At 37.3% G+C, this 144179-nt stretch overlaps 3 protein-coding genes and 1 long non-coding RNA gene across 4 annotated transcripts; 1 reads left to right on the top strand and 3 right to left on the bottom strand.

Moving 5' to 3' along the window:
- Positions 1–15045: 15045 nt before the first annotated feature.
- On the top strand, positions 15046–16750 carry LOC140172159 (uncharacterized). The gene is made up of 2 exons (XR_011861682.1): positions 15046–15094; positions 16180–16750. It is a non-coding gene; the product is annotated as an uncharacterized lncRNA (long non-coding RNA).
- A 16526-nt stretch (positions 16751–33276) lies between these two features.
- Positions 33277–95692, bottom strand: LOC140170788 (uncharacterized). The gene is given in 42 exon segments (XM_072194011.1): positions 33277–39142; positions 40183–40431; positions 41520–41684; positions 42619–42832; positions 43418–43639; positions 44819–45251; positions 45830–45902; positions 46044–46294; positions 47119–47312; positions 47756–47951; positions 48847–49089; positions 50532–50701; positions 51885–52045; positions 58755–58887; positions 58889–58969; positions 59686–59876; positions 60170–60394; positions 61217–61447; positions 62187–62343; positions 62832–62944; positions 68217–68358; positions 68847–68966; positions 70040–70175; positions 71108–71282; positions 72038–72433; positions 73125–73316; positions 74286–74550; positions 75144–75359; positions 75798–75899; positions 76422–76765; positions 77531–77706; positions 80759–80937; positions 81430–81530; positions 82732–82855; positions 84352–84530; positions 85315–85478; positions 85971–86127; positions 87091–87259; positions 87814–88176; positions 91513–91728; positions 91731–92823; positions 95610–95692. Coding segments are annotated over 42 exon segments (9693 nt in total). The 3' UTR covers positions 33277–38243.
- A 25996-nt stretch (positions 95693–121688) lies between these two features.
- On the bottom strand, positions 121689–122375 carry LOC140170787 (BTB/POZ domain-containing protein KCTD6-like). Its single transcript, XM_072194010.1, has one exon. The coding sequence runs from the start codon at positions 122373–122375 to the stop codon at positions 121689–121691; it is 687 nt and encodes a 228-aa protein (XP_072050111.1).
- An 11994-nt stretch (positions 122376–134369) lies between these two features.
- Positions 134370–134999, bottom strand: LOC140170786 (BTB/POZ domain-containing protein KCTD21-like). The gene has a single exon (XM_072194009.1). The coding sequence runs from the start codon at positions 134997–134999 to the stop codon at positions 134370–134372; it is 630 nt and encodes a 209-aa protein (XP_072050110.1).
- Between the last annotated feature and the right edge of the window lie 9180 nt (positions 135000–144179).

Raw genomic sequence — 144179 nt, 5'->3', positions numbered from 1 at the left:
TCATCCCTATATCTTCGTGTTAAAAATTGCCGTGGTAGTACGATAAATCCTCACGTTTTTCAACAACTACGCATGGTGATTTTGTTCGAGATAGGCCGTGCGACTCAGGCTATGCATACAATTTGAGATTTTGAGAGCCGGCCACACTGTTTCTATTCTATGTTTTACGATTTTCGCATGATCAGTATATGGCTGGCCGTAACCGCCACAACGTGGAGCTGCTACGCGTAGCTTACTTTTCGCTTCGCGGAGCTAAATTGACCAATCATGTTAGATCTTTTCATTACGCGGAGCCAGTTGATGCATCATCGTTCCAGAGAGAAAACTCTTGCCAAAATTAATGTTTACTATGTGGATTTTAAATGAATCGAATGTAAATAAACCACCAACAGTTGTACAGGATCAATACCATTGTTTGATTAGTGTATAGTCAATGTTACCTTGCATGCATGTGCCATGTGTGTGGCGTGTTTGTTTGTTTGTCTACTGTGTCAGGCCAGGATCACTGACACCCACGGTACTGATACTGTCATACTATCACGGTGATCATATTGTTGAATGTTGTTGACTTTAAAATAATCATGATGCAGTCATGTCTACAGTAGAATTCACCACGACCTTTGAAGGACTTAAACCCCATTAAAAGCTATTAAACCAAGATAACACTCAATGAAAACAGCTCAACTATGTTACATCAGATCTTCTCTGGTTAAATACACACTGCACTTGTGTCTGTTTTACCTGTGCAATGAACAATGAGCTGGTATTATAGTTTCAGTTGGGTGAATGATTATAAAGCGAACGCAAGGTAACAATACTGTCTGGGCTTTTGTTTACGAAATGAGACAATAGTCTGCTTATTGTTAACCAGCGTTCTTGAAAATGAGAAGCATAATGGTTTGCAGACTTAACACGGTTTAGAAATAATTTGTTCATATTTTTTGGTGTTATCTGTCGTTTACATATCCTTCCTAGTACCAATATTTCCAAACACCTAAATTAGCTAAAAATTTAGGAAATGTTACAAAACTATATTTTCTAGAATTTCAGAGAATACTTTAAATATTGACTGGTTATTTTTTACACAGTGACGTCATATAGGCAATGGCATAATACTTCTAACATACACTAGGTCACGCGTCAATGGTGAGCGCACTGAGTATTGTGTATATAGGAAAACGGGCAGTACCGTAACTACAGTATGTATGGCCTACTACTAGTATATAAAGTAAATCCGAACTGGTTTGCTGAAGGTCGAATTCCGCAGGCCACGCCGCGCAAGATGTACAAATCAGCTCCCGGCGATACACTGCAGATCGCAGAATTGTGTGCATGGTTTACCACCACTCTGCCTAGCTATATAGTTGTGTACAATACTGTATGAGTTTCTTGTGAGTGCATGTCCATCTTAATAATAAGTCGGTTCGTACTTTTCATAAATTACTTTTTGAATCATAACTATCGTGACCGAGGATATCTTGCAACTACGTGAAGCTCGTCTGGCAAATTCTTAATGACTAAATTCGCTTCACGTAATGAGTAAGTCGTACTTGATTGGTCAGTTTTACCTCCGAGTAATGAAAAACTCTAACATGATTGGTCAATTTGGCTCCACGGAACATAAAGTCAGCTACGCGTAGCAGCTCCACGTTGTGGCGGTTGCGGCCTACTATATCAGTATCCCATATGATATTTCTATTGTAAGAAAATTTTATTTGTTGTCACGTAAATCACAGGTTTCGTTTAAATGTACTAACTGGAAATTAAATGTACTAATTAGTGAGGACCGGTATTTTGCTGTGGATATGTTTAACTGCAATTTTGATGTAAAACATTTGAAATCCTGAGTAAAATTTTGATAATATTTAACTCTTTGAGAAAATTATTTTATAAAGGAATGCTGGTAAAACCAGGTGCAATACAATGTACATTATTGACACACTATCACGCTCTTTATCTTCGTCAATAATAGAATAATCGATTTCAATCGAATTGAATGCATGAGTTTGTAGTTGACTACTGAGCGACCTAAGCGATCGATTGCTAGCCAATCAGATAGAACTCCTTTTCTTGCGTTCAGTGAAATACCACTCGCCTGTCGCTCACTACCACTCGCCCGTCGCTCACCAACGGAGTATTAAATTTATATTTATCGTATAGGACGTCGACGGTGTGCATCATGGACTTCAACCATTTACGTTGACAGTAGCCCAGACAGGGTCTAATTCTGCATAAAACCGGGCAACGTTATTTCTATAGATCTGCTGCGCATTCAAATTGCATTGTATTGCATCGTAATTTCATTTGTGTCTATGCTAATTATGTTTACACAACATGAACTCACGTGTTTTCAAGCAAATTCGCCGATAATAGGTGATCAAAAGCGATCGGAATGTTACAAAAGTACAGATCGCATTCAGCTTACTTCATATGAGATGATCTTTGGAAAAATACGGCATAATTTGTCTTGGTGTTTGCGGAATGCCATGCAATAAAATATTAATACGTTGCGTCAATTCATGATTGACAACTAACAATCGGCGTGTCCTTCGTATCCTCCACTGTCAATTTCTTATCCACTCAGTAATCCTCACAAAAGCTTTGTGTTGATTACGTAATGTGTGGAGGCAAATTGCAATAAGTACAATGAAATAATGAGTAGGGCGGGCTCCGAGGCGGGTTTCTTCTTCATCTTACGTAACAGTATTGTTCTCCAAAAACCCGGAAGCTTGTCGTTTGGAGCTCTAGCTGAAATACAGCAAGATAATGTAAGATAGTAAATGTAAACCTGTATTTTAGCTAGAGTATCTCGAGCTACAGTAGCCCTAGAACTCTGGCCATAGTATCCGTTTTTACTTCTACTAGGGCCAGAGGCACTAACATTCCCTCATTTCAAATATATAGTTTTGGTTTCTCTTTTGTTCAGAAACCAAAAATCAAGGGATTAAAAAGTAGAGCTGATCTGATCTGCAATCATAACACTATTATGCTGGGAGGACACAGTATAGGATATAACCAGAAGTATACAATAGCCTAACATAATTATTATCATGATTGATATCGGAAATCTATCCCGCGGACGACAGTTGATGCTCTCTGTCGAAGGTAGGTGGCATATTACACTCACGAGTTCTAGGCCTAGAAATCATATACATGCGAGTATACTGAAGGATGGGGTGGGGTGGGGGAATTTGTTTGTTTGTATGAAACATAAACGATGCATGGAGATGATTTGATTATGAATTAGTTTATTATCCCCTGGAAGCACAACCCATACCTCTTTCCTAAATTACCCTTTTCCCCTCCTCCTCCCCTACATTCGATATCTTCATCTCGAGCTCTCCTCCCCTTCTCTTTCACTTCCAATGCTCTCTCTCATATGTTTCTCTCTCTCCCGGCCCATATCCCCTTTGCCCTCCAACCCCCCCCCACACACACCCCCACCCACACACACACACACACCCCAATCTCTTCTCCCCTCTATCTTCTACTTTTTGCAGTAAAAATTGCTTCAGTAAAAGTCATTAGGTTATTAGAGGTCATATAATGGCCTTCCATCGATTCTGGTACATGGGATTAAGGACATGAATCGATTTTGTTTATAGCACCTATACAATTACAGTAGTGGACCCTTTTGTAATGTCGAATGCAAATATTTCGATGGTCTATATATTTTCACAGTGAAATCAGCGTAGGCTATTTCGTAGTCTCAAGCCAATGCTTTCAAACTAAATCAATGCTTTCAAATGTAGACTGTTTTGTTCGACTTCTCTGCTCGTGAATATTGCACTGCGAAATTTAAACATTTCTTTTGTATACTTAGATCAGGTACCTCGCACACCGACACCGCCTGGCTAATAATTATTTGGTGCAGAAGGGACACTAAAATGAATACACGGGATCGATACACGTGAATTGCTATGCACGATTTTGATATCAGACGAAAATCTTCTGATACCGGTGTCGTGTGCCAGACCCCTCTCATGATGAAATCGTAGTAGTATATATGAATATTAATGAACTCTACGTCATCCGCGTCATACATTTTTTTAATAATCGACTCGTACAGATCGTGAATGATGTTATTAATAGATCCAGCTCGTCACCACAGTGAAATTAATTAACACACACACGGCGGTTGAATTTTAAACCACAGTATTATAGAAAAGTGTACTTTTGTTCCAGTTTCTAACCAGTAATTTCGAATTCAAGCATTTTAAACAACAGTAAGTGTACAGTTCGTCCAGTTTCTTACCAGTTGCAATGAATTATGGTAGTGTAAGCTTACCAATATTAATACCAAAAGCTGTGATAGTTTCTGCACTGTACATACTGTACAACTCTGTACAGTGTGAGTATGTACGCGAGTATAACAACTTGAGCAAGTCACAATATTTTCTCAAGTTGATTTATCCTTTCTATAAATAGCGACGTAAAAAAAAAAAATATACACAACCACGTTCTCCGAGTACTGTACATACTACATAGTATAATTTAAAACTCTAGTCCGGGACTCTAGCGGGGTACACCCATCGTATGTGTACATGGACCTAATCCATGGGTTCCTACAAGGCCGATGACTGGACCGATGACACACATTCGATAGGTGTATCGTATAATATGTGTGAGTTACGGCTTTTGACAATTGGCTCCCTAGTCCTAGCCCGAGGTACTCACACGTCCGTCACTACGATTTCCACAGGGGTAGCGGGGGGGAATGACACCCTAAATTTAAAAAATATAAATTTTTCACCCTCTATTGGGAATATGTGCAAGCTCGGGGGTGAAAACTGACCCTCTAGCTACTTTTGGACCGTACTCCTACCCCTGACTACACTGCAAAATATTTTTCACCCCCAAGATTTAATTTTCACCCCATGTATTTGGATTTTCTGCAAGCTCTGGAGTGAAAAACACAGGAAAACAACCCCAGACTTTTGGGCCTTAATGCTGTAGGCCTACCCCTGATTTCCACTGTCCTTCTCCGTCACGAAGGTCTGAGACTCCTGAGCATATCTGGTCCAGGGTACACATAAAATACCACGTTTTCTCATAAATACCACTTCCTACCATTCCTCACGTGAAGATGAGACTTAAACAAAACATATTTGGTGCATGTTCAGTAAATTTTGAGCACATTTGAGGATGGAAAATGTTTTGAATTCTTTCTATAAATAGATGCCGTCAGTGTGACGTCATCACCGCATGACGTGAGTTCACGGTGCCCGTTTTTTACGACGTAGGGCATTCATGGCCCTAGTGAGGAAGGAACAGGGCCATGATGTTTCGGGCTACCCTAGTCCATACATTCGACATATAGCGGGGACTCTAGTCGTCTCTACAAATATGTCAATGACAGCAAGAACATGATGAAGTCTAACTTGGAATTTGCACATCATCTTGATCTTGATACTGCCCAACAGTCCTAGAGGAGTAAAACGGTTAGGTTGATATGCGCATGCATGCAAATTTTAGTCTATAGATTTCTTGTAGATGTTGGGTTATGTTGGTTTTAAATTGTGTGGGATCTATTATGTTTAAGGGTACTACACCCCTAGCCAATTTTTTTTTTTTTGCTTATTTTTGTGTTTTTCTCAAAAATCATAGTGCATTGGTGACAAGTAAGATATAGGGCCTAGATATGTATATTATAGAGACAAGGACTATAACTACTGCACTGAAAATTCAGCAACTCAAGGCAAGTAGTTATTGATTTATTGATCAAATATTGGTTTTCCCTAATTTTTGACTGTAACTCCACAACTGCTGTCTGTGCTGAAATAAAATTTCCAGTGTAGCAGTTGTAGTCCTTGCCCCTATAATATACATATCTTACTTGTCACCAATGCTCTATAATTTTTGAGAAAAATGTAAAAATAGGCACAAAATTGGGCAGGGTGTAGTACCCGTTATCCAAATGATTTGATCGAGTAATTTATCAACTACCATGTATCCATGACAACACAATACTATAGGGACTGTGCAATAATTATGTCTACACCCAGGGTGATGTCTACACCCTGGGCCCTTAATTACTTAGTAACTCGGGGTCTGAAACAGTAACTTGGACCCCGAGATAGTAACTCGACTTTAAGTAACTCGGCCCGACTTAGTAACTCTGGGTCTGAGATAGTAACTTGGGGCCTCGACTTAGTAACTCGGGGTCCGAGATAGTAACTCGGGGCCTCGTCTTATTAACTCGGGGTCCAAGATTGTAACTCGGGCCTCGACTTAGTAACTCGGGTCTGAGATAGTAACACGGACCTCGACTTAGTAACTCGGGTCTGAGATAGTAACTTGGGGCCTCAACTTAGTAACTTGGTATCTGAAATAGTAACACGGTCCCCAAGATAGTAACTCGGGTCCGAGATAGTAATCCAGGCCCCCGACTTTATAACTCGGGGTCCGGGATAGTAACTCAGGGTCCGAGATAGTAAGTCGGGGCCCGACTTAGTAACTTCGAGTCCGAGATAGTATCGGGGCCCCGAGATACTACTTTGGGATCGAGATAGTAGCTCAAGGTCCCGAGATACTAATTCAGGGTCTGATATAGTAACTCGGGCCCCGACTTAATAACACGGGCCCTTAGATAGTAACTCAGGTTCCGACTTAATATCTTGGGGTCAGAGATATAATAACTCGGGGTCCGAGATAGTAACTCGGGGCCTCAACTTAGTAACTCGGGGTCTGAGATAGTAACACGGACAACGAGATAGTAACTCGGGGTCCGAGATAGTAACTCGGGGGCCCAACTTAGTAACTTGGGGCCCCAACTTAGTAACTCGGTACCGAGATAGTAACTCGGGCTTCAACTTAGTAACTCGGGGTCTGAGATAGTAACACGGACAACGAGATAGTAACTCGGGTCTGAGTTACTAACTTGGGGGCCCCAACTTAGTAACTTAGGGCCCCAACTTAGTAACTCGGGGTCCGAAATAGTAACTCTGGCCCCGACTTAGTAACTCGGGTCTGAGATAGTAAACCGGGCCTCGACTTAGTAACTCGGGGTCGAGATAGTAACTCGGGCCTCGACTTATTAACTCGGGTCTGAGATAGTAACACGCGCCCCGAGATTGTAACTAGGGGTCCGAGATAGTAACTCGGGGCCCCGACTTAGTAATTGGGGGTTAGAGATAGTAACTCGGGGCCTCAACTTAGTAACAGGGTCTGAGATAGTAACACGGACCCCGAGATAGTAACCCGGGTCCGAGATAGTAACTCGAGGCGTCGACTTAAGTAACTTCGGGTCTGAGATAATAACACGGACCCGGAGATTGTAACTCGGGGTCCAAGATGGTAACTCGGGGCCCCGACGTAGTAACTGGCGGTCAGAGATAGTAACTCGGGGCCTCGACTTAGTAACTCGGGGTCCGAGATAGTAACTTGGGGCTTCGACTTAGTAACTCGGGTCTGAGATAGTAACACTGACCCCGAGATAGTAACTCGGGGGGTAACCGGGCCCTGACTTATTAACTCGGGTCCGAGATAGTAACTCGGGCCCGACTTATTAACTCGGGGTCGAGATAGTAACTCGGGCCTCGTCTTATTAACTCGGGGTCCAAGATTGTAACTCGGGCCTCGACTTAGTAACTTTCGGGTCTGAGATAGTAACACGGACCTCGACTTAGTAACTCGGGTCTGAGATAGTAACTTGGGGCCTCAACTTAGTAACTTGGTATCTGAAATAGTAACACGGACCCCAAGATAGTAACTCGGGGTCCGAGATAGTAATCCAGGCCCCGACTTTATAACTCGGGGTCCGGGATAGTAACTCAGGGTCCGAGATAGTAAGTCGGGGGGCCCGACTTATTAACTCGGGTCTGAGATAGTAACACGCACCCGAGATAGTAACCGGGTCCGAGATAGTAACTTCGGGCGTCGACTTAGTAACTCGGGTCTGAGATAATAACACGGACCCGGAGATTGTAACTTCGGGGTCCAAGATAGTAACTCAGGGCCCCGGCGTAGTAACTGGCGGTCAGAGATAGTAACTCAGGGCCTCGACTTAGTAACTCGGGGTCCGAGATAGTAACATGGGGCCTCAACTTAGTAACTTGGGTCTGAGATAGTAACACTGATCCCGAGATAGTAACTCGGGGTCTGAGATAGTAACTTCGGGCCCTGACTTAACTTCGGGGTCGAGATAGTAACTTCGGGCCCGACTTATTAACTTTCGGGGTCGAGATAGTAACTTGGGGCCTCGACTTAATAACTCGGGGTCTGAAACAGTAACACAGCCCCGAGATAGTAACTCGGGGTCTGAGATAGTAATTCAGGACCCCCAATTAGTATCTCGGGCCCCAAGCCCCAAGTTACTATCTCGGACCCCGAGTTCCTATCTTGGGTCTGTGTTACTATCTCAGATACCAAGTTACTAAGTTGAGGCCCCAAGTTACTATCTTGGACCCCGAGGTACTAAGTCGAGGCCCGAAGTTACTATCTCTGACCCCAGTTACTACGTCGGGCCCCGAGTTACTATCTTGGACCCCAAGTTACAATATCAGGGTCCGTGTTATTATTTCAGACCCGAGTTACTAAGTCGAGGCCTGAGTTACTATCTCGGACCCCGGGTTACTATCTTGGGGTCTGTGTTACTATCTCAGACCCCAAGTTACTAAGTTGAGGCCCCGAGTTACTATCTCTAACCCCTAATTACTAAGTCGGGGCCCCGAGTTACTATCTCAGACCCCGAGTTACAATCTCTGGGTGCGTGTTACTATCTCAGACCCGAGTTACTAAGTCGAGGCCCCGAGTTACTATCACGGACCCGAAGTTACTAAGTCGAGGCCCCGAAGTTACTATCTCAGACCCGAAGTTACTAAGTCGGGTCGAGTTACTATCTCAGACCCCAAGTTACTAAGTCGAGGCCCCGAATTACTATCTCGGACCCGAAGTTACTACCTCGCACCCGAGTTACTAAGTCGGGCCCTGAATTACTATCTCAGACCCCGAGTTACTAGCGCGGGGGCCGGGTTACTGTTTCAGACCCCGAGTTATTAAGTCGAGGCCCCAAGTTACTATCTCGGACCCCGAGTTACTATCTCGGGTCAGTGTTACTATCTCAGACCCCAAGTTACTAAGTCGAGGCCCCGACTTACTATCTCTGACCCCGAGTTACTATCCCGGACCCTGAGTTATAAAGTCCGGGGCCCGAATTACTATCTCGGACCCCGAGTTACTATATAGGGTCCGTGTTACTATCTCGGATACCAAGTTACTAAGTTGAGGCCCCAAGTTACTATCTCGGACCCCGAGTTACTAAGTCAAGGCCCCAATTACTATCTCGGACCCGAAGTTACTAGGTCGGGCCCTGAATTACTATCTCAGACCCGAGTTACTATCTCGCGGTCCGTGTTACTGTTTCAGACCCCAAGTTATTAAGTCGAGGCCCCAAGTTACTATCTCTGACCCCGAGTTAATAAGTCGGGGCCCCGAAGTTACTATCTCGGGCCCCGAGTTACTAAGTCGAGGCACCGAGTTACTAAGTCGAGGCACCGAGTTACTAAGTCGAGGCCCCGAAGTTACTGTCTTAGACCCTGAGTTACTAAGTCGAGGCCCCAAGTTACTATCTCGGACCCAGAGTACTATCTTGGACCCAGAGTTACTAAGTCTGAGATACTATCTCGGGCCTATCTTGGACCCAAGATACTAAATCCGGGCCCGAAGTTACTAACTCAGATATCGAGTTACTAAGTCGGGGCCCGAAGTTACTATCTTGGACCCTGAGTTACTATCTCGGGTCCCGAGTTGAGGCCCCGGGTTACTAAGTCGGGCCCTGAGTTACTATCTCGGCCCCGAGTTACTAAGTCGGGCCCGAGTTACAGTCGGTCCCTGAGTTACTATCTCGGACACACAAGTTTTAAGGTGTATTTTGGACGAAAAGAATTCCCGCTTCATCTCTACATAATCAAATGACCTATTTTTTCGCGATTGCACGAACAAGTATACGTAATTCGTGGCAACACTGATTAGTGTATATTTCTATGCTGGGCTTTTTTCATGAGCCACTCCCGCCTAGGCGGAAGTACCTATACACCCTACGCAAGTCAAGTGAAGCCGCACAATTTATCGCTAATTTACGACCATAAAATTTAGACACTTCTCTTGTCTGTATTAGCATCAACTCTCTCATGTCACGTTTTCATGTCAGAAATTAACATAACTCCCGAAACAGAAAACAGAAATTATCTTCGTTCAACTTTTCAGTAGGCAACAAAAGACTAGAATAAACACTCTAGTGTATGCCACAACTTTATCATGCTCACAAGTGAAACAGGACATTGAAGTTCATGATTCCCATTGTGCTACATGTGTATACCACACTCTCATGTGTACAACAATATTATCACTATAGATGATTTCCATTGTGCTATACAACATTCCCATGTATACTACAACTTTTATCACAGGTGGAACAGAGTACTATACATGTAGATGATTTCCATTGTGCAATACAACACTCCCATGTATACTACAACTTTATCACAGGTGGAACAGAGCACTATAGATGATTTCCATTGTGCTATACAACACTCCCATGTATACTACAACTTTGTCACAGGTGGAACGGAGCATTATAGATGATTTCCATTGATATACAACACTCCCATGTATACTACAACTTTATCACCGGTGGAATTGAACACTATAGATGATTTCCATTGTGTTAGACAACACTCCCATGTATACTACAACTTTATTACAGGTGGAACAGAGTACTATTGATGATTTCCACTGTGCTATACAACATTCCCATGTATACTAGGCTGCAACTTTATCACAGGTGGAACAGAGCACAAAGATGATTTCCATTGAGCTATACAACACTCCCATGTATACTACAACTTTATCATGGGTGGAACAGAGCACAAAGATGATTTCCATTGAGCTATACAACACTCCCATGTATACTACAACTTTATCATGGGTGGAACAGTGTACTATAGATGATTTCCATTCAGCTATACAACACTCCCATGTATACTACAACTTTATCATGGATGGAACAGAGCACAAAGATGATTTCCATTGAGCTATACAACACTCCCATGTATACTACAACTTTATCATACAACCCTCCCATGTATACTACAACTTTATCATACAACCCTCCCATGTATACTACAACTTTATCATGGGTGGAACAGAGCACAAATATGATTTCCATTGAGCTATACAACACTCCCATGTATACTACAACTTTATCATGGGTGGAACAGAGTACTGTAGATGATTTCCATTGAGCTATACAACACTCCCATGTATACTACAACTTTATCATGGGTGGAACAGAGCACAAAGATGATTTCCATTGAGCTATACAACACTCCCATGTATACTACAACTTTATCATGGGTGGAACAGAGTACAAAGATGATTTCCATTGAGCTATACAACACTCCCATGTATACTACAACTTTATCATGGGTGGAACAGAGTACTATAGATGATTTCCATTGAGCTATACAACACTCCCATGTATAATACAACTTTATCATGGGTGGAACAGAGCACAAAGATGATTTCCATTGAGCTATACAACACTCCCATGTATACTACAACTTTATCATGGGTGGAACAGAGTACAAAGATGATTTCCATTGAGCTATACAACACTCCCATGTATACTACAACTTTATCATGGGTGGAACAGAGCACAAAGATGATTTCCATTGAGCTATACAACACTCCCATGTATACTACAACTTTATCATGGGTGGAACAGAGCACAAAGATGATTTCCATTGAGCTATTCAACACTCCCATGTATACTACAACTTTATCATGGGTGGAACAGAGTACAAAGATGATTTCCATTGAGCTATACAACACTCCCATGTATACTACAACTTTATCATGGGTGGAACAGAGTACAAAGATGATTTCCATTGAGCTATACAACACTCCCATGTATACTACAACTTTATCATGGGTGGAACAGAGCACAAAGATGATTTCCATTGAGCTATACAACACTCCCATGTATACTACAACTTTATCATGGGTGGAACAGAGTACAAAGATGATTTCCATTGAGCTATACAACACCCCCATGTATACTACAACTTTATCATGGGTGGAACAGAGTACTATAGATGATTTCCATTGAGCTATACAACACTCCCATGTATACTACAACTTTATCATGGGTGGAACAGAGCACAAAGATGATTTCCATTGAGCTATTCAACACTCCCATGTATACTACAACTTTATCATGGGTGGAACAGAGTACAAAGATGATTTCCATTGAGCTATACAACACTCCCATGTATACTACAACTGTATCATGGGTGGAACAGAGTACAAAGATGATTTCCATTGAGCTATACAACACTCCCATGTATACTACAACTTTATCATGGGTGGAACAGAGCACAAAGATGATTTCCATTGAGCTATACAACACTCCCATGTATACTACAACTTTATCATGGGTGGAACAGAGTACAAAGATGATTTCCATTGAGCTATACAACACTCCCATGTATACTACAACTTTATCATGGGTGGAACAGAGTACAAAGATGATTTCCATTGAGCTATACAACACTCCCATGTATACTACAACTTTATCATGGGTGGAACAGAGCACAAAGATGATTTCCATTGAGCTATACAACACTCCCATGTATACTACAACTTTATCATGGGTGGAACAGAGTACAAAGATGATTTCCATTGAGCTATACAACACTCCCATGTATACTACAACTTTATCATGGGTGGAACAGAGTACTATAGATGATTTCCATTGAGCTATACAACACTCCCATGTATACTACAACTTTATCATGGGTGGAACAGAGCACAAAGATGATTTCCATTGAGCTATTCAACACTCCCATGTATACTACAACTTTATCATGGGTGGAACAGAGTACAAAGATGATTTCCATTGAGCTATACAACACTCCCATGTATACTACAACTGTATCATGGGTGGAACAGAGTACAAAGATGATTTCCATTGAGCTATACAACACTCCCATGTATACTACAACTTTATCATGGGTGGAACAGAGCACAAAGATGATTTCCATTGAGCTATACAACACTCCCATGTATACTACAACTTTATCATGGGTGGAACAGAGTACAAAGATGATTTCCATTGAGCTATACAACACTCCCATGTATACTACAACTTTATCATGGGTGGAACAGAGTACTGTAGATGATTTCCATTGAGCTATACAACACTCCCATGTATACTACAACTTTATCATGGGTGGAACAGAGCACAAAGATGATTTCCATTGAGCTATACAACACTCCCATGTATACTACAACTTTATCATGGGTGGAACAGAGTACAAAGATGATTTCCATTGAGCTATACAACACTCCCATGTATACTACAACTTTATCATGGGTGGAACAGAGTACTATAGATGATTTCCATTGAGCTATACAACACTCCCATGTATACTACAACTTTATCATGGGTGGAACAGAGTACTGTAGATGATTTCCATTGAGCTATACAACACTCCCATGTATACTACAACTTTATCATGGGTGGAACAGAGTACTGTAGATGATTTCCATTGAGCTATACAACACTCCCATGTATACTACAACTTTATCATGGGTGGAACAGAGTACTATAGATGATTTCCATTGAGCTATACAACACTCCCATGTATACTACAACTTTATCATGGGTGGAACAGAGCACAAAGATGATTTCCATTGAGCTATTCAACACTCCCATGTATACTACAACTTTATCATGGGTGGAACAGAGTACAAAGATGATTTCCATTGAGCTATACAACACTCCCATGTATACTACAACTTTATCATGGGTGGAACAGAGTACTGTAGATGATTTCCATTGAGCTATACAACACTCCCATGTATACTACAACTTTATCATGGGTGGAACAGAGCACAAAGATGATTTCCATTGAGCTATACAACACTCCCATGTATACTACAACTTTATCATGGGTGGAACAGAGTACAAAGATGATTTCCATTGAGCTATACAACACTCCCATGTATACTACAACTTTATCATGGGTGGAACAGAGTACTGTAGATGATTTCCATTGAGCTATACAACACTCCCATGTATACTACAACTTTATCATGGGTGGAACAGAGTACTGTAGATGATTTCCATTGAGCTATACAACACTCCCATGTATACTACAACTTTATCATGGGTGGAACAGAGCACAAAGATGATTTCCATTGAGCTATTCAACACTCCCATGTATACTACAACTTTATCATGGGTGGAACAGAGTACTATAGATGATTTCCATTGAGCTATACAACACTCCCATGTATACTACAACTTTATCATGGGTGGAACAGAGTACTGTAGATGATTTCCATTGAGCTATACAACACTCCCATGTATACTACAACTTTATCATGGGTGGAACAGAGTACTATTGATGATTTCCATTGAGCTATACAACACTCCCATGTATACTACAACTTTATCATGGGTGGAACAGAGTACTATAGATGATTTCCATTGAGCTATACAACACTCCCATGTATACTACAACTTTATCATGGGTGGAACAGAGTACTGTAGATGATTTCCATTGAGCTATACAACACACCCATGTATACTACAACTTTATCATGGGTGGAACAGAGTACTATAGATGATTTCCATTGAGCTATACAACACTCCCATGTATACTACAACTTTATCATGGGTGGAACAGGACACTATCTATTGTGCTATAATGTAAATTATTTCTAGTGTCCTGTCCCTCCTGTGACAAAGTTGTGGTATACAAGGAATGTTGTATAGCACAATTAAAATTATGATTTAGGTGTCCCTTCCCACCCGTGACAAAGTTGTGGTATACAAGGGAATGTTGTATTGTTTAAATCAAATCATCTTTACTATCCTATCCCACCTGTGACAAAGTTGCGGTGTTCATGGGTATCTTGTAAAGCACAATTTTAATCTTCTATATTTTACCCACATGTAACATTTATGTTTTTTGTGTTTTATATTTTAAAGAATGGTGCAAACTTCATGAAGTAAATGAACATGTGAAGCCATTGGCTGAGTTCGGGTGTCAGGGCATCTGATGTTTTGCAATTGATCTTCCTAGAGGTGAGTTAAGGTTTACACTATATGTTTTGGGCAGAATTTTCGCCGAATGTTAAATAAGTTTAGCTTAGATTTGCAAGTTTCATAAATGAAAATTTGCAATTATTTCTTGATATTTCTTGATTTATTTTTAATATATCTAAGCAATAGTTTTGCCATTTTAACCCTCCCAAAAAACATCATGCAAATGGGGTGGAAATGACACTACTTATATCAATCATTGGGATTTCCTTAATAAAACCAATACCATTCCTCATGTGTGTCAGCTTTACTTGTCTCAATATTCGAATGCAAATGCTGCTAGTTCATGCTACCATCTAACTCGCCTTATGAAAGACGTACATAGAACATATTGACCATTTTAGGTGGCATTTTGTCTATATGTATTTTCAGATAGCTAACTCAAATACTACACCTTACAGATACAATAGCTAGCTATGTCAAATCCATTATGTTCATTTAACTTAAATCAGCAAAGAAAAGTGTTTAAATGGGATTTTGTGAATTTGCATAAGTCAAGAAGCTGTTTTGAAAAATCACATCCTGTACGATAATTTTAAAGCAATTCTGTGCACAACACCATAGTTAAGTTTGCCACCTTAAATATCTACCGTATATAATTTTTAAAAATTCTGTGACTTATTTATAATCCTATTACTCTTACGACCCATTATTCAAAATCGCGCACTGTGATTTGTTAAAACACGTCACATGAGAGCCCATTATTCTGCAATAATGGGTCAAGCGCCGTAACACACGCTACGCCCAGCATTACGCTGTGCAATATTTCCGCGATACACGCTCCACCTTGAAGTAAACAACTGAAAATATTTGTGCAAAAAATGATATTTTCTTTAAATCGCACTATTTTCTGGTAATAGAATAGAAATAAAGGGTGCAGCATTATCCTTTACACGCAAATAATGTGTCCTTGGCAGTAAAAACGTCTAAATAATGGGTGAGGACACATTATTTGGGTGTAAAGGATAATGCATTACCCTTTATTTCTTAAATAAAAGGAAGGTCTGAAAATGTTGTGTTAATTATTATTAATATTCATGTTATTCTCATTAATAACTTTTCTGCAGGCACTAGCACTGTCTAAGGAGTAAGGATTCCTTCAATAGTTTGCAGATTGAAGCAGCCTTTTAACAGGCAACAACACAAAGAACAAGAGAGTATAGAGAATCAAGAATGCAGCAAATAAGAACTGCCCTGAAGTCTTTGGATGTCATTATTGGAACTTAATAACAATCCATTGCCATAGTCCATTTGGGACAAGATCAAGGCACAAACCACCAGATAGTAGATGCCATGGTCCTTGAAACCAATTGATATTTTATGTAGTTGCTAATTTATAATAGATTACAGGGATACAATGTATATGATATGTGCAGCCACTGTCATCTGTGTATCAAATATAACACAGAGGTTGCATACTGGATTGCAGAGCTGGATTGATGGAATCATCGCCAACTGTTAGCATAGCAGGAGATAAGCTATCTGTATGATAATTTGATGCGCCAATAGAAAACTCTATCTCCTCATCATTTAGCTTCCAGAGATTTTATGGTCATCCAGTGTTTTATTCAGTGATGCTAGATGAGGCTGTTTTCATGGAGTTTGGATAAGATACATTAAAATATCTGTATAACTGAATGTCATCACCGTAACATATAGAGAGGTTTCTTGATTGACAAGTGTATAATATTATGGTGAATGACATACATGTAACAGGGCCAATCATGGATCCTTGTGACAGGCTTTGTCGTCTAGATTTTAAAGGGGAGTGGTTACTCACTCTCTAGTATGATGCTAGGCGAGTGATCAAATCATTCTCCAGCATGATTGCTAGGAGAGCTGTTAACATTGTATTTGAACACAGATATTGGAACATCTGTGATTTGAAGTGATGATTTTTATGTGAGCTGGCTATCTGGTGAATATAACTGGTATTACCATATAGTCACATAACAGTAAAAAAAATAATTCTTAAGGTTGGTCTTAACCCTCGGGAATTATGGGCCTCATAACTGCTAAATTTTTGGTCTTTTAAAATGACAAAGACTTGATGAATTCATATGCGAGGTCAAATTTGGGCAAAAATGCTCAGTTATGGAGAAAATTAAAAACAATTTTACCCAAATTTTCATGTGCATTGTACCAAATAAATTCTTTACAAAATTAATTTTAAAACCTATTTTTTATTCATTTTTTAAATTTTGACCAACTTTGAGAAATTTTTACCAAAACTGGTTGAAAAATGCTCAATTTTTTTGCGAAAAAAAAAAACATGAAAAAAAGCCTGATTTTTTTTTCTTTTTTCATTTTTTTTTGGTGAAGTTGATCAAAATTTTAAAAAGTAAATGGTCCTAGATATCTATACGCTGGCGGTTACGTAATAATCGGATTAACTACCATAGCAATAGGTACAAACAATTTTTGATTATATCGCGCTGCACTACTACGTTCATGCGGTACCTCTGCATTGAACCATAGATGTCAAAGAAATGCTAATCACTTGCACCTGTAAGATTAGTCTCTTTGAAAAGAGCGGTATTGTATTCAATCTACTATATGATTGACGACAGGTGATGAGTGCAACCTGCTTGTAGTGCAGCGGTATATTCAAAATTGTTTGCACCTATTGCTATGGTAGTTAATCCGATTAATTACGTAATTTCGCCAGCGTATATCTAGTTTTTTTAAAATAAATTTTTACTGAAGAATGTTTTTGTTGTTGCCAAAAATAATTTGGGTAAAAAAATTGGTTTGAATGTAAAGGTTTCTTGATCAATTTTCATTAACACAGCAATGAAATTCAGACATGGAACTTTCATAACTTTCAGCTAACTCCAATTAGGCTGGAATTAGCAAAGTCAAACACTGAAAGGGATGCAAATTATTATAATTATATTCTCACAGTACAGGGTGTCCCAGAAAACATCTCCAGAAATAGACAATATCATCAAAATATTTTAAAAGCAGTGGGTAGCTCATTGTGCACATTATACACAAATTTTATTTTAATGCGGTTGGCTGGATGCAAAGAAATGAGTGATTGATCACACAATGCACACATCAACAACTCATTCCAAGTTTGATTAACAGGCACTTTTGTCACACTTGCTCACCCCTTCGTAAAGTTTGTGTATCTCATTCAATTCAGTCCTCTGATCTATTTTATACGATGGTATTATGTTACTCATGCTTGCACTGAAGGTGAAAACGTGAGTGAATATAACATTTGATCTGCCTTTACTTTGATACACAGTGCCTGAATTGTAAGAAACTTAACATGGATTGCAGAAATTGGATAGCTATACAATTAACAGATTTAATTCTTTATAATATGTTAAACTTTCAAAACCCAAGAAATACATGATTAAGCTTAGAGCTTCTAATTTTATACTGTGCTATATTATGTTTAATGTTTTAATTTTTTAAGTTAAAACTTTGCATTCATGGCAATATTTGAAGCAACATTTTGTGCAAGAAAACTTTGATTTTTGTAAGCTTTCCAGCTTTAATTCTTTGTGTTGTGCAATATGTTATATTGCAACTTTCCAAAGAACATGTGAGCCAAGAATGACAATGATCAAGTGCTTGTACATCTTTACGTGTAATTTTGATACCATGCAACATTATGTTCAAATTTTAAAAGATTTACATTTTACATAGCCATTTCTTGGAAAATTCCAAAACATTAATTATTGTGTGAGAAAACTTTTTTGTCAGCTGGAATTCTTTATACAATAATTCTTTATGCAATAATTATATTAATATTAACGAAAAAATATATTTACTAGTACCAAGCACCATTTTAGATTCAAGCTTTAATATCACATAGTATTTTCACATTTTAACAAAAGTTTATTACATGTTTAGCAAAACACAGATTGTGTAAGAAGAATAAAAGAATTTCACCAAACAAAACACAAAGTCAATTGATAAGCATTAGTGTGCATTGTGTTGAATGATCTTTCTTTCAAACTTAATGAAATGAATTGAGATGTATGTTATGTAATCGCTCATATCTTTGCAATCAGTCAACCGATTCAAGTGTGTAAGATGCAGAATAAGAGGGGCTACATGCTGTTTTTTATGTTTTGGATTTGGATGCTTATTTGTCAGCTTATGTCAAAATTCATTCACCTTGTAATCTTTTTCTGGAACACCCTGTATATTAATTTAATTTGCTAGGTAACAGTAAGGAACTTCTTTAAAAGTTTTGCAAATTTCAATCTGCATAATTAATTAGAGCTAATTTTGACTTGTCCAAAAAATTAGTCATAATTGAAAATTATGCAGATTGAAATTAGCAAAAGTTAAATGTAATGTGTTTCTAGATAGCCCTTACAGCTACCCACATTGCAACATTATAACATTTCCATTAGAGATAGAATTTAACTTCTTTTCCACAAAATGTTAGTTTTCACTGTCAGATATGTCCTCTTTTAAATTTGGCCTGAGCAAATGATGCAATAAAAAGAAAATCACTGTATAATACCAGCACATAAGCCGCCAATGTGAGCCACTCCTTCAAATGTGACTGGTGTCGGTCCCATGACGCTTTGTATGGAGAGTATTGTGAACATTGTGTGTTAAGTTTTGAAAAACATGAGGTTGTTCTCCTCAGCAAATGTTACAATATGACCTGATTTTAAAAAATTGTCAAATCAGCAGTTTTAGGTAAAAAAATCCCTTAAGATGGGTAGGGGTTTCAGATTGCCATCAGCACACCCCTGTTAAAATTTAATTTGAGCCCCCTCCCCAACATTTTTTGTTTCAAATGAATGAGCATCAAGTCAGAGTGAGAATCTTGGATAAATCTGCCATATATGATTAAAAGTAAGTTTTATTCAAAGTGTCATATTAAGGGACTGTGTATTCTCAGAAATGCATTAATTAAAAGTGCTGTAACTTTAAATTAAACAAAATTTAATGCAAGTATATATTTTTGTTATGCAAAAAGTATTTTTTTGAAGAAACTTCAAAAAGCACATTGTTTTGCCTTAAATTATTTGGAACACACTGTACCCAAATTTGGATTTCATGGGTGTTTTTTGTAATTAGACACTCCATTCATGGAACGGTTTTCATGATTTGGATATTAGTCTTATTTTTGAATTTTCGTCTTATTTGGTCAATAATTCAAAATAAGGCCTAAGCGCGAGTCTAGGTTACAAAAAAAACACAAAATCCAAATTTTGGATTTTTCCTTCCTATAGTGTGTTCCAAACAATTTTAGGCAAAATCATGAGGTTTTTTCTTATTTTCTTCAAAATTGTTCTTTTCACCCCAAATTTGTATTTATATTTAGATAATTTCCTTTCCAAAAATGTATACTTTTATCTTGGATTAGTAACTTTTGGGCCATTCCATTTAAAATCCACACCATCCCTGTGGAAGATTTAGCTAAAGTCTTTCAAAGAGGGAGTATGAGTTTTGAATAGAATAAACCATTGGGTAACTTCATTTGAAATACTCACTCCAGCTGTGGAAGATATAGGTAAAGCCATAATACAGAGGGGAGTATGGGTTTCAAAATGATAAACCCTGACCAGTTAGGCAGTTACATTTGAAAAATATACTCCCCTGTGGATTTCAACTGAATACTAGCCCATTATGCATATCTGAGAATGCACAGTCCCTTTAAGGGGTACTACACCCCTAGCCAATTTTTTTTGCCTATTTTTGTGTTTTTCTCGAAAATTATAGCGCATTGGTGACAAGTAAGATATGTATATTATAGGGGCAAGGACTACAACTACTGCACTGAAAATTCAGCAACTCAAGGCAAGTAGTTATTGATTTATTGATAAAATATTGGATTTCCCTCATTTGTGACTGTAACTCCACAACTGTTGTCTGTGCTGAAATAAAATTTCCAGTGTAGCAGTTGTAGTCCTTGCCCTATAATATACATATCTTACTTGTCACCAATGCTCTATAATTTTTGAGAAAAATGCAAAAATAGGCAAAAAATTGGGCAGGGGTGTAGTACCCCCTTAAATATAATAAATTAAATGAAAATATAAATCATAGTCAATTGAAAACATACCAGTTACATTAAATATCATTTATAGAAAAATAAAGTTATCTATTACTTGACTGAGTTTGTGTACCAAACCAAATTTGTTTGATGGGAACAAAGAAAAATATTGTTAGTAAATTGCATGTGTATGTATATTGTGACATGCATAAAAACAGATGGTTGAGTGGTTCTAATAATTGCACAAGTACATGATTGCTATTATTGTATGTAAACGAGAAATTATGTAACTTTTAGTATTTCAATTTTAAGTGTTCTATTATGATGCTATAATAATAAACAGTTCAAGAGAGAAATTAAACATTAGCCAGTGTAATTATTGCATGTTTTACTGTCTCTTACCAGGTATCATGACTATCATCAGGGTTATAAATATATTCACCAGTGTTGCAATATGTCGGCAAAATTCATGACATATTTTTTTTTTGAAAAAGGCACAAAAATCATGGAAAAGTTCAGGAGGAGACTGGATGTGATATGTCTATTTTTGACATCACTATTGGGTCACTATCATGAAATCTTCACAAATAATTAATTCTAAATCATAAAATGTGTTATGTGTTTGCTAAATCAAAAATAATTATGTTATTCCAAAACCACTTTCAGCATTGTAGTTTCGTAAGGCTTGTGCTTTCATAATGCGTGTCCTGTACTGCCTTGAAAAGTCATGAATTTTGGTTTAAATTACAAACATTTCATAAATAAATGTGGAATGTATTGTTAATTGAAATTCAAAGAGAAAGTGACCATCCAAACTTGTTAAAGACAGGCATTCAAGAAGGAAGCAATATATCAGATCAATAATGGGTGTTTGGAGGCCAATGGAAGTACTATGACTACCACAAACAAAATTGATGGATACAAATGAAAACCCAGCCCATCCCCAACATGCCATTAAACCTAGAATCCGTACCCTAAAAACCCAACCTGAATTACCTTAAACCCCAAACAGTACCCTTAAACCCAACAAACACGTACCCTTAAAGCCTAACTACTTGTACCCTTAAACCCTAACACGTACCCTTAACCTCCAAAACACAGGACTAACCTTAAACCCCAACACTTACCCTTAAACCCAAACATGTACCTTTAAAATTCCCAACAAGTTAGCCCTAACCTTTAAACCCAAACCCAACCTACCTGTACCCTTCCTTAACCCCCAACATGTAGGCCCTGGTCCCCAAACTATATGTACCTATATGTCCAACAAGTCAGACCTACCCTTTAAACCCAAACCCAACCTGTAGGCCTACCCTTAAACCCCAACACGTAGGTACCATTATTCCCCAAACTGCACCTTTAAACCCCAACACGTAGGCCAAGGCCTATCCTTAAACCCAACCTGAACTGCCTTGAACCCCAACCAGTCCCTGAAACCCAACATACAAACATGTACCCTTAAAGCCCAACTGCATGTACCCTTAAACCCTGACACGTACCCTTAACCCCCAAACGTAGGCATACCCTTAGAGCCCAACATTTACCCTTAAACCCCAACATGTACGTGTACCTTAAAAACTCCCACAAGTCAGACCTGCCCTTTAAACCCAAACCCAACCTGTAGGCCTGCCCTTCCCTAAACCCCAACATGTAGGCCCTTGTCCCCAAACTGTAGACCTATACGTAGGCCTAACCCCAACATATGTACCTTTAAAACTCTAACCTAAAGTCAGGCTTGCCTTTAAAACCCAAACCCAACCTGTAGGCCTACCCTTAAACCCCAATATGAAGGCCCTGCCCTAAATCCCCAACCTGTACCTGTAGCTGTAAACCACAACACATGCCCTTAAACCCCATGACATCTACGAAACTCCAACATGTACCCTTTAAACTCCAAACCAACCCCCTGAAACCCATGTAGGGCCGCGTACCTTTAAAATGCCCCCATCCATTACCTGACACACAATGACAGGCCAGATCATTTTGGAATTTGGAAACCGCATAGGCTTAATTCTGTGGCATAGTTTAAAAAACACAGAAATATTGTCTAAAACGTGACAACAGCGAGCAGGAAATTGTGCATACTATTTGCCACCGTTTTCCTATTATTTTTCTGTGCCTTTTATGAAGTATAATATTGCAAGATGCCCAAAACACACGTGCCTCCTATTTTTCTGTAGGCCAATGCTCTTTAGCCTGGCTTCCAACATTTTGTTTGAGCTTGGTCATATCAAGACCCAAGCGTGTCTCGCACGGAACGACCATTTAAACAAACAAACGAAAGTAGGCCTAAATATTATACCACCTATGGTTAGAATTTTCTTTGGATGTGGGGATCCAAATTTACAAAAAGTGAGCGTCAATGAAATTGCGACCCCCCCTCACCGATACACCTACTTACCCCTACGCTAAAATTTTATTGAAATCAGTCTTTTGAATAAATTAAACACACTATCTGTGGTCATTTGTGACTCTCTATATTTTGGTCATCAATTTGTTTTTCTTTAAAACCTCCCCCCCCCCCTCCGTATAATTGGGACCCACCCCTTTCCGAAGAAAATGAGAGCCCCTAAGCCCTAAACACAGATCCCATGCAAGTATCAATCCGGAGCAGACGCCAGTACCAATCTGTTAAATACAGCCTTGGATACCTTCATCAAATGAACGGGTTATTTTCTCCTAACATTATGCAAATACGAAAATACCAACATGCAAATTAACCTCAATGCACACCGAGTGTATATAAGTACTATCACCATGATATCATAGTATACTACGACTCTGTCACGGTCAAAACGTGATGAACCACTGGTTTTTCATGGCAACGGGATCATCGCGCAGCACCGGGTTAGAAAATGATGAATATCTCCCGTCATGATTTTTTTCTCAAGAAACCAGATTTGGTCTCATAAACTTGGAAATACGTGTTGAACAGATATGATAGTCGCTAGAATGCGCTTTGAAAATTGGCCGTGCGCTTTGAACTCAAAATTTGACCATTTTATATTGCGTTGGTCCTGTTATGGACTACAGCGTGCAGCGTGTAGTACAGCTGCACTCACTGTAGGCAGTATAAAGTCGATGACCATTGACCTCAATGGGGTATACAAGCTTAATCACGCACAACCAAGATCGATTACCCGGCTATTGTGAGTAGCCTTAGTTATGTCCCTCGACTAATTATTAGTTTAAAAGAGCTTTAAAGGTTTGAACCAAATGGCTAATCGTGGCTGTGGATTTAACCTACCATGGCGATTCCTGCCATGAAGATATAGGGTCGAAGACACTGTGCCTCGACAATCCTGTAATTTTATTCGTCACACCACTTATAAGAAACTGAAACCAAAACCAAAACTACCTGTCACAAATGTTTAGTTTTAAACAAAAGGTAGAAACAAAGAGTTCGATATCTTGTGATTCAAGTGGTTAGGCAGGACAATAGGAAACCACGTGACCAAAACCAAAACCAAAACTAAAACTATATATTTGAAATGAGGCAGTAACTGTATTTAGAAATTTGTGAAAGTTACTTGTCAAATTTTGACCAGCTCATTAGCGCGGTTCATCAAGCATTGGGACATTCTTTACCGTGGGATTACTGCCCTCTGTTGATGACACACACCGACATCGCCTGGTTAATAATTACATTGTACAGCAGAGACACTAACATGAATACACGGGATCGATACACGCGAATGTGCTATGCACGATTTGCTATTCAGACGATAAATCTTTGGATACCGGGGTAGAAAATTATGAATATCTCCCGTAATTTTTTTATTCTAAAGCTTTGCTCAATTCATAGCGAGCGTGTAGAAGAACTCAAATATGACAGATATACTTTTGTAGGTCCTGTGGTTCTTGAGTTATGTTGTAAAGAGGGCTGAAACAACAACACTTTTGTAAAATGTACATAACTCATTAACAACAATAAATTAAGCAAGTTTTCAAAGTATATGATTTGTAGAATGAACTTTTGCAAAACACCAAAGTGTTATTTTTCAATAATATATTGATTCAGATAATGAAAACAATTTTTTGGCTGCTTCGACCAATAATACCGCGTATACCCTTAATACTATTTGGTGGTGTGAAATCTGAAGGGATGACCTGGAGTGATGACAAGAACTTGTCCGATTGGACACATTGGAGCACTGACGACAATGGAGCACTGATGACAATGGAGCGCTGAGTACCACTTGTTATGTGCTCAAAAAGTCCACTTGCATTAGTCTACTGTAGTAGACCATTTTAATTTATCATCCCTCTAATCCTCTTACCATCAGTGGCGTACCGTGGCCGCTCCTAACCTGGGGGGCTGACGAAAATTCAATTTTGCCGCCCCTTTCTCAACCGCGCGGCCCGAAAAGGTTGACCCAATTTTTTTGAAAAAGTGAAGAGCAAAAAAAAAAAAAAAAAAAAAAAGGGATTTTAGGCGCTAGCGCCGTAAAAGCAACACATTTTGATGTATAGTACCATTTTTTCACAAATTTTTATACCTTTTCAAATTTGTTGCCCTTTCTTCTTCCGCCGCCCGTACTTCCGGCCGCCCTTCTTCTGCCGCTGCCCTTCGTTTCGGCCGCCCCTGCTTTAACCCCTGGGGCTGGTGCCACCAAAGCCCCCAAAAAAAAAAATATGCGCATAACCATGATGGAAAATCCACCAATCCTGCTCTGATCCAACAGCTAGCTATCCATGAAAAATGCCTTTTTTCTCTGGGCAGGGCAGTCACTGTGGATATGTTGTGTTTTATGCATGGAATGGTATGTATTGCTTATCAAAAAAGCAATACAAAGCAGTCTAACTTGAGGGCAACACAACAATATTTTGTTTGGCCTAATACAAATTATAAGAATTATATAGAAGTGACATATGATACTTATAAAAGCTGTATCTTGAAAAGGAGATTTACTCTGATGCTAGAATATGGGCATGGAAACTCATGTGAAATGAAGAAAAATATTTCCGATTGATTTTGTGTGCCTTTTGAGCGTTAAATGTTTCAAAACGTCAAAATGAACACAACTCGATAACTATGATGTCATCAACATGACATTAATATTCACAGCCTGCGGCGAGTGGCATGATAGAGCTGGCAACTTGTGAAACCACCCGGCCGTATGAAATTTTACATACAGGGCCTACTCGGTTAGTTTTGTGGGGTTCATTATCGAACCCCGACGGTTTTAGCTTGTATTTATATTATTTATTAACATAGGCCTATTTGTTTGTGATATTTCAAGCGTTTTAAAATTTCAAAATAATACCATTGAATTACACGGTTGACGATGGAAATTTACTGAATTTAGAGAATGCACGGCGCATACCACCTGAATATTCATGAGGAATAATTATTGCTCCCACAAAAAAGAAATGATTAACAAATGGTTAGATTTCATCGTATGACCTTCAAGTAACTGTATTTCCCGGTACCCCAGGTCAACATAAAAAGTGGTAACCATGTGTGTTCTTCCTTTTTTCAAACCCCCCCTTTTCACTGATTTTTCATTGATTTTACCCCCCTTTTTTTGCCAAATCACTGACAAAATCAGGGTAAAAATACCCCTTTTCAAGGTTTTCAATGAGAAGATTTCCAGACACCCCTTTTCAATGACTCCAAATATTTTAATATATTAAGTACAAAATGTGCAAGTATGAACATTACTTTGTGTCTGTTGTACTCCCAGATGATCCTGTGTTATTAACTGGGGTAATTACAATGCCTGTATACTGATTTTAATTGAAAATGAACCAAAGAGGAACAATCCCTCGAAGTTTTGTGTACAGAGGTTCCTTTAAAGTATTACATACGTGCAACACCCACTAGACAACTATATCGGGAAACCGCCGTGCCACTGATAGTAAAAAAGCTGCCTTCTGACGCTCTCGCTGTGACGATTGAGGGCGGAATCAAGGAAATGCCAGAGGATGGAGGCTGAAGACTCGGGCTGAAGACATCGATCGAACGAACCTGTGAAATACCCCTTTTTTTTTAAATTTCGCGGAGACAATGCTCAGAATACCCCCTTTTTTCGCGATTTCGCGGTCCGCGATTTCAGTCAACAAAATACCCTTTTTCCGCGAAATTTAGAACACACATGGTTACTACTTTTTATGTTGACCTGGGGTACCGGGCTGTATTTAGAAATTTGTGAAAGTTAAGGCTGGTTCAAAGTGTATATTCGAAGGCGAATATTCGGCTTCGAATACAATTTGGTCGTCAAAATATATGCGGCTTCGAATATAAAACTATGAACCGGAGAAGATATATACTACAATTCACAGCGTTGCCCGACTGTTAACAAGTATTGCCCGTTGACCTAGGTAAGCAAAAATTAGAGAATTTCTATAACGTAGTCAATAAAATAATAGGTAAACTCAATATTGAACTACTGTCATGATTTAATGTCTGAAAATAAAATGAATAAATAAATTAATAAGTTAATAAAGAAATAAATAAGTCAATAAATAAGTCAATAAGTGACCATGCGTTTTAAGTGGAGATGTAACATTTTGGGGTTCATAATATAGGCCTATCCCGGGGAGGCCTATAGCCTATGTAGTTAAATTTGGTGTCAAACTAAAGCTTGTGATGAGACCAATACAGTAAGCATAATAAATATTGTAAACATTATTAACATTTGCATAATTTGCGGGGTGGAGGATGATCAGGAGGAGCAAATTGAATATAAGTGACCCCCAGTGGTCATATAATGCAAGAGGGCCATTTCTTTTTTCACATTTTGTTTACAATTCACTTTAAACTGCATACTTTAACACCCTACAATCATATTCCAGGTAATTTAATTTGCTTTGAGAAGCAATTTTACATATTTAATTTTCTGTAATTATCAAACACATGGCTAATTGTTATCTAATCAAGTATAACATTATAATTATAATCATAGGCCTAGATAGTAATGCGTTGAGTTTTTAAAAAGTAATATCCGCCTTTTTTTTTTTTTTTTTGAAATGACATACTCGTTACAAAAACAAATCAGCATGGAAAACATTTTTTTCGTCAGAGGCAGATATTTGGTCTATTCAGTGTCATAAAGCTACAAATAGACGATCTTTTAAATTCATTTTTAAATGGCTTTTTCTTTTTCAACCTTATTGTTTGTATTTGTAATGTTCACACAATCTGACAATGTCCCAACTTATACCTAATGTGAATCGAGCCATTTAACATGTGCTTGTAGGACAACGATTTTGAATGAAACTTATTAATTGTGATATTTTAATTCCCCTAGAACACCAGAGTTAAGCGTCAAGTCCAAAATTGTAAGTGGGTTTTCTTTTATTTTACCTCATTATTTCGTTAAAATTACTCGAAAACTCTCCTAAGAGTTGTTACTGATATACATTTCATGATTTTCGGCAAAGAATAGCCAAATAGTTGACCGAAATCGTATATTTGCACCAATATTTGACTGAAATCGTATATTAGCATTACCGCCCCTTCGTGACTTTATTGCTGCTAAATGTGAAACGAGATTACTTGAAATATATATTTCAAGAGTTGAACAAGTTTCAACTCTACGAATATATTTCTGAAATATGTCTATCTGATTGGTTGATGGTCAAGAGGATTACGGCATCCTCAAAGTCTCTTGCTGTAATTCTCTAATCGATATCTATTATAGGACCGATCTTTTGAAATCCATATACAACCGTGTCAAATGAAATAGTCTCGGATCATAATTTGTGCACGATACAACGTTGATACTTCAGATTTCGGAATTTTATTTAAAATAGGCATAAATCACCTTGAACAGGTTGAATGCTGGCAAAAGTAGATAAAATAACTATGGGTCGAATTTACATTAATCAGTGTCCTGGGCCAGGATAACATGTAGGACTCCTTCGCACTCTAAAACAATACTTCACCAAATGTCCTTGCTTTCATTTTCTCATTTAATTTATTTTTATTTTATTAATTTCTTTATTCACTGCCTATGTGGTCAATCCGGTATTGCCAAACATTTCTCGTCCATTACCCGTGTTAATCTATTTATTTATTAAAATGCACCATCTATTAAATTCCTGTAAGACAATGTATAGTTCTAGTGTATTTTGATAACAAAGTTGTTTTTATTTTTGATTGGAATTTGGGGTTCCATAGATTTACAAGGGGTCAGTTTTTACACGATTTCATATATAAAATATGTTTGGGCATGGCGGAATTAATATATGATTAAAAATAGACATACTCTAAGGCTGCGTTCACATAGAAGTATACTATTCGGGTATACGGTGCACGTTTTGCAGGTTCACGCGTATAGCTTAAATCGAGCAAGGCAATTTCATAGTACCGGGTCACATAAGGCTACGATCGCATAGAAGTATACTATTCGGGTATACGATGCACGTTTTGCAGGTGGACGCGTATAGCTTAAATCGAGCAAGGTAATTTCATAGTACCGGGTCACATAAGAGCTATTCGAAAAGGCCGTATACCTGCGTTTAGTATAGTATAGTGGGAATCGCGCGTGTTCGATTTTAGTGCAGCGTATACCGTCCAAATTTTAAAAACCTAAACCATATGTGGGTAAATTAATTTTTTTATTAGATGCACTATCTAATTCTGCACATTATGACACCTCATTGAATGCAATGTGACCTCAAGAAGTAAAGTTACAAGCATTTGATAAGACGAAGAAAATGGGTAAACTGACATACTCGCTGTTCGCTATACAAATACGCTCATTCGAACAGGCTGAGTTCAGATAGTATACTCCTTTATGAACTCAGCCTGATCGAATGAGCGTATTTCGTATAGCGAATACCGTATACCGTATACTTCTATGTGAACTCAGCCTTAGGCCCCCTTTTTTTAATGTACAAAATGCAAACGAATGTATATATTTGACTGTTTTGTAAACATTAATTTTGATGTTTACTCATAATTATGTCTGGAAAGTCAGGGAAAAAAGGAGTATCGATATTTCCTGGGAAAGTGGATCAGATGAGCAGTGAGTAAAAACATTCGCTCTAAATGTTTATTTGATTTTTATTTTTTTTATGAATTTATTAGTAGGGATGCCCACTCTCAATACAGTTTCCACTAGAACGATTTTTCATTTACTGTGTGCGTGCACTCACACACGTATTGTCTATGGAGAAACTGATCGATACAAGAAATTCCAGGCATGTTAAATGGCGTACATACTTGTTTTGATCCAAATGTAGGCCTATATCAGGGTGTTTCAAGAAATTCCTGATTCCACCAGAAAACATTCACCAAACTTTTTCCTGTTTGGTCAGTAAATAGAGAGGATCTTCCTGCATGAAGAGATCAACTTTTTTTAATGAAAAATTTAATGAGATGAGAACTACAACAGGTTAAAGTGACACCATTCCGTGCATCAGGTGTTCAAACGCAATTATCTCCGAATTTGGAGTGAATCAGACAAGCAAACTTACATACTCATAAAATTTAACTATTTATGAAGACAAAATGTGTAGGATGTTAAGAAATTTAAGAATGTTTAAGCCTACCGCGGCCCATCTCAAATCATGCACTTCCCCGTGCACTTCTCACTACCATGTCCATTTCATAGGGAGTATAAAAACCGGGGACCATCATGGCTTCCATGCACACAGTGTATTGCTCAATGTAGTAAAGATAACCTTTGAGTTGGAACACATTTCTCAAAATTGGTAGTGATTAATGTTACCAAACTTATGCCATGATGAAATATAATAATTTTTGAAGATAAAATGTGCTGACCTTAAAAGATTGAACAATGTTTAAGACTACCGCTTTTCATTTGAAATAATGCACTTATTGTTCATCTCCTCTATGGAGATATTTTCCATGGCGGCCATCTATGATCATGCTTGAGGTTTCAACAAACAAACCATGGGTTTTGAGGTCTTATAGTTTTTGTTGTATGTCAACAAAATCGATTACATTTTCAGGATGATCTTATTTTCATGTTGTTATAAGCAAATATAATGTTCCAGATAAGATAGTTAATAAATACATTAAGAAAAAGTACCTTAAAGTTGCACTTTCTGTTAGTATTCCTTTTTGGACTTTAACTTTTAACATGTTCTAGCAGCCCTATATAAAACCGTGACACTCGAAAGGCCATATCTCTGGAATGAAACGTCCGATTAAGATTATTTAAACGCCAAAATGTTTCTTTCATCAATTCCCATCCAATAAGTTAGGTCTGAATCAATTTAAAAGTACTTCAATTTTTAGTGGACATGCCTATTATTAGGCCTACTGGTAAAGTGAAGAAAAAAACTTCAAACGCACTCTAGGATTTTTCATCAGCAACAGTAGAAATTTCTCTTGCATAGATTTTCGGGTGATCTCGCTTGGATTTAGCAAACAATGAACCGTTCACTTGTAGGTTATGTTTGTAAGCCTAAATATCATATTATTAGCATAAAACATAACTTACCATCACTACAGCATTGGAATGCTATTGCCTGCCAGGCATTTTCCTTTTTCTGGACGTCTTTATATAGTCCCTTACTTTTATGTCATATAAAATGGATACGCTTGTACCGCACTAATAACGTTTTCTTTCAGTTCGTTATCAGCCATTTTGGAACTATCCAGACGTATTTTGCACAACTGTGCAGGTTAATTTTCATTGGGGATTTTTGAAATCATCGTTCCTCGAACGATATTCAGGTGACCTCGAGCCTTTCATATAAATCAATAGTATCTCGCTATCAGTTGCGCGATATTTAATCCGACTCAACTCGGCGTGTCATCATATTTTATTCGTTGCCGTATATATTTTGACGTCACAAAAAGTATTCGACAACGAATATTCGCCTTCGAATATTCACTATGAACCGACCCTTACTTGTCAAATTTTGACCAGCTCATTAGCGCGGTTCATCAAGCATTGGGACATTCTTTACCGTGGGATTACTGCCCTCTGTTGATGACACACACCGACATCGCCTGGTTAATAATTACATTGTACAGCAGAGACACTAACATGAATACACGGGATCGATACACGCGAATGTGCTATGCACGATTTGATATTCAGACGATAAATCTTTGGATACCGGGGTAGAAAATTATGAATATCTCCCGTAATTTTTTTATTCTAAAGCTTTGCTCAATTCATAGCGAGCGTGTAGAAGAACTCAAATATGACAGATATACTTTTTGTAGGTCCTGTGGTTCTTGAGTTATGTTGTAAAGAGGGCTGAAACAACAACACTTTTGTAAAATGTACATAACTCATTAACAACAATAAATTAAGCAAGTTTTCAAAGTATATGATTTGTAGAATGAACTTTTGCAAAACACCAAAGTGTTATTTTTCAATAATATATTGATTCAGATAATGAAAACAATTTTTTGGCTGCTTCGACCAATAATACCGCGTATACCCTTAATACTATTTGGTGGTGTGAAATCTGAAGGGATGACCTGGAGTGATGACAAGAACTTGTCCGATTGGACACATTGGAGCACTGACGACAATGGAGCACTGATGACAATGGAGCGCTGAGTACCACTTGTTATGTGCTCAAAAAAGTCCACTTGCATTAGTCTACTGTAGTAGACCATTTTAATTTATCATCCCTCTAATCCCTCTGACCATCAGTAGCGTACCGTGGCCGCTCCTAACCTGGGGGGCTGACGAAAATTCAATTTTGCCGCCCTTTCTCAACATGCATGACCCGAAAAGGTTGACCCAATTTTTTTGAAAAAGTGAAGAGCAAAAAAAAAAAAAAAAAAAAAAGGATTTTAGGCGCTAGCGCCGTAAAAGCAACACATTTTGATGTATAGTACCATTTTTTCACAAATTTTTATACCTTTTCAAATTTGTTGCCCTTTCTTCTTCCGCCGCCCGTTCTTCCGGCCGCCCCTTCTTCTGCCGCTGCCCCTTCGTTTCGGCCGCCCCCCTGCTTTAACCCCGGGGGGCTGGTGCCACCAAAGCCCCCCCCAAAATATGCGCATGAACCATGATGGAAAATCCACCAATCCTGCTCTGATCCAACAGCTAGCTATCCATGAAAAATGCCTTTTTTCTCTGGGCAGGGCAGTCACTGTGGATATGTTGTGTTTTATGCATGGAATGGTATGTATTGCTTATCAAAAAAGGAATACAAAGCAGTCTAACCTTGTATTTGACGAGTTAAAATTTGTCTTGACCTTTTCTCTCTAAAGGGACAAAAATAACACATAAATGCTTTCAAATTAACTTCCTTTGTTTATTCAGTACTTTGACTTTTCTGATCAGAGTTTTTGAAACTATTTCTGTAACATAAACAAAGAGTACAAAATGTTTCACATACAAAAACAAACACTCGCTTGTCTCAATTCTTCTGTAGTGCATAACAATAGATCCTATCGAATACTACTACGTCACTCATCCTCATTTAAATCAAATTATGTCCACCATAAGGTACCACGGGCCAATTCTCATGATTATAAAATAAAACAGGTGATAGGTATGAATGGTCGTCGAATCGAACTAGAGACCTGTCCCTCTGTCACTTCGAACCAACATGTCTGCCATTTCAATTGTTATACTGTTCCGGTTGAGTTTATTCGATAGGGTCTAGCTTTCTGAGATATTTTATTACTTCTTATTTAATATGAAGTATCAAACATGATTGGCAGGTCTTCTTGTTGAGACTGCTGTTGATTGAAAGCTGTAATTGGTCAGTCAGTAGACTTACCAAACATTTCAACCATGCAATAATCTGGATTTTGTCCTAATCCCCTATCTTTCTGATCATGTGACTAAATGCAGAATAAATCTCAGGAATAAATTTAGGAAAAGATCCATGTTATTGCTATACCAGTCGCTCAGAGCAACATCATTTAATGGGTCATTTAAATTTTTTTGCATAACATTACAATACTTTCTGTTTCTTATTGTAAGTATTTCCCATTGATTAGTCTATGAACCCCGTGTGGAACCCTCATTTGATACTCAGAAAGAATTTTTACGACATCCATTCTCAATTCAAACAGAGATAGCACACAAAACAATTATCATTTCTGTATCAAAAATGTTTCTGTGTATTACTTGTTTTCATTAATTATAACGCATACATACAATCAGACAATATGCTGTCATTATAATATGATAATTGCAAAACTAATTTTTCAGCCGAAGTTGAATTTTTGGCGCTGAATTCCACAAATGCCAAGTTAATCAACTTAATCGTCTAATCAACTTTCATGATCAGTTATCAATTTATATCCATGGGAATAAACGTGCATCTGACAAATGTTTTGATCATGTTTTTATGTTCTATAGTATTCGACAAGGTCCTTCAGCGGTCTGCCAATTTGGGGCTGTTTGCAGCATAAACACAAATGTGGGTTTTGATTGGCTAATTGAATCACATCAATAGATCAGCTCCTCATTGGCCGAACAAGCTGCATAGCATCGCGAGACCCAGGCATGATCTTGTTCTGTTTGTAAACGTGATCATCAGGAAGAGTGGCATGGCAGCACTGAAAGACCTTTTGAATACTATAACAGCATAATTATAAAGGCACAGATCACATGATAACACAAAAAGTAGATTATTTTATACAAAACCAAATATCATGTATTGTGATAAAGTTACACAAAAACTTGTTTTTACACAAAATATTATGCATAGTAAGATATCAGACAAATGCTTAATAAATAACATTATTATGTTTTGATGAGTCCAAGTGTGTGAAAATATTGCATCCAAAACATAATAATGATATAATTGGATGCTTTACACCCAATATTTATTGGTCTTGCTATGAGTTTTAAATATTGGACGAGACATATGGGCTCAATCGATCCAATTTTATATCAATATTGAGCAAAACTGGGGACATTTGATGCAAGGACTACAACTACTGCACTGAAAATTTAGCAACTCAAGGCAAGTAGTTATTGATTTATTGATCAAATATTGGTTTTCCCTCATTTTTGACTGTAACTCAACTGTTGTCTGTGTTGAAATAAAATTTCCAGTGCAGCAGTTGTAGTCCTTGCCCCTATAATATAAATATCTTACTTGTCACCAATGCGCTGTAATTTTTAAGAAAATGCAAAAATAGGCACAAAATTGGCCAATGGTGTAGTACCCCCTTAAGTCTTTTACTCATTAAAATAAGTATTCATTCTGTATTTCAATTATCTTAAAATTGTAACAAATTAATATGAATTTGCATTTCATAAACCTTTCACTATACAATACATGTTTTTATTAATTGCAAAATGTTGATAATATCAAATAACTTCAAATTGATTTGTACAAATATGTTTCTGCACCCATACCTACCAACGCAAAGATGACTGTGTCTGTTTGCAACTATTTCCTACTTTCCTATCTTCCATTTTTATTTCTTTTACAAGAGTATTTCTCCTAATATTGCCATGCTTCTGAATATTTACGATACTTGTGGCAAGAATTGGCTTCACAAGGGAATAACTGTCCACTCATAAAACACTATACCAACCTATAGATTCAGAGGAATAATTCTGGTATACCCTGCCCACAAGTATAACCCTAACCCAACGCTAACCCTAAAACACAGGGTGAACCAGAATTGTATTTAAAACAAAGGGTGTGCAAGGTAAACCAGAATTGTATAGATTCGGGACCTTTATGTATATACAGCATACAAAAAGTATCTTTAAACTTAAAAGGGTATTTCGTGATCCATAGCATCATCCCCCCACTTTTCTCAAAAAAAGGTGAGATTTTTATACCAATGGAAACCTCTGGCTACATAATGTTTATGTACAAAAAATTTCTTGCAGATTAATTTGTTTAGCAAAAACATCGTGAAAATTGAATTACGTTCTGGTATACCAGAACGAAATTACAACACATTGTCTATGGAGCAGTGTAATGGTAATACACATAATCATGCATAACTCGCAAAAGCAAAATCAGAATCAACTGAAATTGTGAGAATAAGCTTTTTTCGTGGATAGTTAGTGATAAATGTCAAACATGATATTTTATATACCTGGATAACTGAAAATAATACACAAATATATTTTCAATATTACAGATTTTTTACTCTATTCTGCATGGTTATGCTTTTTCAGTATTCAATCTATCCATATAAGGCAATGTTTCTCATATTATTTTGTGTCAAATCTCTCAGAGCCCCTTTAAGTCATAGCATGTCATTATGTTCATCATATATGATGCGATCAAGCAAAATCAGTCGGAACTCGGAAATATTAAATTTTCAGTTTTTTATAAGGATAGTAAAAAGCATTTACAAATCTGGATTTTGCAAAAAACACCATTGAAATTGAAGAACCAGTTCCAAAGATATGAGCAATTATAGAGTTTCCTAAACAGCAGGAAACAAAAGGAAATCTTTCCTTTGGCTATATCTCAAAATCAATATTTCCAAGGTCCGACTGATTTTGCTTGATCGCATCAAATATACTGCCCTGATTTGACCTAAGGTCACCAAAAGGGCAAAAATATCGCATCACAGGACTTCCTCTGATGAAGGTGATGTGTCGCATACATACATGTCTAAAATTCAAGAATATGTGAACTTAAATTTTTTGTGTGCTTTATAAGACCAGCAAAAACTGCATGTTCTGGATATATGTCCAGTATAGAATAAATAATACAATCTTGCTTTAAGTGCCAAGAAACCTTCTTGAATATATTTATTGTTCATTACAAGTTGGAAAAAAGAGAGTAAGCTATCCAAGTTATTTAATAAATAATATTGGAAATCATGATACTGCACATGTTTTAATCTGTGAATACAATTATGATTATTTAGGAAGAACATGATATACTTGGGTGGTGTGACCAATTTAAATATCTTGGCTAAGATTTTCACATATTCTCATAATTGTGATAAAATGCAATAAAAGTGCCTCAAAAACAGATTATAGAGTCAATAATTCTCTCATTCTATTCATTTCACCAGGAGTTTTCCGAGACCGGACTGTTGATCACTTTCTTTGATCATGGCGTATAAACGAGCCAACAGAATAATCTCTCTCCTTGCACACAGCGCATAAATGTACAAGCCCATGGCGACCATGACAGATGCGATAACTACATAAACATGTCAAATGATTGTTCCTCATAAATATGTTTGTAAAGATTGTCATCTAGGCAACAGGTCTTACGTTTTGAGTGAGAAATTTTTGTATTAATCCTGAACGCATCATCAGCCCTACTGATCTTCTGGCGGTAACAGTTCATTGACCTGTGCAGCGGATGTTATTGTATCACAGGTCACCTTTGAGTTCAACCTAAGCAGCATCTTCCTGATTGCTGAACTGTAGGCCCCGGCCAAGTTATGATGAACGTGAAAATATCCCACTCAAAAATGTAAAATAAGTCCAGTTGCCTAGTTTCTAGTTCAAATATTATTATTATTCCTCATAAATTCACCTTTACTGTACACCCAAGGTGTACATGGCAGCCATAGATGTGCAGGAGAGAAAATATTCCCATTTATAAGTTGTGCCCAGGAAGTTTTATGTTATGATATATCTTGGGAACCACATCTCCAATCTAAATGGATTTTACAGCAATGTCAATTGTGAAATGAACAAAAATGTATAATAAAAAAAAATCATTTTTTGTAACAAATTATTCATTTGCAACCTTTTTAGTGGTCAACAATCACAAGAAACCTGAAACAAACAAACAGAAAACAAACAAATAAACATAGATAATTTACCAATAGTTTCTGTTCATTTCAGACTTGTATGGTGGACCATACTTCCATTTCGGTAAAAAAAAAACTATACAAAAATAAAATATCTAGATAAATATCTAATTTTTGTTTTTTTTTGATGAATTCAAAATTCTATTTTCCATCCGAATAGTGTCTTTCATATGTATACATGTTTATATTTCCATGTATGTGTTGGTACAAGGTTTACTTTCATTAATACAAATTCCTGTTTTGTATCTTATTTACCGTAACACCCTGAGCACTACCTGTCAATCTACCATTGCCTCTGATTGGTCAATTACGGGATATCTTTACTTTAATCACCAATCAGAATGGAGCTTTGCAAATAATTCACCCAAATTTTTTTGTGTGGTGAAATTATTCTAACAATGTTGCTAATTGGTCTAATTGAAAATGAAAACTTCTTTTTGGCCAATCGGCAGGTAGTTCTCATGGGGTTAAACAAGTAGACACTTTCTTGAGATGCTTAACCTCTAAATGTACATACAAAGTCTGACTTCTTTCTTCTCCATTTTGAAGGCCAAATTCTGCAGCCTACAAAGTCTAGCATTCTCACTGCTCCCTGCATTGTACACACGATACAAATGAAAGAATTCTTTCTGCTGTTCTGCAAAGGCGACTTCCTTGGACGATATCTCAAACAGTTCTTTCTGGTCAAACTTGGTCGCTTTTACTTCAATGTATGTAGTGGTATCCTCACTTTCTACAACTACATCAAATGGTTGACCAGTTTCTTGCAATTCATTGACCCATGTCACTCTTACATCTCCTCCTTCACTTTCCGCTTGCAGTCGCAGATAATTGTACACAAGCGCCTCCCCCCATCGTCCAGTCTGGAGATTACGTTCCGCTTCATCCCAATCTGTTGATATCTCCAGCACACTCATGTACTGGTTAATCTCAGGCCCCTTGGCTAAATCTTCAAATTCAACTTCTACTGTCGGAAGTACAGACCACATTGGAGCCATTTGACGTAATCGTCTACCCGATCCAGGTGTTCCTGAGTACGGTCCACCAGAGTATGGTCCTGGAGTGTAGCGTACTGCAGGCGGTGTGTGGAAACTCATATTTTCGTCCGACTCCGAGATACTGCTATCCGCTTTTGCTTCTACTTCGATCACATCATCTGCTTCTTCCAAGACCTCAACTACTTCCTCATTGCTTTCTTCCATTTCATCACCATCTTCCACAGTTTCTGAAACCTCTTCGTCCTCATCACGGTTGCCTGTTTGCTTTGTGTCATCATCAGTCTTGACAAAGTCTCCCAGTGTTTGCTGGTGAGCACCAGGAGTCTTCTGGCCTCCTCCATGTCCTGTATGATCACCATCACTTCTTTTATGTCCTGTGGTAGACCCTTCACTTGTAGTTGACACTGTAGGCAGAAATTAAAAATGAATAATTAAGCATTCCTATGCAACAATTTCCTAGAGGGTGTGCAGTACAAATGACCATACAGGGATGTTTCACAAACATGGGGCGCATTTTTGGCCATTTGGTATATCAATGAATCCTTTTTCTAGGCCAATTTTGGTGAATGCCTTGACAAGCAGCCTAACTGTAGTTAAAATTGTCAACATTTGCCAACATTTATTTGGAAAATTTGTAAATACTTTGCCAATTTGCATTAAAATTTGACTAAAAATTTATTTTGACATTTGGTATGGCAATGGGTCTGAAACCAAACTTGATGAGTACCCCCGCTTGGGCAAAGCAGTGAAGTGAGCAATATATCGGCTTGCCGCTAGTCCCCGCTAGCGTTTCTGGTGCGACTGCGCAGTGAAGCAAAATCATTGCCAGAGTGGCAAATAGGCAGGAAAGTATGAAACCAGCTTTACCTACGTGTTACCAGGGTTAAGCACTGTTAGATAGGGACAGTATATCATAATCTGTTATTAGGTGTTAATATGTTACAATCATGATGATATCATCACCAAAAGTCTCTTAAATGAAAAGCAACACGTATGTGACGTGTAATGTCAAAAGGAGACACTTTTGGGCAGGTTATCAATTTTGAGGTTTTAACATATCTTAAATATAGAGATATTTTGCTCCAGAACGCCGTTTTCCCCAATGAAATCAGACATTCCTAAGCGAAGATACTTAGTTCGTAAGTTGTGGTATTAAAAAATTGGAAATTGAGATATCGGCCTTTTAAAAAATATTTTTGACAATGTTGAGAGCAGGAATTACCTTGAAAAATGTCTCAAAAATACAAGATGGCAGTTATATTCCGGTATGAAACTCTCAGACAATATTTTCAACATTAATAACATCACATATTCGCAACAAACCCAAATTGTGAAAAAATCACCCCGGTCAGATTTTTGGCTATTTCGCTATTTACGATCCTGCCCAAAAGTGTCTTTGACATGACACGTCACATATGCACTTTATAGGCAACATCCAGCATACCTTGTCTGTGAAATCCTTTACCATCTGCACCAGATTCCACCGACTCAGACCTATTCACATTACCCTGGCCACCTTCACTTGGTACCGATGATTGTCTTTGCAGGTCCCCATCATTAGTAGTATGTGATGTACCCTCAGGAGCAGGGCTCCCAGGTCGAAGTGGTGCTGGTTGGAGCGGACTGGGCGTTGCAGGTGGAGCCGGTGGAGGCCACCTTTTCAATCCTGCTTCATCCTCTTTGGATTTGGGACCTGTTGAAATGAATGCAACAAAACATCAACCTGTTATTTTACTGAACATATATGGACACTTTAAGAAACCATTTTTCCTGAATCATTTTTTTACTGAACCTTTCATCCAGTATCAAGAAGTTCATGCTGGATACCATAATACTTTGAAGGATACAGCATCCATACTCGATACAAGAGCATAGTCTATTGGCCAGTTGAAATCCATACACCCGTCTGGAAGACATGACCTTAATCATTCACACAGGGAGTGTAAATTTTAAATGGGGTTACCTGAATGGGTGACTACATTAGAAATCTACACCCCCTGTGAGGAAGATTAAGGTCATGTCTTTCATAGGGGGTGTATGGATGTCAACTGGAATAGCCCATTCCCCTGACATCTTCCTCTTACATTCACTGCTCCCTCTGTTTTGCCTATTTCAATGTAGCTAAGATTCAATTGGTATTTCTTAAATTAAAGGTGAGCGACTCAATTGACAGCCTCATCCCTACTCCATCAAAATGCAGATTTTTGTATCAGGTGAAAGCTCATTCTCGTCTCCGAACTCCAGCGAAATTTTAGGCCGGAAATATGTTTTGCTTAGGCAGTATGAACAAAACAGTACTTGTAGTTTAGTGGTTACCACCTGGAAACAGTAATGGTCAAGTGGTTTCCACCTGGACATTGTGTACTGCTAACATGCTAACCATGAGTGATAGCCATGTAGAATGTCTCAAGCGTTTCATCCCACAGAATAAATTTTCAAAGCAGTAGCTTTTATTTGAGACTATATTATAGTACATCCACAACAAAATTATACCATATAAAAGGAAAATTGCTGCACCGTGTGTTACTGTGTACCACAAAGATTCACCTAATAGCGCACTGGGCTCCTTTGCTTTGGGGTAAATTTCATGTGCAAATAGAGAGCTCCCGCCTCTAAAATCCCAATAAAAATTATGGTTCCATGCCCTTATTTCCTGGTGGGAATTTTGCAGGAGGGCACTATTTAATAGGTTGTACCTAAAATTCAACTTTTGTTGTCTAGGGAGCCCATAGCGCCATTAGGCAAACCTTTACGGTGTATCATAAGTTCTAATCACATTACCTTTAGATACCATTGGTCCATAAGCACATGACTTTGGAGGCCAGCTACGTATAAGCCCAGCATCACCTTCAAGCCCAGCTTCACCACCATCTGATGGTTTGTGTCCCTCCGTTGGTCTTTCAACTCTTACTGGTGGTGCTGCTGCTGGTGGTGGTGGTGGTTTTCCTGTGGGAAATACAAACAAATACCTTCGTTAAAATCGGCACTTTTCATCCAGGATGTCAGCACAAAGTAAGTAACACTTTATACTGTATATGAGAGTTTTGATCATGGATCTTTTTATCAAAAGAAGAACCCAGAGAAGATTACATTTCCCATGATGCATTTCTTCCCTGTACTGATTTGCTATTCAGTGCAACATTGATCGATAGTGACAAGAAATACCTCAACTGCAAGATCTGAATGAGCTCTGTATTGAGGATTTTTTTCTCACTATCAACCCATGTTGTACTGAACAGCAAATCAGTACAGATTGAGAAATACATTGAGGGGGAAGTGAAAGATATCTTTTCTAAGAAGAACCCAAGGAGTAAGAAAAAGATATCTGGATATTAACTGCTCAGTGCCAGAAGTGGGTAAGTGCAAAAGCTGCCCTGTGAACATTTGGCAATTTACACACAGTATATTGTACTCATCTAAACATGACAGCTACACATGGCAGATATTGCACTTACCCACTTCTGGCACTGAGCAATCGATATGACGGGATGAGAAATAGCTGGGCAAGAGGTTGTTGATCATGAGAGTTTATAGTATGAGTGAGACAGATTATACTCCAATGTTCTAGCCACAGACTACTACAGACTATTTATCAACAGTCAATGTCCCTGTTCATTGAATTCTCACATATTCATGAGGGCCGATCGTTCGATTATGCCGTGTCTAACAATCACACTAGTGTTGCGTGCCTTCGCATATACACGACAGTGCTTTGTGTCTTTATGTTTACGCAAAGGATCGTAAAAATACGCAGTATGTACATAGCAGTTTCGCCTGTCGTATTTCATGCAACAATTGGCCCTCATTATTGGGTGATGCTGAGACTTTGACTGTTTGGAGTTTGTCTGTTATCTCTTTCATCCATGGTTCTAGTACTTACTTATAATCTCTGGCATAATAGGCTTGGGTATCTGCCATTCTTCTGTTCCTTCTTCAAGTGGTTCAAGTTCAAGTTGAGAACAGAGCTTCTCACTGATACCTTGACCAAGATGTGATGGTTCTATGGAGAGCAGCAGATCACCTAAGAAACTGAAGAGTGCTTTCTGACATGACCTAAATCCTTTAGCAAACATCTTGGAGATTTCACGACGGACCTATATTAGTAAGGCAAAATGTAGTGTTAAAAATTATATTTCAGACAAAGATAACCTGCAAAAAAGGTTTGTCGATCTCTCAAACCTGCAGGCACAAGTTTGTGAAAGCCATCCTAGCACATTGCTCTCTGTGCTGGGACTTTTTTACAGACATTTTATTTCAGTTATTAAAAAAAAAAAGTCGCCACTATAGCTGCAAAAAGGTGGACTAAACACACACACACACAAAACACTGTGTAGCACTTTTTTCTGTAAGAAATAAAGGATAACACCTAGCTTTTTAGCAAAATGTTTGAGAGCCAACCCATTATATATATATATATTTGTTGCCTAAAATGGTGTTGTTTCATCTGTACTTGTTAAAATAGGGAACTCGATCTTATCTTAAAATCTTAATATATTAATTTCCAGCAAAACAGAAAGAAACTTGTTGTGAAGTTGTGAAGCATTGAGGAAAAAGACAATTTCATAAACATCAATTTAATCCCAATGTAGCACTAGCAGACAGTGTATCTGCACAAAAATTTGATTTGTTACTATCAAATTTTTAAAATGTTTATTTATCAGGTCATTGACGGAACCTACCTGTGTGTTTCTATGCAGCTGTGGTACTACCTTCTTGACAACATACAAGGCTGACTTCTCCATACCACACTCTATAGTACTAGTATTCATAATCATGGCATCGTGTTTCATTCTGTGAACCACTTCTAGTCTGTCTACCTCAAAGATTGTCATTGTTTTCAAAGTGGCGCATATATTTTCCTCTTGCAGCTGTTTGTAGAGTGCATCAAAATCATCATTTTTCTGAAAAGTATAAAGAATAAATAAGATTACAATGACGGTAAAACACTTCCTGTACCCAGTATCAAATACACAACACCACTTGCAAAGGAATTGTACTTCATTAAGGCCAAATGTTGAATGTTCCCGATGTATATTAAGAGAATAAAGGTATAAATTTGTGCACCTATCATCTCATATATTATTTTAAGTAGAACAAGGCAAAGCCATGTTTTTTATGCCAAAAATAATGTCGCCCGTGTTATACGAGATGATAGATGCACGACAGCGGCTAAAAACAATAAATTTATTCTCAATCTTAAACACTTCAATTGAAATAAAAATATATTAGTCATTAGGACCAAATTTTAATCAAATTAAATCCTATATTTTACAAGGAATGTCCTAGGGCTTATTAAAATTTATCAGTCCCATTGTTGCTATGTGCATCAGATTGGTACAAATAGCGCACACATGCGTATCGCGTCGATGCGCACACACTGAACCATGTTATATCAGTTCATATAACACGGCTAAGAACCAAGAAGATTGCAGGAACTTTTTCAAGTGTTTAAGAATTAACAATTCATTTTCATTTAGAGAACTTCAGACAATTAATCATAGTTATCTTGGCCCCTTTTTCACAAACAGGTGAACCGCTACCACTTAATATAATATTTTCTCATGTTAATGCTCAATACACATATCAAGATCTAAACAGTGGCGGAAGAAGCATTAAAATTTGGGGGGAACAAGCATATTTTGTACTTGTTGGACTGGGATATTTGCGTGCGCAAAGCATGAAAGCAATTTGCGATTATTTTAGCAAAAAATGAAGTTGAATTTTGATGGCCCAGTGCGCTTCAAAATTTTGCATTTTTACTATTTTGCCCCAAAACATGTTGTTCGGAATGAAAGATACACAGGCAATTATTGCTTTATTTTGACTTCTATCAGACTTTTTAGTGTGGATGTCCCCCATGGAAAATTTAGCAGGGGCCTGTGCCTTTCCCTTCTTGTTGAGTGTTTATTTTGTTAGATAGTACACCTGATTTAGTAAAACAATACTGTTTGAGCCCAGTTTACAACAATGTATTTGCATACACGACTATGAGTACTGATCAGAGGAAGAATCTCATCCCGTTGATTTAGTAATAACAATATTGTTTGTGCCCAGTTAACAACTTAATGCATTTTGCATACCTGACTATGAGTACTAATGTAGAGTTGGATATACGGACATATGGTGTACATGAAGAGCTGTACATTGGGACTAGCTTGCAGCAGGGTTGGAATGAACTCCCTCTCCACACATTCCGTCAAAGTCTGTATCTGACAAGCCTCCAAGAACTGCTTGACATTCTCCTTGCTACCCACACCTCTTCCACGACTGCTGCCCGTTTCCCTGATGGTACGGCCTAGTTTGTCTTTATCCGCCATGTTTAAGAGATGTACCCTGGGATCATCGTTGAAGAGTTTCTCAAATTCTGCTGAATCGTCATCGCAGAGAATGGGTTTGGTTGCCAGGGTAACCCATCTGTTGTTGCGTGTAGGGAAGACGGCTTCTTCTTGGAGTAAGTTACGTAAGAATTGACAAGATTGGGAATTGGAGTCAACACTGGCTGCATCTCCACCCCTATAAAGACACAACATAAATCTCTTTGTTATCTGTAGCAAATTTAAATACTATTCTTTGTTTCACCTAGAGTTAGTGATGGCAGTGCTTTTAATACTCTTTTGCACCAAAAGAGTGCCAAAAAGTTGAAAACCCTCCTTGTATATGTGTATATGTGACATGATCAAGTTGGATGTCGCTAATATTGATTTTGAGATAATGGCAAAAACAGTTTTCAAATTCTTTTGTTTTATATTGTTTTCAGCCATTGATAAATAGCTCATAACTCTCCAATTTTGATGGGATTTGTATCAAAATGTAGCATTCGTAAACTGCCAGAAAATGATGTAAAAACTTCTAACTGAAAATTGCAGACATGTGACTCATTCCCCTTGATCATGTCACATATATTATTATATGCTCTGTGACCACCACATCAACTGATAAATTGTTTAAAACGAAAGCATTACACTGAATCATTCATTGTCCATCAAATGTCATTCTGTTAAACTTGTTAGTGAAAAGTGACACAGCATTCAAAATGCGACAAACATAAGAAAAAACATTATGTGTAACTTTGGTCAAGGAATATGGCATACCTTCTGATGCACCCATGTCTTTGAATAGAGTTGTGACAGGATTTCACAATGTTAAGTGTTTGTTTTAAAATATCTATCAAAATAACATAGGTTAAAAGGTTATAATTTGGACAAATTTTTGCATAATCAACCACAAAATGCACCCATTACTCAGTATTTAAACATTGACCAACTGAGGGTGTCCGTCTAGCATGAACCCCAAAATGACACTAACCTGAAGTCACCCATGTCCCTGCTTCCTTTTGGCTATGCTCAGCACATTTCCTTCCCAGCATTCCATAGATTTTCAGAACATCCTGAAGTTTCTCATTGTCAGGAAGCGTGATTTCAGAAGCCACATCTACCAGCAGTACTACATATTCCTTTAGCGTAGGAGTCTGATCGATGAGTTTTAGAGTCAGGAATATATTTTGCACATCTTGGTAGAATTCGCTCACAGCAAATCTTTGAGGAAGGGGTCTGAACCTGTTGAGGTAAAAATGACAAAGAAAAATTGAAACATGGACTATAATGGATTCATCATCAATTTCAATCTACTGATAAGGACAGGAAGACATATGTCCATAAATTGTGCTCATAAGCTTATTCAGCATATGGTTTATTAGCTCATTGATGTACCTCATTAATAAATGAATCGCAATCATATGCAGTGAAGATTGAAAACAGAAATCTAAAAAAAACCACAGCATAAGGCAACAGTTTCAATTCAAGCACTGAAATGAGAGAGATAAGAATGAGAAAATAGACAGACAAAGAAATACTGAATTTTTTAGAACCACAGAGATGTGACGTGAAGAATAAAAGATAAAGATATACTGAGCTGAGTTGAGAAGCAAGAGAGCCAAAGAATGAGAGAAAGAAAAAGGGCAGTGATTTATAGTGCACTACACACACAGCACAATGCTAAGGTGTTGATCCACAAGCCTCAGCACACATTACAGGTTGTCGCTGACCACCACTACGGACCCATATCATTTCACAACAACTCAGGGACTTTGCAGGTTAGGAACGCACACCCTAGAATTCATCAGCTCACCTAGTTTCGTATGGGTTACAACAAGACTATTAGCAGTAAGTTCCTTGTTCAGGGGAATTTCAAGCTAACTCAATTTTATCCACGAGAGCGTATTAAACCACCGCCAGGGTTCGAACCGGCAACCTCGCGCACCATAGTCGAGCACCTTATAGATTGATCTAACCCGACTGCCTAAGAACAAGAGAGAGGGAGAGATAGACAGATAAAGAGAGAGAAAGAAAAAGAAAAGAGGGAAGTGGAGGGAGAAATGTACAAGAAAATATTCCTCTTACCACTTGCATTGTCTATCTGTTTCTGTAGTAATCCAGTAGGATCTTGCCAATATGTACATTTCTTGTGCACAAATTGGCCTTGTACAGGTATCTCTTGATTGGCCTTCCAGTCTGTGATGGTGGCATCTTGTGGCACAAACACAGCAGGGTATTGATCAAATAATTCCTTCAGATCCTGGTACACATACAAAGAAACAATGAATATACAAATTCATGAATATTCTGACAATATTGAATGTAATTAACTGCGAAATTAAACACTTTGAGTATACTATCCTCTTTTGTGTGATAGAGGATGGGCAGGTCCAAAAATCGGGTGAATTCTGACGATAGAGGATAAAAAAACAACAATTGCTTATTCTCTTGCATTAGATATAGATTTTGAGGGAAATTTAAGTGTACACAAATTTTTAGTCCCACCATTTGATACTAACCCACACCTATCAAACTAATTGGCACATACACAATAACGTAGGGTTGTCTTAGGAAGGAGATTAGGGGCTTATTTTACTTATTGTCATCATATGTCATAATTCAAGAGTTACATCGATAACAATTTAAAAATAATCTAGTGGTGATTTTACTTCAAACAAGGAACATGGATTATTCAGCACCTACCTTTTGTCGACACTCCTGGAAGATGTACTGATACACCCTGATAAGATGACCCAGTTTTGCTTTGAAGGATGACCCATAACCTGTGGTTGTCATGGTGGCGTCTTTCTGGTGCGGGCACCATGTCTTCAGCATGGCTAGTATGAAGTCTGGAGTTAGACAACTATCATTACGGACTCTCAAGAACTGTAGGAAGTGACTGCAATGAAAGACGGAAGATATTTATTGGTATTATTTGCATTGCCAATGTAGTCTTTTTTTTTGTTACAAAAGAAAATTTGTATACTATATTTGTGACCCATGCCCCAAACCAGGAAATGCTCAAATGATTTTGAATAAATATGTTGACATACATCTCATTCTGTAAATAATAGTAAATGTGACCTGCTACCATGAAATGATTGTGAAATCGCAAGTTGGTAGTTTCAAGATGGCTGCTATGTTGGTGTTCTTTGTTTCACACACACCTGTTCAAGTAAATAGTATGTCTGTATGTCCTTTATGAATGGGGGTACAATGGGCCATTCACAAAGGACATATTACTGACTTGTACAGGAAAAGGGCAAACAAAGTACACAAACTCTGCAGTCAGGAGATCTTGAAATCCAACTTTGGACTTTCATTTTGCTGTAGCACAAATAAGCTTTAAAATGACACCATCTATACTATTGAAAAAAAAAGAATACAATTTGCCAAGAATTCTTTGTATGTCAATGTATATTTTGGAAAATGTATACCATTGAAGATATCAAACTTTGCCAAGAGTTCTTTGAATCTTAGTGTAAATATAATTCAGAGGATAAAGCTATTACCGTAGGCCACAAAAATAACGGTTTGTCTCAAAGCTCATGAGTGGTTTGAAAACAAATGCGAAATGCATTTTTTTTTTTTTTATTCCCGACTAAGTTTTTTATGGTATTTTGAGAAAAAACTCTTTGATTTTCACTGAATTTTTCCGTAATTTTTTTTTTTTTTTTAAAATAACAATTCTGCATTTCTTTTTTTTTTTTCAAATCTTGTGATTTTACAAATGCTGGTGCGAGCTTTGAGACTAAATTTTTTTTTTTTTTTTGCCTTACTAATGCAATACATACCTGTTTGGAGGAAGCTCCAGGGTCAGATATGGCACATGAGTTCCCAACAGATTAAACAGTTTCTGTGAATATAAGAATATATCCACAGGGCTCTTGAACTGCAGTGACCCATTAGCAATGGTGGGTAACCATGGTGATGACCTCAGCAGTATGTCAAAACTAGACTCGATTTGTTTGATGACATTGCCTGACTCGCTGTCTAGTAGGTCTGCACTCATGTATTTGATGTAACTGTCTTGCCACCTGAAAGTAAAACATCAATGTCAAGAGGTATCAATAATTATGTAAATGACACAGTGACTTATAGTGCGCTACGCACAGGTACAACGCCTAGACGTTGATCCACAAAACGTTGATCCACAAGCCTCAGCACACTACTACAGTAAATTCTGATGAGTAAATTCTAGAGTTATAGGCCGATTTTCCTACCACCATATCACAATATGAATATGATTTGTTTGATTATAATTTGGTCATCGTTAGAACTTGGGGAGCCATTCTGGGCTGTGATGGTTATTCTAAATGTAGACCGACAAGGGTTCTGCACTTATTTAAAGATGTGTTCCTGAATGATGCTAAATAAGGTATATCATGGGCCACAGCACAGGGATCAGCAAATTCCTGAAAACTGTACTGAAGCTTGTTTTTGTTTTTTAAGCTTGTGGGTTTATCGGTGTGCATATAACACACTATAAATCACTGTGCTTTTTAAAATAAGAAATGCATTGCAGTATTGATTAATGTCAAGCCAAATAATTCATATTACATCATCATACCCATCCTATTGGATAACTTGCATACAAGGCCATAAGACTGGTCAAAATATAGACAGGGGCTAATTGTAATTTGTGCACATCCATATCAAAACGATGCACTTGTCGACTGCTATATGTGTCTCATTTCACGTAATAGCTTGGAATAAATACCAGACTCATCTCAAGTGGAGGTTATTTCCAATCATCCCCAAGTCACATAGTAAAGGAATGTTCTCTGTATTCTTAGACCATGTGACTATTAAAGGATGATTTCAAGTGACCTCCACTTGAGATGAGTCTGGTATTTATTCCAAGCTAATGTGTGAAAAAAGACACATGTTGCAGCCGACAAGTGCATCGTTTTGATATGGATGAACACATTTGGTATCTAGCAGAAACTATTTCAAAGAAAGTGTCTCTTGGTCCTTCGATTTGCTACTGAATCAGGAGAAACTTTTGGACTGAGAGACCAGCTCTCCCAAAAAATCCAAGTTTAGACAAAAAGTCAATTAAGTTACTTTTTTTATGTCAAGCATATCTTAGGCATTAACAGCTGAAATCTAGGAGATAACGCTGACGAAACTTCCGCCAGGCACAAGTGACCTGGTGAATGAAGAAGGTCACCGTGAGATAGCTGGCGGAAATTTTACAGGACAGGCAAGTGTAGCCAACAATCAGGCTTATTACCCTGATCGGAACCGACTGTAACGAGGTCTTTTATCCTGGGTCATTTGCCCCACCTTTACCAGATGAGCCACGAGGAGAACGGATAAGAATTTTTTTAGGGGGGTGGTCCTGCAGGGAAATGAACCCAGAACCTCTCTCACCAAAGGCAAAAATCTTAACCAGTGTGCCACTCTGCTCCCTTAAATAATTGTGACATATATGGAGAATATTGGTAAAATATCAGCTCAGCTGAGTTCTGAATACCTCAGGTGCAGATGATTGATCAGATTATGCCGCTGGATCTTCTGCGTTTCTGGATTGGTAGTGTATGATATCAGCTGATCAAATTCCTTGCATACTTGGTCTTTGATTTTATACACACCGTTAGATGGTTTAGGCCAGAATTTATACAAATCTGCCCACGGGCTAGAGCTCTGTAAAAGATAAAGATCAAGGTTAGCAACTATTTTAAACTGTTGGGATTTGGTAGTTCACAGCATCTTGCGAATGGTCGTGAGCTTTGGCAATAATTGCATTGATCATTTCATAGCAAGTGTGTAGAATTCTAATATCACAGGTGTACTTTTGTAATTCCTGTGGTTCTTGTGTTGTAAACAGGGCTGAAACAACAACACTTTTGAAAAACCTACAAACCCATTAACAGCAATAAATCAAGTAAGTTTTCAAAGTATATGATTTGTAGAATGAACTTTTGCAAAACATCAAAGTGTTATTTTTTTACTGCTTTGACCAACAATACATTGTGTACCCTTAACTACAGTACCTCTTACTTTACCCTGTTCATGCAAATGATGGACAAATATATAAGTTTTTGTCTATATTGCCCTTCTACAACGTAAGCCTTGTAAGGTCACAATTAACTTATTATTTCAAGATAATGGACAGAGAGTATATTAGTTTGACCATTTTTAAATGGATTGATTTTAACATTTGGAGTTTGAAACATGCATTGCAGAATAACATTGTGATCATTTTCTATTCAAAGATCGAGAGGTAATCAGGCAGGGAGCATGACAAATAAAACTGACACACAAGATGAACGATGTGGGAGCTATAAAGGAGATCCCAATGCTTGATATAAGAGGTGTCACTTTTGCACTATGTGCATGATTTTCCCCTAAGGTGGAAAATACCCAAAACTTTCATTTTTATATATATTGGCTGGAACTCAACAACAGCAAGACCTGAAAATATGAATGCAATTAATATGGCTTCCTTGACTCCAAGGATTCCAAAGACAGTCCCTGCAAATATGGCTCTTGCTATATCCCATTTACCATCAACCTATGTATTTTAACCCCTGGACACTACTGGTCATCTAACAGCATTTCTGATTGGTTGATAACTTGAAATGCTCATTTCAATTGCCAATTATGGCTAGGGTTTAAACTATTTATGGTCAAACTTGCATTTGCAGATGACCTTATCAATACCCTCCTTGATTGGTTCAAAATTAGTTCTCATAGGGTTAATATGCTCAATATACTGGAAACCAAATAAACTAAATCAGTAATTTTTAAGAAAACCTCTGACAATTATTATTTAATAAATCAAATAATAATAATAAAAGAACATAATATCAATATCATCCCTTACCATTTCTGATTCTTGTAACGTGACTATTTTGGTCTCGACAGCCAAGTAGCAGAGCACACCTAGCTGGGTGAAAAACTGTTGCCAGCTTACCAAATCCCTCTGTGGTATAGGGGTACCTCTATGGACAAGGTAACAGCTATCTAGAAGAACCCAGTCACAACCTGGAGTATTGGAAACAAATATGTTTGACATCAGTATAGCAAAGCACCCTTAGCTGAGTAAAAAACTGTTGCCATCTTACAAGATCCATATTAATATCACATAGATGGTGCACAAAAAGTCCAGCATCATCTGTTTATGAGGGCCGATTTTTCCATGAAGTGTGAGAAATGAAATGATGAAAACAGTTTGCTTGATTGATGAGGTAATAATTCTGCTGTATTTCCTTGGTCCTGTTTCAGCATTTCTCTAGCAACTAACCATAATGCATGGGGGCTACTGCAAAAGAGTGCTATATCAAACCGAGGTCCGTAAGCACAAGAGAGTTAGACCGGGTCTAAAGTTAGACCTGGTCTAAGTGGAATTTAGTTCCATAAGGAATGGTCCTTTACTATTTTTCCTTCAATATAGTAGCTAGCAAATTCTAAAGAATTTAATGCAAAGTTCAAAAATAATACAAAATCACTTAAGGGATCCAAAATGAGCGTTTATTGCGTTTCGACAGTATTTTTTGTGGGACATGAGAGCACATCAGACCTATCGAATTGCATTCTGAATACTGAAGCATGTCTTTCTGATATCAAATAATTTTCATTTTTTTAAATCACAATATAATACAAATTTTATGACAAATTATAAAAATTGGATATTTTTCAAATTTTTGATATATGTTATGACCAACGTATACACCAACCTTACTGATGGCCTAGGGACAGAATACCCTTTACTACCAGGTTCACACAAAGTAAACACAGTACACTGTAGTTACTATTTCAGAACAATAAAACACTAGTAACATTTATTTTGGGGTTAATTACATCATCAGGTGGGGCTTTAACCATGTTAACCTGCTCCACAAGTTATAATACACATACACAATCATATAATGTATAGCATACTAGCATAGAGTAGGAATATTAATATGTTATCATTGGCAGTGCCATCATTGTGGCATGAGATGATCTAGAGTCATTTGTTATCCATATCATGTCTTGATCTGTAGTTGGGAGTTTCCATGAAGACTAGTCTGTACTCTGTAGCCAGTTAATGCATGCTCGCAGTTCGCGTTTTTGTGTACACTACTCAAAGTCATGTCATGACAGAATCCAATAACACAGCACAGCTAGCTTAAGCTTAACAGTTCCTTCATACCAACGTATAACTTTACCTCCACTAGGTTCTTGAATAACTGCTAAGTCTTTCTGGTGAATCTCGTGCATTTACATTGCAAATGTTAGATATAAAAATCTGCAACTATCTCAGCCCATGTGCTAGCCTGAGTCCCTGGCCTCTCACTCGCAAAATGGCGGACAAACATGGCGGCGGCTCGTTCGAGGCCTGAGAACGATCCGTGCATTTTTCATGGAGGACTTTTTCATGCGCCGACGCGTTTTTTTGACGGCGCTGATAAATATCCATATATGGACTTATATAATCCATATATGGAATACATAGTCCATATATGGACATATATAGTCCATATATGGAGATCAAACAACTTAGCGCCATTTCGTCGGAATTTTGAACAGCGATGTCGAAATTCAATCACGGCGCCGTGTGGAAGACAAATTTTGGACAGGATATACCGATTTGTGGAATAATAAATAAGGTATAATGAACGGGAAGTGTTCAACATTGCTTGGACCAAACTGGAGGTGAAGAAAGAGTCGTACATAATCCGATTTGGAAGAATGTGTGTGGATAGTTACCGGGAGTGTCGCTGTGTGCAGTAAATGTGTACACTATGATTATGCATGTATGGCTATGCATGCTAAATTGCTATACTTTTACATGTCATGATGGTGATGATGTTGTTTTTTTACGTACTGTCTGCATGGTCTGAGCCCATTTGAGTGACGACATATTTAATCAGCTCTATTCTAGTATAAAACAAGTTCATTCTTACGGCAGTGTGCTTTCTTATGGTCTGTCTGCATCTCAAGTTGCCGTGCAAAAATGGACATCTCCAATTCAATGCATCATGCATGCAAACCGTGTGTGAATGTAGCCTGTTACTTCTGACTAGGCCTCAGTGGCATACATCGCATCACATTGATTGTACTTGTAGACAGGCCTAGCATCTGACTTGACAAGAGAATATACTGCTACTTGAAAATATCGTCGCACCAACCGACAGTCACTGCAATCATGCAATGCCAATGATCAAAACCCTGAGACTTCCATGCAAGATTCTCCATCATTTATGCCATGCATGCATGTCAATGACAATGTCATGAATGTTGTACCAACACAACATTTAGCGGATAGCCGTAGCACAGCGAGGCCTTGGCCCGAGGCTAACCCTGGAGAAACCAGTTGATTTCAGCCCGATGTCATGATTTTTGCCCAGGATTATATTGTTGCATGCCTACTTCCAGCTTCCAACATGTCCAAAGTCATGAATTGTACTCATGCATACCATCATGGTACTGGCACTGACTGGAGAGTTTTACGCTGATGTTGACAGTGTTACCATCATTCATGGCCATTCATGTCATCATTATTATTGACTGTGTATTCTGACTGACATGAGTACTATATGCCGAGATCTGACTGAACAAGCACCAATGCCGCCAATGGCATACCACATGAGTATACACTATACAGTGTGTCATCCTGTCAGAAGCTGCAGGCCTGCCTACAAAAGAAAAACGGTAAGCAAAAGCACGTCACCAGTTGTGGCCTAGTTGAACATGATGTCCTCTCCTCTCCCGTATGAGGTCTAGACTAATTAGGCCCTGCCCCACGAAGCCCCTGTTGGCCTTTTAAATTATTAATATACTAGCAAGCAAGTCATGATTGTATTATACTGTAAAAGTCCTAGCATATCCACCCCCACCCCGAGTGTTAGTATGCTAGCATGAGCTAGTACGAGGAACCCATACCGCAGTACTAGTAGCTCTGCACAATTATAACCCCCCTATATTAATTGGTCTAAAATTTGTATATCCCCCATTTATGACCTCCCCTTAGGGGGCTGTCATTTTCTACAGAAGGGGGTGGGTCATGAATATGTCAGTGACCGGAGTAAATTTTTCATGACACCCCTATACCCCTATCATGGTCTAATTTTTTTTTTACAACCCCTCTATCTCAGGTCGAAAATTTTATGCCCCCCCTTCCACCAACACAGACTGACTACAAATTATTTACTGGAACTAAGGTGGCTGTCAATTTCTTCGGAAGGGGGTCATGAATATATTGGGGGGTCATAGAATTTTGAGACAAAAAATAGGGGGGTTATAATTTTTTAACAACCAAAATATAGGGGTTATAAAAGAGCTGGTGACTCAAAATCTTTGTGCACTACGCGCGCATTCTTTAACTTGAAAACAAAAATGTGCGCACAATGCAAGATATTTGCGCGCTCCGCGTGTCTTCTAAGTTACACTTACGATCAAAATTTTTAACACGTTTCTGGCCTAAAATTTTTAACACGTTTCTGGCCTAAAATTTTTAACACGTTTCTGGCCTAAAATTTGGTTGCGCTCTGCGCCTTTCTTCCGGTGATGAATAATTTGTGTTAGGGGGGGTCATAAATATTTTCGACCCGCGATAGGGGGGTCGTAAAAAAATTTAGCCCGCGATAGGTGGGTCGTAAAAAAATTGACTCCTGTCAGGCGGTCACTGACATATTCGCGCACTCCGGCCTAAAATTTGGTTGCGCTCCGCGCCTTTCTTCCGGCGATGAATAATTTGTCTTGGGGGGTCATAAATGTTTTCGACCCGCGATAGGGGGGTCGTAAAAAAATTTAGCCCGCGATAGGGGGGTCGTAAAAAAATTGACTCCGGTCACTGACATATATATTCATGACCCCCCACCTGCCGAATAAAATGACATCCCCTAAGGCACGGCGCAAAAAATCTAAATGTGAAGAAAGTGCTGAGCGCATCAAAATTTTGAATCACAAAACTAAAGTTTGTGCATACATTTTGATCGTAATTAAGATTGCTCGCACAGCGCATGGAAATTTTGGGTCACCAGCCCTTAATAATTCTATAACCCCCTAATTTTGGTGTAAAAATTATAATCACCCCCCTATTTTTTGGTCAAAACATTCTATGACCCCCCCTCAGTATATTCATGACCATGCTGCTTTTTTTGCTTTTTCCATGTGATTTCTTTGTTTTGATAATAAAAATACATGAAGATAAAAAAAAATGACAGTCCCTAAATAACCCGATAAATAAACGATCATGTACAAATGATGTACATGTACCTGTAGCTTTACAAATATTTCTAATTTCTTTTCATTTTAATAAAACCCCGGGATAAAACCAGCTCAAATGATCTTTTTTTTAAATCTGTTGCAACGGTCTGTAACGATATTAAAATCTACTGTTAACGAAGGTTAAGCATTTTTCTTGTTTTGACGTGGTCTTGACAGGTAATCAGGTATACATGAATGAAATATATATCCAATAATCAAGTCGCATTATCATCACGCGACAAAAAATTATGCGACCGGAATTTAAAACATTTCAGTTGACTAACTATTTTACTGTGAGTGGGTGTGCCGCGCCGTAAAACTTGGCTGTACATTCTCTACGGCGTGGACTGTGTTATATGATAAATACTGTTCACTGTAACTGCAAAAATAATAAGAAACAAGCCTACCCTCCATTTTGAAATAATTAAAAAACAACAACAACAACAAAACACTCATTTGGGGCCTTTGGGCGACACACATGCACTTTATTTAGTTTTCATGTTCGGCCAGGTTTGTTTGGGCTGTTTAACGTGAAATTTTTAGACACGATGAACCACAAATAAAAGTATTCGTCTTGCGAAATAATTAAATATGATGATGAACATAAGTTTGAAGAAAGCAAAGTAAAAATATGAAGGACATGACGGCCGAGTGAAGAGTATTAAACACAATCAGAACGGTGAAAGGAAAATATAACAACAAAGCAATAGGCCTTTTTAAAACTAATTATACTGATAGACCAAGGGAATATAAATCGCAGGAAAGAAAGCAATTATCATACGAAAAGATTGAACAAGTTTAAAATTCATTAAAATTCCTTAAAAAACAGTTGTTTTATTCACGGGCGAGTCGGAAGATAATTTACCCGGGAAATTTCCTTAATGGCAATGCGCCATGCGACGCGAAGCGCGCGAAGTCGCACGCGTTTTATTAATGAGCTCAACAGTCCTCCACGCTCAGAACACGCTTGGTGTTCAGTCCTCGTATCCAGCACAGTGTAACGGCCGTGCGATATTCGAGGCTGGAGGATTTAGTCTAGCCCATGTGCCATCCGTGTTGCTGAGGTAGGCAGCCATTTTGATCTCCCTGTATTTTCAGTCTGTAGGCAATTAAGCCTGTCTCCCAATTACTAGTAGCTGGCAGGGGGTGTCTGATGCTGGATGCTCAATGCCTCAATCAATCCTATGATATACCAGTGGACATCACACCTCCCCTTAAAAATCTGCAACTATCTCAGCCCATGTGCCATCCGTGTTGCTCAGGTAGGCAGCCATTTTGATCTCGCTGTATTTTCAGTCTGTAGGCAATTAAGCCTGTCTCCCAATTACTAGTAGCTGGCAGGGGGTGTCTGATGCTGGATGCTCAATGCCTCAATCAATCCTATGATATACCAGTGGACATCACATATATAACAGTCCTCGAAGTAAATTATATAAATCTAATGATATATTTTAAAGTGTATGTAGCAGGGAGGAAAAGCCCGACGATCAATTGAAAATTTTGACCTTTCATATTGAAGATATGGATTTTTTCCCAAAAAGACCTAATTTTTTTGGTGTTTTGGGAAAAAAATCCATATCTTCAATACTGAAAAGGTCAAAATTTTCAATTGGTCGTCGGCTTTTCAGCCCACCTACATACACTTTAAGTATAAATCATCAGATTTATAAAGTTTACTTCAAGTACTGTTAAATATCAAAAATATCAATTTTAATGATTTGCCATAAAATGTGTATTAAATTGCTAATTTCAAAAATCAAAATTATTTGATATCAGAATGACATTCTTCGTATTCAGAATGCAATTCGATATGTCTGATGTGCTCTAATGTCCCAAAATAAATACTGTCCAAACGCTCATACCCCAGCCCTTAAGCAAATGCAAAGGAAAATGCCCTTTCTCCTGAGACTAAATTCCACTTAGACCAAGTCTAACTTTAGACCCGGTCTAAATATTTTGTGCATACGGACCTCAACGCCTCTGCACACTTTGTAGATTGTCACTGATCACTGTGGCCTTAATCATTCCATAAACCATTCAACAACTAATCAAGGACTTGCAGCTAAGAAGTGCACACACTATACCAATTTTTCATCTTGATGTGCCAGGGACGCCAATGCATTGAGACAGCTTTATCGTGCACACATCTATGCGGGCGTCTTTAAGCGTGTGCAAGCCAGTGCTGCGTGCGAACATTAGCAATTTGATGGTGCACCCAACAAAATGCACACTAACGGCATTGCCACATCAGGCTGTAAATTGGTTTAGGCATGCCAGAATAAGCCTTTGTAGCCAGGATCAGCTCCCCAACTAACAACAGGACAAGTAAGCAGTAAGTTCTTTGTCAAGAAATAAAATTTCAAGCTAACTAAACTGAATCAATTTCCAAGAGACCAAGATCTTGTACACTCATGTACCAGAGTGTAGCTCTAGATTGAGGTAGCCTATCTTGGCTGCATTCGGCCATCACTAACTTTGGACCTCGTGTAGTGACACTTACCTGGGAGTTCTTTAGGCAAGTCAATGGCATTCCCATAGATCTTAGGAAAATGTACAGGAGTTGTAGCTGGATTACACGGCCCATGATTGGTGATGACTTGTGCATATGGTCTCAAGTCAGTCTGGATGTTACACAATCGATGGTTGTCTGTCATACTGCTCCTTGATGTACACCAGATAACCGATCAAGATATCATTGTTGACTCGAGTTTTGCTCTATATTGGTTCAAAATATAATGAAACAGAACTTCTTTAGATCTTTTTGGCCTTTCATCAACAGGGATGCAATTTCGGGGAGAATGAGAATTGATTCTCGCATTGGTGCTCCTAAAATTTGTTTACGAGAACCAAAACTGATTTGAGTAAAAATTTTGATAAACAACAACATAGTTAAAAATCACATGAATAACGGTGGTGTTCATGTTATGTTCCTCTACATAAAGTGAGGACGGCTCTATTTACACTTGTTCAAGCCCTATATACTATGCAATCACTTGCTGGAGGTAGGAATGAGTGACCGCTTATAGGTTGAATTTCTAGTCTGCCTAATCATGAAGCTTCTGTGGCCAAGTGGTTACGGTACAGGTCTGCATTTCTATTTTACAATAAAATAAGCTTTACATAATTTGTTGGCTCTTATGCTCTGGGTTGGCTCATATGCACTGGGTTGGCTCTTTTGCTCTGGGTTGTCTCTTATGCACTGGGTTGGCTCTAATGCTCTGGGTTGGCTTGTAAGAGGAAGTTTTAAATAAAGAATTAGAACATTTGACACTACCCGATCCATTCAGACCAAAGTAAGCAGTAATGAAATTGAGATATAAGCAAAGATAAGGAGCAACAAAAGTAAGCAATCTGGCCCAACAGTTGCAACTTTTTAGCCACAAACTTAAATATTTTTCAGATTTACCAAATGAAAACATCGTCAATCCTACCTTCCACTTTTCCTCTGACTTGAGCACAGGCAGTATATGGTGATGAATAACCTCCTGCGGGCTGATGTGTCTTACACCCAATTCCTCTAGCATACGTCTGATCTGTGAGTTGGCAACATCATCCAGACTGTGCAAGAGTCTAACATCAACCATGGCCATATCAGCTTCAACAGCTTTCAATACATGGCTCCCTGTGTATGGAGATATAGTATGAATTCAGCATTTGAAGATATATTGTGATAGGTCTCTCACCGCTAATATAAAACTTGTGGGGGAATATTTTAACCCATTTGCTTCACTCTACTCAGATTAATTGGGGAGCTGTTGCAAGTAGTGACCAAGGGAAAAATGAATTTGAACTGTAAAAAAAAATCACCCAATATAGACATGCAGACATGGACAGTTTAAGCGGTGACCTTAAGTTTTGTAAAAATTTGACAAAGATTAAAAAATAATTCTTTACAGAGATCTCATTAAAACTTACCAGTTTGGAACTGTCTTTGGTCACCTGGTGACACCTTATCATCAGCTGAGATTGGAAAGAATATGGTGTTATCCTTCACCGGCACTCTCTGTCCTGAGGTGAGAGGAATTATGGGAATTGCACGTAATTGTTCCAAGTTGTTCTGTGACACATCATAGTCACGCTCTCGGCAACGGTAGATACAGGCTAACCACTTGGCTACGATCTCAACTGGCAGATGCTCACCTACATAGTGACAAGATTGTTAAAGTAAAATATCATTACATTGCAGGTGCCTTGAATAATATGCAATATTTCACCGCCTTGTTCACCTACATCAATGGTGGGAATCATCTATACTTCGTTCTGCTTATAATTGGCAAAATATTATCAGGTTTTTGTAACTGCACGAGTCAATAAAGTCCCAATTTAGGGTTGTGTTAATTTGCATAAGCTCACACCAGTCACACATGCAACTAGCGTAGGTGCTGCGCCTAACTGTGTGCATGCCATCTATATCAATACACAATGTTATTGTCTCAAATTTTTTCGGCAATTGTAAGTATAGTCAAACAGTACCTGTAGCATAGCCAATAAATGTAGTGAGACTGTGAACTTGCATAAAACCAAATTCCTCCTGGGAAGGTTACAGGTAACTTCCTTCGAGCCTATATGACTGTCTTTACAATAAATAATTAAAGAAAGTAAGCAGCCCATATGCTTCACCCTGGCAGGGCTAAGTGAATGCTAGACACAATAAATATATGTGAAGATTATTGTATATATGTCAGTTTGTCTGAGCTTCACAAAGTCTTTTACATCAGAGAGTAGAACAAACATCAGCACACATATACGCACCCAGCTAACTTATCTGTTAAAAGGTTGGAAAAGTGGGGAATAAAGGAAACTCCATTCGCTGAATTTTGGCATTTGGGGGCAAAAATCGCTTTCGAAAAATAAGGACATACACATCTTTGTGAGATATGCAGCTTATTATCCTGAACAACAATTTTCCAGCCCTTTTATGACATTTTTTATAAAAATTCATAAATCAAGTATTTGACATACCTGTGGTATTTGCCAAGATTGCAATACTCTTCAAAATACCAATAAGATCTGATGTCAGAAGCTTCTTCACACCCAGGTTGCCAAGCAGAGTCATGCTGCATTCCTCCACTACTTTCTGATGTAGATAGTGGCAGTTCAGATGAGTCTTGAGGACGGATGATTGCACTACTTCCCGGATGAGAGGATCTTTGGCCATAACTGTCTCAGACGGTAACTTCCATTCCATTTCTTCTGTAATGCAAGATTTATAAGTACAGTTCATATTATGTTATGGGTGTGGTTCATATCATTAAACAGTGATATCGAATAGAGTTAGTGCAACTTAACATAAATTCAAGGGATTCAGTAAGTACAGCTGGGCAGCACATGTTTGGGCAAAAAAAAGTTGTATTGCCCTTTCAGCTCATAAGTTCGGGTCAGTTGGTCTGTGCGTTTTTTTCCCTGTTTTCAGCTCCTTTCATTATTCTGGGCCAATCATGTATAAAGGAATAAAAAAGGTTTATACTAGCCAATGTACTTGTATAATTGACTACTTGATGTTCACATATGTTACAAAAATGTCTGAAACACTAAAAGCTGACTTTATTCTGTAGAAATCTCAATGAAGAAATATATTTTTTGAACTTTTAAACCAAAATCAGGAATATTGAAAAAAAAAACCATGAGGGCAATACAACTTTTTTTGCCTAGATACAAAATGTGTGTAATAAAACAGAAAGCCTGCCATATTGGATTGTTACCCAAATGACATACCTCTTGTCTTTATAGGCCAAAATTCAACAAATAATTGGAGTCCTGAAAGGGTTATAATCCAAGTTTGCCAGGAACATGGCAAATTAATAGGTACACTATTTTGTTATCCATCTGCTGCACACAAAAATTGATGAGTCCTGACTCTCCAATAGCTCTTTCAAAATATAATCTTTTACAAACAAACAGACATACACATTGCAAACTGTATGTGCCTTACCTCCATCTGATGCTATAGGTAGACATGGGGTAGCCTTGAGTCTTTGATGAATGGACACTGCAACTTTCTTGAAGAATTCTGTGAGAATCTGATCTTCCAGAGGCACAAATTGAAGGAAATTGCACACGGCTTGAATAGCATCTTCTTCATAGTATTCCTGAAATATTGAAATAAAAGAATACGAAACTGTTCACTTGGCATAAACGTAAGATCAACTTTTTACCAGGTACTTGATATAATGCCGAGATGGATTCTGTGGTCGACCCTTCAACTCCCACTACATGTAACCACTGAGCCATTGCAAGGCATTTGGAATCTACAACTGCATGGTGTACAATGAAGCACCAGACATACCTCTCGTACCAGCTACTTCCACAGCCTACGCATGCACAAGGTGGTTTGTTATGCATCTATATGCCACTATGCACAGAATACAATACTTTACAAAAGTGGAGACCGAAAATATATTACCTGTTACTACTGGAAAAAAAAAGATACACAAAAAACCTTAATTCTGATTTGCCTGCTTGGCCAGCACATTTATCTTTTTCTTAACCTTTTAATATAGCTGCATATTTGAAGCAAGTCAGCGCTGTGAGCAAATGTTAGCGATTTGAAATTGCAAAATATCTTTGAGCCATTTACCTTGAATGTATCAAGTGCTTGCACAAACAACGGTGCAATGTTCTGCTGTAGCCACTGATTCCATGCACTGTCAGAATCTACATCTTCACGAGATGAAGGAATGTCAAAATCACCTGCAAATAATGAGACAAACAAAATATTGTGTATATAGTCACTGAAACCAACTATTTTTGGTTTTTTTTTTTTTTAGCTTCCTCGAGACACTAGCGTCTGCATTTTCTACTCTTTCTGTTAAAGTCGGTGTTTCTGTTAGGGTGCAATCACTTCTCACGAGATCGCTCGCTACAGATGCACCGCCTTTGATCGCATGCTACGTACTGTCTCAAGAAAGTCAAATAGACTATTTACATGACAGAACAAGGTTGTAGCACTACAGATTAATTCAATGCTGGAGCCCATGTACTCAAACTCAAAGAACATAATTGTGTACTTTAACAAATTTTTCCTGATGCTTTCCTTTATTGGTGATAAAAGTTGCTAAAATATTAGGTTTCTGTAAATTGTTGCTCGGCACTCACAACTCTGCTACCTACAACCTTGTGCATGAAACATACACCAGCAGACAAAATAATTATATGCTCCCTTACAATAAATCAAGATCAAACAAATTAAGTAATACCATAAAACGGGATGTCTGTGAAGTTAGATGTATTAACTAACTGTCTACCCCTCAGTTTACATGAGTTGGATTTTCATTCACTCACCCTGTATAATGAAATGAAAGCCATAACTTCTGAGTGGCAGGAATGCAAACACACTCTGCTCCCTGTTCTGATTGTTGCTGGATCCATTCTTGATTGGGAAAGCAAGGGCTAGCTTTAATTTACTCACCCTGTATAATGAAATGGAATCCATAACTTCTGAGTGGTAAGAATGCAAACACACTCTGCTCCCTGTTCTGATTATTGCTGGATCCATTCTTGATTGGGAAAGCAAGGGCTAGCTTTAATTTACTCACCCTGTATAATGAAATGGAATCCATAACTTCTGAGTGGTAGGAATGCAAACACACTCTGCTCCCTGTTCTGATTGTTGCTGGATCCATTCTTGATTGGGAAAGCAAGGGCTAGCTTTAATTTACTCACCCTGTATAATGAAATGGAATCCATAACTTCTGAGTGGTAAGAATGCAAACACACTCTGCTCCCTGTTCTGATTATTGCTGGATCCATTCTTGATTGGGAAAGCAAGGGCTAGCTTTAATTTACTCACCCTGTATAATGAAATGGAATCCATAACTTCTGAGTGGCAGGAATGCAAACACACTCTGCTCCCTGTTCTGATTGTTGCTGGATCCATTCTTGATTGGGAAAGCAAGCGCTAGCTTTAATTTACTCACCCTGTATAATGAAATGGAATCCATAACTTCTGAGTGGCAGGAATGCAAACACACTCTGCTCCCTGTTCTGATTGTTGCTGGATCCATTCTTGATTGGGAAAGCAAGGGCTAGCTTTAATTTACTCACCCTGTATAATGAAATGGAATCCATAACTTCTGAGTGGCAGGAATGCAAACACACTCTGCTCCCTGTTCTGATTATTGCTGGATCCATTCTTGATTGGGAAAGCAAGGGCTAGCTTTAATTCACTCACCCTGTATAATGAAATGGAATCCATAACTTCTGAGTGGCAAGAATGCAAACACACTCTGCTCCCTGTTCTGATTATTGCTGGATCCATTCTTGATTGGGAAAGCAAGGGCTAGCTTTAATTTACTCACCCTGTATAATGAAATGGAATCCATAACTTCTGAGTGGTAGGAATGCAAACACACTCTGCTCCCTGTTCTGATTGTCTCGAGACAGCAGGAAAGCACAACAACGCAAAGAATAGACTCCGCATTGCCCCACGATCATGAGGACCATTTAATACACATAAGCTTATTTATAATAATTTCACAATCTCATAGAAATTAAGACTATATTGAGATAATAACAGATTTCATATCAATTAAACAAATTATATACATTGAGATAATTAATTGCAGCAAGCATTTGGAATTATTGATTATCTTCATATAAATCAATAAACACACGATTTATTGGAAAAATGTGTACAAGCCAACCATACAGGCTGGACAAACAAAAGTTGACTTCTGAATCACATTTAACCAATTTCATCTTAAGCAAATCTTAAGCATATCTTAAACAGATACATCTTTGGATCAAACAGAGGATTGGATTGAAAACAGCATTTTTAACCGCAATTAAATAATTAGAAATCTCCAAAAGAATAAACAATGCCAACACTAGCAAACAAACATTTTGTATTCAGCCAGATCTGGCATCCATGCTTAAACCATTTACTGATATATAATATATTAAATCCACGGTTATTTACAACCAAGTAAATAAAGATACTCCAAATAAGCAACCAAGCATTTATAACCCTGGTATAAAAACGCAGTAGAAAGGGAGAAAAGCAAGAAGGCAACCAATAGCCCACTATAAAACGCAGTAGAAAGTGGAGACAATCTACTGACAAGATTCTTCAGGTTTTGAAGAAACTCCACCACCCTCAATAAAAACGCAGTAGAAAGTGGAGACAATCTACTGACGAGATTCTTCAGGTTTTGAAGAAACTCCACCACCCTCTATAAAAACGCAGTAGAAAGTGGAGACAATCTACTTATGAGATTCTTCAGGTTTTGAAGAAACTCCATACAAAGCAATCAATAGCCCAATAAAACCAACAAATACCATAAAACGCAGTAGAAAGTGGAGACAATCTACTGACGAGATTCTTCAGGATTTGAAGAAACTCCATACAAAGCATTCGATTCGATAGCCCAATAAAACCAATCAATACCATAAAACGCAGTAGAAAGTGGAGACAATCTACTGACGAGATTCTTCAGGTTTTGAAGAAACTCCACCACCCTCTATAAAAACGCAGTAGAAAGTGGAGACAATCTACTGACGAGATTCTTCAGGTTTTGAAGAAACTCCATACAAAGCATTCAATAGCCCAATAAAACCAATCAATACCATAAAGCGCAGTAGAAAGTGGAGACAATCTACTGACGAGATTCTTCAGGTTTCAAGAAACTCCCCACCCTCTATAAAAACGCAGTAGAAAGTGGAGACAATCTACTGACGAGATTCTTCAGGTTTTGAAGAAACTCCATACAAAGCATTCATTCCCTCCTATAAAACGCAGTAGAAAGTGGAGACAATCTACTAATGATATTCTTCAAGATTTGAAGAAATTCCATACAAAGCCTCTATTTTTAAGCATAAAGCAGCATAATTGGACATACCATTTTATTGGAGTATCTTAAACCATATTTAGTTAACTGATTCACCCTTCCAGCTTTTGGGAGGGTGGGTGGGATTTTTTGGTCCATCAAGATCGAAGGAACAATTGCAAGTGCATCACTAGGAGAACTATGGACATAACAAAGGAATGAAAAAATAAGACGGAGACCTGAATGGCTGCACACCACTAAAGTGACAGCTGACTGGACAGAAAAACTGAGCTTGTTGCTATAACAACATAACAACAACCCCTAAATTAAAACTGAATTGACCAGGAGACCAAAAAACTTTAAGTGTACTTGAGAATGCTCAAGTGTGATAAGAGGATAAGCCTCTACACCTAGATGCACATGACAGCCTAATGTCCCCTGCTGCTGAGACAATCTAGTTTTTAAAAGATTTGCAACTTTAAAAAACGGAATTATTGCTGGATCCATTCTTGATTGGGAAAGCAAGGGCTAGCTTTAATTTACTCACCCTGTATAATGAAATGGAATCCATAACTTCTGAGTGGCAGGAATGCAAACACACTCTGCTCCCTGTTCTGATTATTGCTGGATCCATTCTTGATTGGGAAAGCAAGGGCTAGCTTTAATTTACTCACCCTGTATAATGAAATGGAATCCATAACTTCTGAGTGGTAGGAATGCAAACACACTCTGCTCTCTGTTCTGATTATTGCTGGATCCATTCTTGATTGGGAAAGCAAGGGCTAGCTTTAATTTACTCACCCTGTATAATGAAATGGAATCCATAACTTCTGAGTGGCAGGAATGCAAACACACTCTGCTCCCTGTTCTGATTGTTGCTGGGTCCATTCTTGATTGGGAAAGCAAGGGCTAGCTTTAATTTACTCACCCTGTATAATGAAATGGACTGCAGAGCGTCTGAGTGGTAGGAATGCAAACACACTCTGCTCTCTGTTCTGATTATTGCTGGATCCATTCTTGATTGGGAAAGCAAGGGCTAGCTTTAATTTACTCACCCTGTATAATGAAATGGAATCCATAACTTCTGAGTGGCAGGAATGCAAACACACTCTGCTCCCTGTTCTGATTGTTGCTGGATCCATTCTTGATTGGGAAAGCAAGGGCTAGCTTTAATTTACTCACCCTGTATAATGAAATGGAATCCATAACTTCTGAGTGGTAGGAATGCAAACACACTCTGCTCCCTGTTCTGATTATTGCTGGATCCATTCTTGATTGGGAAAGCAAGGGCTAGCTTTAATTTACTCACCCTGTATAATGAAATGGAATCCATAACTTCTGAGTGGTAAGAATGCAAACACACTCTGCTCCCTGTTCTGATTGTTGCTGGATCCATTCTTGATTGGGAAAGCAAGGGCTAGCTTTAATTTACTCACCCTGTATAATGAAATGGAATCCATAACTTCTGAGTGGTAAGAATGCAAACACACTCTGCTCCCTGTTCTGATTATTGCTGGATCCATTCTTGATTGGGAAAGCAAGGGCTAGCTTTAATTTACTCACCCTGTATAATGAAATGGAATCCATAACTTCTGAGTGGTAGGAATGCAAACACACTCTGCTCCCTGTTCTGATTGTTGCTGGATCCATTCTTGATTGGGAAAGCAAGGGCTAGCTTTAATTTACTCACCCTGTATAATGAAATGGAATCCATAACTTCTGAGTGGCAGGAATGCAAACACACTCTGCTCCCTGTTCTGATTGTTGCTGGATCCATTCTTGATTGGGAAAGCAAGGGCTAGCTTTAATTTACTCACCCTGTATAATGAAATGGAATCCATAACTTCTGAGTGGTAAGAATGCAAACACACTCTGCTCCCTGTTCTGATTGTTGCTGGATCCATTCTTGATTGGGAAAGCAAGGGCTAGCTTTAATTTACTCACCCTGTATAATGAAATGGAATCCATAACTTCTGAGTGGCAGGAATGCAAACACACTCTGCTCCCTGTTCTGATTGTTGCTGGATCCATTCTTGATTGGGAAAGCAAGGGCTAGCTTTAATTTACTCACCCTGTATAATGAAATGGAATCCATAACTTCTGAGTGGCAGGAATGCAAACACACTCTGCTCCCTGTTCTGATTGTTGCTGGATCCATTCTTGATTGGGAAAGCAAGGGCTAGCTTTAATTTACTCACCCTGTATAATGAAATGGAATCCATAACTTCTGAGTGGCAAGAATGCAAACACACTCTGCTCCCTGTTCTGATTGTTGCTGGATCCATTCTTGATTGGGAAAGCAAGGGCTAGCTCAGTAGACTCAACTCTCTCACGATGCAACTATAATGAGTGAAACAATATCATGATGTGAATCAAACATAAGCTGTACACAAGATTTGTAGAATTCACAAAACTTATGTCTTCCCTGCATGATGGCAAAAGATATCACACTGCTTCCACACAACCTATATTCTTACTAAACTTGTTATCAGAAACTTTGGCACTTATTTACTATTTTAGCATGTACACTGTGAATCATGGGAGTGGAATTCTGATTGACTGATTGATTCATCATCAAGTGAAAATCTTTAGTGGCAACAAGTGTAGTCCAGCTCTCCTAGCAAGCTATTAATGAACCCATGGAATCCAAGCCTTCAGAGTTTAAAATTTGCATTATTTTGGAAAAATAAGAAATAACAAAGCGGGTTTACCACTGAACTTGACCTAAATATGGTGTCCGGACAAATGATATCCAAATTATAAACAGAGTAAGCCCATATTTGTAAAAATAATACAATAAATAACACTAACACAATGATGAGTCTCACCTTGGTAGCATCCAATGTTTGTTTGACAACCAACCAGCTCTCTGTCACTTTGTTGTGTTTAATCTCAACAATGTTATCACCAATGTCTTGTCGTTTCATATGCCTTGTGTTTCCTTCATCCTGGAATTATAAATGCAATTAGAAATATGTTGAATATTGAGAGAAAGATTTTCTCAAAGATTTCGCTTAATTTGTGTCTCCTACCTGCAGATTATTAGAAAGATTAGGCTGTTATGGCTGGATCGTCCTTCCTTTTTATGTTGGGAAATTGTGGGAGCAGCTATTTGGTTCTGGAACTATAGGCGTATTTGTGGCAGCTGCGTTACTTTTTGTGCAGACTTTATTTTATCGTTATGCATGCAATTTACAAAAGTGCAATTTCTACAGTTTTTCTTGGTATTTTAAGTGCTTTGTAATTTAAGATTAAGAAAATTTTATTTTTCAATATTTGTATATTTTCTTTTAACTTTGTATTTTAATATGTAAAGAGGGCCCCAGTGGAAAGCAGTGCTTTGTTCACTGATCTGGGCTATCCTCTATAAAGATGCCGTTAATAATAAAAATAATAATAATAATCTTGTTGTAGGCTACTCAGGATACTGCATTAAAACAGTGCTCTATGGTAATTAGTGGGTTTTCCCGTCGTAAAAGCCTATCCCACAAAGTGCTCTATGATGTTAACTTATTTGGTACTTCATCATTGGCACAATCATAATAGATCGAGTATACTGGTACACAAAGTGCAATTCAATGTCATATCAGTGAAACATCAAGACAAAGATTAATTATGACTTGATATTCAAGCAAATTTCATTTCTCATTCAAAGCACTGCATTTATAGTTGAATGTTGACATGACAGCCTCATCACATGTTTCAAGATAACACAATATTATCCCAATCAGACCGTATACTACTCAAAACAATTTAAAGGATCAGAATCTGACAATCTTGATTTTACCTTCTTTATTTTTTGATCTTATGGTGCTAACTACAGTGTTTTTCAGTGTCACTGGACAGTACTTATTAGTAGTACAGTGCAAGTGTTCTGTTGCCTAAACATTTACTGAATGAAAAAACACTCATCTGATTTACAACTTTTAGATCATCTGATTTACAAGAAAGGTTAAATGCTAATAAGTTTGGTCCTTTCATTTCTTTAAGTAGTGTATCTGTGGGTGTTCATAACACTTACTTTATTGAGTACAACAATAGACCTAAGTCTATGTAGGAAGAGTAGAAGTGAAGGCTGTATATCTTGGAATTTGTTGACTAGACTAGTGGTACGCTGTAGGTCTCCTTTTAGTGGCAGCTTGATTGTGGTTGCCCAACTGTTACAAATCAGCAAAATTAATAATAAAGAATCTTCATATTACTTTATGTATCAGATTGCATTCAACATTTTTCAGTATTTTCCTCTTCACAATATATACCATGGCTAGCAAAATTGACATTATTGACATCCCTGTCTCGAGGAAGCCAAATGGACCATATCCATAGTTGGCAAATAATTTTCTTGGTCAAAAAATGAACTCACAAGTAATCAAGACTTAGCCTCCCCCCCCCCTAAAAACACACCAATAACAACACCACCACCAACCTCTGGAATACTTTTATTGCTTAGGGACGGCTTCAAAACTTGACTGGCAGTTGAACCATGTTCTATTTTTTAATGGAAAGATAAGGAACCAGGCAGTTGAGTTTTGAAGCCATTCCTTACCTGATTTTTTATGAAACTGTTATGATAATTACTTTTATACTGAATAATTATAATTATATTCATAATTGATACTGAATCACTGAGTTCAAGTTAGTTAAATGACTTTGACAAAACCTCTAAACCTATTTTGTCATGCTGATATAACCACAACACAAAAACCCATCCTACACCACAACCTGATTTTGTTATGACAATTTGATTGATAAGGTCATATCGATTGGATCATGCCCTAGCATTCATCAGTAAGCATTGTAACAATCCAAGCATTTTAAATTTACAAATGAATAAACCAGGCAAGCTTGACCATGCTTGACCATAGCAACTTTTGAAAATGCACCAACTTGCATATAATCAATCTTTGTCATTTTAGAGTGTTTGGTATCAAATTTGGTATCAAATTGGAGCTAACATGATTCTGCACATGACAGTATCAATCAAATTGTCATGATCAGGTTTTGGTGTAATGCGGATTACATAAGTGCAGACTTTCTTGTTGTGTTATGTTTATGATATAAAAATTTTGTTGATATACATCCGACTTACTCTGCATTGGTCTGGAAATCAGAAAGTTGGTTCAAATCTTGAGGACCAATCCATGTTGGCAGGATGTAACCCATAAGCTCTTTACCATGCTCAAAGCATATATGATATCCGCTAGAATGGATCTCTGGTGAGTCTGTCACACGGAACACAGACTTGAATCCTATACCTTTGTGACCTAAAGAACAAATACAAATATCTTATATATTACTCATAATCAGACTCGATAAACTACCCCTTATAGCCAAATATTGCTGATTAAAAAAAAATTGAGGATAAACAATGTCTAAGTGATTATTTTACAACCAACAGATCAAAGAATTGTGCAAGAAGGCTCTACCTGCAATAGCTGCCTTAAAGACATTTGACAATTTCTGCATTCTCTAGTATACCCATATAATACCTGGCAGCTATTGCAGATCTTGCATTAAGTTTAAAAAAATCGCAAGTTCTTGATTCTTTACTAATCAATATATTCACTGATTGCTGCTACACTGCAGCTTATAACACCTGTTTCTGACAGGCTTTTTACAAACTTTAAAAAATGACAAAGGCGATTGGAATGTGTGTACAAGGTTTTTGGGCCATTAATATAGCCCAATTACAATCATCCCAATTATAATCACAGGTAGAGGTGGCATGAGCTGCCGACTGACAACCACCAACCTTGTCCTGGCTCACAGCACCTCCCAGTTCCCCTCAACATACCTGCCACGCACACCCCCACACCCTCTATTTTTACCCCTTGTCACACACACAATGCATGCATTGTGACTATCCTCCTCTTCTGCATGCTCAATAACCCTACCAAATACCATAGGCTAAGTGCCTGCGCTTTGACGGGCCGGTTAACAAATACGGCACCTCCAACCAAAACCCCTCGGAGCATAATGTAAAGTTGTTATTCATGTCTACTGAATGATAATACTTTACCTATATAACCGTGCTTGTGTTTCCCTTTGGTACTCTTCCCCACATCACACAATGCCCTAATATCCTGCTCTGAAAATCCCTTCTCGTTATTCATAGCAGTGACGCCCTCGGTGTCCACCACAAACACCAGCGATGGTTCAACACCTACAGCGTATGCGTTATCATCTGCATTCTGCACAAGTTCCAATACAAAATGTGTATCTTTGCTGTAAAGTTCTTCTGACAGTCGCTGCAAACTACGTCCAATACGTTCCTGGTGGCGCTGCATGAGCTGTCTGGTTTGTTCATTTAGTTGCATACCGATACCAAATTCATCATGGCGCACACTGTCGATGACATTCTTGCACGTCCAGACGTGACGCTGAGCTTCTGTCAGTTCTGGTTCAGGTTCTTCCTCTTTTGGCAAAAATAGCAGAGTTATACCAACATTAATTTATGAATATTCAATTACATTTGTCAAAACATTTGCATTATCTTTGAATTTTATAGGTGCATTGGTATGCACTGGTTTCCATATAAACTCTCATGACACATTGCCATACTGTAAAGATTAGCCTATGGGTAAATTTAACGTAGTAGAGGGCTCCCCCTCTTAAAATCCCAACAAGAATTGTGGGTCCATGTCTTTTTCTGCTGGTGGAAAATTATGTACGGTATGGATATTCATGTATTTATAGACAAACTTACCAAATATAATAGTAAGCAAATTGAACAATCAAACCAAATATCATGTTTAAAAGCATTAATACAAGTAACAGTCAAATTCTTGGATATGATATTCCAACTTTGCAAATCACCAATGTCCAAGTACAATGAAACATGGCTGAAACGCTTCCTTCTAAAATCAGAGGTTGATCATTGTTAATCTTACTGAAAGTTATACTAATCAGAAGCCATCATGTACTGCTCTATGGCCCATTGTGATACATATTTGTGCTTCTAATATTGAAACCACTGAAGCACTTTGGCTCAAATTGTTTGGAATAAGAATGCTTGTGTAATGGGCTACAATGCAAGGTAGAAAACACAAAGTAATAGATAATATCAGACCCTACCTCAAAAAGTGTATATAAAACAAATGATTTACCTTCCACATCAGATGGATTGGAGTCCTCCTCATCCCCCATCTCCATGGATACAACATCCTGCTTTTCTCCATCAACATCACCTTCATCTGTCTTCTGTACCTCATTTGTATTCCCTTCATCATCTTCAGTAGATGGATCTTCTTTTATATCTTGGTCAATTATCACCTCTTCCTTAACATTGTTGTTTTGAGCTGTTTTTAATGAAAACAAGCATTTTTAGTGATAAGTACACATCCTGTAATTTTAATTGTGTGCTTATATGTGACATGATCAAGGGGAATGAGTCACATGTCGGCCCTGGTCGAAAATGAGTTTTACACATGTTTCTAAAGAGAACATTTAGAGCTTTCAGAAACTGAAAACCCGATGTTGATAAGACTTTTCTTTGTGAAGTTACATCAATTTATCAATAACTGAAAACAATAAAAAACAAAAGAATTTTAACGCTTTCTTTGCCAATATCTCAAAATCAATATTAGTGACATCCGACTCATTTCCCTTGATCGTGTCACATATATACATATTTATTGTGATAATGATAATGACATCCTGTCCCTTCTTCCACAGTGGTTATTACGGCTAGGAGTAATTCCTGGGAAATCAAGTCACACTCAAAAATTATAATACTGGGGTACAAAAAAGCAGCTGCTCGATACCAGAAGGTCATTAATTATTTAGTATATTTACCAGCCTTGCACTGGCCCAGTTTTGGGCGAAAGTTTACTAAAAAGTTTTAATGGCCCATAATGAGTTGAAAAACTTGGTTCAGTATGTGAACCCTGCTCCAGAAAATCCAATTACAAGAGGCCCGAGTTCAAATGCAGATGTTGTTTAACTTATTCACATTAAATATTTTGCAGGTATATATTTTCAATAAATATCATTGCTACATACACACATCTGTTTGGAGGCCATTTAAAAAAAAGTGGAAATTAGCACTGCACTTTGACTTGATCCCTGGTGATACTTGAACCGTGTTTACCCGGGTACCTACCCGGGAAAAAAAATAGGGTACCTGAGAGCATAAATTCCCGAAAATAAGAGGCCTAGCGATTATGTGGATTTCAAATGGAATAGACCATTATTAACCTGCCATATCATATCAAATGTAATAATTAATTGAACAGAATAGGGCATGCCTAATTTGATATTTGACTTACTTGTTTCATCTGTTTTCTCAATGATCTGATCACTCTCTGCTCCATCTCCTTCACTCCTATCATCCTCATCATCTATGACTACCTCCTCTTGACTGGTCTCACCCTCCTCAATCTCAATAGTCACGTTATCTTTCTCCTCTGTCAGGTCTATGGTCTCATCACCTTCTATGACATTATCTGAGACTTGGCTGTTGGACGTGTCCTCATCTACATCTAAGGTGATTATTTCTGTGTCAGTACTGGCAGGTACATCAGTAACTGATACCTGTGTGTCAAAGATAATGGAATATAGCAGGTAAATTACAAGCCCCAGGGAGGCTAATTTGGGGGTAAGCAATTTTGGCAGGTCAAGGGGGGGGGGAACAATTTTTTACCCACATTTATAGTGCACCTTTTCAATAATACACTCTAAAAAGGCTTAGGAAACAGTAGAATGGAAACATTTTTAATATATTTACAATTTTTAAAAATATTTACAATTTCCTGCTCACTATTCTTGCATCATATTCCCCTGTGCTTTAAGGAGGGAGAGGCAGAATTTTTTAGCAAGAAAATAGGGGTTTGAGCACTTTTTGGCACACAATGAGCTACAGGGGCTAGGTAAACAAGTTTGGAATGTCATTGTATTTCAAACCTTAAATGTATATAAATTGATGTCTGATGAGCAGTACTTATTTATCTATAAATCATGCTTTAATTTCTTATTGAGTTTCTTCATTAAAGTGGCATTGTTTTAGTATAACAACACTTTTTGTGCAGCTTAGAAAAATATGGAAGAAATCTTGCACTGGTACCCTTACATATGTACTGCATTTATCTAAACTATCTGCTTTTTGCTTCTCATCATCAAGACATTACCTGCTGACTGTCATCAGGAGCCTCATTTCTTTGAGTAGTTTTCACTTCCTTAGCTTTGACATTGGGAGTAGATGCTGCTGCAAGAAGAATGCTATCAACATCAATATCGGCTTCACCCTCGTCTTCATAGATATCATCATCATTATCTACGGTTGCTGGGAGACGCTCTTCAATGACAGCCTTCCATTGGCTGATGCCAAGGAGTAGACCTAGTCTCTGTGGATTGAAAGAGACAATCAGAAATAATGCCTCAAAACTTGCTAATGATTTATAGTCCAATGCGGAATGCGGACCTGTTCTTACAATGCACTACTCACATCCTGTTAGAATTGTTTGGTTACTGAAGATTTACATTAAAAAAATTGATTCTCTATTTCATATTTGGCACCAAATTACTAGGGCTATTCCAGAAGACATGACCTTAATCTTCCACAGAGAGAGAGAGTGAATTTTAAATTGAGTTACCTGAATGAGTGACTCCATTTGAAGTCCTACACTAACTGTGTGGAAGTTTAAGGTCATGACTTCCATAGCAGGTGTATATTTATGGCCCAATGGGGATTTTATTGATATATTCATAACTTTGATTGATTCAGTCTGATAACAATGATACAGTTTCATAACAAATTTTATTTGATGATATACAATATTTACCTGTAACTTGCTTCTCTGTGTCGATGTCCTGCATGCTTTCAGCAGCAATGTCCTAGACTTGGTTTCTGAGCCAACAACTGAGCTTAGTGGCTTCAAGATAACCTGTGAAATAGTAAAATTGGGAGAACAGAATTAGGTACTGTTTTACAAAACATTTGTGGCATGATTTAAATCATCATCACTCAAAAAGTGAGTGGACTTTCAAGTGCAGCATTAATATTCTTTAATTAGTTTATAAGCAAGAGCATACCAGTAGTGTGAAAGCGGAGAAGGGCCATGCCCCACTTTTGTCAGCCAGTCGATGGAATTACACTCATCACCCAGTTGGGCAAAATACACCTAGTTAGGGTAAAACTGACACGGACCCTACTTATAAAAGTCGGGGCAAATGCCCAGTGAATGAGATAATTTTCTGTTTCTTTCATTAATCAACTTTACGGCAATATAACACATGATCACCCCATTAATTATGCAATAGTTAACTATCAAACAATTTCTACAATAAAGGAAAGAACCAGTGATCACAATATATAATTAGTTTTAATTGTACTGCTAATCAGTAATCACTTGTCTTAAAAATTTATTTGAAAGTAGGAATAATTTTATTTCTGATATAAAACCAACCTGCTGTGCCACAGTTTGTGCTATCTGTGTTGGAATCCTTGTCACCATCTCCAAGGCAAACCTCATCATCTCTCCTCCTTCCAGATTACTCCTCCCTGCATCCATATCCTTGCTAAGTCTCTTAGCCAATGCAGCCTCCATGTGGTTGCCAAGCAATGCCATGGGAACATTACCTATCCCATCATGCACTACCAGAGATACAAGATGGCCGGCTGCGTTGATGGCATCACCGTTCTGAGCATGTGCAGAGAATTGATCTGTGGTGGTGCGATTGGCTAGTTTGAGTAGGATTCCTGGTTTTGTTTCTAGGCCATGTATTTCAATAGGCGGTGACAGGTGTGCGCCTGAAAAAAATGAAAACAAAAGATTTAAAAAATGACACACAACATTTGAATAAAACAGTTACACTAAATTTCTTTTCTTTAAACATCCAAACATAGAAGAATGGCACTTAAATTTTGCCTTTGTACTTGAATTTGAAGATGTAGGCTGTCTCTCTCTTGATCGAGTCTATGGCCCACTGCAAAGATATAAAACGGCTTGGAAAGAAACTCACTACCAGCAGCAAGTATATAGCACAGAAGAAGCAGTGGGGCAGATCACTTCTTGTGATCAAGCCTGCGGCGAAGGAGGCAAAAGCTTAAGTATGCGAGTACAATTTAGTTTTGGCAAACATACTCTTCTCAATGAATTTTTATTTTTGACAACAAACTTACCACATGAATTTGTTTCAGACTTGAATTTGAACTTGATTTGAGCCAGACATTCTATACTTTGATCAGTTCGTAATCGGAGGGAATTGTTTGGCTTTTACCACTACGCCGAAAAGAAGACCCATATTAAGAATGATATATTTGACCTGTCTGGTCTATATTATGTGTGTTAAATAAAGTAGACGAAGTGTAGGACTTCAATTAATAATGTGTGATGCTTCTGGTGAGATATCACAAGGCAATTCTCATAATGAAATATATTGATATTAATATGAGATGTTATAAGGCCCGCCAATTACAAGCTGAACAAACTATAGACAAGACATCATTTCTGCATTTTCATAATATTTTTTCTAGAACAATTACAAGTAAACCAATGAAATACAGGGTCCCTACCTGGACATGTTTCCAGAAAGTTTTTGAGATCCCCATGCTCAGGTTCAAACACTAGGTCCCAGTGTGTCCATTCAGCGAGATCTTCAAGCAAGGGTGCAGAATTCAGACACCCTAGGGCCCTCTCCACACTTTGTGTTCCAAGCAGTCCAACCTGTTGGCTTTTCTGATCACGAGATCTAAAATATTAATGGATTAAAAACAAAATATTAATGGATTAAAAACAAAAGATCTGCAAAGATCTACTTCAGATGGTTTTAGGCTACTGAAACTTGATGTTGAGTTTAGCGTCCCATTTTTTTCAGCTCATAATGAGGCAACTATTTCATTATTCATTATTTTCAAGGTTTCATATCAGCGGCCTTTTACCAATGCTAAATGCGCTTTTGTTCATTCTAATTGGGAATCGCCAGTCGCAATATAATGTCACAAACACACATAAACATTTATAAAAGAATAATTATCTTGTTTTTGTTTTTCAAGTTTTAAAACAAACTAAATGTATTCCAAAGTATACCATGCCAGTCTTCTTCACTCCAATTTGTACTAACCTCTCCATATACATTTGAGGATAGAGGGAAATTGGGGAGGGGGGAGGATTGACTCATTTATACAAAAATAACAATCATGCAGAACATTATGTCATTATGAAATACATTTTTGACACCAATTTGTCAAAACTAGGGCTTTCTTTACAACATCAGCAATGTCCATCTGGTAAAAACATTTTGGCTAGGTTCTCTTCTAGTCTACCCTGGTATCCCGAAGGTATAATTGAAATAATTGGATAGAGCAAGGGTCAAAAACCTGTATATTTTTAATGCTAAAATATTTAGATGGATTCATCTAATAGTTCTCAAGGCTTTCTATACAAAAAAAGGGGCTTCAAAAATTTTGCAGAACAAATTTTCTTTCTGGTTTTAGTAGTAATTTGCAAAATAATGAATTATTTTAAGATTTTACATCTCAAACGTGGCACAAATTTCATAACGCGGGCGGTGGACACTAAACTCAGAATCAAGTTTCAAGTGCCTTATCTGTTTTAATTCCTTAAGCTCATTATCACTTCTGATCAATTGTATAGAATTAAGGCTGATGAACTGAATCAGAACAGACTGATGCATAATTGGTAAAAACTCGGATTGGATTTTATTGAGGTTTTTTTTCATGGATTTGGAGCCCACTTGCTAGGATCATTTGTGGTTGATTCAAATTCGCACGTGGCAACATCTTCCACAGTGCACCAAGACCGCCGCCTTTATGCAAGGTCTATTGGCCTCCAGCGGAAAAGTATGGCCCGGCTTTGGACATCCCTGAGTTGTATACTCAGCCTAACACCCGTCTGAAGCCTATTCCAGATTTGATGATGTGTGATGTTGACTTCGACGGCGACAAAGAGATTGTCAGCGAGCAGAAAAAAGTTTGTTGAAAGCGTCCTGGTCACAATCACAAGAACCGTGCTCGTCTTTTGGGGAAAGACAAAAAGCAATCTGATCTGGATCGTGAGCCCACTCCACAATGGGAAAAGTACATGGGAGACGAGGATTTCGAGGAGACGATCACGCACCCTCCGTCTTGCATTGATTCTCTCCTGGAGCTGTTGGCAACAGATGATGGGAACAAAGATCTGCAAGACGAATCCACATCAGATTATACCTTCTACTTCAGGTGTGCTTAAGCGTCCCAAATCACGGGTATTGAGACTCACTCCTCCAGATATGGTTGAGACGATGAAGGAAGTGGACAAAGTAATTTCCAAACCAACAAAGGGCTTCACCTCTTGCTGAGATGTTTTAAACATCATGAAATCCAAAAATGGAATTCTGATGAATCTGAAAACTAGCAGAAAAGAGCATATCGTCAATCGCATATGAACAGCGTCTTGAAATCTGAGAACCAGCAGAAACCTGAAATAGTGTTCTAGCCACCGTCCGTTCTTCGCCCGGCACCGCTTCTGCCAAAACGACCAGAAGCTTTCAACCTACGACGACTCAAAAAACCGAAGGCAGTACATTTTGCCGATAACATCGGAAGTGGTGTGTCCAGTTACCTGCCTGACATCACACCATCAGGGATGCTTACTGCGTCAAACCACCACTCAAATAGAACCAAGATGAGAATATCAGCCGAACAGGTCAAAGATCCGTGTAAACACCTGTATCCAAGGAAGCCATTATTGGCCCCAAGGCCTTCAAAACCAGCTACGTTTGGAGATGACAATGACGACAGCGACAACCCATTTAGCAATTTCCGCCCATTCTATCCACGTACAACCTGTACTCGTAAGCCTTCCTCAAAATCTCCAGTTAGTTCTGAAGACAATGAACAGAAAGAAAACAACATGGAGCTTTCTTTACCGGCATATGCCATTCTGCCACGAAAAACGTGTGCTAAGCCTTCATCGCCCGCTTCTGTCAGCCCAGAAGATGACGAACCTGTGTATGAAATAGCATCTGTGTATGAAATAACAAGGAGTGAGCCCAAACTCTGTATTATATAGCAGCGATTTGAGTAACTCTATGTAATTTATGAATGAAAAGTTGCGCTAAAGATCGACAGCTGGAATGTGAGCCTGTGTAGGCAAGTACACTTACAGGGGACACCGCAAAAACACATTTTCGCAGTGGTTGTATTTTCAACCGAGCAGATTGATCAATGAAAAGCAAGATGATTACAGTATAGTGCATGTTATTAGCTCCTGAGATCGCCGCAAATTGTTTTATACCCAGTAATTCAGGTCGACTTTGAGCTAGTTTTTGGTACCAAATTCGGGATACTTCAATATTTATCATTCCTAGTGTTTCTGACCCACAAAAAATTAATTTGGACCCACAAATTTCAACTAAATGGGATCTGAATGGGTCCAGGAAAAAAAGTGAACCCAATTATTTGAGAGCAAACTGTGAACCCTGGTTCAGCTTTATATCAAGTTGGGTTTAATTGGCTAATAAACCTGTCACACCTGCATGGAAAGAACTTGTCAAAATGAAAGTATCACACTATTCCTCTTGGAAAAAACCAAATGTATGTGTGGGGGTGTGTAGGGGTGTCCGCATACAGGCAAGTGACCTGAGTGTGGGTGTGTGCATACATGCTGGTGCTGTTAAGTGTGGGGGTATGTGTGGATGCATATAGTTGTTGAAAATTGTGTGCACACATAATGTTGGCTTATCATTTTGCCAACATAAAACTTGGGTGGAAAAAATGACTTGCCCCAAAAAGGTAACATACCTGATTCCAGCACATAATGCAGCTTCATATGTGATAGGATGTGATGCCTGGTCATAGCTGCCTCTTGACTGCATTTCTAAGTGTTTCATCACCATAGCTAGCTGACCTTGTCCTAATTCCTCTACACTGCTGATCTTATAATGGCTACGTAGAGCTGCTGAAATTGCTTCCGATGAACGCTGGAAAACAAACATGTATCCTCATTGATGTAGTTTCAAATCACTTAAGGCAAGTTGGAGCAGTACCTGAGCTAGTGATGTTTGTGCTCGAATATGGAGAAAAAATAAAGCCCACACTCACAGAGAAAGGTATGGTTTCAATATATGTGAGAATCCAAGGCTCATTGGAATGGTTTTATTTTACCCCCATGTTCGTGATTTTTCATGGGAGGGAAGAGATAGTGAAATCTTTCGTTTTGGCCTATTATTTGTCATAACTCAATAACTGCAATAAATGTGGAGATATAATTGTGACCAGTAGCTTCCTTGATGAATTTCCTATAAGATCAACATATTACCCTGCACAAATAAACTGTACTATTTAAGCATTATTACCAAAACTTTTAAAAAAAATATGCCTGAAGGCTCTGACTCACCTTAATAATCAGACTATTTCCATGTATGTGCAAAGTTATAAAATTTTCTTTCAATTAAGATACTAAAAGTACATACCTTATTAATGTTGCATTGTCTGATGAATTCCATGATATCCATTCTTGATGGTCTATATGGTGAACCTATCATAGGGTTAGTACTCCCTACTCCCAGACTACCTCCCCATGGATACATACCTTATTAATGTTGCATTGTCTGATGAATTCCCTGATGTCCATTCTTGATGGTCTATATGGTGAACCCATCATAGGGTTAGTACTCCCTACTCCCAGACTACCTCCCCATGGATACATACCTTATTAATGTTGCATTGTCTGATGAATTCCATGATGTCCATTCTTGATGGTCTATATGGTGAACCCATCATAGGGTTAGTACTCCCTACTCCCAGACTACCTCCCCATGGATACATACCTTATTAATGTTGCATTGTCTGATGAATTCCATGATGTCCATTCTTGATGGTCTATATGGTGAACCCATCATAGGGTTAGTACTCCCTACTCCCAGACTACCTCCCCATGGATACATACCTTATTAATGTTGCATTGTCTGATGAATTCCATGATGTCCATTCTTGATGGTCTATATGGTGAACCCATCATAGGGTTAGTACTCCCTACTCCCAGACTACCTCCCCATGGATACATACCTTATTAATGTTGCATTGTCTGATGAATTCCATGATATCCATTCTTGATGGTCTATATGGTGAACCCATCATAGGGTTAGTACTCCCTACTCCAAGACTACCTCCCCATGGATACATACCTTATTAATGTTGCATTGTCTGATGAATTCCATGATATCCATTCTTGATGGTCTATATGGTGAACCCATCATAGGGTTAGTACTCCCTACTCCAAGACTACCCCATGGATACATACCTTATTAATGTTGCATTGTCTGATGAATTCCATGATATCCATTCTTGATGGTCTATATGGTGAACCCATCATAGGGTTAGTACTCCCTACTCCCAGACTACCTCCCCATGGATACATACCTTATTAATGTTGCATTGTCTGATGAATTCCATGATGTCCATTCTTGATGGTCTATATGGTGAACCCATCATAGGGTTAGTACTCCCTACTCCCAGACTACCTCCCCATGGATACATACCTTATTAATGTTGCATTGTCTGATGAATTCCATGATATCCATTCTTGATGGTCTATATGGTGAACCCATCATAGGGTTAGTACTCCCTACTCCCAGACTACCTCCCCATGGATACATACCTTATTAATGTTGCATTGTCTGATGAATTCCATGATATCCATTCTTGATGGTCTATATGGTGAACCCATCATAGGGTTAGTACTCCCTACTCCCAGACTACCTCCCCATGGATACATACCTTATTAATGTTGCATTGTCTGATGAATTCCATGATGTCCATTCTTGATGGTCTATATGGTGAACCCATCATAGGGTTAGTACTCCCTACTCCAAGACTACCTCCAAAGGCTTCCAACACCTACAAGAAAATATATCAACAAATAAGGCAAAAAAATAGGGTTATCTCACGTCCCCTGCGTGCATTGGATTTATGATGCGCGTCTGCTGGAGAAAACTTGCACAAATAAAATTTTGTATCATAATTACATTTATTCCGCTGTCGTTAGAATAATGTAGAATATGTCAGCTGCCATACAATGTAGAAGACATGCTCATACCTTTGGGAAGCACATTATTCATAACAGCTCCCCATTTCGCCCCTGGGTCGAGAAAGGCAAGGTAAAGCTCCTTGCCCAAGTGTGCAACACGATGGCACTGCCAGGGCTCAAACCCGTAATCCACCGATTGCAAGGCAGAGCCTGTACCACTGCGCCACCAATCATATTGAAATTCCAGCGCTAATATACCCTCGGCTCTGCCTAGTTTGCGGTGGCACTTGTACACATATAACATGAATAGGCCTACTCTAGCTCTATAGCGATAAGTCTAGGGTCTGGTATTGAGACAAATTGACATCAAAATTCAAATACAGAAAATAGCCTAGAACAACTTGACACAATGCAGTGTCTACAGTATATTGATACCTTGATCTGACATGCGTATGTGATTGCTTTAGGTGAATTTTAGTGATGCCTTTTTTTTCCACTCTACGGACTGTTCATTGGATGGTAGCGTCCACAGTCATCACGATGGACAAGTCATGCACATATATTAAAAGTAAAAATATATCATGAAGGGGTGGGGAGAACCGTGGGATGGTTCTTCCACAAGTTGGGGTTTCTCTCATGTACAACTTAAGTGAATTGTGGATGGATGGGATCCTTAAGTCTTTTTGCCTGGCATTGGAAAGTAGCCTTCTTGTTGTAGACTGAGATGCCAGAGATCAAATTGGTGGACTATTAAAAACTCCTCACTTATTGCGGTTCCTGCATGCAAAGTACTACAAAGTACTTCAACCTCCCGAGTCCCCTGTTGAAACTGTTGCAGCAACAGGTGGTAAGCCTCCTTTTCCATTGCACTGCTGCTATAATGAAAGACAAAGATAGGAAGACTAGTTTGCATCTGACGTCACTGTCAATCAAATTCTTTACACTCCTTGATTGGCTAATAGCGTGTATAAGGAAGGTCGATTCATCTGGCTGGTGCCGATCGGAGAAAAGGAATAGCAGTGAATGGCGAAAAATACGTACTCTTACAAAGCAAAAAGCAACTTTTCTAGGCATTGTGGACATGGTGCCTTCACCAAAAAAAGTTTCATCTATTAAGACCTAACTTTTGAGATGGTTTGTATGTTAAAAGGTGCAAAATTAACAATAAGGCGCCCGGTTTTACCGCCGTGTTCAGCAACTCATATCATCACGCCACTTGTAAACAAACCGTGCTCGGAGTTTGATTGACAGATGACGTCAGACGCAAACTAGTCTTTTTATCTTTGTCTATCATTATAGTTGTCTCATAGAGTATCAGCCATTACATATTTTGATTCACAATGTTACAAATAGATTTAATATGTACCTGTGGATGATCCAATGCCATGAATTCTAAGAATGTCCTGTGTGTAGCTAACAGATGAGTGAAGTTGTGTGCTCCAAATTTCTGACAGAGTCTCTTCTCTATGCTTGCTAGGTCTCTCAGCTTTGGCACTCCCATTCCTAGTCTTTCAAGATAGCGTTTCAATTCATCTAACACCTCGGCTGCAAAAGTAATAAATACATAGCATACATAAGAGATAAAACTGCTATTTCATACAGCGTTGGTAGCAAGCATAGCAACATGTCGTCCAACCTCCATTATCTGGAACTAAACAGATTTTTCTGTTATCTGGATATGTGACCTTCATAGAAAAAACGTGTTTTTAATGCTTTGAGAGCTTGATTTCATGCATTGAAGCATTTAGCAGGACATAAGCTATGTGGCATACAGCACTCAAATACTATTTTTCTATACCCCATTTTGAGCAACCTTTTTGCTGTCTCAACGTTATCACTTCAGTTATTCAATGCAGAATTACATATGATTCACTTATCTGGATTTTCACTCATCTGGCTAATGCTATCTTGGCCAGATAAGAGAGGTTGGACTGTAAATATACATTGATGCAAATTCTTTTAAGAAATGATCATTTTAAAAAATAGTGTCATAGTATTAGTATTAGCTGGGGTCTATTTCACTAAACCTTTAACCCTTCCTAAGTAACTCAAGTAACCATTCGCAAAGTTGCGAATACCCAATACTAGACATAACTTTACGAAGGGTCCCCTGTAGTAAATCCCTATTATCTAAGAAGAGTACAGTTCGTAAATGAGTTAAGTGAAATGGAACTTACGACTCATAAGTTATAAACGATTACGAGACTTACGCAGCTTCGAAAATTGAGTGAAATGGACCCCCAGAATAGCCCAACACCAAATCCCTATTGGCATTTATCGTGTTTTGCATCTTTATTCTTCCATTTACTATTGAGAAACCGATACCTACCGTCTGTTGCTTGGGTTCCTTTACCTCCTGATGATGCCACTTGATGGTCCTGATGATGGTCATCATTCTCATCATCTTGGTCATCAGAATCACTGTCTTCATCTGGTAGCAACTCTTCTGGTGGTTTCAAAGAACCAAGACAGAGGGCAAGCTGGAACATAGCACTATAGAAAACACAGGGAACAAAATGGTTATCACAACATGATAGGACAGGTGGCTTATATAACACTGAAGGAAATAAAGGGTTATATGGTTATCGGTACATTCATGTCAGCAGTCAGATATGTATGTTATTTTAATGTCAACTTATTATTATGGTTTTTTTTAACTTCTAGTGCACATAATCAGCTCTAGATCTATCTTGCACAATAGACTTTTTTTCAGAAGGCATTTTCACGATCGTGAGCAACCATCAAAAAACATATTCAACCAGTCAATTCATGGCAATTTGACCACAACCACGCAATGGATACTGCATTTAATACGCAGCATCTAGTAAGAACAATGAAACACATGATTAGCACCATGCCATTGAACATCTGATGTTTTGCACACACAACATGTTTCTGAAGTAATTTCCAAAGATTTCAGATCAGCTGCTGAAGACCTACAAAAAAAATTGCCAGAAAATCATTGTTTTTTTCATCATACTCTACCTGGCTAATGGATCCTGTATGACTCCACTCAAATGAAATACAAATTTATCCAGCTTGTAGTTGCGTCCAATCAATTCACACATGTTTTCAAACACAGTATTGATGGCTTGTCCTGCAGTCATGGTAGCATAGGTCTTGCGTAGCTCAAGTCCTGGACCTAAATGAAGAAAAAAATTGCAGTGTTGAGAGCCACATGTTTGTCTGTCGATCACCAGGTAGTTATACATTTATTGTTACATGTAAGGCATGTGCAAGTAATTAGTGGATACACATCTAGGCATGTGTTTTCAACAAAACCTTACAAATAAACCATCAAACCAAATTTGAGGTAATCAAAATGATATGGAAAATACATTTCACCCCTTCAGAGTACTGCCTAAATACACAAGTGGGGTTTAGGATATGATTAGGTAATAACATTATGAAATATTATCGGCTAATTTGTTGAACACGCAATGTAGCATCGTGTTCAGGCGATAAACAATGGAAAGTGCAAAGGGACCTTGCTGACAACAAAAAAAAAAAAGAAAAGGCGGCGATCCTGTATGTAATCAGTTATCGGAGTGCCCATCTCCCTTTCATTGGTGATTGGGCCAGACTCCTCCATGTAGTGTTGCTATAGAGGGATCGATATACCTCCTCCACAGCACGTCTGTTTCCTTTCCAGAATTTAAGAATGCCGGTACCCATACATGTATATACACCTGGGTGGAGAGGATTAATCGAGTGCCTTACTTAAGAGCACAACACTATGGTGTTACTGGGGCTTGAACCTGCAACCATCCGATTGCGAGTCAGAGCCCTTACCGCTCGGCCACCATGCTCCCAATAACAACTGTAAGCGATGGGCTATTCCAGTTGAAATCCATACACCCCCTATGGAAGACATGACCTTAAATCTTGCAAACAGAGAGTGTGAATGTCAAATGAGGTTACCTGAATGGGCGACTCCATTTGAAATCTACAGTCCACTCCCTGTATGTGAGATTAAGGTCATGTCTTCCATAGGGGGTGTAATTCAACTTGAATAGCCCAATACTAATAGTACCTTATTGTAACCATGAAATAATGTTTAAAAAAACGAGACATTCATGATTTCCTACAAGCATTTATTCTGTACCTGAGCTTGGAGTAAACTGATTGGCATTAGTGATTTCTGGCATGTGCATCAAGATGGCTCGTCTGATTTTATTCATGGTCGTCTGGCATTCTTCTTTGACCTTTGACTTCACTTCCTCTCTGGCAGCATCCATAATCTGTTTCTGTTCTCTCTGGGCAGTTTTGATCACCTTTGAAAAATTAAAATACTTAGGTCAAGTTAAAAAGCAAGAATGTCACAGGGATCAGGGTGGATTATCCTTCACATCCTTCTCATCCCTCTGGTGGGCTGGACTATGAATAGGATCTTGGATCTTTTTCTCTCCCTTTTTTTATATAATTTAAGATTAAATTTTAAGTCGAACTGACACAGTTTTAACTTGATTTTACTGGTAACAGGTAGGTCCCTAGCCTATAAACATGGGGGATACAAATTAAAATCAGCTAAAATATTATTAAAATATATAAAATATAAAAATCAGGGTTCCCGCACCCTGAAGCCTTTAAAATTCAAGGACGTTTCAAGGACTTTCAAGGTCCAAAAGCATGATTTTTAAGGACTTACCACAACACAAAATTCATGATGCGGCTCTCCATGCGGCAGATATTAACGAAAGTGACAGCTTATCTCCACTCCCCAAATTTTGTTAAAATTATACTTCAGGTAAAATTCAAATTTTCAAGTTTCAAATTCAAGGACTTTCAAGGACCGCAGAAACCCTACAAAATATGTTAAAATACTTACAGAAATTCCAAGTCCAACACTCTGAATACGAATACCCAACACATATGGGGTCTCCACATTGTAAAACTTCACCACATGGTCCATGAAATCTTCCAACTTCACGCGAGCTCGCCACAAATTCTTCTCCGATAAATATTGCCGCAGTACCTCCAGTATATCCATGGTTGTAATGCGAGGTATCTCACTATCTGGTTTATCCGCTGGAAACTTGAACATATCGTAGATCATACGCTGCTTTGCCAGAGGACCAAGGTTGTACTCGGTGAATGCATTTTTCTGTTCGAGAGCGGAGAGCGACTCGTGCAACTCGTGTAAGGTGCAGATTGCTCGCACCTTGACAAAGCCTTGTATTGATGCATTAATCTGAAGAGCAAGTGAGATAAGATTACACACACTGAAAAATTGGTTTGGTGAAATTTTTTCATACATGGTCATTTTCACGGTAAAGGGTGTAACTTTGGATTTTTAACATTTTAATCCGTAGTGTTCTAATAAAGCCACAGAATTCCATAATTTTTGGCCACATAAGTCATCTAGTTAGCAGCTACCTTGGGTAGCATAATCAGCTTTGGGAGTTACTGCGTTCAGTTTTAGCAGGCTTAAATGTACTTAATATTGCCATTTTGAAAAACTATAAAAAACAGTAACATTTTGTAAAACCCTGTGTTTTCTTCAGTTAGTTCATGGATAATTTTTCTTATCCTGAAAGTACAGTCATATGTTCAGTAAACACTGCCACATTAGATTTAATTGTGAACGGCCCTGTATTTTTGAGAACCGGACTTCGATATTTGTCGTTTCGAGGCTTCATTTTCCGTTAACAATTGTTAACAAACTTTGTGGGTGTAGCTTTGGTTCATAATTCTTGGTTATTTCTTCACTTCTTCTTGATTTATAACAGTTGTTATCTTAACTTGAAATGGGTAACAAAAATTAGCCGATTTGCAAGCTTTTAAAATTTTTGTAAAATCTTGACTTCAAATAGCCGTTTTTCCGTTAACTTTTTGAAGCCTCCGAAACAAACTGTTCAGCAAGCTTGTGCAAATATAAATAAAAGAGCTCATCCAATCTATTTATCAAAATGTAGCAAAGTAGATCCTCAAGTCACATGTTTTTAAATCGTGGAGATATATATCACCGTTTGAAAATGGGACCCAATACAAACTTTCCGTTAACAATTGAAGCCTCCGAAACAAATGAAGCCTCCGAAACAACAGTAAACTTAATTATCATCTATGCATATCTAAATTGGTGTGTTTCATACTGATATCTGCATTGTAATTATTACTTGATATGTGCAGAATGTCATAAATTAAAAAAAAAAATTGACATTATGGTTAATGTTTGAAAAATATACTGATACCTTAAAAAGCCTGTTTCGGAGGCTTCACATGAAAAAAACACCATACTTAACAAATGGGTGAAAAAATTAATGTGTGATAAATCTACAATATCTGCCGCATAGAATCATTGATTCAATACACACAAGAAAATAACAGCTTAGATGATCCCAACACTGTTGTTTTCAAAAAACTACTTCTGCAATGTTTAACAATTGTTAACATGAAGCCTCCGAAACAAAAAAAATGACTTGCTGTGATAATTTAATTTTTGTCACAACTGAAATTCAATACTTAGAAGCAAAGCATGGAAATTGGTAATTGTGATATTTTTTACCTATTTTTTTATGTCAACTTGTAGTACTTAGCTAAATATTTTACTTTTATGATCACCTGTGTTGTTAACTGAAGCCTCCGAAACACAAATCGCTTGAATTGCCAATTCTAAAAAATAACTCCAATTTCTGTGAAACTTGGATGGGAGGTTCCTTTCATCAAGTAGTATTTGTACATGAAGTTAGACATTCAAATTATTTTAGGAACCCAATTAAAACTTAAAAAATATGTTTAAGGTTTGGAAATTTCCATTGTAAATGACACTTGATGTTAAAAATTTTCAAAACTGCAATTACAAACATAGCAAAACATGGTATAAAATTTAACTTATATCTGTTGACTTACTTTGGAATGGAATTTCACATGTATTCCAGCTTTCATGTCAAAATTTTCTGAGGTTATGTAAAATAGATTTTTTCTTAGATTTTAACCAAAATGTTATGCAAATGTCAAATTTTTTATTAGAAATCAAAAGGTTTAAGCCTTGAAACATTATTTTACTTGAATTTAAGTTGCTTCTATGCATGATTTCAGTAAACAGAAACATATTTAAGTGGTTTGAAATTTTGACCCTAAAAATCAAAAGTTACACCCTTTACCGTGAAAATCACCACATACATGTATGTAGCACTGGGCACTGTACCTTTAGTTAGAAAAATATGAGCTTTCTTTTGATATCAAAATCTTACTTTTGATGGATAAAAATGGGGGGTGAGGCTTGTCTATCGGGTCACAGACCTTCATGTAAACAGATTTGGAGCACATAAGTTTCCACCTCCATTTGTTTTGCTACATGGGTCTTGAGCAAGTGGACACACACTTATTTTGAATGCTGTAACATGGGCAATATTATTGTATACTTCCAAAATCAGAGGATGTTTAAAGACATTCCCATAACCCAATGGGGTTTCTGACCTTGGTTTGTCTGGCTTTTGTACACATGTGACATGAGTTGAATATACCTTGCATTGGGATTGTGAGCAAATATCTGGTGTTTTCATCCTTTTATTTAACATTCAAAACATTGAGACTTATGAATAAAATTAATGCAGTGGGAACATATGAATGATAAGTCTCAACTATTAGCGCATTGGCTGCAGTTTTAAAATCACCATTTTGTGTGTGTGGCAGTGGGGACTTTGCCTTTAAAATTAGGTTATATTGATCAAATTTAGGCCTTTATATAAAAAGCCTCCGCTGTTCCAAAATGATCTTGTGAAATTAGTTCATTTTTTTCAAACCTGATTTTTAGTTATATTTGTAATGTTTACATAATTATGTCCCAACTTACACCTATGGAATCAGCCAAATTCATTGAGTTTGTATGGCCAGATCAACAGAGCAATTATGACATTGTCTTAATTCACACATTAGATTCATATAGAACTCCACGTCAATTGTGAAACAGCCGAAAATAGTGGAGTTTTTTCACTTTACATGTACCTTGTTATTTGGGCTCCAAAATGGACAGAAACCCTTCCTGACAGTTGTTATTGCATGTAATATTATTTCAGTATTTTAAGTACTGGTACAGAATAAAACTATGTATAAGGGCCTATAATAAAAATAAAAATTATGTCTTAAGGATCTGTTTTTAGCCTGGCCTTTTTGTCTCAAAAACACACAGTCATTACTCAGTAGAGTGCAAGCTGTGTTGTTATCACCAATTATATTTTAAAGGGGCATAGCCCATTCACTAATAACCTCATCCCCAAAACCTCAGATTTTACCAGAAGAGTTGTAAAGTTTGGTATCAAAAGAAGGATAGGGGGGGGCCTACTATTTTTCTCATTCACCCTGTGAAATTTCAGGGCTCAAAGATAGTCAGTTTGAATGTTATGAATGAAAAGGAGTACCAAAATGAATCGAAACACCGGCGTGAAACTTCACAGATGATAATTGGTGGCAAAGGTCATTCAATCAAGAAGAAAACTTTATAGTTAAATTGGGCCATGCACCTTTAAATTCTGATCATAAGAATATCACCAATTATACATTAAATTATGATCATAAGAAATATTACCTTTGACTGCAGTCTCTGAAGTTGTTTAATGGAGTCCAGATCATAGTCTCCTCGTAAACCAAGTTCATCTATCCTCTCTACCTGGAAATGCTGCTTCACCAAAGTCATCACTCTCTCTATCGTAACTTCATCGTTCCCTTCTGCCAAATTAATGATACAGTTCTGCGCGTAATCATCAATTTGTGAGCGTGATACTTAGCACCTCTCCCGTAGTAGGTTCTTTCTCTTGGTGGTCTATTTTGAGTATTTGATGGCCTACTTTGAGTGCTGGATGATGACTTGGTAGTGGTGCTTGATGCTGAGAAACTCATCAATGAAACAGGTTTATTGCTGGGTGGTTTCTCTGTGCTTTGTGGTGCTGCTGATTTCTGGAAGTTACCAGACTTAAACTTGGATGATGAACTAGTGTTAGATTTGGCAGTCTGTGCTTCAGCCAGTGAAGGCCAGTTTTGAGTGTCTTTACTCTCGGAAGCTTCAGAAACTGTGCTCTGCATTCTTTGACTATTTTTGGCAACATGCCTTTGCTGTGTGGAGACAGGTTCAACTTTTTTATTCTCATAGAAATTTTGATAAAATGAGCTTCCTTGGTCAAAGGAAAACCCACCTCCTGTCATCCCTTGCACGTTTCCTCCAAAGTAAAATTCTGGTCCTGTCATGCCTGGAGGACCCACATTTCCACCAGGGGCTCCACCAGCAGTACCTTGAGAGTTACGTATCCCGGAAATATACTGCTGCATTTGAATCTCCAAAGGGTTAATCTGCTCTGGGTCGCTTCCAGGTATTTTTTCAACATGGCCAGCCTTCTTTGGTTCCTGTTTCTCCGGTGGCTTCTTCTTTGGGACAGGTTCAAATACATACTGTGGAACAGTTATTGCTACAGGCGCTGTCTTTTTACCACCCCCTTGACCTTTTGCTTGCTCCTGGTTTGGCTTTGAACCTGCAGGACCTCCATGGCTTGTAGATGGTTTCCCTAATGAAGCTGACACATTCTTTGTTTTTGCACCAGCTCCTGTGTTCACATTCGCGTTACTACCGGCAGCACCGGTTCTCAGTCGTATACATTTTTGATTATCAAATCTTGCCTCTTGTAGCAAATCATCAAATGTAGGAACAATCTCTACAATTCTTTTTATGCCACATATTTTCAACTTCAAGTCTCTGTGAAAGTGTTTCTGGTAAGCTGATTGAAATCTGTCCACAGGAATTCCATGTGGTTTACCTTGCAGAAGTTGTTTGAGATCCTTTCGAAGAGCATCTCGTTGATTTTTGTACTGCTGGAGCTGTATGGCCATAATTTTAGCCTCAGTAGTACTGTAATGCAAACACAAAAATACACATAGATTGCAACTGGTAAATTCTTAACAAATACCCAGTAATGATATTTTACATTTCACCCCAGGAGTATAAACTTTTCCAAAGTAGATATGGTCATAAACACCTGAAATAAAGAAAGTCCACCCCCTCCTACACCAAAACATGATCTTGTTATGACAATTTGATCGATATCAAGATCGTAGTGCAGAATCTTGTTAGCTCCAATTTGATACCAAATTTGCTCGCTACCAAACACTCAAAATTGACAAAGCTTGATACCAGTATATGAAAGTTGGAAGTTGCAAGTCAAAATGATGCACACGGTCGAAATTGCTAAGCATGATCCAGCTTGCTTGCCCCATAATGGCCAGGCTGCTGACTATCCCAAGTGTCGGTACAATGCGCAGTTTATTCAATTGTTAATTTGAAACGCATGGATGAATGATGAGAATGAAGGTTTAGCACATCAAAAGCAATAATGTTAGAAACCAACATGTTAAGTCCCACTTAATGTTTAAACAGCCCATACTAGCCAAATTTTAAAGCATGTCATGAATTGGTCATCTTTTGTGTAACATAATGTAAAATGAGAAAAATATCACCAATTTCGATTACACCCTTTAATGAATACATTTTAGACCATTGTATATTATGTTTATATTTCTGGAAAGCTTGTAAGAATGCCAAATCAACAAAGTATAACATCATAATACAGGGTGGGTAAGAAATATACAGGGTGGCACAACAACAACTTTCTTGTCATGGTGAACTCCATATTTTCCTTTTCTGAAAGCTATGTACCGGTAGCTCAAAATAAATATAGATTCAGAAAGACATTGCATGGGCCATTCAAACAAATTAGGAAGAAAAATTATAGTCATATTTTGCCAAATTTGAGTGGAAGGTTGCTGAACTCTGCAACTTTAGGCTAAAAATCAGTTGTTTTTGTGTCAACTTTGGCCTTTTCGTTTGATATGAAGGCGACAAATACCATCATCCACATGGTGGATATTACAGATTTTACTTTTCTCTACAAAATAAAGTAATAAATGAAAATCTAAAATTAACCACATTGATTTTGCCCCCCCACCCCTTCGGAAAAAATATGATATTTTCAAACTTTGTGGGGGCGCACTGTTCATAAAGTAAATGGCTAATGTTCATACAAATCAGTAGATGTGACAATTCAAACACGATTTTATCTTAACATTCATAAACATTTAAAAGATGAATTTTGTCAGAAAGTGTAATTTTAGGGGGGGTCTTGATTCTTGAAACTCAAACTTGCATTTTTGCATTATGGCATGCATACATGTACTATTGCACAATTTCAGCGATATGGCAATTCTACCCGCAAGTGCGCAACCCTTTTTTTAAATTTTCATGAAATTGACTACCAAATTAGTTTATATTGTCATTTCTAACCCTCTAGCTAATACAATTTAGGCAAAAATAGACCCTTCCATTAAAATTTATTTCAAAATTCATCAGCCACCACAGGAAAATGATAAGCGTTTAGGGATCTGAAACTTGTGGGGTTTTCCAATGGCTACGGGTAATCGGGTATAACATTTGGAATCAGCAATTTTCTCTGGTTATTTACTCAGAACCATGACAATGAAGAGAGGTAGTAAATAATCTGATATTATCATGTACAGATCAGAGGTGGGTGGACAGGCTATCAAGACACATGAATAAAAAATAATAAATCAAGAAGCAAAAAAAAGAAAAGAAAAAAAAGCAGAAAAAATAGAAGAAAAAACCCTCCCAGATCCTTTAAACTTCACAACACCACAAAGGTCTAAAAATTGTTTGGTAGTCCTCAGCAAATTTTCTGGAGTGGCTAGGAGCAGGTGCTTAGAAAAGGTTTTTTTAAGATTTCGATTTCATGGTAAAAATAAAACACCATCCCAGAGCCCAGACACCTGGAACCGAACTGATTATTTACTATGTGCAGCTTCAATATGAAATCACATTTTTAGCAACACACACATACATACATGTTTTGTTTTGTCAATGCTTTGCATTGGAAGACTTACCGGGCTGCCGATTCCACGGCACTGCCACCTGTGATCAATCAATCTGATATAAATAACAGAAGTATCAACCCTGCTACATTTACACAGTTAAAAACGGTACAAAAATACTGCACAATTCACAAATTGTGTGACATTGCTGATTGATGATGCAGATGTCGATGTGCAGATGACTGAGATGAGACTGAGTGTCTTTCATGCTTTACTGACTCACAGCAAATGAAAACTGATTTCTGACAAAATAATTTTGTCCAGGCACACGATACACTAGAAAATTGCGTCAATCACCCACGCAAAATATCATGTAAATCAATTATTGTGCAATCTGTAATCTGCGCGAATTTCCGATTTCGATGATACGGCGGGGATTTCCCGACTGAGACTCTGAGTGTCAAAAGTTCATGCAATTTTATATGGCTGCATTTGCCTATTAATCTTACTGTTTATTGGGGTTTGAAAGTATGGTAATACGCCTCGGGTAAAAATATATTATTTTCATACTTACAAAGTTGAAAATTTCTTTCGTCTCAGATATATTTCATGATTTTTGATCACCTAACTTCCCGGAATTCTTCTGATTTGAACTTCGACCATGCTTGTGCGTGATCAAAACAAAGTTGCCAGTTCAACTACGATTACGCCTGTTGCCCAATTTGCGGTTCATTTGACCGCCTAGGTTATTGAAAATATAACAAATTCGCAAACCTAGGTGGTCAATAATGTGTGGCATTAACAGCTCAAACTTACCTTTTCAACGTCGGTTTTTTCTGAAAACTCCTCCCCTTTGAACCTCTTTGCATCGGCAAATCCTTTTGGGTCTCTTTCTGCATGTCGGCGTCTTGCCTGACGTTGCCAAATGTTGAAATTCATTGTAAGCTTATATAAGCTTATTTATAGAACTGGACAAATCAAAGAAATATGACCGTCTAGCTATCCCGGGCGGCGTAGATCGATCAGCTTCAGATTGAGACCGAATCACTTCATTTCGGCAACTCCATTACTCAAGTTTCCAGATATCAAACACATTGTTGTAGGCCTACTACTGTAGTTTTCGCCGTGTATATCATGTCAATTCATGTGCATGTTCAGACTGCAGTTGCCATGTGATGTCGCCTGCCGGATGACGCCGATGCTGAGCTAGCTGATCCCGTAGCTGATGATGCTGATACTAGCTGCTGATGCTGATTGATGCGCAAAAGCAGTGTAGGTCTACTTGCTTGATTTATTGGTACGCTCGTTTGATTGGTTTGTTATTGTTTATATAATTGATTGGTTTAAATGATGATTGATTGGTTGATTGATTGATTGATTAGTTGAGTGATTGCTTGATTGATTGATATAGTGACTTTTGATATATTGATCTCATTTGATTGATATCATTGATTTATATTGATTGATTGATTTAATTGGTTGATTGATCGACATGTTGATAGATTGATTCATATTGATCCCCGGATACTAAGTACCCCCTAGCCCCGGGGAATAGGCCTATAGGTTAACGGTTGAACATTTTAATATCTTATGTCAATTTTGATAATAGAAAATGTGTTTTCCAAAAATTGGAATGTATAAACCTGAAATTATTCTTTGGACTTTTATTGTCACCAGGAGGGGGCGAATGGTGGAAAATCCTCCCCGGTCAGAACTCTTTGCCCCAGTAAAAATACGAACATTGCCACTTTTTGCGACAATTTTGCACAAAATTTTGTTGATTTTGTTTCCCCCTGAAATTCACTTTTTCCCCATGCCCCACCCCCCCCCTCCCCTCGAAAAATACACAATACAACATAAAACGCATATTTTTTGGCCCTTATTTCCAAATGTTGACAAACATTGAAGTAGTCGGGAATGGTTTTTTTGGGTTTTTTTTTTCATTGGGTACAGAAAAGAAATTGAAAAAAATAGGTCATCGGGTAGAAAATATTTGAAAAAATGAAGCATTTTTTTCAATTTGTCCAAATATGCAATACACATTTGCTGCGATAAGAGAAAGTTTTTGTATTATTTTATGGAGTTTTAATGATCAATTCTATTAAAAAAGTAGCCCAACCTTTAAAAAGGGGGCGGGTATGTTCGACTATGAGGGCTCGCGCCCCGCCGTAAGAGAGAGATAGAGAGAGAGAGTTAAAGAGAGAGGTGGGAGGAGAGAATGAGAGAAGGAAAGGGAAAACAAGAAGCGAAGAGAGGGAGCGTCGAGAATCGAGATTGTGTGCATGGTGTGGGGGAGCCAGGAACAAGAAGGAAGGGTCGAGAGTGTGAGGGAGTGCCAGGAACAAGAAAGGATACCATCATGATTGAGTTTGGGGACGAAGGTTACGTCTACAACAATGGTCTAGAGGAATCTGTGACGCTCGTCATCACCCTCAGCAGGCAATGGAAGCGGGGTAGGGGACGTGGACGTGTAGGGGGACGGGATTGAAATAGTATGTTTTGTGTTGATTAACAGAGCCGGATTGACCTTTTTGGGGCTCTGGGCCAGGCCAAAATTTTGAGGGCCCAAGCGTACTGTAGGCATGTGCACTCAAGTGGCCAGGTTTTTACTAAGACATGTGCGCTCGAAACACGCGAAAAAATTTCAATTATTAATCTGAATTTTGCTATAAAAGGTATACCGTGTGTCGAAAGTCCGTTCCGCCTATATTCTGACTTTCCATGGAGCGTAGCATCAATATGGAAGTACCCCCTCTGTCTATTTGCCTTTGGGCTACTAGCTGCAATGAATCCAAAGGCGTATTGCAAAGAAAAAATATGTCGGCCGTTGTTCTAGATTTCTAGAGCTAATTTTGTATGTATTGACAGATTCAAAGGTCTGCAAACCTCGGATTTCAATAGAAAAACAACAATAACCGAGGTTTGCATACCTTCGGAGGTTATCGACCATAAAGAGACAACAACTTCAAATAAATTGCTACGTTACATTTTTATTAATCTAAAACAATAACCAGTAATAAATTTATTTCAAATTAATTGTGTAAGTTTAATTTAAAGCATGTTAAAATGGTTTTCTTATGGGGGGAGGAACAGACTTATGACGCACGGTATAGTTCTACTTCAACCACAATGTTATCAGAAGTAGTTTAAATTCATTCGCAGTGCTATCAGAGGTAGTTATACTTTATCCACAATGTATGCTATCAAAGATAGTTCTACGTACTCCGCAGTGCTATCAGAGATAGTTCAACTTCATTCACAGTGCTATCAGAGATAGTTTACTTCATCCACAATGCTGTCAGAGGCCGGGGTCAGAGGTAGATCTACTTCATCCACAGAGCTATATCTGAGGTAGTTCTACTTCATTCACAGTGCTATCAGAGTTAGTTCTACCTAATTAGTCCAGTCAAAGTGGGTTTTGACTCACCACTAATTGCAACAGAATTTTTTTCACTGCTATGAATATCTGAGATGTCCCCTGAACAGCATACAAAAAGTATACTAAAATATACTTGGTGGAAATGTAGTTTTTGGCAGGAAAGGTCATACAGGGGTCAAATTTCAAAATCGCTCCAATCATTTTAAAAACCATACCAAATTATTCCTCTAATCATAAGGATTCAGAAAAAATATAGTTTGCCATATCTGTGATGTACGGTTTTTGAGTTATAACCGAAAAGGTCAAAGGTCAAATGTTGGGGTCAACAGAGGTCAAAAAACTAAAAATTGTCTGATTTTAACCAAAATGGTCTCAAATTGTTCGGCTTGCAAACATAATTCATTTGCACTGTTTAGGTTGTTTAATTACATGCGTAACATTGAAAACTAGGTCGGGGTCAATAGAGTTCAATGGTCAATGACCTCTTTTACCCTGCTACCTAGGTAACGAAGCATCCAAGATATGGCAAACTATTCTTATTTTGGAGTGTTTTTAAAGGACGAACACATTGAGACCATTTTTAAGGAGATCGGAGCATTTTTTTGAAGTTGACCCACATGGAGCCCAAAATTTGACATTGGAGCCCAAAATTTGACCTTTTCGCTTATAACTTGAGAATGGCACATCACAGATATGACAAACTATACTTTTTCTGAATCCTTATGACTAGAGGAATGCTTTGGTATAGTTTTTAAAAAGATTAAAGCAATTTTGAAATTTGACCCCCTGTATGACCTTTTCCCACCAAAAACTACCTTTCCACAAGTACGGTATATTTTTGTATATTTTTGGTATGATGTTCAGGGGACATCCCTAAAATGTATAAAAGTAAAAAAAAAATCTGTTGCAATCAGTGGTGGGTGACACCACTAATTTGTTTAGATTGACTGGACTAAATCTGCAGTTCTATCAGCGGTAGTTCAACTTCAATCGCAGTGCTATCAGAGGTAGCTCTACTTCATCCACCATGCTATCAGAGGTAGTTCAACTTCATTGGCAGTGCTATCAGAGGTAGTTCTACTTAATCTGCAGTACTATCAGAGGCGGGATCAGAGGTACCGGTAGTTCGACTTCAATCGCAGTGCTATTAGAGGTAGTTCAACTTCATCCATAATGCTATCAGAAGTAGTTTGACTTCATTCGCAGTGCTATCAGAGGTAGTTCTACTTTATCCACAATGTATGCTATCAGAGGTAGTTCAACTTCATTCACAGTACTATCAGAGGTAGTTCTACTTAATCCGCAGTGCTGTCAGAGTTAGTTCAACCTCTTTCACGGTGCTATCAGAGATAGTTCTACTTCAATCGCAGTGCTATCAGAGGTAGTTCTATATACTTTATCCGCAATGTATGCTATCAGAGGTAGTTCAACTTCATTCACGGTGCTATCAGAGATAGTTCTACTTCAATCGCAGTGTTATTAGAGGTAGCTGTACTTCATCCACAGTGCTATCATAGGTAGCTCTACTTCATCCACAGTGCTATCAGAGGTAACTCTACTTCATCCACAGTGCTATCAGAGGTAGTTCTACTTCATTCACAGTGCTATCAGAGGTAGCTCTACTTCATACACAGTGCTATCAGAGGTAGTTCTACTTCATTCACAGTGCTAGCAGAGGTAGTTCTACTTCATTCACAGTGCTATCAGAGGTAGTTCTACTTCATTCACAGTGCTATCAGAGGTAGTTCTACTTCATTCACAGTGCTATCAGAGGTAGTTCTACTTCATACACAGTGCTATCAGAGGTAGTTCTACTTCATTCACAGTGCTAGCAGAGGTAGTTCTACTTCATCCACAGTGCTATCATAGGTAGCTATACTTCATCCACGGTGCTATCAGAGGTAGCTCTACTTCATCCACAGTGCTATTAGAGGTAGCTATACTTCATCCACGGTGCTATCAGAGGTAGTTCTACTTCATACACAGTGCTGTCAGAGGTAGTTTTACTTCATTCACAGTGCTATCAGAGGTAGCTCTACTTCATATCGTGCTATCAGAGGTAGTTCTACTTCATTCACAGTGCTATCAGAGGTAGTTCTACTTCATTCACAGTGCTAGCAGAGGTAGTTCTACTTCATCCACAGTGCTATTAGAGGTAGCTCTACTTCATCAACAGTGCTATTAGAGGTAGCTGTACTTCATTCACAGTGCTATCATAGGTAACTCTACTCATCAACAGTGCTATCAGAGGTAGTTTTCATCCACAGTGCTAGCAGAGGTAGTTCTACTTCATTCACAGTGCTATCAGAGGTAGTTCTACTTCATTCACAGTACTATCAGTGGTAGCTCTACGTCATCCACAGTGCTATCAGAGGTAGCTCTACTTCATCCACAGTGCTATCAAATCCACAGTGCTATCAGAGGTAGTTCTACTTCATCCACAGTGCTATCAGAAGTAGTTCTACTTCAACAATCAATACTTCATTAACATGGCTATCAGAGGTAGTTCTACTTTATTCTTTATAGGGCCTACTCATAATTTTATTGTATCCGCAAATAAAATGTCCTGCATCAATATATTGTACCTTGTACTGTAAGTTAACATACATACTTCTATACCTCTACCTTGACTTTTCTTATGTCATTGCCAACGTCTTTGTCTGTCTGCAATAGTCTTGTCAGTCTGCCGTTTACATCCGTCCTTTCTGTACAGAGGGCAATCACGTCTTTCGAGCATTGCTCTTGTGATTATCCTATCATCCTTTTCTTGATATTTTTGTTACCGTATATGATATGATGATAGTGAAAATAAACTTGAACTTGAGTTCTCCTTCATCAACGGTGCTATCAGAGGTAGTTCTACTTCATCCACAGTGCTATCAGAGGTAGTTCTACTTCATCCACAGTGCTATCAGAGGTAGTTCTACTTCATCCGCAATGCTATCAGAGGTAGCTCTACTTCATCAACAGTGCTATCAGAGGTAGTTCTACTTCATTTACAGTGCTATCAGAGGTCGTTCTATCCACAGTGTAATTTTACTTCATTCACTTCATTCACAGTGCTATCAGAGGTAGTTCTACGTCATTCATAGTGCTATCAGAGGTAGTTCTACTTAATCCACAGTGCTATCAGAGGTAGTTCTACTTCATTCACAGTGCTATCAGAGGTAGTTCTACTTCATCCGCAATGCTATCAGAGGTAGCTCTACTTCATCAACAGTGCTATCAGAGGTAGTTCTACTTCATTCACAGTGCTCTCAGAGGTAGTTCTACTTCATTTACAGTGCTATCAGAGGTCGTTATATCCAAGGTGCTATCAGAGGTAATTTTACTTCATTCACTTCATTCACAGTGCTATCAGAGGTAGTTCTACTTCATTCACAGTGCTATCAGAGGTACAATGTAGTTCTACTCCATTCAAAGTGATATCAGAGGTAGTTCTACTTCATTCACAGTGCTATTAGAGGTAGTTCTACTTCATACACAGTGCCATCAGAGGTAGTTCTACTTCATCCACAGTGCTATCAGAGGTAGTTCTACTTCATACACAGAGCTATATCAGAGGTAGTTCTACTTCATTCACAGTGCTATCAGAGGTAGTTCTACTTCATTTACAATGCTATAATAATCCACACCACTAATAAAGTAACCTACCAGATGACGTGAAAGCATATCTAGCCTGTTGAAACTCAGCAGTTGCCCTAGTCAAATTGAAAAAAAACCACCATTCTATGGAAATGAGCGCTTAGGTTGTTATTAATTCACTAACAAATGCCTATTTCAGAAATATTTTAGTTAAAATTATCTTCTTTGTGTAATTTTGAGACTTTTTAGCAATACTTATTTACTGAATAATATAGTAATTTGGATTCAGGTCTAGGCAATTCCAAAACATCGATCCCATTAGACGGTTCGTATCTAAAAATGTTAGCCTTGTTCATATTCTCTTTTTTTCATATTTTATCACTAGATCTTGGTCTAGAAAGAAAATGTACATTTGAAGCAACCAGTTGAGAAAATTGCATTTGGATGGTTACCGTTTTACACAGTATACGTCTAGGGTAATGTATTTGTAGTTTGGACCTATGAGAGGTACTTCTATATATATATGCTTTTCCTAAAGTGCTATCAGGTAGATTTACTTTTATTTCATCTACAGTGCTATCAGAAGTAGTTCTACTTCATTCATGGTGGTATCAGGAGTAGTTCTACTTCATCCACAGTGCTGAAAGAGGTAGAGTTCTACATGTATTTGATTAATAATAGTGTTGAAGGTTATCACGTTTTAATGATACAAAAAGTCGAGTCTATGAATAATCAAGAAAACATTTAAAAATAACACTTATCAAAAATGCTAAAAGAATGTTTATTGCAAAATCAAATAATAATAAAAATTTATAAAAAAATGTCAACTTTCAAATACATTATAAACTACGTTTTCTGAAATCTTTTGACCACATTGTAAACAATGTTTTATAACCTGTCATTTTAACGTTTTCTGGTCAGCGTTGTGAGCTTTTGAAAAAACGTAACGAAGAAAAGCAGTAAGCTTTTGTGTTTGCTGGGTAGTGACTACGTTAGATGCCACGAGCTTCCTGCATTGAATATATTATTAAAGCTATACGCGTATTTGCCCCCACAAAAAAAAGATGTTTGCTTGCCCTCAACCGACCGACCCTAATTTTGGAAATCAGAAAAAGTTTTTCTTTTCTTTTACTGTACAAAAGAATACCGACCCTTTTTGGAAATTCCTGAAAAAGTTTTTTTTCTTTTCACATTTTTGCATTCTGAAGATGTAAAACAAAGGTATTTTAGAGCCTGTGTTCAACATTTTAGTCATTTTGACATCAAAATTGTCTGATTTTTCATATTTTGAGCCTTAATTTTAAACAAACAGTAGAGTTTGCTGGTAATTAAAAAAAACAATAATAAAAAAGGAATCCCGACCGACCGACCCAAAGCAAACATTTTTTTCTTGGCCTTAGGTTGGTTGGAAAGAATACTGGTCCATGTTATCTTACTTTGCCAACTCGAAGGAAGAATAATAATTTTAGTTTAATGTGGGGGAGGGCCAACTCTCAAGACCAATTTTACTGGAATATGATTTAAAAAGAGCATATTTATTTTATTTGAGAAATAACTCATTTCCCTCGTCCATGTTTCAAAGTCGGAAAGGAATTAACTTCCTTTAATATGTAAATTATGTTCATTGCAAGTTGCAAATTCTTTGGCATACATGTATATCATAAACGTTTCCAAAGTAAAGTAGAGGATTTATTCAACATTTTTCAGATATCAGATTGTTTTTCAGATTTATAAAGCTTTCTGTGACTTTCTTAGGGTCCTTTAGCCTCTTCCAGAAAGAAAAAAACCCGACTGACCGACCGTATAGGCCTATACTTGGAAAGTCCCACCAGGTTGTTTTTTCTCAGTTTGCCTTATAAATCCGGTTTTGTTTCATGCACCAATAATTAATGATTTACCTTGGTACAGCAAAGCCGATAATGAGGAAAGTAATCTCTATTAAACAAAGAATGTCACCTATCTACTGTAAATACGAAACAAGGAAAATGAATAACCCATGTAATCCTATTTGCAATTCATACTCCCTGTGTGGACGATTAAGGTCACGTCTTTCATAGCGGGTGTATAGATTTTAACTGGAACAGCACAGTTTATCTGTAAAGTAAGGAGAATGGTCTAGCCCGCCGATGAACTTATTCAACTTCATCAAAAGACACAAAGTATGTTTCAGTGAAAAATATTCGAGCCACACTTTGATTAAAGTTAGCACTGATGAAATGGAGCACAACAGTCCAGTAAGTATGGGGTATCATGTCTTTGTGTGGGGCGAGGGTGGGAGTAGGCATGGATGCAAAGGAATCTTTGGGGATGTAGGGGTGTTGTAAAGAAACCTTAATTTCCTTTAAAATGTTTTTCTTTGCGTTTCAGAATATCAACAATGATGTGCCTCAGCCTCTCGGTAACCACGGCCAGTCATACACAGCATTCATTCTCGCTTTCTTTCTTGGAAGTTGCGGAGTGGCTGTTTCTTTGGTTTTATTTTCATTTCCTCCGGACGAACAATTCCAAAATTTCAAATCACATCTCATTATTGTCACTGAATATTTGAGCAGTCTCTACACTTTATGCCTCATCATACTTTGTCTTTGATTTATCTTGAGGTACAAACACCTGATTCATACTGGCTTCATCGCACTGCCAGTGCGCCGATGGAAAAATACGCATGTGCAGTTGGTCCTATATACGGACGATAATGGCGTCAGAAATCGCGCAAATCATAGTCATTCTTCATCGTTTCAAATCGCAGCATTTGGCATTGGAAGTATTTTATATCTTATCAGCGAACTAGTAAAAGTCTCATCTGAAAGAGATTTAGACAAAATCTACATTTTGAAAAGTAGCATAACACTATTATGCTGCATATTGTTCGTCATTTTCGTAAGCAAGTACTGTGAAGTTGTTCTGAAAAATTGCAAGTTTTTCCACTATTGTATCCATAACTGTGAATCCACTTTGGAGTCTTACATCAATGAACACTACGCATAATGTGTCTCATTATGACCACGTAAAGTTCAGTTTTGAAATGGGACTGGGAATGGTCCAAAGTTTCTTGCAGCCATTGTTTGTCGAGTTCCTTTCCATATCGGCTGCTTGCTTACTGGGGCTGTGGAATACAATGCGACACGAGTCAAAGTACCAACTTGAATATGAACCAAATGACGACAACAACGCGCCTGCAACAACCATCGGGGATCACTTGGAAGACGGAGATCACTTGGAAGAGTCTGATACTTTGCTTCATAATGACGAGGATTCTCTGTCTTCTACGAACTCCAGCGTCCAACAGGAGCCAAAAACGGACACATTTGAAAGCATTCAAACTACTATAATCGTTATTCTCTCAGGTTCCCTTGCATTTTTGTATGTCACTTCATGTACCCTATTACCGCCAGTACCGATCTTCAAACAAGACAATTTATCTACGTTTGTGCAATTGTTAGGAAATGTTGTTAATAGTACTGTCTTTGGACCTTTGATAATATTGATACTTCTATCACTCTACAAATTAAACAGACGTAACATCAATATCACTAAGACAAAACCATTCAGCAGTAGTGATTATCTACTCCTATTCACATCTTCCGCACTTTTTGTTTATGACATTGTCAGAATCATCGCTCTTTTTGGCCGTCTACTTTACTCCGAACAAAAAGTAACAACAGCAGTAATATTTCAAATCGTGTATTGGGTTGGTAGTATCATCCACGTTTGGGGACAAACACAGTTGATATTGACAGCCCAATACATTTCTATGTCTGCGCGCCAGAAGATGGACAAATTTACCAAATTTACGTTGATATATCTTGTTGCAATTAATATAGGGCTTTGGTTTTGCGATTCGATCGCTCATAAATGGTTAGAGATTGACGATGCAGATTTCCATAACGAATGTCCAGAATTGATTTCTATGTTTGGAGAATTCCATGCCAAGATAATTTTGTTCATCTTTCTCCCTATATGGGATGTTTATTGCTTCCATTCAGCCATTGTGGTTTACAGCCTGATACGTAGGAACTATTATCAAACTATTACTGAATAACGCATTTTAAGACACACTTGTACTTGACGGACGCATTTCATGACGCAGGTGCGTCGTTTGTGTTGATATGCGTCATTAATTCTGACCCTAACCCTGGCCTAACCCAATGCTAACCCTAATCCCAACATAAAATGCACTAAACGCTAACTTAAGGTGGTAAATTATTACACGCCCTGATAAATTTTGTGTCTAATTTTGCAATTTTCTCAAAAAATAACTACACACTGGTAACAAAAGTTATGTATATTATAGGGGCAAGGAATTCAATTACTTCACTGAAATTTCAGTGATTCAAGACAAGTGGTTCATTATATTATATGTTAAGAAATGAGGTACATTCTAGCGGTATCTATTTTCTTATCATGAATGACGTACCGCTTGTCTTGAGTCACTGAAATTCAAGTATGGTAACTGGATGCCTAACTTTTGTTACCAATGTGTTATTATTTTTTGAGAAAAATGCAAAAATAGTCACAAATTTATCAAGGGGTGTAGTACCACCTTAAACCCTTTCCAGAAAATAACCCTTTGGACTAATAGCCTGTTCTCCTACCCAAGGTTGATTACAAACCATGGACTCACATGGATTTATTTATTTTGTATTTATCAATGTACAAAATAGATAAGAAATTTAAGGTAAATACAGAAAAATATGCATTTCAAAGAGAAGAATACTATAGATACGTAATATATTAAAAGTGTTGATTTAAAAAAAACCATATAGCACATAAAAGCGTAAAAGTCTCGGGCTTATTTCCAACGAGGTCCTCTGCATAGCATTAATTAGGCAAATGGGGGTAGCCAAAACTGCACAAGAGAGGACCTCATTGGCTGTAACCCTGACAAACTTCTAATATATTTAATCCTATCACTTCCGGGATCACTTCTAGGTTATTCTAATTGAGTTCCTTTAAAAAAAAGTTTGAGTTAACTTGAACACGGCAGTGTACAACTCGTGTTATAGATATGGCATTTTGTGTATAATCAATATGTGTTTCACCATTTTGTCCAGGCGGACACAGGTTTGGGTGCTGATGGGACCAGTCTGAAACAAATTGTTTAGCCAAGCTTATAATCGTGCTGGCCAGTAAGAGGGAGAGAAGCAGAACTGAAGAAAAAGAATAAGGGAAAAAACAAACAAAAAATGATAAGTTTAAACAGAAGAAATATAGTCATTTCGCTCGTAAAATGCAAAAACAATTTCGTGTATTAGTACTTGTACAGATGAACCCATCATTAAGGGATATTAATTTTGAAAGTGTTTCATATTTGTAAGACAGCGCCACAAAATGTGGATTTTCGTGTCCCTTTATGTACGACAGCATCAGAAAGTTATATATTTGGTCAAAATATAAATGAATAAAGTTAAAACTTGAGGGTTCACGATTTTCAATTGCACAATAATCATTTGTGAGTAGGTTCTATATGCATGTTTACTTCGAATTTGTCATTGAGTCTCTCTTTGATTTATTTAATATTTTTAGTAAACCAGCAAACGTAAGTTGCATCTTCCCTATCCACGTCATCATGCATCATATTATAGATACTGTAATCTATATTTAGTATTTCAACTTTTAATGCGATAACAGGAAGCTGCGATTTCTCGTAGTTTGTAATTACGAGATGACTGCTTTCACGAAGTTGTTCGCCTAAACTATTGCATACAGGCGCCCTGGTAGTACCCGCAGTACGTCTCATATTGCAGTAAGATCTGTCCCAACTGCTGCATTGCTTCATTCGGTCCAAATATTTATGTCCCATATGTTCATCATCTTTGATTTTAAGTACAACATACTGTCGTTCCTCGTCAATGTTATTCCGAATCCCATATTGTCTTCGCCTTTCTGATTTAACTGGCTTGGTTAATTCAGGGAGCTGATAAAAATCAGCTTCTTTTTCCAAGATTTCAAAATCCTGAAAGTGATCTGGAACCATCAGGCAACCACGTCGTAAGAATTCAAGCACATGTTCAAATGTCTTACCATTAGCATCAATCCAATAATTACCGTGTTCATCTCTCGATGTTGGTAATCGTCCACTGAACATAGTACCGAGCATAGAGTTTGAATATTTAGTCAATGTTTACCATGATGTAGTGTAAATGACACCTCCAACGTTAAGGGCTGGGGTATGAACGTTTGGACAGTATTTATTTTGGGACATCAGAGCACATCAGACATATCGAATTGCATTCTGAATATGAAGAATGTCATTCTGATATCAAATAATTTTGATTTTTGAAATTCGCAATTTAATACACATTTTATGGCAAATCATTAAAATTTATATTTTTGATATTTAACAGTACTTGAAGTAAACTTTATAAATCTGATTATTTATACTTAAAGTGTATGTAGGTGGGATGAAAAGCCGACGATCAATTGAAAATTTTGACCTTTCGTATTGAAGATATGGATTTTTTTTCCCAAAACACCCCAAAAAATAGGTCTTTTTGGGAAAAAAATCCATATCTTCAATATGAAAGGTCAAAATTTTCAATTGACCGTCGGCTTTTCCTCCCTGCTACATACACTTTAAGAATATATCATTAGATTGATGTAATTTACTTCGAGGACTGTTATATATCAAAAATTTGAAAAATATCACATTTTTATAATTTGTCATAAAATTTGTATTATATTGTGATTTTCAAAAAATGAAAATTATTTGATATCAGAAAGACATGCTTCGTATTCAGAATGCAATTCGATAGGTCTGAGGTGCTCTCATGTCCTACAAAAAATACTGTCGAAACGCAATAAACGCTCATTTTAGATCCCTTAAGCTTAACGATTTCAGCCATTTTATCAAAAATTACAGATCAGCAAAATGTCAATATTTAATTCCCAACGTAACACACGCCTAGCGATACATCCTGTAATGTCAATTGCTGTAGTACTGAGCAGATCATCTTAGAAAATTCCCCGCTGTAGTTTCAATCAGCAATTTTTAGGGATATTACAAATATTTATCATCGCGCGATCATCATCAAATGCAGTTTCAATTTCCAGATAAATTTTATTCCGATAATTACACAAATTAATACAGTTTAAATATCTGATCAGTTCACATTGTGAAACATATGCATATTAGAAAATCGACCGTTAGCATTTTATATTAATCATTAACGCATTTACTTACAACGCGCAATAACATTATACAGAAACTGATCCTAGACTCCGGAACTATCAGGATGTACAGGGTGTCCCCCAAAAAAAAAAAAAAAAGAGAACCCTCATTGCGCCCTCTTTTTTCATATTTTTGAAAAGTTTATCAAATATATTTTGGTATGTAAAGAAACCTTTAATCGTTAGCTTTAATAAACCAAAACAATTATTTCAATCGGCTTACAACTTTTGAAGATATGCTCTTTTAAAGAAATGTATCCGTTTTTCACTCTGTCCACATAGGAGGTTTGGATACTTCAAGATTGAAAGGGAGTACACGTACCATGCATGATTTTCAAACATTCCTCAATGATAACTTTATAAAATAACTTTATTTAGGGAATGCGCTTTACCGGTGGGTTTATGGGCTATAGATTTTGTTAAGTGTCATTAATATGTGGGTAAAATGGATGCGGAATGAGACTTCTTTTGCTATACTTATTATTTTCTTGGTTATTTATGTTTTTTTGTTTTATTATTTTTCTTACTTTGTTGTTTCTTGCTTTCTTTTTATTTACAACATTTAAGTCATTTCTCTTTTTAGGATAAAGGTTAGCCCTGAAATGGGCTGTTTGGTTTGTCCTTGGTTCTTCTGAAGTGATTTTACTGTAAACTCTGTCCTCTACTTGGTTGCCTCCTTGGCGCATACAGGTTTCAGTCCTGGTCCTCATTGCATCAATTGTGTTGCGTGCCATCCGGATACTTGCGAATGCGACAGTAATACGTTTGCGAAGATCTTATCTTGGATTTTGCCACAAAGAAAGAAATCAAGTGGTGTGAGGTCTGGTGATCTTGCAAGCCACTCCACAGCATGACCCATCCCAACCACTCTGTTTGCCATCCATGGACAGAGTGAAAAACGTGCAGTTTTCTTCAAAAGGACATCTCTTTAAAAGTTGTGAGCCGATTGAAATAATTGTTTTGGTTTATTAAAGCTAATGATTAAAGGTTTTTTTTACCTACCAAAATATATTTGATCAACTTTTCAAAAAATTCCGATAATTACACAAATTAATACAGTTTAAATATCTAATCAGTTCACATTGTGAAACATAGGCATATTAGAAAATCGACCGTTAGCATTTTATATTAATCATTAACGCACTTCCTTACAACGCGCAATAACATTATACAGAAACTGATCCTAGACTCCGGAACTATCAGGATGTACAGGGTGTCCCCCCAAAAAGAGAACACTCATTGCGCCCTCTTTTTTCATATTTTTGAAAAGTTTATCAAATATATTTTGGTATGTAAAGAAACCTTTAATCGTTAGCTTTAATAAACCAAAACAATTATTTCAATCGGCTTACAACTTTTGAAGATATGCTCTTTTAAAAAATGTATCCGTTTTTCACTCTGTCCACGTAGGATGTTTGGTTACTTCAAGATTGAAAGGGAGTACACGTAGGCCTACCATGCATGATTTTCAAACATTCCTCAATGATAACTTTATAAAATAACTTTATTTAGGAATGCGCTTTACCGGTGGGATAATGGGCTATAGATTTTGTTAAGTGTCATTAATTTGTGGGTAAAATGGATGCGGAATGAGACTTCTTTTGCTATACTTGCAATTACTTATTTTTTTCTTGGTTATTTATGTTTTTTTGTTTTATTATGTTTCTTACTTTCTTACTTTGTTGTTTCTTGCTTTCTTTTTATTTACAACATTTAAGTCATTTATCTTTTTAGGATAAAGGTTAGCCCTGAAATAGGCTGTTTGGTTTGTCCTTGGTTCTTCTGAAGTGATTTTACTGTAAACTCTGTCCTCTACTTGGTTGCCTCCTTGGCGAATACAGGCTTCTCATTGCATCAATTGTGTTGCGTACCATCCGGATACTTGCGAATGCGACAGTAATACGTTTGCGAAGATCTTGGATTTTGCCACAAAGAAAGAAATCAAGTGGTGTGAGGTCTGGTGATCTTGCAAGCCACTTCCGATTCCACATAAGAAATCATGTAATTAAATAAATGAATAAATAAATAATAAAATAAATAATTGATTAATTAATTAATTAATTAATTAATCGCTATTGTGATTGTTTCTTTCGTCTTATAATAAAGTTATGTGTTTTTCCTTGTATATGTAAACTTTCTTTGCACATCTTGTTCAGTTGATCTTCTATATCCTTCACCGATATGCTGTTGTTAGGGCAACATCATCGGCAAATCTTAGATCCGTTAGCGTCTCCCCATCGATGTTGATTCCTTTTCTCTCTTGAAAACCTCTTCCAGTGCTGTTGTGAAAATCTTTGGTGACAATGTATCTCCCTGTTTCACCTCTCTTTCTATTCCCACCTCGGTGGCCCATCGTCCAATTCGAATTATTATCACACTGTACTCCGGATCTCGTAGCCGGATTTTATATAATTTCTTACCAGGTAGCGAATTTTTAACTTGTAGTTTATACCTGTAGCAATGAATTATAAATAACATTTTCAGAACAGGTTATCCTGGGAAAAGGGCATCAAGTAGTAGAAAATTTGTGCATGTCGTTTGCAATAAATTTTCAGAACTAATCAAAATTAGAGCTATTTACATAGAGAGTTCAGGGCGAGAAGAACTAATAGCTGCCATCTGTTAGATTTGGCAAATTGAGCACTTGGGAATGACACAAGTAGCAAAGGGCAGCTATAGCAAATGGGAACTGCTTGTTTGTTCTGAACCACGATAAAGTGTTAGCAACCTCATTTGTCTTCTGATGATATTTCAAAAATAACAATTTGAACATTTTAATACATAATGCTGATTGCTTTCAATAAGTTCCATTAAAGCTATAGCCAATGATACTCATTTGATCTCGAATAATTTCAAAGTGTTTACCAAAATGCTAACAATTTTTATTAAATGGTCTATCATGACCCATATTACAGTGCCATCAGTTTTACTTCATCCACTGCTCCATCAGATGTAGTTCAAGGTCATGCACAGTGCTATCAGAGGTAGTTCTACTTCATCCCCAGTGTTATCAGAGGTATATAGTTCTACTTCATCCACAATGCTATCAGAGGTAACTCTACTTCATCCATAGTGTTATCAGAGGTAGTTCTACTTCATCCGCAGTGTTATCAGAAGTTGTAATTCTACTTCATCCACAGTGATAAGATGCACGATAGCGGATAAAAACAATACCTTTTTCGCATTCTTAAACACTTAAATTCATATGAATCATAAGCATGATAAGTATACCAAATTTTAATCAAATCAAATCTTTTACAAGGAATTACCTGTGGCTTAGAATCTGAAAACAATACAAAACAAATTCTGATGTGACAATTAAACTGGTATTCAACATACATTCCATACTTAATCTTAATTATACAGAATATCATTTTGTGTTAAATGTGTACATAAAATGTTTAACGTGATTGTGATTTGCGATGACCTTCGCATTTAACATAAAATGTTTAACATAATTGTGATTTGTGATGACCTCCGCCAAACGATGGTTGCAGGTTTGTCAAATGACAAAGTACTCATGAGTTTAATTGTTCAGTTAAGACATATTCCCCCTATATCATATAGTTTTTCTTGTGTTATTGAGGCTCTGTGCTTAATTTTTCTTTACTGATGAGCGTGAATTCCAACTTGAACTGTACAGGTGCTTTGAGGATATGTCGGCTGATACTGAATATCTGAAATCTCATTTTGAAAACATGAAGTATAATCCTCTAGACAAGAGTGATGCATTTGAAGTAAATGATTGTAATAACAACACACAATACTTTTCCACCGATAACCTAAAAGAAACAGCTGGTATCAAAAGCAGCAATTTATCCTTACTTTGTAGTAACGTAAGAAGTCTGACTAAAAATTTCGATACACTAAAGGAGCTACTCTCAGAAATTGATGTCAACTTTCAAATCATTGGACTGGTTGAAACTTGGTTGAACGAAAAGCCTCACGATTACTATCATCTAACAGGATACAACCTCGAATTGTGTAATAGAAATGACAAGAGAGGCGGTGGTGTATCTATGTATGTTGACGAAAATATTGCTTATAATGTTAGACATGATATTAATGATCTAAATCAGCTGAAATATACTGAATCGTTGTTTATAGAAATTGAAAAAAGTAACTCGCAAAACATTGTAGTTGGTGTAGTATATAGACCACCTGACCAAAACATTGATGAGTTTAATAAGTATATTGATGCAGTATTATGTAAAATAACGGGTCAGGAAAATAAGCTTCTATATATAATGGGTGATTTTAACATTAACCTATTTAATGACGATGTTCATAAACCAACTGGTGAATTTGTAGATGTTATAACATCATACTCTTTATACCCTAGTATAACTAAACCGACTCGGATAACTAGAAAATCAGCAACTCTTATTGATAACTTCTTTACCAACAATTATGCAAATCAAACATCTGGCATTATTCTTACTGATATAAGTGACCATCTTCCTATATTTGTGTCTACAAACCTAAGTGTTTATGGTAAAGATACCAATGATGTTGTCATAGAAATTAGGGATATGAGTGTTCAAAACATTGATACACTTAAAGATAACCTTCGTAAGGTTGACTGGGCCAATGTGTGTGAAAATCATGATGCTAATACATCGTACAACAAGTTTATTGATAAATTTAAAGAGGTATTTGATGAATGTATTCCTAAAAAGGTAGTTAAGAAATCTGGTACTAAAAATAGGATGCCTAGGGCACCTTGGATAACATATTCTCTGCTGAAATGTATTCGTAGAAAGAACAAGCTGTTCATAAAACAAATCCAAAAACCTACTGATGCAAATGTACAAAGATATAAGATGTATCGTAACAGGTTAAACTCCTTATTAAGGAGGGCAAAACAAAATTATTTCAGTTCCCAACTGAACAAAGAAAGGTTTAATATGCGAAATACATGGAAAATTTTGAATTCGGTGCTCAGATGTCCGAAAAAGACATCTTGTCAGAAGTTTGTAAGTAACAATGAAACTTATACTGACCCCCTAAAGTAGCAAACAAATTCAATGAGTTTTTTGCAAGCATTGGTCCCTCATTAGCTGCTTCTATAAAACATCAAGGTAAAAATTTTGATGAATACCTAATTAATAGCAGCAACTCTACTTGTTTTTTCCAACCAACTGACGAAAATGAAATCCTGAAGATTATTAATAATTTGGGTAATAGAAAAGTCCAGGTTATGATCAAATAAAGTCTGATGTGGTAAAATTGGTTGCCGATGAAATTGTATATCCATTGAAAATCATATTTAACAAGTCGCTCACAGAAGGAATAGTTCCTGATGCCATGAAAATAGCAAAGGTAGTGCCTATATACAAGAAAGACTCTCCACAATCATTTGGTAATTATAGACCAGTATCTGTGTTGCCTTGTTTCTCCAAAATTCTTGAAAGAATTGTTCATGAAAGATGTAGTAACTTTTTAAATGCCAAAGAATTATTGTACAATAGACAATACGGGTTCCGTCATAAACACTCTACGTATATGGCCGTATTAGACTTCATTAAAGATACAAATAAGGCTATTGATGAAAATATGTGTACTGCAAGTATCTTCATGGACCTTTCAAAGGCCTTCGATACTATTGATCATGACATTCTATTACAAAAGTTGTACCATTATGGCTTTCGTGGTGTATCATATGACTGGTTCGAAAACTATTTGTCAAATCGTAAACAATATGTATCCTTTAATTCTGCAAATTCATCTCATACCAGTGTTAAACGTGGGGTGCCACAGGGTTCCATCCTGGGGCCACTACTATTTATTGTATATATGAATGACATCAGTGAAACATCGAAACTTCTATCTTTCATATTATTTGCAGATGATACAACTGTTTTTCTTTCTGATAACAATATTCAAAGGCTTTGTGATAATTTAAATAAAGAGTTGAAGGAAATTGTTAACTGGTTTAAGTGTAACAAGTTATCCTTAAATGCCAGTAAAACAAATCTTATGTTTATTGGAACACCTCATCAAACAAAAAATATAACTGAAGTTCACAATGTATTTCTCGATGGATGCAAACTTTCACGTGTGTATGATGTCAAATTTCTGGGAATTACACTTGATGAAAACCTTACTTGGAGGTCACACATTAACAACATTTGTAAGACCTGTTCTAGGAATATTGGCGTCTTAAACAAAGTAAAGCTATTTTTACCTAAACCAAGCTTGTATCAGTTGTATTGTACACTAATCTTACCATATTTAACTTACGGTATAGTATTGTGGGGTTCTGCTAATAACTATAATTTAAACAGAATTGTGAAGCTCCAAAAAAGAGCAGTTAGAATTATCACAAATATTTCGTATCTTTGCCACACCAAACCACTGTTCGAAATGTATAATTTACTTAATATATGTCAATTATTTAATAAAGAACTGGGTATTTTTATGTACAAATATCATATGAGTTTATTACCAAGATCATTTGACAATTTGTTCATAAACATGAAGTCTATTCACAATTATAATACCAGAAAGAAAGAGAACTATCGTACTGATATCCATAAAATGACTGATGTTCTAACACTTGGTCCTAGGTTATGGAATAGTTTGCCAAGTGAAATTAAAGAAGCTAAACGGGTAAATGAATTCAAAAATAGCATTATAAGGTATTTAAAATCTAATTAATACCTCTCATAATCTCATAATTTCTTGTTTTTGCCGACTCTGTACACAATTCACCATAATGTATTATCAAACACTGCTAAATTATTTGTTGCTTTAATTTGCATTTTGTATAACTTAAGATGGGTTCTTTGTATGTTTTTATGTTTTTGTGTATAATTAATGTTTTGATTATTTAATGTACAATTATAATTATATGTTATAAGGTGGTACATCGTTTTCAGGCCTCTTGGCCTTGTGATGTGCCTGCCTTCATCAATACTTGTTAATGTGCAATAATTTAATTTACCTCTGTTGTTACATTGTATGCTTTATGAGATTGATGAAAAATAAAAGATTGATTGATTGATTGATTGAATTTTCCTTTCCTAACAAACCAAAAAACGTGTGTTGCATCTTGACTTTTCGTACCATCATGCATATTACTGACACTGAAACCTATATTGAGTATTTCAAGTTTTAATGCAACCAGAGGAAGATGGAATTCGTCGTAGCAATTAATCGTGAGTGTCTGGGTGTGTTGACCGGAAGTTACTGTGACACTTGGCACAGGCCAATACTCAGAATAACGCAAATGCAACTGACATATTGCATCTGTGGGTCCAAATATTCGCACCCTGTTTTTATAAACCTCAACGACTACATATTGGAAATTGTCGGCGTCGTCCGGAATTGCAGGCTGGTTTCCATATCTTTTTGCTTTCACTGCTTTGGTCAATTCATTGATTTGATAAAAATCGGCCTCCTTTTCCAGAAATTCAAATTCTTGAAAGTGATCGGGAACTATCAAGCAACCACGACGTAAGAATTCAAGCACATATTCGAATGTCTTCCCATTAGCATCAATCCAATAATTACCGTGTTCATCTTTCGTTGTTGGTATTCGTCCACAGAACATAGTACCGAGCATAGAGTTTGGATATTTAGTCAATGTTGACAGTGATGTAGTGTAAATAACACCTCCTACATTAAGCTTAACGATTTCAGCCATTTTAGATATGCATATATCCCTGATACAAATAATGTGTAGTCAATATAATCTCCGTATCAGTCTTTCATCCATCCATACAGCAGCATTTATATATATTTTACCAACGCAACAGACACCATTATGAATACATACGCGCCAACCCAGCAGTACATGTAGAACCATTTAGCATAAACTAGTATTCAAACAGGATCATAATATCCTTAATCACCTTGAATATATATTGTCTGTTCAATTTTGCAGATCCAATTTTTAGTGAGTACACGTGGTACTGTATATGCAATTATGCTTTATACAGCGATTCAGTCGCCAAACATTGCAGCAAGCATCTAGACAGCATTTATAACGCAATAACATCATGCAGAAATATTTAAGCATGACCCAATGACTCATAGTGGTTCATTCAGTACGGTGTCCTTTTAGCGCCAAACATCCACTTTGAATTATTATGACGAAAATTGAACCCGGGATCCCGTGGCACGATTACATAGTATTTCTTACTGACTGAGGGTGGCATCATTTTGAACTTTTATTTTATTTATCAAGCATTTATTACAGGAAAAGCCACCGTTACTATTGAGAAAATTCCGAATGATGAGATTGCGTGCATGTTCCTAACCAGAGCTGGTTTTATTACGTGTATATTCACTCACTCATTAGCCTATTTTAAAGCCCTGCTCAGTGGCATGATGTTGTCTTCATTTTCTCCTCTTTAAAGCGAATACAGATTAAAAACTGAAAGCTGAAAGAACTGTTTTTAAGGTGCAGTTGCCCAAATGCTTACTCAGGATAACTATTTTGTTCCTATTTACATAATATGCCTTGGGACTCCAAAACAAAATAAAACGTGTTTTATATGAGAAGAAAACATCGAAGGGTTCAATAGACACACAAGTTAGTGAAATGTACCAGATTTCGACTCACACATCGTACTGCCGTTTTTGAAGTTGCGTTCTTGATCCTCTATACATGCGCAACTTGAAGTGTGCCTGTCATCATGCAATGTTACACTTACCGAGGAAGAAGTATTTCGCCCTTTAGTCTTGCTAGTCTGATTTTCGATTTTTGAAAATAATGTTTAATAAAAGAAAGATGAACATAAAAGGAAATTGTCATTATTTGATTCTTAAACTTTTTTCATTTCACCTGTATTATAATCTTAATATTTAATTTCCATTTAATACGCTATGCTCGTAATAATTTTGGCCATGACAATAATGGGCAATTCTCCTGTGAATTGTTTGAAATGCTTAATGTTGCAACTTACAACCCAGTCCCCCCCCGCCAAAGGAATTTTATTTCACACTCGAAAATAACCTTCTCAAAACATTCTGATCTGATATAAGTATTAAATTGTCATAGTTTATTTTTCATGTATGGTCATACAGATGTACTAATTACTACCACTATTCGCTACTTGCACGGTTCCGCCATTATGCACTATGTGCGGGGAGAGCCTCGAACTGGCAGCATACATGAATGGGAATTGAACTAGTCATAACGTTCTGTGTAAGGTTACATAATTCTTCCTTTCATGTATGCTGCCAGTTCGAGGCTCTCCCCGCACATAGTGCATAATGGCGGAACCGTGCAAGTAGCGAATTATAATATATTATACGAGGCGGTCAGCATGTTTGGACCTTTTACATGTGTATGGATTTTTTGAGAAATTTGTTCATGATCACATAAAAGAATGCACTTTTGTCATTCACACAACACATGCATAGATAAATGATACCGTAAACTTTCATAACACAGTGATTTAATGGAATCAAAATGACTGTGACATTGTAACCCTTTTTTAGATTATGTTTTGGGTTTTACATGACATGGTTTCATTTTAATTTCCAAAAAACTTTCAAAATATTTTCAACTGCAGGGTTTGCTACAATAAAGGCAACATATGTTGCTTATTTGTTCCTTTACATAATGTATACCCAACGCACAGGTTAGGATTTCGACGTTGTATCAACGTTAAAATCACGTTGAAGTCCTTATGCAAATACAATGTGATTTCAACCTGATTTCGACATTGAATCAACGTTGATTCAACGTCAGGTGTGCCCACTGGGAAGTCTCATCAAATCATCCATATCTTTATACCTTTTTACAGGTACAGATATTAGGGCCTGGTTCAAACCCCGGGGGGGGCACATCAAAAAATTTGGTGGGTATGCTCCCCGGAATTTTGAGGTGGTGGGTCTTTGGGAGCAGACGGCGTACTGGTAAAAGGGGTCTTTCGGAGCTGCGAACCGGGCTGTGAACAAGTAAAATGGGGTCTTTTGGAGCTGCGAAAAGTCAAAATCAAGGGTCTTTCTTGGCTTTTTGGTTGAAAATCGCCTGAAAAAACAAGAAATATGAGGAATGAGCGATTTTTGGGTCTTTTAGAGCTAAAATTATCAAAATCAAGGATCTTTCGGAGCTTTATTTTGGTCAAAAAAAGGGGGTCTTTCGGAGCTGCGAAACTCAAAAAGAGGGGTCTTTCCGGGGGAGCATACCCGTATGGTCGTTTGTGTTGAGTACCCCCGCCCCCCCCGGGGGGTTCAAACACGTTCTCATTATTTATTCGTGCTTTAAAATAGGTTTTTAAATTACACTCGGGCTTATAATATGGTATGTCTACCAAATTTGCATTGGTAAATTGCCAAAAAACCCAAACTATTGCTATGTAATAAGGAATATTTGAAGAGAATCAAATTATTTACAATTTCATCAGTGTTGTATAGACTGTAGACTATGCCATAGTCGATTTTTGATAAATAAAAGCATGTTATTAATGATGAAAGCATTCAGTTGAACTCGAAATTATACTGATATTTATTACATCAAAATACTTGTATAAATTGTTATGAAAAAGTTTATATAATTATATTAGTGACAGTAAAAGTAAAGTGTACGTAGGCTTTTATTATTGAATGCAACATATCATAATGTCATAATTATATTGGCACTTCAATACTGAACAATTCTGATTTTAGAATCTACCAGTATTAATCGCGAAAGTCCCGAGTTAAAAATCGACTATGAACTTTCACTTTTAAGCAAAACTTTACCGCGGGACTTCGTTCTCTAAAACACACTGTCAATCATACTTGTTTATCATCTAATCTAACCACAAGACTAAGCATGGTGGTAAAATACGCGCTAGATGCGTACGTTCATCCACCAACTTTCGCGCCAGCACAAAAGCACCGCATTCCATAGATAGTTGTGTACCATGTATAGTTAATGGTAATGGTACGTGTCGGGAGGATTTAAACAATAACGAGATCTGGGCGACCAACCACAAGCCAGATTCATTTAAAGATGCATTACATCATGACCAATTTTAGTTAGGCCAGAAATTGGCCTAACTCTCCATAGAGTCCCGTGTTAAGCATGTAAACCGCAATCCAAAGTCAGTAGTCCAATACAGACTGAAGCAACATACAAAACTAATGAATGCTGTTAACACATGTTTAACTACACACTCTGTTCTTGGCAGGGCTTGAATTAAGGATTTCAGATCCAGGAGCAATTTTGGGTGTTTTTGTGTAAATATTGCCCCTGGTCTATACAAATACACACAGCGGATATTTTGCCCTTTAGCAGGGGTAAATTTGCCCCTTCTCCAGCTTATTTCAAGCCCTGGTTCTTGGTTACATATTGTGACAGATTAAAAGTGTCTAATTTTGGCTTCATCGCATCATGTACCGCGTACACCTGAAGGTAATATCACATTCATTGTAAGATCAACTATATAGTAAAATACTCCTGCATTATTTTTTTTAATGTTTTTATGCAAACCCTAATACATGAGTTACGGTATATCATTAACATATTGTGACACAACTTTTTAAGAAAACAATAGCACCATTGATAACTAAATTGTCGTATCCCAAAGGAGGCAAATTTGAAATCGAGATAAAGGCAAATATATGGAGTAAAAAAACATTAAAATACATAAGAAAATACATAGACATCACAAAACTTTTTATGCTAGACCTTTGGTGTTTTCAGTACATGAAAATGCCTCCTTTGGACATGTTGGACCCAATGGAGCAGATCGCGTCACATATCATTCAAAATCACATCATATATTGTATTAATTTATACAATATATGATAACATGAATAAAATAAATAAAAGGAACACTAAAAGCCTTAATGTACGATTTCCTTCAAATTTTAAATTTGTTATTACATACTCAAAATGCTGAAATAATGCTAAGTAATAATTATCGGGAAGGGTTTCTATCCACTTTGAGCTGAAATAACAAGGTAAAGTGAAAGAGTCCCTGCTGGTTATTTTGGCCATTTCCGTTTAACACGCAGTTCTATAGGAGGACATAATGTCATAATTCTTTGAATTATGATATTATGTCAAACTTTGCTCTGCTGACCTACAAACACAACAAATTTGGCTGATTCCATTTAGGTGAAAGTTGGGACAAAGACATGTGTAAACATTACAAATATGCCAAAAAATAAGGTTTGAAAAAAATTAACCAATTTCATATTATAATATCGTACATTATGGCTTTAATGTAGTGTTCAATTTCATACAGAAAACACATTTTATATTAGGACTACCGTGCGAACATACATTCTTTTTTTCTTGGCCTAACCAGCTTATACTCAAAGTTTTGAATGCTTAGACTTGTGTCAAGTCTTTGTATTTCGTGACTGCAATTGTAATGTTCTTATCCTATGGTCTATTCCCTCAAATTTCAAAATATTAAACATGACAAGAATGGCAATGCAGAATAATTCAATGATTATATATATCTAAATATTTAATATCGGTAGAATTGGTTCTCAACATGCCTTTCTTTAGTAAGCAAACAAACGTATTTAATAGAAACAAATTCTGATGTGGAAATTAAATGGTATTGAACATATTGCATAATGATAGTCTATACTTAATTAATTATATAAATGTGTAAAACAATTATGGTTGCAGGTTTATCAATGACACAGTACTCATCGGTTTAATTGTTCAGTTCATATAAGGCTACTACATATTCCACATTTTCCTGTATTATTGAGGCTCTGTCGTTCACTTTTCTTTTTTAACAAACCAGAAAGCGTGTGTTGCACCCGGTGTTGCATTTGTTCAGTTCATATACATAAAGACTACTTCATATTGCACATTGAGGCTCTGTGGTTGTCTTTCTTTTTCTTACAAACCAGAAAACGTGTGTTGCATCTGGATTTTTCATATCATCATGCATATTACTGACACTGAAACCTATATTTAGTATTTCAACTTTCAGTGCAATTAGAGGAAGATGGCATTCACTGTAACTTGCAATCGTGAGTTTCTGTTGACCGCTGTTAATGTTATTCATCCCCTGCATAGCCTTATACTCGGGTGCTGAAAAGCGCAAACTTAACTGACTTATTGCATCGCTGGGTCCACATATTTGTACCCGACTGTGGTATGGCTTGTCTTTTATCAACTTAACCTGAACAGCTAGATACTGGACATTTTCGGAATCATCCGGAATTCCAGGCTGGTTTCGATATCTTTTTGATTTCACTGATTGGGTCAATTCATTGATCTGATAAAAATCGGCCTCCTTTTCCAGGATTTCAAAATCCTGAAAGTGATCTGGAACCATCAGGCAACCACGTCGTAAGAATTCAAGCACATATCCGAATGTCTGGCCATTAGCATCGATCCAATAATTACCGTGTTCATCTTTCGTTGTTGGTAATCGTCCACTGAACATAGTACCGAGCATTGAGTTTGGATATTTAGTCAACGTTGACCGCGATGTAGTGTAAATAACACCTCCTACGTTAAGCTTAACGATTTCAGCCATTATTCTGCTGGATATTAATGTGGTTACATAAGATTAGAACCCGGAAGTTTCTACACTGAAGAAGTCGTTAACAAATGTTCAATTTCTGTTGCATGTACTATACTAGCAAATGATTCAACGATGAAATTATATAGCGAATCAGTTGAGTCGTGAAACCGGGCGTGAAACATATTGCAGCATACATCTGGACAGCACATGCTTGGCTTCCTAACATCATGCAATATCAACGAGGGGTATGACCCCGGAAGTATTTCCTTCAATACGGTGTCCTATCGAGGCCAATTGCACCCAATTCAAATTATTTTGACTAATATTAACTCACAACCCGCGACCCAATTGAAGAAATAAGATCATGTCATATATTATACCGATAACAGAATTGTGAATAGAATATTATTTTCATTCCTGACTGAAATGGAATTATAAATAACATTTTCAGGCAACGTACCTTGAGATAAAGGCCAAACCAAAAGTTTTGTGTACGTCGTTCAGGTCTGTAGCCTACTACCGGTATTCATGACAAGTAGGGCGGCTAATCCCGGCTATATTGGCAAATAGTATACGTTCTTGTCCTGACCCTCGATATAACTAATACACTGTGGATTGCTTTTTATGAGATTTTTCTTTTCACTACATCTCTTTTAGTATAATTATGAAAATATTTTGTCAAGGATACGGAAGATAACTTTAACATCGTTGCAATATTTGAGAAATTTGAATTGTATGTCCAGCCAATTTTTTTGATAAGTTTATTAAGCAAAGTGGTGACACACAGCGTCACCATCCCTATATCTTCGTATCATAAATTGCCATGATAGTACTAGTTGTTCAACAGCACGGCATGGCGATTTTGTTCCGCCGTGATTTAATAGTTTCGAGATAAAAGGCCGAGCACTCCAGGCAAATTATAACACACCACCTGTACCTGTACGAACACCACCTGTACGATAGATACATTTCTTTTCTTTTCCACTACGCATATACGCATGCTCCGCTGCAATCTGAGTATGCTCATTACCCTGTACGTTTCTAACTCAAGAAAATTCATTTTTGGTCAGTTTGAGTTTTCAAGACGCAAGCGAGAAATTCAATACGCAGAGTAAAGGTTATCAGATTCTTTCAACACATATATTCATGTGCAAGCCTTACAAAGGTCATGTTCAAATAGCAAAAATACCGAAATATATTCAAGGATTTAAGATTTTATCATATCAATAGTAAACACACCAGCATGCAGCATAGGCCTATGTAGCTATAGGAGCGTGGTCGGCACACAATTCATATCAATCCAATAAGTGCTTCAGGAATGCGAGTCGATTCTGACTATTCATTGAGTTTTCAATTCTATAGAGACTGTGTAAATACAAGCTTTATTGTCCGACATTCAACAATAGAATAATCAATCTTGCCTGGATTTTGAAAGACAGCTCAAACAGCTAAATTAATAATATGATCGCTGAGCTATAGCTATTAGTTTTTAGCCGGGGTTTTTAGCCAATGAGATACCAATACCAATCGCTTACTTATTGGAGTTATTTTGTGACCCTCGGCAGCTGGCGGAGCATTTATAGACCGGTTCGTTTCACTGCCTATACAAAATAATTATTTACCTCGTTTAGACGATGTGTGACAATGCGAGTGGTGAGAAGGTTAATCCTGCTTTACCGGACTTCTGATGATCTTAAGGTTAGGAACTATTTTAACTCTTGCGATTTGGTAGTTCACATCATCTTGCGAATGGTAGTGAGCTTTGGCAAAAATTGCATTGCAAATATCACAATATACTTTGTAGGTCCCGTGGTTCTTGTGAAGCTTCAACACTTTTGTAAAATGTACATAACTCATTAAGAACAATAAATCAAGCAAGTTTTCAAAGTATATGATTTGCAGAATGAACTTTTGCAAACAATCAAAGTGTTATTTTTCAATAATATATTGATTTAGATAATGAACATGATGAATATCGATATTTTTGGCTGCTTCGACCAAGAATAACTCGTCTACCTTTTAATAAACTTTGAACAATCTGATACTTAATGCTGATTACCTACAACAAGTTTCATAAAAGCTAGCAAATTCTACTCATCGGATGACCTTGAATATCAAATAACCTGTACTATTTCGACCTTAAAGAACTCTTAAAGAACTCTTTAAAGACCATTTGTGATGGCATACGAAATATTTACCAAAACACTGACCATTTTCAATAAATACCCTATATAAGATAGTTCTACTTTATCAATAATCTTTAAAGATAGTTCATTTCGAATGTTTGGGATGTAGCTCTATTCCCAAAGTGCTACGAGGGGTAGTTCAATTTAATCCGATGTGGCATCTGCTGTAGTTTCACCCAAAGTGCTATCAGAGGTAGTTTTACTTCATCATAAATAGTTTTTCTTCATGCACAGTGCGCTATAAGAGGCATTTTGCCCGGGCATTTTGACTTCAAACTCGGTGTTTTAAGAGATATGTCTATTTGCATTCATGTTGTTATTAGTGGCATTTTCAATTTTTTTGACGGCGCTGTTAAAAGTACTTTGACTCCATCGACAGCTATTAGAAGTAGTTCATTTTCATTCACCATGTTCACGCGCGGAAATTCTATTTCCTCCACAAGGTCAGGCGCGTAGCAAGTGGGGACAGTGTGGACGAAGTCCATGGGCCCCGAGGGTTCAAAGGCCCCGAGCAAAAGACATAATGAAACAAGAGCTGATTAAGGAGACGCTAAAAGGCAGGGCCGAATTTACCTGGGCTAGGCCAAAATTTGGAAGCTCCAAACTCACCGTCAGGAAGACTTGTGCACTCTCAAGAGGCCACGTTTGGTTTACGAATTGACGTACTATAAGATCGACAGTGGTGGCAGAAGCATTGTAAATTAGAGGAGATTCCGATCTTGCGCGTTAAATAAATTGGCCCTCTGGCCCAATGGTAAATCCGACCCTGCTAAAAGGGCCCGCACTGTTTCTTGTCCATGGGCCCCCACCCGAGGCTCTTGCTACGCCCCTGCACAAGGTTACCAGCGGTATCCCTGCTTTTTGCAACAGTGCTATGGGAGGACTTAAAATTCTCCTTCATTAGCAATGCTGTGACATATATTATTCTTGATTTACGTTACCAATAGCCTTATCAGATGAACATTTTCTTATTTACATTACCAGTAGACTATGCCATAGTCGATTTTTGATCAATAAAACATGTCATTAATCATGATGAAAGGATTCAGTTGAACTCGAAATTATACTGATATTTAATACATCAAAATACTAGTATAAAATTGTTATGAAAAAGTTTATATAATTATATTAGTGACAGTAAAGTAAAGTATACGTAGGCTTATATTATTGAATGCAACATATCATAATGTCATAATTATATTGGCACTTCAATACTGCACAATTCTGATTTTAGAATCTGCCAGTTTATTAATCGCGAAAGTCCGGGTTAAAAATCGACTATGGACATTGCATTTAAACGGGACTTTGATCGGGCAAAGTCGGACAAACACTGTCAATCATACTTGTTTATCAATCCATCTAACCGCACGCACAAAGCTTGGAAGTACAAGCATGGTACAAGACGCGCTTATGATCCCGCCAACACAAAGGCCGCATATTTGTGTACCATATAGTTATCAATGGTAATGGCAGGTGCCCGGAGGATTTAAACCATAACGAGATATGGGCGACCAATCACAAGCCAGATCCATTTAAAGATGCATTACATCATGGCCAATTTTAGTAGGCCAGAAATCCGACCATCTCATCCATAGACAGTCGTGTTGAGCATGCAAACCGTAATCCAAAGTCAGTAGTCCACTTGGGAAACTTCAAACTAACAAACAGAGGGGGTAGGCCTACGGTCACTACGGTGACTGAAAAGATCAGTTGTGAAAATCTATCAATTGTGCACAAATTAATTAAATCAGAGTTTAAAGCAATAACCAGAGTATGCACAATGGACAAGTGGACTACGGAGTAGTCTACATTACCAGATGCAGCTCAACTTTATCATAATCATAATGATATATAAGAGTATACATTTCCAACCAGCAAAACAGATTCCTGCAAAAATGAGCAAAAAGCTAAAGAAAAGATCCACATTTTGAAAAATAGCATAACACTGTACAGTTTATAAATTTATCTCAGGTATATGTACTAAGCTACATTATTATCTTTAATATCTTATATACAGGCGGTATCATGCTGATTGTCCTTTATCTGTTCTCCGGTGTGTGTTTTTTTTTTGTGTTTTTGTTTTTGTATTTGTTTTTGTTTTGTTTTTGTGTTTTGGAAATGTCTGCATCTTCCAAACACACCATTGGATCAGACTTTTAAATGTAATGAATAAAGTAAACAGTCTGGTTATTTGGTGCGGTTGGACGAGGCGCCCTTTTCAAACACAGCAACAAACACCAAAATAAAGATAGAATGAATGAATAAAATGTCAATCATTTTGATACAGCCTGTAGCTCTAGCTATTTATGCTGCTAATATCTGCTGCTCTAAAGCAATGTCTGTAACACCCGTGGCAATAGTAGTTGGAACAACTGAATTAAGTTGGCTAATTCAAATAGTTACAATGTCGCACCTTGTGTAGTTTTTTCTGCATTATACTAGAATATTTCATGATTCTAGCATCCTGGTTTTAATGTTGTTTGAATTCCACGAAAAATAAATCATTACCCAAATTAAAAATTTGCGTTTGCGAGGTGTGCATAATTATATGTATTATAGGCGCCATGTTCTGTTAACAGCATAGGTACGAGTACACATTTGGAGATATTTTTCATAACAAATTTTTTCCAAATCATTTTTTTAGAAAAGTGGGGATGAGGGTTGGATCATGAAATTGTCAATATCCTTATAGTTCCAAAAGTCATGTCAATCTATTGTGGGAAAAACACAGACTGACTGTTTCTTAAGGTCTACAATATTGTTTTTAGTCTTTACCCTTTTTATACAATAACTTTTTTATTTTATTTTTTGTAATGGTATACAATAACTTAGTTATGCAGGTGTAATATAACGTATTTAACATACATGACATGTACATGCCAAAGAAGTACTTTCCTGGAGTATAATGTTCATTTGATGGCTCAGCTTTGTACAATTGTCTTTGTAATCTCTCGGCCTGTTCGTCTCTGTAATGTAGTCCATGTCCTGAGATTCATTTCTTTTTAACAAACCAGTACACCTTTCCCTGTTCTAGATCGTGGCTTTCCATATCACCATTCATGTTCTGACAGATACTGAAGCCTAAATTAAGTATTTCAACTTTCACAGCAATCAGGGGAAGTTGGTAATTATCATAATGCGCAATTGTGAGCTTGCCATCAAGTATTTTTACCTCACCTGCATCATACCGAGAAAGTGATGCAACTAATTTCACAAGTTCATCTGTGGGTCCAAAAATGTGTATCGTAGCACGTGTATTTTTAATGTCATGAAACTTCACTACAAGGTACTGCAGTGGTCCATTCTCCGTGTCAGCCTGCCACCCATATTGTTTACATTTAATTGCATTCGCTACCTGGATTAATTCTGTGAGCTGATAAAAATCGGCCTCTTTTTCCAGGATTTGAAAGTCCTGAAAATGATCTGGAACCATCAGACAACCACGTCGTAAGAATTCAAGCACATATCCGAATGTCTGGCCATTAGCATCGATCCAATAATTACCGTGTTCATCTTTCGTTGTTGGTAATCGTCCACTGAACATAGTACCGAGCATTGAGTTTGGATATTTAGTCAATGTTGACCGTGATGTAGTGTAAATGACACCTCCTACGTTAAGCTTAACGATTTCAGCCATTATTCTGCTGGTTATAATGTGGTCACATAAGATTAGAACCCGGAAGTTTCTATACAATGTTCATTCTCTGTTGTAGGTATTAGCATAAATCACGGCATCATCAACGATAAATTATATAGCGAATCAGTTGAGTCCCCGGGGTTGAGTCGCGTCGTGAAACTCATCTTCTCTGGTGAAACACATTGCAGCATGCATCTGGGCAGCACATGCAGGGCCTCCAAACATCATGCAATATCAATGAGGGCATGACCCCCGGGGGGGCCACTCAAATATAATGATGTAAGCATGCGTGACCAAAAAACGCGTGAAAAGGGGGTTTTTTTTCGGTTGGGCACGTTACGCGCGTGACGCGTTAAGGGGCAAAAACGGTGATTTTCATGAAAAGGGGTTGTTTTAAAATCTTTTGTAACGCATTTAGGGTACCATTTTAATCCGCTTTTCAAATCTGCTGAACGGGCTGCTGAAACTCCGATTCCGAAAAAAGTTTATTCCAGTGTCGTATAAATGTTTAAAGCACTATGTTATGCAAATATATTTCATGACGTGTTACATGTGATTTAACCATGGACTCGTACTTCTATGTAAAATACCGCTTAGATTAAAAACGTGCATATTAATTAATGACGTCATGATTATGATGATGGGTATATAGTTCAGTGGACAAAACGGGGAGACGAAAATCCGAAATGAAAATATCATGAATTTCAAAAAGATTTTTAGGACCTTTATAGATTCCTCACATTATTTACTACTCCTGCTGGTAGATTTGCGAGTTTCCCCTTCTCTGGATTACTTTATAGGAAATTATATATGCAGTAGAAAGCATGAAAAGGGCCGCTGATATCAGGACACGATAATCAACTTTAGGTGCCGAATTCGGAACCAAATACGATGTGAATACTGCTTTAACGTTGCGTCTGGATAAACTATGATGATAAATTACGCTGAATATTATATTCTCACAAAACTACTTTACGAGAATCCAATCAGATTCATGTAACAAGCTACGAATCTGAATTATTTATATTTTAAAGTGGTACGGTATGGCGGAGGGGGGGGGGGGCTATATCCGGTAGGTGGACTCAGTTTTAGTGTTCAATGACAAGTTACCCCGGCAAGTTACTAACTTTATTTAGTAGGCCTACAAATTTGTTCAATTTGTCAAAATCCATCAAAACTTGTAACGTGGGTCAAATTTAGACAAAAACTTGTTTAGGGGGTCAAAATTAGACAAAAACTTGTTTAGGGGGTCAAAATTAGACAAAAACCTGTTTAGGGGGTCAAATTTTTGGGGAATGCGCGCTAAAAACTTGTTTAGGGGGTCATTTTGCTCACAGAGGAAAACTTGTTTAGGGGTGTTCGAAAAAAATTTGGTCACGCATGCGTACACTCTCATATTTGAGTGGCCCCCTTCCTTCAGTACGGTGTCCTATCGAGGCCAATTGCGCCCAATTCAAATTATTTTGACCAATTAACTTAGGGACCGTTCATAAATACTTTGGTGGGGGGGACTGGGCAAAGTGTGGGGGGGACACAAAAAGTTTTGAGTTGCACAAAGGGGGTACCAAAAGTTTTGGTTACTAAAGGAGGGGGTCAAAAAGTTTTAAACAAGAAAATACCAAAAGAATAAGAGCATACAAAATTTTTGCGCGCTACGCGCGCATATGTACCAATTAAACCCCTTTTTTACCCCCATTATGACCAAAAATAGTGTAAAATACATTTTTGGCGTGTTACGCGCGCTCATTACCGGTATCCCATTAAAGCCGTTTTGGAATCTGAAAGACTTTACATGTATTCTACAGTCGCTATAAGAAAAGGGTATATGTATGTATCCCACTGATAATACCGGGTCAAAATGATGCAACCAGCATTTTTTTGCCCCGAAATTTATATTTTGCCCCCCTGTCCAAGAAAGCTGGCTACGCCCCTGATAAACAAGTCTTTTAAGACTAATAGTTAAAATAATAGTTAATAATTAATAGTTTTAATAGTTAAAATTATTAAAAATCTTGAGTATGTGCCCAGATGTTGCCCTCAATTTCCAGTGACATAGCCATAGCGACGGGGGGAAATTGGGGGCATGTGCCCTGGGTGCCACTCTTAGGGGGCGCCGAATTGACCAATTCAGCATCGATTCTGCGCCCCTCTAAGGGATGAAAGTCAAAATTTTTGCGCGCTTCACGCGCATTTCAGGACAAAGTCATTTGAAAGATTAATTTAAGACCGATATTCAGCTTCATTATAACCAAAATCAATTAGTGGTAGGCCCATTTCAAGAATCAGGAACGACATCTATCCTTAGCCTTGGGTGCCACAAGCCCTAGCTATGCCACTGTCAATTTCTCTTTTTGGTGTTACTTTTATTTATTGATTTGATTATTGGTTATACGAATGAAACATGTATTTTCCAAAAATTAGAATGCATAAATTGAAATTAAACTTCATACAAGTCACAGCATGTGAAAAACACCTTCAACTCATGTTTTTAGGAAACAGGCCTATTATAAAAAAAAATGTATGAACAAACATGTAGGCCTATAATTGTAACTATGATTGTAAGAGTTTGCACAAATGGAGTAGCCCCCTACCCAGACTGTATTTTAACCTCTTGGAAAATGGGGGGGGGGGGGGTCAAAAAAGTTTTGTATGTATAAAGAGGGGGGTCAAAAAAGTTTTAGGTTCTCTGGAGGGGGGCAAAAAGTTTGACTCCAAAAATTTCAAGTGCCCAGCCCCCCCACCAAAGTATTTATGAACGGTCCCTAATATTGTAGCTTCTAATATGTGACCATCCACCACAACTGAGCCCGGATGTCTCCAGTGCCACTATTGAGATATGCTCCATTGAACTTAACAATAAACAATAGGAAACAAAGGATTTATTGACTGTTTTATTGATTTTTCACTACTTAAATGTCAAACACTATAGACATGATATACATCATTTTAAAGCTAATTTCAGGCAGAATATTTTGGTTGAATATCTCAAAAATGATGATTGGCGACTTAAGCATGTTAAGGGCTCAGTTGTGCTGGATGGTCACATATGCTGCTAATACCTGCTATAAACCAATATCTGTAACATCCGTGGCAATAGAAGTTGGATCAACTCAAGTTGATTGTAAATTCAGGTAGTTTAATACAATGTCGCACCTTATTTTTATGTACTTTTCTCTACATTAAAGGAATATTTCGTGATTCTAGCATCCTCTTTTTAATGTTTTTTTTGATATCCACGAAAAAAAGCTCATTAACCAAATTTCAGTTGATTAAAATTTTGCGTTTGCGAATTATGCATAATTATATGTATCATAGGCTCCATATGCCATTTTGTTCTGTTAACAGAAAATATGTACACATTTGGATATATGTTTCCTAACAAATTGTTTCCAAAACATTTTTTTTTTATAAAAGTGGAGATGAGGGTGTGGATCACGAAATTGTCAATATCCTTATAGTACCAAAAGTCATGTCAATCTATCATGTCTATTGTGGGAAAAACACAGACTGACTTTTTTAATGTTATAGGTCTACAATATTGTTTTTAGTCTTTACCCTTTTTATGCAATAACTTAGTTATGCAGGTGTAATATAACGTATTTAACATACATGACATGTGGTCGAATCCAACGAAAAGTGTACACGGCATGTTCAGGGCCATAACTTAAAAGTAGTAATCAATTGACATTCGTTTTTGTATTGTGTTTATTCGCCTTGATCATACGCTTCGCGCCATATATAATAAGACCCCTTCTGTGAAAAACTTAGACACAGAGACCCAAAAACATGCTATTTTTACCCATTTTTTCAAAATATTTCTTCAAGTATTTTTAAAAACATCTAAATCAGTTATGAAAAGAAGTCATTGGATTGAATCTAAATTGATTTCCTGAAAGGTGTGTATTCAAAGATTGCCTGTTCAATTTTTCACATATTTGTACATAATTATGAATTTTTTTGTGATAATTTTTTGAGTGGTATTTTTTACATTACCTACGAATACAATTTTTCATAGCACTAGATATATCTTTAAAAAATGGAAATCACTAATAAATGCGCAATTGATACAAGCTTTGATATGTCCAATACTGAAATGCATTGCATTCGGATATCTTTATTATTGTGTTTAGCTGCCAGAAATTCTAAATGGCACAAAGGTAGGTTTGGTAAAAAATATGCATTACCTCCGAATACATGTTAAAAGCTGTGCCATTTCCACAAAGTGAGAGAATAGTAAACAATAGTTAAGCAATAGGTGCAGGGTAAAACACTCTTTATTTCTACCAAGTTTCAATAACCTGCGTTTAAATATTTCTGAGATGTCAACAATAAAAGCAAGTATTCGTAGGTAAATTTCGGTAACCGAATGTTACCTACGAATACACTTTTGGCATCATGACAGTATTGTGAAACACCGCCATTCATGCCAATGCCCATATTGGTACATAACGAAGGCCTGTATGTTTGCTATCAAATCATATGTCAATGAAAGTTGCGAATTCACATACATGCCCACCATGCAAAACCGAATACGGCTTAATTGGTGAAAAATATGTACTGAAATAGACGACGGTCTGCTCATTTGAAAGAAAAATCAGATTCAAAGAAGATTAGAAGGGGATAAATACTTGGATTTGTCAGCTGTCATGTGTGCTTCATTTTAAATGTTTACCGACCTTCTGGTTTCTTAGTAATTTGTGTCCAAATTGATTTATTCGAAGGTAACTTTTGACGTTTTCGCTAAAGTTACCAACGAATACCATGGAAAAAACGACTGTTCTCGTTGTCTCATGATCTAGACAACACATTGATGGACCCTGGTATAAAGCTAATTGTAGTTGCCCTCAAACGAAAGGCCACAAGACGTAACTGCCTCCAAGATGGACTTTACAAGTCTGCAATAACGGTTTTAAGCGATTTGTGTGCAATTAAGCAAATTAAAGTCACTTTAGTGTCTTTGTTTCTTTCTTCAATCCTCTTTCAACCGTTGTGAACCGACATTATTAATACATGATAGGGTCTAAAGTATCAATAAACGCACATAAAGAAAATAATACATTCAAAGTGCTTTATAAAATGAAGTTTTGATTGCGATATCCACCAAAAGTCTAATTCTTACCTACAAATACTGAAATGTTACTTACGAATACAGCATAATATATGACATGTGTAATGAAGTGTCCCTACCAATGGAAATTAATTGTCAAAAACTTTAAGCGGTACCCCAGGACACTATTATTACCCATATACGGATTCATTCAACAATTATTTATTATGAAAAATTGCTGATTAACTACTTGTATATCAAAATGAAGTGGTCAAAATCTTGCTAAAAGCATCAAAAAAATTTTGATCTAAGGTAATGGCATTTATTCATTTGGACGTACCATCTGAAAGGGATCTAAAACTACCATTTTATTAATTCATTACCATAATAGCAAAATTTAAACCTATAAACTCAATATAGATATTGTTAAATCGCTCATGTTACCTACGAATACCCGGGTTTCTTCACCTTTTCATTGTATAAAGCGTTAGGTGTATGCGTATAATTCCTAATATTCTTGAAAACATATATCATACTCGTTCTTATACAATGTGTAAATTGATTCATACTCATTTAATAAATAAAATACAGAAACTGACCTAAACTTCATTTTCAAAAATAAACTAGCATAAATTGACTAAGATCATATTGATCACGTTATAAAAATAAAAACAAATATTTTCTGGTTGAGTTAGCATTTTCCTGACACCCTGTGGTCTACATTACACGAAAAAAGCGTTAATGGGAATATTCCATTTGTTTTAGGTTGATTAGTATTGCGATAGTGAAAGCATCCTAGTGGTATTCGTAGGTAACATTGGGTTTTGATATCACATTTACTATCACACGTCCTGGATTTATTTTTCAAGATTAGTAATGGCACTTTTGGTTCCTATAAGGCCAATTTGTCATCAATCAATGGGCAAAAGGAAAAAATTGTGGAGACATTTTTATTTCGGACTTTTATTTTTGGCCCGTGGACACTTTTGGTTGGATTCGACCATGTACATGCCAAAGAAGTACTTTCCTGGAGTACATGTATATGTTCATTTGATGATTCAGCTTTGTACAATTGTCTTTTTAATCCCTCGGCCTGTTGGTCTCTTGTCTCTATAATATGGTCCATGTTCTGAGATTCACTTCTTGACAAACCAAAACACCTTTCCCTGTTCTAGATCGTGGCTTTCAATATCACCATTCATGTTCTGACAGATACTGAAGCCTAAATTAAGTATTTCAACTTTCATAGCAATCAAGGGAATACTGTAATTACTATAGCCGCTAAATTTGATCTTTGAACCATTAGATGATACCTCACCTGCGTCATACTGAGAAAATGATGTAACTAATTTCTCAAGTTCGTCTGTTGGTCCAAAAATGTTTACACAAGGATAACGTGAATTAAATTCACTAGTCTTGACTACAAGGTACTGCAATGGTCCTTCCTCTGTGTCAGCATTTTTACATTTAATTGCATTCACTGCCTGGATTAATTCAGGGAGCTGATAAAAATCAGCCTCTTTTTCCAGGATTTCAAAATCCTGAAAGTGATCTGGAACCATCAGACAACCACGTCGTAAAAATTCAAGCACATAGCGGAATATATCTCCATTTCCATCAATCCAATAGTTACCGTATTCATCTTTTGTTGTTGGTAAGCGTCCACTGAACATAGTACCGAGCATAGAGTTTGGATATTTAGTCAATGTTGACCGTGATGTAGTGTAAATGACACCTCCAACGTTAAGCTTAACGATTTCAGCCATTTTACAAATTTGAGTCATTAATAAATGTTCGATCTCTGAGTAGTAGATCCTCTAGAAATATACTTCTGTTTCAATTGGGGATAAGAGAGAAATTATAATTTATATAATATAACAAATCAGTGAATTGAGTGGTGAGCACACAACAGCACACATACATCTATAAAACAGCACATGCCGCCTTCTTAGCATCAATGATGGTATGACTCAGGAAGTAGTTCCTTCCGTACGGTGTCCTATCGACGCCAAATTATGCCCAATTCAAATAGGGCACAATTGCTCCAATGTGCCACAGGAACTCAAAACTGATTAATTTTAATTGAAGCTACTACCAATACTACTATCATTATTCTCTCAAGTTTTCTTGCGCTTTTGTATGTCACTTCAAGTGCCCTATTGCCACATGTACTAATCATCAAATATCAAATATGTCCATATCTATCTGTATAACGCAGTTGCTATGAAAGGTTGTTAGCGAATGGGATGACAGGATCCATTGTTCCAGTTTAAGCCATTGAAACTTAAAAAGTGCTGGACTTCATATTTACGTTGTTTCTTTCCTTTCTCTTCATATATACAGGCAGCTTGCTTACATAAGCTTTTAGTTTGGCTTGAGCATTTTGCTTTTCTACTTCATCTACATGTTTATCAGCGGTAGTTTAATTTCCTTCACAGTGCTATACATGTAGTAGTTCTACTTCATCTTCAATGCTATCAGAGGTAGTTCTACTTCATCTTCAGTGCTATCAGAGGTAATTCTACTTCATTCAGAGTGCAACAAATGTAGTTTAAGTTTATCTGTAGTGCTATCAGAGGTCGCTCTACTTCATCCACGGTGCTATCAAAGGTAGATCTAACTCATCCACAGCTAGTGCTTTCAGAGGTATACATTATACTTCATTCACAGTGTTAGCAGAGGTAGTTCTACTTCATCCACAGTGCTATCAGAGGTAGTTCTACTTCATCCACGGTGCTATCAAAGATAGATATAATTCATCCACGGTGCTTTCAGAGGTAATATACTTCATCCACAGTGCTATCAATGGATATAGAGCTTTGGGGGGAAATCCCAGATATTTGCAAAAGGAGGGGTCTATGAATGACAGGGCTTTGAAATTGTGAGTAATAAATAACTTCTCATCGTGATCCCCACATATTGACAAACATGTGAAATAGCATGATCCACCTGTAAACCGTTCACATTAGCATACGTTTTTATATTATATTCTGTTAACAGCGGGTGATGTTCCCGATTGATGGTTTGCAGCAAAAAGTCGTTTGTGTTGATCGCTAATCGCACTCGGCGACCCGTACTCTACGTGTTAGATAGGAACAGTTTGGAGTAATCTGTTATTCAGCATTATGCAAAATTCCCGACGATTTATTATTTAAGAGATCTTTGTGTGATAGGGTATTCATAGAAATTGCTGCACCTCTAATATAGAATTGTATATAACAAATCAAGCAATCAAGCTTCACTTTAAAGAAAATGCATTACAAGTGCATGAAATATTTCGCCATTTAATATTCCTGTTTTAATAACATGTACATGAGGCAAATCTACAGATAAAAATACAGGGTGTTTGTCGTTGTAATGATATTCGACATAAACATAACAAGCAAATTATCACTATTTATTCTTAAATTCTTCATTTTACATGTATATGTATATAAAAATTATATAGATAACGTTAATATTTCAGTCCCAAACAAGTAAATTTTGTTTCACACTCGAAAATAATTTTAAAAAAAACCCTCAAAAACATTCGGACATGATCTAATATAAGTCTTTTAAATTGTCATAGTATATTTTTCATGTATTATGATTACTACCACTACATGCTATGCGAGGGGTGGTCATCATATTTTGACCTTTTACACTATGTTATGATTGTTTTGAAATATGTTTATGATCGCATAAATGACTGCATATTTGCCATTCAAAATATAAACTTTAAATACAGAACAACACCCCTCCTGTGTATAATTCCATGGAAACAAAATGGCTCTACGTACATGACGTAAGCCTTTTTAGATATATGTTGGGGGTCATTTTTATCTTACATTACATATTTTCATTTTAATTCCCAAAATACTTTCAAAATGTTCTCAGGGAGCGCTACAATAAACGCAACATTTCTTATTCTTACATGTAAGTGTCATCAAATTGTCCACATCTTTACAGGTATACAGTGGGCCCGGTCAACATGTTCAAACACCGTTCTCATGACTTATTGTTGTTTATTCGTGTTACACAATCACGACAATAGGTTTTTAAATTACATATCGGGCTTCTTATGACATATTTATCAAATTTGAATTAATAAATTGCCGAAACTATTGCTATGCAATAAGGAACATTTGAACAAAGTCAATGCAAATATTTTGACAGATTAAGGGTTGACTAAGTAATGTTGGTCGAGGATTTCTGGGTCAGAGCAAGAGTGAAGAAAAACCCTAGGTCAATTATGATTGAACAAGTCAATCAACAATTCATTTAATGTTCCTTTAATTTAGATTCATAAATCCAAAGCTGCAAATGCTCCTTTAAACAAGTCAATCTGCAACTCATTTAACATTCCTTTAATTTAGATTCATAACTCCAAAGCTGCAAATGTCCCTCTAAACAAGTCAATCAACAACTCATTTAATGTTCCTTTAATTTAGATTAACTTCAAAGTTACAAATATAACGGGTCATTCAGCAAATTTGCAATCCATTATTGCTCCTGACCAATAAGTAATCAGCAAACCCGTCAGCTAACCATTCAGTAATCAGTTACTGCACAATCAGTAATCAGATAACCATTTAACAGTTAATCAGCAATCAGTGGCCAGTGACTGAACAATCAGTAATCAGCTACCAATCAATCAGCAATCCGCGGGACATTCAGTGATCAGCAATCGGTAATCTGTGATCAGTTTTGTGACCTGCCGTTCAGTTTATGATTTCTACATTTTCCACCTGAACCGTACAGCCGAACAGTTGCTTGTATTAATCATTGATTTTCTGTGGTTAACTTTCCTTTTCTAACAAACCAGAAAACGTCTGTTGCATACTCATCTTGACTCTCCGTACCATCATGGATATCACTGACACTGAAACCTATATTGAGTATTTCAACTTGCAGTGCAACCACGGGAAGACGCTTATCGCACTCGAAGTAGTTATTGATCGTGAGTGTCTGGGTATGTTGACCAGATGATAGTTTGATACGCGGCGCAGGCCGATACTCAGAAAAACGCAAACTCAACTGATGTATTGCATCTTTGGGTCCAAATATTCGCACCCTCTGACGTTGATGAACCTCAACAACTAGATACTGGTCATCCGGAATTACAGGCTGGTTTCGATATCTTTTCAATACTTTGGTCAGTTCATTGATCTGATAAAAATCGGCCTCCTTTTCGAGGATTTCAAAATGCTGAAAGTGATCTGGAACCATGAGACAACCACGTCGTAAGAATTCAAGCACATATCCGAATATCTGGCCATTAGCATCGATCCAATAGTTACCGTGTTCATCTCTCGTTGTTGGTAAGCGTCCACTGAACATAGTACCGAGCATTGAGTTGGGATATTTAGTCAATGTTGACCGTGATGTAGTGTAAATGACACCTCCAACGTTAAGCTTAACGATTTCAGCCATTTTGCCAATTCTGCTGGATATCAATGTGGATACATAGACTTAGAACCCGAACGTTTCTACACGAATTCGTTTGCAAAATATGTCCAATCGCTGCAATACTACAGAGGTAATTTCTATAACGATAAAAATTATATACCGAGTCAGTTGAGTCGTGAAACACATTGCAGCATATATCTAGACAGCACATGCACGGCTTCCTAACATCACGCAACATAATTATTCAGGAAGTAATTCCTTCCGTATGGTGTGCTATCGACGCCACATTGTGCCCAATTCAAATTATTTTGCAACATTGAACTCACGACCCCGCGACACGAATCCAAATACCGGAGGGTATAGATATTATTTTAAATCCTGAAATACTGGAAATATAAATAACATTTTTGGGCAACGTTACCTTGAGCAACTTTAGGCCCTGTATCAGCGGTGGCGCCAGGATTCTTTTCGGAGGGCATGGGGGGGATAAAATAAACAAATTTTGCCCAAAATTGCTGCAAAAAGTCAAAGTGGAAATTTTCGTAATTTTGAGTTTTTACTGGGGAACAGGGGAAAGAGTTCTGACTTGCGGAATTTGCCCCAAGCCCCCCGTGGCGCCGCCACTGCCTAGTATAAGTTTTTTGCCTGTCGCTTAAAGCCTACTATTCATGACGAGTAGAGCAGCTCTAGCAAATGCCACCTTCTTGTCCTGACCCCCAGCAAACACAAAACATTTTCGACATCATTTGCAAAGGTTTTAAGGTTGTCAGGAATCGTTTAAATGTCGGGTTATATAAAGGGTATAAAACGCTTTCGTAACATTCAAAAACATTTAATGATAATTAATGCAAATATTCTAACATAATGTTGTTGAAGTGTTGACAAAATATTTATTAAAAATATATGCAAAAATATTTTAAAGTAACATTTTGAAAACATTTAAAAAATATTTTGTGTAGTTTGTTTTCATACAAAACAACATTTTAAAACGTTTTCACGGCCTTTATATAATCCGACTTTTCATGTTATTATAAAACCTTTTTACCAAACCCAGAACCTAAACTATAACCTGTTTAAAATGTTTTAAAAACGTTTTGTGCTTGCTGGGCCTCTATATTACTGATGCACGGCGGATCGCGTTTGGTGGGATTTTCCTCTTTTTCTATTCACGTACCACATCTCTTTCAGTAGAATATTTTTGCCAAGGAAATAATGCAAGAAGGTAACATCGTTACAATATTTGATCAAAATGATTTGTCCACCCAAATTGTTTGACAAACAACGTGTAACAATGCGAGTAGTGAGAAGATTAATGCTGTATAACCGGACTTCTGATGATCTTAAATATGCTTTGAACATTTGCAAACATAATGCTGATTACCTTTCAACAAGTTTCATTAATTAAAAGATAGCAGATTTTACTCATGTTACATCGGATGACCTTGAATATTACAAAAGCTGCTCTATTTTGACCTGCATCACCCTTTACAGACCCTAGTGACATTAAAATGGCGATAGAAGTGTTTACCTAAATTCTGACCATTTTCAATCAATCAGAGGTAGTTCTAATTCATCAATTGAAATTACATGAAGTGCCACACCATTCCCCCTCTTCTCACTTTGTTGCAAGATCCTTTTAGGGGAGGGTAGGGTCATAATGTGGTTTGGTGAGTGGGCTTTTCGCCCTTAGTAACCCAAAAAGGATTGGAGTTTGGTTTTGAAGTCGTTGATGGTTGAAACTATATAACTGTTTCCCTACTCTCAGTGTATTTTCCATCCAGACGCATAAGTCTTTTTCTTCTGTTGTACTTGCTAACGCTTTATTCTTCATTTGGTACTGGTATTGCGGATTGTTGTATCCAAGGTGCATGACTGAGCATTTGTCTACATTAAAACTCATGTTCCACTTGTCAGACCAGTCCATGAGCTTGTCTAAGTCTTCTTGCAGTTTCTGGATCTCTTCATCTAAGCCAACCTTGCTTGTCATCTTGGTGTCGTCCGCAAATTTACTTATCTCTGAGTTGATATTTATCTCCAAGTAATTCATGAATATGGGGAAGCAGAGTGGGCCTAGGACAGATTCCTGTACAACTGAGCTTGATACATCACTTGTCTTGGACTGAACAACTGAATAACTGCTTTCTGCATATAGCCACGCTTGTATCCATCTCAGTACTTGGCCTTCTATGCCGTGAGATTTTAGTTTTTGCAACAGTCTTTTTAGCGGTACTTTGTCGAAGGCTTTTTTCCAGGTCTAGATAGCTGACATCAACAGGGTGCTCTTCAGCAATATACTTGGTTACTGTTTCTAAGTGCATCAGTAGGTTTGTAGTACAAGATTTGCCTTTCATAAAGCCATGTTGAGTGTCTCTGATGAGGTTATGTTGGTCAAGATGAGTAGTTACTTGGTCTTTGATTAGTTTCTCCATTATTTTGCAGACTACGGATGTGAGACTAATCGGTCTGTAATTTCCAGCAGATGATCTTGGCCCCTTCTAGTACACAGGTGTTACATTTGCCATCCTCCATTCTTCTGGTACGTAACCTTCTTCTAGGGAGTGGTTGAATATTATTGCTAACGGTTCAGAAAGTTCACTTGCAAGCTGCCGTAACAGCCTTGGGGAAACATTGTCTGGTCCTGCGGCTTGATTTGATTTGAATTTATTAAGCATATCATCATAAGAGTCAAATAACATATTGCACAGAACATATATACAAAAACATAGTTGTTATAAAATACAAATTAAAACATAAAAATTGACACGATAATATGCCAAGGATATCCCTTAAAGTCAGCGACTTATTTCCAAAGGGGTGCTTATAAATAACAATGAATATATATATATATATATATATATTACAACTATTTAAAACATGAAACACCTAAAGAGGATTTTTTTTCGAAACGGACTATGAAAAGTCCATATTGTTTCATAAAAAAAAAAATAAAAAAAATTGCAATTTATTTTGATGCTTTAATTGAATGAGAAATTGTTGCTTAAAAGGACAGACTTGTAATCAGGCTAAAAAGTTAGCCCATTGAGAAATGCATACTTGTTGTGAGTATGTGGTGAGTAGACTTGAACAAATCTTGATTTTACACACCACCAAATCGGGTTCGAATCAAACTCCAAACTCAGTGTTTTATTCTGAGAACCACACCAGGTTGATTTAATGGAAAAAAATGGGGGTGGGGTGGGGAGGGGGTTGTAAGGTTGATGGTTAAAAGAAGTTGATGATTAGCATGGTATACAGATAATATAATAACATTATCACTTATGAATAGCTTTATTTTGATACCAAATTTCATTTGTAGTTCCCATCAGCATTGACAAAATCATCAATATGAACATGTCGTTCAATGAGGATTTTTGCATGTATAGTGGTGTGCAACAAGAAAAACAAATCAAATAAGAATGGCGACATCCTATCTATTGCAAAGTGGCGGTTTTATCAATAATAAGAGTTGAAACTTGAAAGTGAACAGTGTCATGTGCTTGAAAGGCTAGGTCTATATATTTAACTATAAGGCCTGATTCAATTACATGTTTTCGTCGAAGTCAAGTTATAATGGATTTATAGTGAATTCAATTTTGATGAAGTGAGTACACAAAAATTTGTTTAAGCTTACTTACACAGTACACATACATACATGACATACATGTACGTGCATGCATGTTGAACCACACTCAGTTTCAGAGAAGAACGGCAGTCCCTTACTCAGATTGACGCAAGCGCCCTGTTTATGAGCGACATTTTGACGCTTAATCGGCCAATCAGATTACCGCGTATGTTGTTATGATGGTCAGACGATTGAATCACCGATCAGAAACACACGTCCGTGTTTACACTGTGCACGCTCTCAAAATGTAAACAAGTGCCGTTCTTCTTTGACCGAAACTGTATGTAGCTGAGCGCATGCATGCCATTGCCATATCTGTAATCGCCATAGGGTAGCAACAACATATACAAGATTAAGCCTTTTTAAAATGAAATTTTATGCATACTGAATTTTATCGGCTAAATACGCATGCCGTTTGAAATGACGCGTCAATTATTTGTAATTTGCGACGCATCGTGAGATGGCGAACACATCCAACGAACCATTGATTAGCAAAAAGCCTGCATTTAATTTAAAAAAATATATAATTTAACTTTTCCCAGATGTTCATTTAATTTTTGTGCATTTTAGCATTCTATTCAGTAGGCAAATTTCCCAATGCTACAATGTACTAGTACACACATAACCTATGATTCTGCATGGCCATATAGATGCTTGTTATGTAACACCTTTTGTAATTTACACCCTTAATCCAAGGTTATGAATATGAAATGAGGGCTAGCTGTTTACATTGTCTGTTTGCATTGCAATGGACCTGTGATTTTGCACAATGGATCTTGTTATTGCATGCTAAAAATATCCCATGTTGTCTAAATGGAAGAATGTTTTATAAATGGGGGGGGGGTACCCTAAAATTACACCCACAATCATACCCCTAATCTAACCATCGCAATAACCCTAAATCCTATATGTACTTCTAACGTATAGCCGTCCCTAATTCTAAACCCTAACCTAATTTTGAAGTCGACGCCCGACGTCGCGAAATGACAAAAGCGTACGTCTAGAATAACGTCGAAAGCGAGACGACAGAGACGCGTCCAGCAAAAATCACGAAACGCGTATAACTCCCATCGTTCCGCTTCCGCGCCGCCGTGCGCGCGTCGGTAGAACGACGACATCGTCGTCGTCGATAAACTCTAACTCTATGTCCGAACCCCAACACAAATATTATACAGCACCCATGCATAGCATGTGTGCATGCACTGATGCTGGTATAATATTATACAGCAATACAGCATATACTGTGATGTAGTGCACTGATCCATGGTATAATATTATACAGCACCCATGCATTTAGCATGTGTGCACTGATTCCTTTTTTTTTTTTTTTTTTTAACTTTTAACTTAAAAAATGAACTTTTTCTGGTCCACTTCGAGAAAAAATCATGTTCTAAATTACAATATTAAAAACTATATATATAACCATGTGGTCTAAGAGGATAATTTTAGCATCTTTTTTAAACCTTGCTTTTATATTGCACAATTTTACATTTTCGGGAAGTTTGTTCCCATCATGGATTGCATTGTAAAAAAAGGAAGCAGAATCTGCTGTTTTGATTTTTGGAACTTGGAAGTTAAAATTGCTACCCCTAGTGTTATAACGATGAAGATGAGATAATTCGACAAAGTTTTCTTTCATATAGCTTGGGCAAACATCATGAAAAATATTAAAAACATGGTTCAAACGGAGCTGCTCAGCCTTTGTCCTGATATTTGAAATGCCTAACAAAGTCAGCTTTGTTAATATGATACATGTGATCTTTGCCCAGAATAAATCTGATAACTTTGTTCTGAGCTCGCTGCAATCTGATCGAATGATATTTAGAAATGGCACAATACCAGGGGGAAATAGAATATTCAAACAGGCACAAAACAAGAGCTGAGCAGACCATTTTTTTTTCACTTTTTGATTTAAAAAATTTGCTTGTGTGTAGAG

Source organism: Amphiura filiformis, chromosome 15, assembly GCF_039555335.1.
Source record: "Amphiura filiformis chromosome 15, Afil_fr2py, whole genome shotgun sequence".
Lineage (NCBI taxonomy): Eukaryota > Metazoa > Echinodermata > Ophiuroidea > Amphilepidida > Amphiuridae > Amphiura > Amphiura filiformis.
The sequence above is the reverse complement of the archived record's forward strand: the minus strand, read 5'-3'. Positions and strand labels throughout refer to the sequence as shown.

Bases quoted from the DNA above. Each gene is read 5' to 3' on its own strand.
- LOC140170787 (XM_072194010.1), bottom strand. From the start codon at position 122,375: ATGGCTGAAATCGTTAAGCTTAACGTAGGAGGTGTTATTTACACTACA.
- LOC140170786 (XM_072194009.1), bottom strand. From the start codon at position 134,999: ATGGCTGAAATCGTTAAGCTTAACGTTGGAGGTGTCATTTACACTACA.